Raw genomic sequence first — 144,179 nt, forward strand, 5'->3', positions numbered from 1 at the left:
GAGGGACTTGATTGGATTGGACTTGATGATCCTTGTGGGTCCCTTCCAATCAGGATATTCTGTGATCCCACAAACTCCAAGCAGCTTTGCCTCCTGGAAAGCAACTGGGCAGGGATGGAGCTCCACATGGCTGTCACAGAGCCCTGGGAATGCTGCACTTCATCTACCAAAGGGTTTCAGTTTTGCAAAAAAACCCAAAAACAACAAAAAAATCCCCCAAAAAACAACAAACAGTGGCTTTTTATAGAAGTCTTTTTGGCAGCTGAGGGCGTGGAAATATTGCAAATACTTCAGGAGTCAGAGGACGTTCTGTTCTGGAGCAGGGAGCGTTTGGAGAGGGGAAAAAAAAAAAAGGTAAGGTCACATTTGGCACTGGGATGGTGTCACCTTCCCTGGGCTGGGCTGGGCTGGGCTGGCACCCTGCCACTCCCAAATGCCACTGCCACCTCGGCTCAGGTTGCATTTGGTGGCTGGAGGCTGAGGCAGGCAAGGCTGGCTGTCACCTTCCCACCGCTCGCTCAGGCTCGGGAACCTCCTTATTTTTGGGGTGATGGGAAGGAGCTCTCTCTGCACCCCCAGCTCCACCAGCTCCTCAGGATCACACCACCCTCATCCTGTGCAAGAAGGGAAGATGGAATGTGGGCATGGAAATGCCCCAGCTGGGCACAGGATGCTCCCCAGACTCAGTTTTCCAAAACAGGTGACTAATTCCCAGGGATTATGAGGCAGGAGCTGGGTGTGAGCTCCACCAGACTCTGGGGAAATAAAAGAGCCTGAAGGGAATTTCTCTGTCGTACACAGCCTCAGGGTGGGTAGGGAAGGATTGCTCATGAATTTTGGAGTGTTTTCTGCCAGAGCTTCCTCCTCCCAGCTCTGGCACTGAGTTGTTCTCTCTGTGCTCCCATGAAGACCAAACAGAATTTTTCCTGCTCCTCTTCTCAGGCTGGAGGGCAGCAGAGGTCCCAAATCTTCACAGCCAGGAGAAGAGGAGAAGGATGGGAGGTTTTCTGCTGTCACAGCATCTCCCCTCACCCTGCAGCTCCAACATAAGTCGTGTCCCCAGGAGAAGGAGCATTGCTGGGGCAGGAAACGCCGAGCCCTGGGAAAAACTCTCACTGTTTCATCTTGCTGTTTGCTTTTCCTGTCCCACAGAGCAGCAGCAGAGCCTGCCTGGAGTCCCTTGGAGCTCCTGGGATACATGGAAAAAAATGCAGGCAGAATGCTGGGAGGAAGCAGCTGTAAGGCATCCACTGGGCTGGAATGAAGTGAAGCCATCCCAGAATGGTTTGGGTTGGAAGGGACTTTAAAGATCATCCAGTTCCTTGCCATGGGCAAAGATATCTTCCACTACACCAGGATGCTCCAAGCCCTGTCCTTGGACCCTTGCAGGGATCCAGGAGCAGCCACAGCTGCTCTGGGCACCCTGTGCCTCACTGCCCTCACAGCTGAGAATTCCCTCCTGTTCACATTGGAAAAGAAGATTTTTCCATTTGTTGTTATGTTGGATGATGTGTGAGTATCTCCTACCTCCCCAAATCCCACCTTCAATGAGGATATTCCCACTCACACCAATAAAATGCTGAGTGCAGCTGATGCCTTAGGTTTAGCTTTTCTATTTTTCAGATTTTGTGCTGCTTTAGTGTGAGGGTCTGGGCTCCATATCAGGGGATGGCTCTGATGAGGGGCAGTTCTGAGCTCTGTGCACAGAGCAGGGAGACAAAACAATTCCTGCTCCAGCTGGGCACCAAGGACAAATGACCCAAATCTCAGCCCCAGAGCACAAACCCCGTGGGCTGGAGAGAGAAAAACAAGCAGGGTGGGACTGCCTGGGCTAAAGCTGGGATGGGACAATGAACTGCAAGGTGCAAATGGAGCAGAACTGATCCCAGGGACAGAGCCCGTGCCCGGCCGTGCATTTTGGGGCCATTTTGGTTGATCTTGGGTGCAGCCCTGGCTGGGCTCTGGTGCTGCCCAAGGTGGATCCATGGAGGAGATGCTTTGGATAAATCCCTGCTTTATTCTGGAGCTCCATCCAGCCTCTGCTCCAGGGCAGCCTTCTCAAGGCATCACAGCCCATCCAATCTGCAGTTGGACATTTGATGGGCAGTTTTCTGGGTGGAATTATCTCCCAGTGGGATGATGAGAGCAAGGATCACCCCATCCCAACCCCCTTGTCCCACTGCCAGCCAGGCAGGAAGCATAAATCCCTGCTGCTCAGTGAAAAAAAAAAAAAAAAAGAAAAAAAATTTGAAGTTTTACTTTCTCTTTCTCTGGTCTTTAATTGCAGATCAAAGCTGGCCCTTCAGGCTGGAGCTGCCTGCCAGCAGCTGCTCCTGGGCAGGGTTCCAGGCCACCCTTTGGATGAGGGCTGCCCATGCCATGCCCTGCCTGCTCCTCTCCTCGTGCCTGCCAGGGTCAATCCCTGCCTTCAGCCCTCCTGAGCGGCTGCTGTGGGAATCAAGGGGCTGCAATCCAGCACTGGGAGTGAGATTGGGGTTTTTTCCGGCTTCACATGACCTCCAGGAAAGTGAGGGATGTGTGAGTGGCTCCAGCATCTTCCCTGGGAGCCCTGGGGAGCTGCCCTTTGGAATAACCTCCCTCTGCACAAGAACAGAGACTTCTCTTTAAAAATCAACCCCACTCTGCAAGGTCACACCTCTGGGCAACAACTGAAAGGAAACAGAAGCAAAGGACAGCCTTAAATAATTCATCCATGTATGCTCCTGCTTGTGTAGTGAGGATTTTATAAATGCAACCAGCCAGAGGTCTGAGAACATCAGGAATTACTTCAATTATTCACTGGTGATGCTTTGTGCTGGACTTACTGAGGTGTGTAATTAAATGGTCCAGGGGCAATGACAGCAAACAGGGCAATGACAGCAAACAGGTACAGCCAAAATCTGAGCAACTCCCAGGCACAGCTCTGTCCTGAGCTCCCTGGAGCTCAGAAATCAAGGGATTTCAGAGACAAGGACTATGCTGGGATCACCTTCCCTTCCACCTTGAAAGGTCTGCTCAGTTCTCCTTGGAGAGACAATTAGCTTGATTAAGATGGAATATGAGAGCTCTGTGCAGGGATGTTGAGGAGGGCAGGGAAAGGTAATGAGGAAAAATGGGGCAGGAAAACACAAATGGGGAGGAGAAAAAGGAAAACCATAGAATCACAAAATCACAGAATAGTTTGGGTTGGAAAAAACCTTAAAGATCATCCCATTCCAGCCCCCTGCCGTGGGCAGGGACACCTTCCACTATCCCAGGGTGCTCCAAGCCCTGTCCAGCCTGGCTTTGGACACTTCCAGGGATCCAGGAGCAGCCACAGCTGCTCTGGGCACCCTCAGAGCCAAGATTTTGATCCTAATATGAAATATATATATATATATATATATATATATATATTTATAATATATGGGTTTTTACATTAATGTATAACATATATATATATAAAATATATACATATTAAGTATATAAATATGTATTAAGTATATTATATATATAAAATATATGTATTAAATAGATAAATTATAAGTATATAAATAAGTATATATTTATATTAATATATAAATATGTATTGCATATATAAATATACTTAATACATATAATATATTGGATATATATAACATATTATATATTATATATAATATATATGTTATATATATAACATAATATATATTATTTATATATATAAATAAAACACATTAGATATGACATCTATAAACAGTGGTATTTCAACATCTATAGGAGCAATTTAACACTTATATGTTAAATAAATATAAATATAAATATAAATATAAATATAAATATAAATATAAATATAAATATAAATATAAATGTATTTGTGCATCATCTGTATTTATACCTCTGTGGTTCTGGGGAGAGCATCCCAGCCCCTCCAACTCCAGCCCTTCTGCACCCCCACATCCCAACCCCTCTTCCCTCAGGCTGATGCCAAGCTCATGTATCATCTTCCCAGTAGCTCTGCTGAACATCTGGCTCCCAGTAAACACAACTGGGAGGGCTAAACAACTTAATCACTGCAGCTTGTGTGTGTCCTCAGACAGCTCAGGCTGCTGAGAGGCACTCAAAGGAAAGTGAAATTTCCAGTAAAAGCCCTGCTTTCCCCACAATCAGGAACTTCATGTCACCACTTGGGATGCTGCAGAAGGGAAGTCAGCACCGCCCTGGATGGATGTGTCCCTGCTGCCTCCTCACAGCCCCAACCTCTGCTATCCCAGAGGCTCCCAAACCTTTAAATATCAGGATTATTCTGCTGGTTTGGTCTTAAATCCACCAAAAGCTCTGAAGCTGGAAGAAAAAGCTGCTTGAGACCCACATAAAGTTCTGACAGCATCAGTGACAGATCTCCTGTCTCATGATAAACCATATCAGAATTTCCTGACGTGAGTCACTGCTGGAGAGATTCATCAGCGTCCAAGCCTGGGACCTCCCTGTCTAGCACGACATCCCAAATGCCCAAATGTGGGACATGGGGGTGGGGGAAGCAAAATCCACCCAGACACAATGCTGGCTAAGCCTTTTCTATTTTAAGGAGAAATTGCCCAATATTTATATTTAAAAAAAAAAAACCCAACAAAACAGGAAAGCAACAGCAAAGCTCTGTAACCAGCTAAAAATACCAACCAAACCACGGATGTGCTGGACACTGCACGTAGGGATGAGCTCCTCCTGCCTCCCCAAACAACTGGGTCAGCCAAGAGTAACCTCAGCTGCCTTCTGAGAGCAGGAACAGATTTGCTACAGCTGAGGATGGGTTGCAGGCCCTTTTGGGAGGGGAGAATTCCAGTATGGAGAGCTTCCTGGAGTCGCCATCTCCTCACTGGGTTTTTTGTTGGTGGGCAGGAAGAAACACTGGGTTTTGGGATGAGGAATTTGTGAAGATGGGTAAAAAAATGATACCTGGTAGGGAATGATCCCTTCTTTCTCATGGGCTTCTCCTCCACCAGGAAATGAGGGTGAAGGGGAGACAGCAAGACTCAGTTCCTTCCCTCCACCAGACACTTTTACAGTGGAGCATCACCACTTAATCTCTAATATGATTTTCCACTAGAAGACAACCCACAGGACTGGCAGATTTCCCATTTCAGGGTTTGCTTTTCATCCAGCACATAAATTTGCAGGGGTGAGGGGGAACCCATCACAACCAGTCTGAATATCAAGCAGGGCTGGTACCACCTCACCTATGACAAACCCGAGGACAGCTCTGCTGTGGAAGAGAATTCAGCACAAAAAATTGCATTTTTTAATCACTTTTTGGCTCAATTGGTCCCGTTATTGAAGTATTTACACACAAAAGAGTAGATCTGGAAGGGAAAAAGAGAGGACACCTGGGCTGTTTGATGTCCAAACCCAGAAAACACCAAAAATTTATCAAATTTACAGGACAAGCACCAGAGCAAAGGCAGGAGCCAAACCAACCAGAAAAATGCCCAAGAGGGGGGAGGTTTTTCAACACTTACTGAAGGTTTTGCAGATGTCAGAAACAGCCTTGAAGACCCTGTCAGAGAAGTTGACTTTGACCTTGACGTACTTCATGTTGGGCAGCTGCAGGCGCAGCAGTTTGTGCTGAGGGGTGAACTGGAGCTTGGCATCCGCCTGGATCCCGTATTTATCCAACGTCCAGTGAGTTTTAAGGAGCCAAGTTTTCTTCTTTTCCCACCACAGAGCGTGATCAGACCAGTCCTTCTTGACATCTGCAACAAAGAAGCCATTTTCCCCCCGGTTAAAAGCGGCACCAGAACGAGGACAAAAGGAGTTTTTAAAGTTTTTGGGGTTTTTTTTTCTCCTTTCCTGAGAAGGAACTATGGATCCAAAAAACTCCCAACAGCCCTTTCTGGATACAAGGAACTGCTTGTATTCAATAGTGTTTTGATGGGATATAAAAGCAGGGAGGAATCAAAGGATAAAATAAAGATGAGACTCAGCGTGTGTGTGGATCACCAGCCTGGCTGTGATCCCACCAGGAACACGAAGCCAAGGGGTCATGAGTGACCCAACACTTCTCCCAGCAGGGATTTTGCACAGTTTTTGGGGTTAACTACCAATTCTTGGGGTTTTCCCTATCCCAAGGTGAGCCCAACCACCTTGGCACACATGGAAAACAGAAGCAGGAGGAGTTCTGCAAGGAGGATTCAACAGGACCTTCAGTTTCTACAAAAAACCCTAAAAATTCCCTACTGAAACAAAAAATTGCCTCACAAATGACCAAGGAAACTCAACAGCCACATCTCCTTCCAGCAGGGATGTAACCATGGGATCCCTGGAGGTCACCTTCAGGTTGGGAAGCATTTGGGGAACCAAAGAATGGTGATAACACCAAAAGATAAATCCTGTGCAGTATTTTCCCTAACACCTGGGATATTTTTCACTAGCCCTGCCATTCCTGCAGAGCATTTTCCACTCTGACAACCAATAATAGTGCCATGTCCTTCCACCACACAGAAAAGAGAATGGAATTATATGCAATTTGACAATATATTTAGTAATAGAATACATCAGTTTTCAGCTCCAGATCTCCCTGTGATCCTGGATTTCCACCATGAAACACCAGTTTAACCCAAATTAAAACCACCAGCTGACATTTATTCCAAGAGCTCCTGTCTCCATCCATCAGCACCACAGGGCACCAGCCAGAAAGGCAGCAATTCCAGAGGATTGGAGGATTTCCAGGATTAGGTGAAATTCCAGCAGACACAGTGCCAAAGGGACTGAAGGAACACAATCCAGCACCAGCACCATGCTGGGGTTCCTGGTGTCCTGTACAGGAGCTGGGCTGGATGATCCTCGTGGTTCCTCCCAGCCCAGGATATTCCATGATCCTGTGAGAGTGAAGGTTGTCCCCACGAGCCACATCTGAATTAAGCTGAGATGAGAACAAGGTGACAAATGAACTTTTGTCTGTCCCTATCTCAAACCAGGATCTGGAGCTTGGGATTACTGAGAAAACCCAGCAGGAGCTGGATTTTCCCTCTGAACTCCCGGCTTGATGGCACAATCAGCTCTGCAGAAAGTGGAAACATTCAGCTGGGCTTTTCAACAGCTTTGTACAATCAAATTAAACAAAACCAAATATAGAAAAGCATGCAAACTTGCACAAGCCTTGTCTACCCAGAAAAAAATCCAAGAAATCATTACAATGGACTCTGGTAATGGAGTCCAACTTCTGCCCTACTGAAAGCTGAACGAGTTGGCACCAAAAATCAGGGGGAGGCGAAAACCAAAGGCATTTGGAATCAGTAACATTTATGCCTAACAGAAGGGGATTTGGGTTTACACTGCTGATTAACCATTCAGGCCACGGCACAAAAACAACACTCTGGGCCTGAGAGTAATTAACACTTTCAATTAACAGTGAGATGTCGGTTCCAGCAGGAAGGGGAAGGTCAGTGCCTGTCCCAGGGGGTAGTTAGATATAAAAGAGGCTGGCAAATGTTTAGCAGCTGCTTTGTGGAGCTGAGTTTTACACACTGACCAGAGCCTTGGATGCTTTGCAAGGGATCCAGGACTGCTTGGAGCAATCCCTGCAGGCCAGGGAATGGCAGCAGCCTGGTTAAACCTGATCAAAGGTTTATAAACCTTCACCAGAATCTCAATTCATGAGTTACTGATTTGTTGGGGTTACAGCTGCACAGCAAGGCTGAATATTTCAGCTCTAGCTTTTCCATCTACTCCCATCAGGCACTGGCTACTTCATACTTATCTACCCATCATATTCACCAGTTTATTCATATTATCAACTATTATCAATTTATCATTAATTTATCTGAGCTCAGGTAAGTCTCCAAGCACTGCAAAGTCACCTTAGAGATCCCAGACCTGGAATGTAGAAATTTACTACAGGTTGCAGATCTCAGAGGTGTTTGAGGATCCAGCAGCTCCTCTGGGCTGCTGAATGTGATGGACACAGAGCTGCTGGAGGGAGCCCCGAGCAGGATGAGCACAGGGATGGAGCAGTTCTGTGTGAGGAAAAGCTGGGATTGCTCAGCCTGGAGAAAAGCAGCTGTGAGTTGATCTAACTGTGGCCTTCCAGCGCCTGAGGAAGCCACAAGAAAGATGGAGAGAGATTATTTACAGGGGATGGAGGGACAGGACACAGGGAATGGCTTCCCACTGCCAGAGGGCAGGGATGGATGGGAGATTGGGAAGGAATTGTTCCCTGAGGCCCTGGCACAGGGTGCCCAGAGCAGCTGTGGCTGCCTCTGGATCCCTGGAAGTGTCCCAGGCCAGGCTGGACAGGGCTTGGAGCAGCCTGGGATGGTGGAAGGTGTCCCTGCACATGAGGGTGGAACTGGGTGGGCTCTGAGCTCTCACCCACACCAAACCCTTCCAGGATTCCATTAATGAGCTGCACACGTGCAAGGGTGACCAGAAGTCACTGCCACCCTCCCAGCCAAGGAGCCCCAGGTGAAGGCAGCAGGGATGGGGCAGCTGGAGCTGCCAGCACCAGCTGGAGCTGGGACTGAGCTCCAGGAGCCCAAGCCCAGCAGCAACACCCTCGCAAAGGGAAGCACAGCGCTTCCTTCCCGGCCTCCAAAATAAACCCCCACCTTCCCCTGCAGCCTGAACCCAAACCCCTGGAGCCTGGCAGGGCTGGCAAACCCAGCTGTGGTTTTTATTTTTTTCCCCTCCAGGCAGATCCTGGTGTTTCATTTGCCTCCCAGAGCTGTGCCAAGAGGCAGGAACGTGCACAAGGGACGTCCAGGATGTTTTGTACAGCAAAACCCACGGGGCTGCTCCCCTTGGAAAGCCATTCAGACAGTGCTGGGAGTGTGAGAGGCATCTTAAATCACACAAATGCCTGCAGAGACCTCTGTGAGGACAGAACAGCCAGAGGAGGAGTGAAGGGCTGCTCTGTGAAGTGTTTTAAACCTGAAACATCCTCAGCTTTCAATCCACGCAGTCACATCCCGCCAGCTTGTCCAGCAGGAATTACAACTGCAGATTTCAATTCCCACAGCCACCAATAAATCCCCCGAAATCTAGAATCCAAGCAGCAACAAGCCTGAATTGAGATGCACAGAGGATGTAGCAGCAATAAATCCGAACTGAGATGCACACAGGGTGTGCTTTAATTCTGAGCTGTCTGTCTCACACAGACCCTCAAACACAATCAGAATTCCAGCAGCAAGGCTGAATCTGAGTGAAGGGCAAAGAAAATCCAGGCAGCCCTTCCTGGCAGCCCATTTGTCCCATGTGGGAAATGGATTTGTAGAAAAAATTTAAAGTTTTTAATGTAGAACACTCACATAATATATATTTGCATGTAAACTTTGAGATAAGAAATGTTGATTTAGAGATGCTAAGGAATAGGATAGACATTGCTGAGAAATGGAACTGGAAATAAGTTTTAAAGGGTGGTTTTGTAAATAAGATTAAGTATTTTGGAGAAATAGAATTATGAAAGGTGCATTGAAATGGAACTAGAAATAAGTTTTAAAGGGTGGTTTCGTAAATAAGATCAGGTATTTTGGAGAAATAGAATTATGAAAGGTGTATTGTAGTAGGATTTATGAGGGTAATTTTAGATTATTGGCTTTAAGGCATTTATATCATGGTGTAGCAAAAGCTGATAGGCCAAGAAACACTTAGAGTGTACTGTAATTAGGAAATAATTAGCTTCTGATTGTGATGGTGTGAATTACAACATCTGTATTGTCTCACCCTCCACATGAGACTGAAAATGGAACAGAAGTTTTAAAACACCTCTCAGCTGCCCCATCTCCGGGTCAGAAAAGGGAATAATCCAACAATCCCATTTATCCCAGCACTTGGCTGCTCCCAAACACTCTCCCAAACACTCTCCCCTGCCAATGCAGGTTTTTTAAGGTCCCTTTCCTGCTGAAGCTCCGTCCTGCAGAAGCTCTGCTGTCACTTGGCAGCTCCTCCCGGCCAGCTCAGCACTCACAGGCAGGAGGATTCAAGTCTCCAGCACTGTGTAAACACTGAATTTTCCTTGTTATTTTGGGATATCCCCTCTTGCAGATGGGCTCTCCTTCCATGCACACTGCTCAGGACAACACAGCCCTGATATGACTGAATAAATCTCTTTTTTTCCCCTTCCTAGTGCATGGTTAAATCTCACTGGATGGGTATTTGGAGGCTTTCCTGGGAATCACCAGATTCCCTTTCACACCCACTTCCAGGATTAAATCCACAGGGCAGCCAAGACCCTGCAAACGCCTCCATCACTTTAACAGTGGGGGTTAATAATAAAAAATAAAAAATGTCCTGTATAAGCTTGAGGAGGAATTCTGCAAGCCTGCCTAGGTTGGAACATGGATTTTTGGCGGAATTTTGGAAGCAGAGGATTTGCAGCTGATGCTGTTTTCCCTGGAATTCTCTCCATCTTCAGAGAGGCAGCAGAAGCAGCTGCAGCAGAGGTTGCAGCTCATTCCTTAATGAAAAATGATCATTCCTTAATTAAAAAGGAAGGCTTTTAGAGCAATGGATTCAATCTGCAGCATTCCCACAGGAACAGCCCATGAGGACCATCCCCCTCTGGAGCAAAAGATTCCAGAGGCAAAGCCCAAAACACTGGGGGGGTTTCCACAGGAGCAGAATGAGCTCCACAGCTTTCCCTGGCTCTGACCCAGGGCTGGGTTTAATCAGGATTATCCCTGCTCTGCTCTAGGCACACTTGGGAAGCTGAGGTGGCAAAAAATGCCTTTCCATTAGCTCAAATTTATCTCCAAAAAATTATTTTAAAAACAAATGTATATGTTTAAACACCTATGTTATATATAATATATATATAATATATAATATTTATATAAAATATTAAAAATATAAAATAGAAAAATATAAATATATATAAAGATATAAGATATTTAAGATCTATTATGCATATAAACATATACATAAACATTTACCCCATATATATATGTGCATATATAAAATAGAGACAAAACTGAATTATATGCATATATAATTATAGATAAACACACAGAATAAATGCATATTTTATATATATATATATATGTATGTATTTATATATATACTGAATTATATGCATATATAATTATAGATAAACACACAGAATAAATGCATATTATATATATTTATTTATTTATATATATATGTATTTATATATATATCTAAGATACAGTGCAGGGATTGAAATCAACTCACAAGCCAAGCATTTCCTCTTGCAAAAAGTAATTTTTGTATTTGATAATCTACACAAAGCCAACCCCAAGTTTTCCACCTTTTCACTGAGTTTGGTGCAGATGGGCTGAAATTCCTCAAAGGTTTTTCTAAGAAAATTAAAAATAAAAGTGCTCACTTGTTTTTTAATTTACGATTTATGTATTTTAAAGTTAATGTGCACTTCACACTGAAGTGAAAAAATACAGATGTGGACAAAAAGCACAGAGTGGAGGCAGCTGATTAGAGCCCTTTTAAGCACAAATTCCTGCTGATAACACCTTAATCCAGCCCTCACAATTCCAAGGAGCTCTCCAAGCCCTGGGCTGGGTGTTGGCTGAATTCCCTCTTGGGAAGCTGGAGGAGGAGAAAAAAATCCCTAAAAGAAATGGAGATTTCCAGCAATAAACAGCTGGGAATGCCCTGGGTGAGCTCAGGGATGGGGGAGACCCTCTCCTGCTCCCTGGGGATGTAATCCATACCCCCTGAAATCAATACCCATGGAAAACAAGGCAAAAGGATTTAAAAACTTGGGAAAAAGAGAAATTTAAGGCTGAAAGTGGAAGAAAAGAGAAAAAAATCACCACTACCAACCATGAAAATTCATTGCACAGAACCTTGTGTGGGTTTTTCTTTTCTGTGTGTCCAGGAGAGGGGAAGGCGCAGCCTCAGAGCACTAAGAAAATCAGGGAAGAGGGTAAATATTCCTAAAACATCCAGAAATACTAAAAAAAAAGGAGGCTAATTTGGAGCAGGACAGCAGCGATGGGGAAGGGCAAGGATAAAGAAAAGGAAAGGGGGAAGAAGGGAAATAGGGGAAAAAAGGGGGGAAGGAAAGGAAAGGAAATTTCAGGAAAGGAAATTACAGGAAAGGAAAGGAAATTTCAGGAAAGGAAATTACAGGAAATTTCAGGAAATTTCAGGAAAGGAAATTTCAGGAAAGGAAATTACAGGAAATTTCAGGAAATTTCAGGAAAGGAAATTTCAGGAAAGGAAAGGAAAGGAAATTTCAGGAAAGGAAAGGAAATTACAGGAAAGGAAATTACAGGAAAGGAAAGGAAATTACAGGAAAGGAAATTTCGAAAGGAAAGGAAAGGAAAGGAAAGGAAAGGAAAGGAAAGGAAAGGAAAGGAAAGGAAAGGAAAGGAAAGGAAAGGAAAGGAAAGGAAAGGAAAGGAAAGGAAAGGAAAGGAAAGGAAAGGAAAGGAAAGGAAAGGAAAGGAAAGGAAAGGAAAGGAAAGGAAAGGAAAGGAAAGGAAAGGAAAGGAAAGGAAAGGAAAGGGAAAAGGAAAAGGAAAAGGGAAAAAGGAAAGGGGAAAAAGGAAAGGGGAAAAAGGAAAGGGGAAAAAGGAAAAGAAAATCCCAAGTTGGCAGGGATAAAAAAGGATCATCAAGCCCAACTTCTTGCCCTGGACGACCCCAACAGCCAAGAGAGTTACTGAAAGATGATGAAGATTTTTCTTAAAATATTTATTTATTCATTTTTATTAATATTTATTCATATTGGTTACTTATTTTATATATATAAGGTGTAAAACTCATATATCTGTGTAGCTGACCCCACTGCTCCCTCCCTCCAATGTCCTCACTGCTCCCACTGACCTCTGGAAACCCAAATTCCTTTAAACATGCCAAAGCCACTCCTTACAGGATAATTATGGGGCAAAAAAAAAAAAAAAATTAAAAACAAAGCTATTTTCATTTATCACAAGTCCAGCAGAACTGCTGATGTGTTTGCTGGGTGACACAGCCACTGTCCTGGGGCAAAAGCTGTAATTTTAGGAAAATAGGAGTCTTTCTGGAGTAGAATCCCCTCCATCCCCCAACAGGGATTTAATTGCAGAGCAAAGTTCAAAATGGAACAAAAATCCCTCCAGGCCTCTGGTCACAACACTTGAAAAATGATACTTGGAAATGGGGAGATAAACAGCCCATAAAATTATCATCAGACTGATGTCATAAAGCTGCAGCCAGGACAAGCTGATGCTCCCAGAGCTAATGGGAACTGAGAGGGGTTTCAATCACATCTCCCACATTTATCCGACACGTGCAATGGGAAACAGCCTGGACAGCTGGAAGGGATTCTATCCATGGATAACACAGAAAGGCACCTGAAATCCTCCTGGATCTGCCACCATGAGCAACTCTCACCACTGTTTTCATGGAATCCCAGGATGGTTTGGGTGGGAAGGGACAATGAAGCTCATCCAGCCCCACATGGGCAGGCAGGGACATCTTCCACCATCCCAGGCTGCTCCAAGCCCTGTCCAACCTGGCTTTGGACATTTCCAGGGATCCAGGGGCAGCCACAGCTGCTCTGGCAATTCCCAATTCCCAATCTCCCACCCATCCCTGCCCTCTGGCACTGGGAGCCATTCCCTGGCTCCTGTCCCTCCATCCCTTGTCCCCAGTCCCTCTCCAGCTCTCCTGGAGCCCCTCCAGGCCCTGCCAGGGGCTCTGAGCTCTCCCTGGAGCCTTCTCCTCTCCAGGGGAGCATTCCCAGCTCTCCCAGCCTGGCTCTAGATTTCCTCCCCATCTCCTCTAGATTTCCACCAGCTCCATGTCCTTCCTACAAAGATCTGAAATCTGGATGGAGAAAAGTCCAAAGCAGAAGGAACAAGACACCTGTAGCCTCCTCCTGCCTTGTGTTTGCAACAGGAGTCAGCTGGAACTAAAAATCTCCTCTCTCCAAAATCATTCCCTCTTGTGCTATCACTGCAAAAATTTCATCCTACTTCATTTTCAGGAAAACAAATGTTCAGGAGAGGATCCACACCAACCCATGGAAGTGCCCAAAAAAGGGTGGAGCCATGCTGGAATTTCAGTCTGAGATTAATATTTCTAGCTTGAAAAAATAGTTTGACTTAATAAAGTAGAAAACATGGACAAAAGGAGCCTTGTGATTCCATGAGCACGACCCAGTTGAGGAGATTCCCCCTTATCTTATCACTGTCTGTCCCTGCAAAATTTTCATCCTACTTCATTTTCAGGAAAACAAATGTTCAATGGAGAAAATCCACACCAACCCACAGAGGTGCCCAACAAAGGGTGGAGCCATGCTGGAATTTCAGTCTTAGAAGAATATTTCTTGCATGAAAAAATAGTTTGCCTTAATAAAGTAGAAAACATGGACAAAAGGAGCCTTGTTCCCAATTCTGTGACTCCATGAGCACGACCCAGTTCAGGAGATTCCCCCTTATCTTATCACTGTCTGCAAAATTTTCATCCTACTTCATTTTCAGGAAAACAACATTCAGGAGAAAATTCACACCCACTCATGGAGGTGCCCAAAAAAGGGTGGAATTTCAGTCTTACAAGAATATTTCTTGCATGAAAAAATAGTTTGACTTAATAAAGTAGAAAACATGGACAAAAGGAGCCTTGTTCCCAATTCTGTGATTCCATGAGCACGACCCAGTTGAGGAGCCCTCCCTCTCATCCCAGCCTGCCAGGGCACAGGCTCATGGCAAAGCCCTGATGTCAAAGCTCCTGTGCAGTGGCACAAAGTGATTTAAGAGCAAGGAATAAAGGAGGAGGGAGGGGGAAAAATATAAAAAGCCCAATGGGCATTTTCAGAAAAACAATGTTCAGGAGAGGATCCACACCAACCCACAGAGGTGCCCAAAAAAGGGTGGAGCCATGCTGGAATTTCAGTCTTACAAGAATATTTCTTGCATGAAAAAATAGTTTGACTTAATAAAGTAGAAAACATGGACAAAAGGAGCCTTGTTCCCAATTCTGTGATTCCATGAGCACGACCCAGTTCAGGAGATTCCCCCTTGTCTTATCACTGTCTGCAAAATTTTCATCCTACTTCATTTTCAGGAAAACAACATTCAGGAGAAAATTCACACCCACTCATGGAGGTGCCCAAAAAAGAGTGGACCCGTGTTGGAATTTCAGTCTTACAAGAATATTTCTTGCATTAAAAAAATAGTTTGACTTAATAAAGTACAAAAAATGGACAAAAGGAGCCTTGTTCCCAATTTTGTGACTCCACGAGCATGACCCAGCTCAGGAGATTCCCCCTTGTCTTATCACTGTCTGCAAAATTTTCATCCTACTTCATTTTCAGGAAAACAACATTCAGGAGAAAATTCACACCCACTCATGGAGGTGCCCAAAAAAGGGTGGAATTTCAGTCTTACAAGAATATTTCTTGCAGGAAAAAATAGTTTGACTTAATAAAGTTTAGAAAATGGACAAAAGGAGCCTTGTTCCAAATTCTGTGATTCCATGAGCACGACCCAGTTGAGGAGCCCTCCCTCTCATCCCAGCCTGCCAGGGCACAGGCTCATGGCAAAGCCCTGATGTCAAAGCTCCTGTGCAGTGGCACAAAGTGATTTAAGAGCAAGGAATAAAGGAGGAGGGAGGGCAAAAGCAAGCCCAGTGGAGGACACTGAGCCCATTGGGATGCAGTGCTGCATGTGGACGTTCCGTGTGTCTGTCCTTGCTCAGGGGAATTACGGAGTGTCTGCTGCTAGCGAGGGAAGGGCTGCTGGAAAGAGATGTGGGATTCTTTTGGTGGCTTTTATTGGGATTGTAAGGGAGCTCTGCAATGGAAAGTTGTGTCCTGATGAGGCAGGGGTGGTAACTGGAGTCCTGCAGAGCTGATGCATCAACCCCAAGTGTCCCCAAATGCTGCTCCTGGCAGGGCAGGGCTCGAGATGCTCAGCCCATGGGATGCAGGGAGAAGAGCAAATCCTGACAAGCCTGAAAGCCACTCAGTTTCTGAAGTAAACTCGAGGAAGGAAGCTCTTTCCAGTGTTAACAGGATTGCTCAATTAGCTTATTTGAAAGTTTTTAACTTGGATTGCATCTCCTTCCACTCCCCTGCCATGGGCAGGGACACCTCCCATTATCCCTGCGTGCTCCAAGGCCCATCCAGCCTGGCCCTGAACACTTCCATGGATGTGCCATCACATTTTCCTGCAAAATTTCCCCTGTAATCTTTAGCTTTTTGGATATTTGGTAGCTTTATGTTCCATTTAAATGCTTGCACAGCCATACCCAATCCTATCTGAACCCCTGAGCAGGGAGAGAAATTTTCCAGTGATGCTGAACCCAGCTGGAATATTGGGGAGTTCTCCAGAGGTCACCTCAGCACTGATGGGCTCAGGAAGGTCTTTGCCAGGGCTGTGTAAAATTCCTTTAAATCCTTGCACCAGCAACCCAGAGAAATGTGGATTACTCATTTTTCTATGGCATGGGAGAAAGGAAAGCAAGGGTGGGTTAGTGTTTTTTTAATTGGATTTGTTTTGAAACAGGATCTTCACAACCTGATTTGCCAATTTGCTCCCCCACATTGATCAAGCAGGAGGCTTTCACTGGCTGCTCCTGCCTCCATGGAATGGCAGAAAATTTGATTAAGGAATGTGGTTTCCATGATTCATCCAGCACAAAACAGAAAGCATTGGGAGGAAAGAAAAGGGAAGGGGAAAGGGAAAAGGAAGGGGGGGAAAAAAGGGAAAAGAAAGGAAGGGAAGAGGAAGGGAAGAAGGGAAGGGAAGGGAAGGGAAGGGAAGGGAAGGGAAGGGAAGGGAAGGGAAGGGAAGGGAAGGGAAGGGAAGGGAAGGGAAGGGAAGGGAAGGGAAGGGAAGGGAAGGGAAGGGAAGGGAAGGGAAGGGAAGGGAAGGGAAGGGAAGGGAAGGGAAGGGAAGGGAAGGGAAGGGAAGGGAAGGGAAGGGAAGGGAAGGGAAGGGAAGGGAAGGGAAGGGAAGGGAAGGGAAGGGAAGGGAAGGGAAGGGAAGGGAAGGGAAGGGAAGGGAAGGGAAGGAAAGGAAAGGAAAGGAAAGGAAAGGAAAGGAAAGGAAAGGAAAGGAAAGGAAAGGAAAGGAAAGGAAAGGAAAGGAAAGGAAAGGAAAGGAAAGGAAAGGAAAGGAAAGGAAAGGAAAGGAAAGGAAAGGAAAGGAAAGGAAAGGAAAGGAAAGGAAAGGAAAGGAAATTTCAGGAAAGGAAATTTCAGGAAAGGAAATTTCAGGAAAGGAAATTTCAGGAAAGGAAATTTCAGGAAAGGAAATTTCAGGAAAGGAAAGGAAATTTCAGGAAAGGAAAGGAAATTTCAGGAAAGGAAAGGAAAGGAAAGGAAATTTCAGGAAAGGAAAGGAAATTTCAGGAAAGGAAAGGAAATTTCAGGAAAGGAAAGGAAATTTCAGGAAAGGAAAGGAAATTTCAGGAAAGGAAAGGAAAGGAAATTTCAGGAAAGGAAAGGAAAGGAAAGGAAATTTCAGGAAAGGAAATTTCAGGAAAGGAAAGGAAAGGAAAGGAAATTTCAGGAAAGGAAAGGAAATTTCAGGAAAGGAAAGGAAAGGAAATTTCAGGAAAGGAAAGGAAAGGAAATTTCAGGAAAGGAAAGGAAAGGAAAGGAAATTTCAGGAAAGGAAAGGAAAGGAAAGGAAATTTCAGGAAAGGAAAGGAAAGGTGCGGAAAGGAAAGGTGCGGAAAGGAAAGGTGCGGAAAGGAAAGGTGCGGAAAGGAAAGGTGCGGAAAGGAAAGGTGCGGAAAGGAAAGGAAAGGTGCGGAAAGGAAAGGAAAGGTGCGGAAAGGAAAGGAAAGGTGCGGAAAGGAAAGGAAAGGAAAGGAAAGGAAAGGAAAGGAAAGGAAAGGAAAGGAAAGGAAAGGAAAGGAAAGGAAAGGAAAGGAAAGGAAAGGAAAGGAAAGGAAAGGAAAGGCGGAAAGGTGCGGAAAGGAAAGGTGCGGAAAGGTGCGGAAAGGTGCGGAAAGGTGCGGAAAGGAAAGGAAAGGAAAGGAAAGGAAAGGAAAGGAAAGGAAAGGAAAGGAAAGGAAAGGAAAGGAAAGGAAAGGAAAGGAAAGGAAAGGAAAGGAAAGGAAAGGAAAGGAAAGGAAAGGAAAGGAAAGGAAAGGAAAGGAAAGGTGCGGAAAGGTGCGGAAAGGTGCGGAAAGGTGCGGAAAGGTGCGGAAAGGTGCGGAAAGGAAAGGAAAGGAAAGGAAAGGAAAGGAAAGGAAAGGAAAGGTGCGGAAAGGTGCGGAAAGGTGCGGAAAGGTGCGGAAAGGTGCGGAAAGGTGCGGAAAGGTGCGGAAAGGTGCGGAAAGGTGCGGAAAGGAAAGGTGCGGAAAGGTGCGGAAAGGTGCGGAAAGGTGCGGAAAGGTGCGGAAAGGTGCGGAAAGGTGCGGAAAGGTGCGGAAAGGTGCGGAAAGGTGCGGAAAGGAAAGGAAAGGAAAGGAAAGGAAAGGAAAGGAAAGGAAAGGAAAGGAAAGGAAAGGAAAGGAAAGGAAAGGAAAGGAAAGGAAAGGAAAGGAAAGGAAAGGAAAGGAAAGGAAAGGAAAGGAAAGGAAAGGAAAGGAAAGGAAAGGAAAGGAATTCTCCAGGGACCATGCTCCCTTCCCTCTCCAAAAAGGACAAGTGTCCCAGGGGGACAGCAGCCTGCAGCCCTGACTCATCCCCAAGGAATGTGCAAGCCAGAGGAGCTGCTGCTGCCAAGAAGACATCACAGCCAGCAAGGGAGCCAGAGGATGTGTGCTGGGAGAGATGAAGCATCAGGCAGGGAAAGGAGAATGATGGGCAACCTGAATTCCCAACCTTGAATTCCCAACCCCTCACCAGGCAATTCCCCAAGTGCTTCAGTGATGGTTAATCCCTGGCTGAAGCTCAGATCCCTGGGAAGTGACCTTTGGAGCCCTGAGGATGGCTCAGGCAGCCTCACCCCACCCCATAGCTGTGAGTGTTGGTCCTTCTCCTACAGATCCATGTGGGATCATGGCTGGAAGAACAGGGCCCTGGCACAGGGTGTCCAGAGGAGCTGTGGATCCCTGGAAGTGTCCAAGGCCAGGCTGGACAAGGTTTGGAGCAACCTGGGGCAGTGCAGAGTGTCCATGGCTGTGGCAAGGGTGGGATGAAATGCTCCCTCCAACACATTGCAGGATTCCATGATTTCTTTTGGTTCTGCCTGTTCATTAATGAACACAAAACACTTTTAAAGGACTTGAACACCCCCAGCCTTGAGCCTGGATCTGCCTCACCCATCACAGGCTCAAATCCTGGCACTGAAGCCTTGGGACAGGACATGAGGGACATGAGGGACATGAGGGATTGTAGGAGTGTGCTCTGAGGGATTGCAGGAGTGTGCTCTTTGTTGAGGGAGTGATAAAACTACTTTTGTCTTCCTAAAAGGAAAGAAATTCAGAAATTTTTCCTATTGATTAAATGAAAAGACACTTCATAACACTCAGGAGACTTTACTACAAACTTAAAGATAGCTAATTAGACAGAAGCTAAAAAGTTCTGCTTGAGCAATTAACTAGAAAAAGAAGTAAATAAAGGAAGTGTTTTTACTAAGAGTCAAAACGTTTAGCACTTAGCTCAGTTTGTCTATTTGTTATTCTGCCTTTCATTCAACCTTTTTGTTTCCAACACCACAACAGAAGCCATCCTGCTAATTTTTATGCCTCCAAAGATAGTTGAGCTATCTTGAGTGTATTATAAACCTCCAAAAACTCATTAGACCTAGTCTGAAGAAGTTACAGTAACAAGGGATGCGACAACTCCTGCTGCAGAAGCTCCGGAGCTGCTCTGTGGAGCATCAGCCAGGATGGGAAGCTGAGCAAGACAGGGACAGAGCTTCTTCCAGGTAATTTCATAAAATTTGACTTTCTAACTGAGTTGGAGTTTCACCCTTCCCCAAGTACATGTGCCTGCAGGGAGCAGGGGAAAAGAAAGAGAACAACCACCAGCCAAGCAGGTGTAATGGGCTGGGGAGAGATTTAAAATCCATTGGCAAGACAGATTTTTTTTGGGTGCTGTCAGGATGTTGTGCAAGCTAAAAATCAGCTGAGGTTGTGAAGGTTTCAGCTGGTGGGGCTGGTTTTTTACGTGCATCCTCTTTTATGTGCATCCTCTTTTATGTGCATCCTCTCCCAGAGCTGTTCTCAACCTGTTGGCCAAATTCAGGCACATTTCACCCAAAAGTGGAGGTGCCCCAAGATCCCAGCTGGTCTGGGAGAGGGGGATCACTGCTGGCACCCAGCTCCCAGCTGAGGTTCACATCTGAATTTTTCTTTTACTCACCCATTTTCCAGCGAGGACACAGCTCCCACTGCATCCTCACTGGAAAATGGGTGAGCAAAAGAAAAACCAAAACAAATTCTCCAGAAATAAAAAATAAATAAATAAAAAATATTTCCTCTGGTTTTCTGAGCACTTTCTCAGCACTTCTGAGCACTCCCAACAGTTCTACCTGGTAGGAGCGTCAGCCTGGATGACAGCAATGTGTCAAAAGCAAACCTGGGCAAGAAAACAAAATTACAGCAACTCTGCCAAAATTCCATCCAACAGGAATCTGGGGGTCTCAGCACTTTTCCAAATTACACACCATAAACCCCGGAAAGCCACTGGAACATTCAGAACTGAATCCTGCCAGCTGAGTTTTGCTCAGTCTTGTTTCTCTGCCCCTTTCTAAGCAATCAGTAAATTCACATTTCAGAATGAGAGTGAAGAAATGCAGCTTCCCCAGGATGTTTTCTCACCACGAGGCTTTTCCCCCCAAGCACACCCAGGGCTGAAGTCAGTGAGCTCCACAAGGGCTGTAAATCTCCTTCCTTCCCCTCATCTGTCAGGAAAACCACCACTAAAATAACTCCTCCAACACCCAAACCAGGAGCTGGCAGTGCTGGTGACCCTGGTGATGTTGAAACAACTGAAGTTTGCACAGCAAATAATCCCTCATCTTTCCCAACTCAGCAAACATTCCCCACATCCACAATTTCAGGCACTTATCCACAATCCTTTTTTTTTAAATCACATCAAAGACCAAGGGTTAAAATCCAGGTGCTGGTTTGCTGAATCATGGAAACACAGAGTGGTTGGGGTTGGAAGGGACCTTAAAAATCTGAATTAAACCCCAAGAGACACCTCCCAGTGGACCAGGGTGCTCCAAGCCCAACATGGCCTTGAGCATTTCCAGGGATTCTATTCTGAGCACAATTTCTTGGGGTTTTTGTATGGTTTAGACAGACCCAGGAGATGCCTGGGTGAAACACAAGCCCTGATGGAGAGGAAGATGGAAAAAAAAGGAAAAAAAAAAAGGATTAAAAAAAAAAAGGGGAAGTGTGTGAATGGGATGATTTCTATGATTTTTCAGCTTCCCCACGTGCCTCGTGTCAAATCGAAACCTGAGGGAGCTGGAAGAGGAAACTGCTGATTTGGGCCGGGTGGGAGCAGCAACCCCAACAATTTCCTGTCTGTGGTGTGGCAAACCCAGGCTCTGGGATCTGCAGGAGCACCAACAAAAAAATTTATAAATAAAAATGAAATCTTAATTGTTTTTGCCCTTAAAGAACCATCACCACACTGAGTACAGATATTAATTGCTGTGACTGCAGCTCAGAGCTGCCTCTATGTGGGTTTTACCTCCCCCCAGCCTGAATTCCTCTGCTCATTGGCAGCTCGGCTGAATATTCCACTCAGGCTCACAAAGAGCACTTTATGTGAGCCACCATCGAGCTGAGCCCACGTTGGAGCTTCCTGGAGCCCAAATTTGGATGTAAAGGAATGAGGCAGCCCCTCACTGATCAGTGTGCATGGCTGGGGGGGCGTGCTCACAGCACTGGTGTCACCCAATGTCACCAAAAACATGCATGGTGTCACTTAATGTCACCAAAAACGTGCATGGTGTCACTATATGTCACCAAAAATGTGCATGGTGTCACTTAATGTCACCAAAAACGTGCATGGTGTCACTTATGTCACCAAAAACGTGCATGGTGTCACCTAATGTCACCAAAAACGTGCATGGTGTCACTTACGTCACCAAAAACGTGCATGGTGTCACTTAATGTCACCAAAAAGTGCATGGTGTCACTATATGTCACCAAAAATGTGCATGGTGTCACTATATGTCACCAAAAACGTGCATGGTGTCACTATATGTCACCAAAAATGTGCATGGTGTCACTTAATGTCACCAAAAACGTGCATGGTGTCACTTAATGTCACCAAAAACGTGCATGGGGTCACTACATGTCACCAAAAACGCGCATGGTGTCATTTACGTCACCAAAAACGTGCATGGTGTCACTTATGTCACCAAAAACTTGCATGGGGTCACTACATGTCACCAAAAACGTGCATGGTGTCACTATATGTCACCAAAAACGTGCATGGTGTCACTTATGTCACCAAAAACGTGCATGGTGTCACTTAATGTCACCAAAAACGTGCATGGTGTCACTATATGTCACCAAAAACGTGCATGGTGTCACTATATGTCACCAAAAATGTGCATGGTGTCACTTAATGTCACCAAAAACGTGCATGGTGTCACCTAATGTCACCAAAAATGTGCATGGTGTCACTTATGTCACCAAAAACGTGCATGGTGTCACCTAATGTCACCAAAAACGTGCATGGTGTCACTATATGTCACCAAAAACGTGCATGGTGTCATTTACGTCACCAAAAACGTGCATGGTGTCACCTAATGTCACCAAAAACGTGCATGGTGTCACTTATGTCACCAAAAACGTGCATGGTGTCACTATATGTCACCAAAAACGCGCATGGTGTCACTTACGTCACCAAAAACGTGCATGGTGTCACTTATGTCACCAAAAATGTGCATGGTGTCACTATATGTCACCAAAAACGTGCATGGTGTCACCTAATGTCACCAAAAACGTGCATGGTGTCACTTATGTCACCAAAAACGTGCATGGTGTCACCTAATGTCACCAAAAACGTGCATGGTGTCACTTAATGTCACCAAAAACGTGCATGGGGTCACTTAATGTCACCAAAAATGTGCTGTTTGGAGGGTGAAGCCACAATTAATTCATCAAGTGGCACTAAGGAAATTGGAATGGGAGCTGTTGGTCTCCTGGAGGATGCTGCTGAAGTGGAAGCATCCAGTGAGGTACCAATTCACCAATTCCAACCCAGAACAGCCCAAAATCCTGCCAGGATCTGGAGCAGGAGGATTTTGGCGCTCAGCAGGTGCCAGATCCCCTCTGTGCTCACCATCCCGCTGCCAGCTGGGCAGGTTTTGCTGTTTGAAAGTTTGGGAAGAAATCTTCCAGGGAAATCTGGAGCAGGGTCAGTGCCTGCCCAAAGCACAGCAAACACCATCCCCATTTGTGACATTGTTTGGGACAAGGTCTCAGCATCAGCCCCAGAGGGGACACAAACAGATCCCTGAGGACTGAATTGCACCTGGAGTCCCCTCATGGTCGTCATGCACTTGGAAAGCAACACTGAGCACTGATTTTGAGGCAAAAAAATCCTTCTCACCTCAGGTGGCACCTCAGGGACAGATGAGGAGCTGGGGATGCCCCAAGTGAAGGTGCCCAGGTGACATTGTGGGCACAGACTGGGAAACACCCTGAGCTCACCTGGCACTGAGCAGGGATGCTCAGACACCTCATTCTGGGAAGGGTGGCTACAGTCAGAGAATCCCAGAGAGGTTTGGGTTGGAATGGAACTTAAAATCCATCTCATTCCACCCCTGCCATGGCAGGGACACCTCCCACTGTCCCAGGGTGCCCCAATGTCCAGACTGGCTTTGGACATTTCCAGGGATCCAGGGGCAGCCACAGCTGCTCTGGCAATTCCAGCCCAGCCAGCAATCCCCAATTCCCAATCTCCCATCCATCCCTGCCCTCTGGCACTGGGAGCCATTCCCTGGCTCCTGTCCCTCCATCCCTTGTCCCCAGTCCCTCTCCAGCTCTCCTGGAGCCCCTCCAGGCCCTGCCAGGGGCTCTGAGCTCTCCCTGGAGCCTTCTCCTCTCCAGGGAACATTCCCAGCTCTCCCAGCCTGGCTCCAGCCCTTGCAGCAGCTCCATGGCCTCCTCTGGATTCACTCCAGCAGCTCCATGTCCTTCCCATGAGGTTCCCAGATCTGGAAGCAGCATTGCAGCAAAATCCAAAGCAGAGGGAACAAGCCACCTACAAGACAAGCCCTGCAGCCTCCTCCTGCCTTGAGCTCACAACAGCAATGGGCTGGGACAAGGCCTCTGCATTTCTCTCCCATAGCCTTAAGCTGTTTCTAAGAGTTCATTCCAGTTGCAAGGCAAAAAAAAAAAAAATTCCCCAGCCAGTCTCACGAGGGCCTGGAGTGTTTATAAGCACTGCAAAACCTCAAACACAAACCTGGGCAAATCAATGACGCTGCACTTTGCTGGTGTTTTATTCATAAACCTTTCAGGGGTCCATTAAGGAGAGGAGGCTTCACAGGCAGAATAACACTAATATTTAGAATTGATCTTGCAAGGAGTGGAGCTGAAACCCTTGGAAGATAACACAGCAAAGTCTATTTAATGGTGAAGAGAGCCCCTGGGGTGAATCCCAGACACATCTGCAGGCTGAAATCACTTTAAAAAAGAGCTTGAAGTGCTACAACCAAAACTACAACCAAAACTACATGGGACAAGTCCTGTGCCAGTCCTCAGGTGACATCCCACCCTCTCCCAGGTGACACAAAGAGATAATGGAGGAGCTGCCAAAGGGAACAATGGAGGTTAAATCAGTTGCACAAACCTTATCCCACCTTCAATTCACAAAAACAAACCCCAAGGCTTCAGGAGATGTCATCAGTGCCTGCCATTATCAGCCAGTCTGAGGGCAGAGGGTTTGCTCTGACATTTATCCATGTCAGCTCTCCTGCCCATCCCAGGTCACTAAAATAGGGATTCCACCACATTACCCATCCTTAACCCCTTCTGGTCCAGAAGGACATCCATAATTCCAAATCTTGCTGGTTTTTTTTTTTCTTTTTTCACCCACTTATCTATTTTCCTCAGGTAAAAGCCCAAAAAGGTGCTCAGTGCTTCCAGCAAACCCTGGGAGCTGGAGTTGCCACTCACATCCCAGAGAGAAATCCACATTTCCATCACAAAACTTCTATGCACAGACTTTCTGAATCTGCTCAGTGCACATTTAGGTCATCTGTCTTAGGCTGTGCTTCTGCCAGACACCATTTGTCCCCCCTGCCCTGTTTCTGTCAGCTATTCCTTTATTCCCATGACCAGACAGAGCATCCCCCATATATCCCACAGAATTCCATCAACTCCACAGAGCTCCTCCCAAGCATGTTTCAAAAAAAAAAAAAAAACAGGATTTTTTTAATTCCATGTGTTTAAAACAGCCTCAAGTTGACAACAACAATAACCTGCGTTCACTTCCTTCCTTCCTCTGCTCCCAGTGATTTTAAACCTCGCTTTATTTTTTTTTGTTTGTAAGTCAATAGTGGCAAAATTCCTAAAAAACCCTGAGAGAGCACCAGGAGTTTCCACTACAGACCCCAGCCCTCAAAGAGCAACTAAATGCTGCTGCTCTTAAAACCTCAGCAGTTTTTTGCTTATTTTTCAGGGATGACTTTGCCAAGAACTTGGCACGGCTCAATTAATGGAGTGGCTTAATCCAGCGGGTGATGAATAACAGGGGAGCCAACAGGTCATTGCAATTCACTTGAGTTACCAGAATCTCTATCTGCTGCTTGGGTTTCCTCCAATCCCTGCCTGCATCAGCCACAGATTTTAATTGCTTGCTCCCAAAGAGTCCAACTGCAGCTCTGTGCAGGCAGGAATCGAGTCCATGGGATTTATGGATATCTGCAGCCCTGAATGTAAGGAGGAAAAACTTTGCTGGGCTCCTGCTTCATCCCAACAGGATATTTACTGCAGTCTTCCTCCTGCAAGCATCAATAAATGCTGATGTAAATCAAGATTTTTTGCCTTTCCAAGCTTTCCTTGCTGCTGGGAGGAGGGAAGGCATTTTTCCTACCAGCACCCTGCAACCACAGTGTGGCTGATCTGCTGCAGGATTCTCACTGATGTCCTAAACTTCAGTGGAACTCCATGCAGGCCACAGAAATCTCCTTTCCAAAGGATTTGTCCCAAAGGATGGAGCAGGCAAATCCCAGCCTAAGGCACTGACCCACCTTCCTTCCTTCCTTCCCCCACAGTGTGGGGCATCCCACAGGGAAGCACAAAACCGCAAGGAAACTTTATTATTAGGAAATTTCCTTAAAGCTCAAAGCAGAAAATCTGCTTGGCAGGAGAAGAATAATTCTTTTTAACACTGAAAGTTGTGGAAGTAAGGAATTAAACAGAGGAACGACAGAGAGGAAAAGGTTAAAAACGCAGGGAAAGGGTTTTGATGTGGAAAAATTGCAAAATGAATTGATGCAGAGGCTGGATGAAGGGAGGCATTGAGGAGCAGGGGAGAGGATGAGGAACGAGCCCCGTCCCACCCGACCCCGCTCAGCTGGCAGCAGCTCAAAGAAGAGCCATAAAAATAATGAGAGGGCTGGAAGAGCTGACACGCAGGAAGATTAAAAGGAACTGAATACGTATAGCCTGGCTGGGCAAGGAAAGCCAAGGGGAAAGGGAAGGCAGCAGCTGGAGATCTCCATGGATGTGACCATGCCGGGAAGGGAGGCTCTGGGGCTGAGCCCCTCTCTCTCCCCACGCCGCCGCCGCATTCCTTCCCTCTCATACAATCCCTAATTTAACAAGTGGAGAGGACCCGGGCACACATTTCGGGGGGGATGGATTACGTCAGGGGCTAATTTAGGTCCGGCCCCGTGCACATGCCTGGCTTTCCACATTTCCACATTTCCACACACGCTCCGGCCCTGGAGCTGCTCCTGGAGCTGCTCCGGCACTGAGGGGAGCATCGCGCCTTCACTCACGAGTGGATTTTTTATCACCTCCAGAAAGCCTTGCTTTTTCCCCACTGAACTTCAGCAAAACTTTCTGCACCTCCAGCGTTTAATTAAAAAAGAAAAACAAAAAACAACCATAATAATAAAAAAACCAACAACCAGAATAAACTCAAGTTTTCGGGGAGTTCAGGCTACCTCCAGCACGAAGACCCTTTGATGCGAGCGCTCGCTTCCTTCGGAAACGCAGCGTATTTATATCCATTTATATCCATCTCTTCCTTCCTGCGACTCCGAGATAATTAATAAATCAAAACCTAAGCACGGGGGAAGAGATGGGCTTTTTTTAAAGCCACACGAGGGCTGGCTCCGCATTGGAGCGGGACCTGCAGCTGACAGCTCCGCTACTCCCACAGCCGCAGGCACGCGCGGGACCTCGCAATTAATATTTTATTTGAGCAATTACAGCCATCAGCCCGGGCTGCACCGCTGAGTAAACAAAGCCGAGCAATAAAGAACCGATAAAAAGACAAAGGGGGAGGAGGAGGAGGTTCCGGGGCTCCCCGCTTTCGGCGGGGACCGAGCCGAGCCCCGGCGTTCCCACGCGTCCCGGACAAACGGGCCCTTTGTCCAGGTGTGCTCCCAAAGCCACCGCACACCGCCCTGTCCCCCAGGTCCCCCGGCCCACATCACCCCACCGATCGCCCCATGGGTTCTTTGGGAGCGCTTTGCTCGCACGAAACTTCAGGAGGGAGTTTTGGTGTAAATTGTGGGGCGCCCCCAAACAAATCCCCAGCCCCAAGCCGAAAACGGAGCTGGTTCCGAACTCTGCGTAAAACCCCGGGAGCGCAGCAGCCGGCGGATGGGGCTGAGGCCACGGGGTGGTGAAATCGGTGAGAGGGGCAGCCTGGAAAGGTATGGGGGCCTAGGGCAGGGTGTGGGGGCCTGGGGGGCTCTCTGCTGCTGGGAGCTAAGGCAGAGTACTGGGAGAGGGTGCTGGAGCTAAAACACAGCACTGCAGGATGCTGAGACCTGGGGCAGGGTGCTGGGAGCCTCTCTGGAGCACAGGACTGGGATACGGTGCTGGGAGCTACAGCCCAGTACTGGGAGAGGGTGCTGGGTGACAAAAATACAGTCCTGGAGCAGAGTTCTGGAGCAATCTACTGGAGCAGGGCTGCTGGGAGCTAAAGCAGGGTACTGGGTCAGGGTACTGGGTCAGGGTGCTGTGAGCTGAAGCAGTACTGGAGCAGAGTGCTGGGGGCTAAACTGGGGTACTCTGGCACTGCACTGGGCAGGGTGCTGGGAACTGGAGCACAATCCTGGAGCAGAGTGCTGGGAGCTGGAGCACAACACTGGAGCAGAGGGCTGGGGCTAAACTGGGTACTCTGGCGCTGCACTGGGCAGGGTGCTGGGAACTGGAGCACAACACTGGAGCTGAGTGCTGGGAGCTGGGCACTGCACTGGGCAGGGTGCTGGGAACTGGAGCACAACACTGGAGCAGAGTGCTGGGGCTAAACTGGGGTATTCTGGCACTGCACTGGGCAGGGTGCTGGGAACTGGAGCACAACACTGGAGCAGAGTGCTGGGGCTAAACTGGGGTACTCTGGCACTGCACTGGGCAGGGTGCTGGGAACTGAAGCACAATCCTGGAGCTGAGTGCTGGGGGCTGGAGCACAACACTGGAGCAGAGGGCTGGGGCTAAACTGGGTACTCTGGCGCTGCACTGGGCAGGGTGCTGGGAGCTGGAGCACAGCACTGGAGCAGAGTGCTGGGAGTTGGGCACTGCACGAGTCAGGGTGCTGGGAGTTAAAGCACAGCACTGGAGCAGGGTGCTGAGCACTGGGAGGATGCCGGGCTGCCCGGGGGGTCCCGGGGCACTCACCGAGCTTCTCGACGAGGCGCAGCATGACGCCGCCGATGTGGATCTCGCCGGTGACCCGCAGGGTGACGTCGCGGCCCAGGTCGGTGACATGGACGCTCAGCTCCCACGTCCCGTCGGCGTAGCAGCCGTCCGGCATGCGGATCCCGTCCAGCGCCATGGCCCCGGCCTCCTGCGCCGCCGGCCGCGCCCGGCACGGAGCGGGAGCGGGATCAGGATCGGCGGCGGGATGGGCCCGGCTGTGCCCGCTCCGCGCCCCGGGGGAGGGCTGGGGGCGCGGTGGGGCGGGATCGGGACCCCGCCGCAGCTCCTGAGGGGCCGCCCGGGAGAGGCAGCGCGGGCGGGCAGAGCGGGAGGCGGAGGGAGGGAGGAGGAGGAGGAGGAGGGGGATAATAATTAAAGGAAAAACGCGCCTGTGGCTGCCGGGCCCCTTGGCCTTTTATGGAAGCGAAGGACGGAGTAAATGGGGGCCGCTCCAACATCCGGGAATCGCCGGGGGGCGGCCCGGCCGGGATCGGTCCGGCCCGGCTTGGGATCGGCCCGGTTCGGCCCGGCCTGGCCCAGCACAGCTCGGCTGTGCCTGGCCCGGCTCGGCCCGGCTCAACACAACTCTGTTTATCCCGGCTCAGCTCTGCCTGGCTCATCCCGGTTCGGCTCATCCCGGCTGGGCTCTGCCCATCTCGGCTCGACCGAGTTTATCTCGGCTGGGCTCTGTCCACCCCGGCTCGGCCCAGTTTATCCCAGCTCGGTTTATCCCCGCTTGGCTCTGCCCATCCCGGCTCGGCCCAGTTTATCCCAGCTCGGTTAATCCCGGCTTGGCTCTGCCCAGCCCAGCCCTCCTCATCCCGGCTCAGCTCATCCCCGTTTATCTCATCCCTGTGCCCGGCTTTGCTCAGCCCTGCCCTCCTCAGCTCGTGGCCGCTGGTCCCAGGGCATCCAGAGTGGGAAATTCGGGAGCCAGCCTGGAGAGCATCCATTAGGAACATTGGCATCCCAAACCCGCGTGGGTTCCATGGCAGCCGTGCCCACTCCGCACCTTTTGGGGTGTTTTTTAGCACTGCCCCCAAATTCATAGGAAAAATCCTTCCCGTTCAGCAAAACCCTACCTTGGCATAGTAGCCCGTGCCCCCGTTGAGGCTGGGAGATGAGCTGGTTCCCTCCATCCTCATAATCCGTGTGAATATGGGGAAATGGGAACTGTCTTTAAATAAAAGGGTCTGAACCGGCACAAATGGAGGAAAAAAAAATATTATCCGCTTCCTGTAGCTCCTCCACCCAGTGATACACACATCCCGCCAAGCAACCGCGCTTCCTGAAAATCCAACACGCGGAAGGGGCTGTGCTTTGAGGTCCAGCGCTCTGGATGTATCCTGCCCCATGCCAGGTGATGGGAAGTCACATCCCAGCAAAGCTGTGCCCGCCCTGGCAGACTCGGGGATGGCTCTGCCAGCCAGGAACACCATTCCCGCATCCCTGGTGAATGGCAGTGGGAGATTTAGGACCATGGAATCATGGCATGGTTTGGGTTGGAAGGGACCATGAGACCATCTGGTTGCAGCCCCCTGTCATGGGCAGGGACAACTTCCACTAGACCAGGTTGCTTTGGCACTGCACAGGCAACAAAACCTCTTAGCAGGACGGTAATTTTTTTCCAATTTTCACTTTGCCATTAAAATGGAGATATTTATAATATAATGGAGATATTTGTCAAGGCTGTCCTTTTGCTTTAATACCTAATATACCTTTAATACTAATAAAACCTTTCCCGAGGTCACTCTGGGCACACTTAGCCAGGTTTTATCCAAGGGTTTTTGCTAACGTGGCTGATGCTGGCAGAGGGGAATTGGGTGACCCTGCAGCAGGTGACCTCCCCCCTCAAATCCTCCTGGAGCCTCAATTCCTGCTCGGAGGAGCCCCCATTCCATGCCCCCCAAACGTGGAAACGGGATCGTGGTTTGGAGGGTGACTCTGGAGCACAGGCGAGAGCCGGTCTGCAACAACAAAGCTTTCCCAGATGGTATCTCCGTGTTCCTCCAGCCTCAAACAATAGGGCAATAAATAGAAAGGGTTACTCTCGGCCCAAAGGCGTGTTGGACGAGGTTCCCAGCTGATGCAATTGGATACGGCCCCGCGGAGCTGGTAACCTTTTAGTACAGCTGGCTGCACGCTGAGGAAAGAAAGGCTGCCGGCTCCTTCTGCTCCTAAACCCACGGGCAGAGTTTCCCTTTCCCCAGAGCCCTTTTCCCTGCCCTCTCCATCCCGGGGGCTCCTTCTCTCTGCAGAGGGAGAGTCTCCCTGAGCTGCAGCGCTCGGCAGAGAGGCGAAGCAAGGTCAAAAATGCACCGGCGCAGCTCTTGCGTCAGAGCCAGCCAAGCATCCCCAGGGCTCTTCCCACTGTTTGCAACAAGTCCTCGCTCCCTGGGAGCAGCAACGCCAAATAAGGTGCCGAAATGCATGGCCACTTCCATCGGGCTTGGGATGATACCTACCAGACCTGCCCGCCCCGCAGCTCCCAGCCCATCTGCTCCTTCTTCCTGGAAACCAGGATAATTCCTTCCCAGTGAAACGGCTCTGTGGGCATCCTTGGGAAAACAGAGGTGAAGCTGAGTGACAATTTCCCTGTCCCCGGTTTGTTTTGTCACTTTTTTTTTTTTAGCCCGTGACCTCTGTTTTGATAGTTAAAGTGTTCTGGGCAGTTGTTGAAGGCAGCTGGCGTTCCTGCCTGGCTGCTCCGGGCAAGCCGGTCAGACTGGCTCTTCCCAGGGTCACCAGCCATGGAACTCTGCTGCTCGGTGCCTTTGCTGGGTGGCTGGAGCTGGGAAAGCAGCAGGACTGAGTGCCTGGCCTGTCTCCATACACAGAGACACAGAAACTCCCCAAATCTCTGTGTAAAAAAAAGGCTGTTTCCTCAGATGGTCCAAGCACAACATGCTGTGACCTGGTGGTGAGCAGGCTCCTGTCACCTGGGTCTTCATACCCCTGGGTCTTGATATTCCCTGTCTGCAGCTTCTTTCTTAAAAAGGATGGTGTCAGGGAAAAAAAAGAGCCAGCCAAAAAGGAGAAATGTAGATGCTTGTTATTCCCTCCACTTTTTGTGTCTCCAACACTTCCCAGCCCATATTCTCCCTTCCAAACCGCTGCCACTGGTACCACTGTTCACATGGGGTTTGCAAGCTCTTTGCTTCACAAAATCATGGAATTACAGAATAGTCTGGGTTAGAAAAGACCTTAAAGACCATCTCACTCCAAACCCCCACCTCTTCATCCCCTTCTGCCTCTTTTGGACGCAGCCAAGGCTCCCTTTTCACAAATGACCATTTCCCAGCAGGGACAAGGTCACGCTTCTGGCAAAGGAAACATGCTGGGTAACTCTGCTTCCTTGTTTATTCCTGGCCACATTCGCTCTTCCCTGCTTTTGTCATTTCAGAAGCATCCACATGACGTGGATTTCTGCTGATTTTCTGGATGTAAAGGCAGAGCGATGATGCTGTGGTGGTTACGTGTCCTAGGAATGTGCCACCACCTGGGTGGTGCATGGAGTTATTCCCATCATGAAAGGGTGAAGGATATTTGTGATGAGCATCTTGAAGAGGCACAGGAGACATGAAGGTTTAGTTTTTTAGGTTGTGGTTGTGATTTGGTTGAAATCCGGCCTGGCCTTGGACACTTGCAGAGATCCAGGGGCAGCCACAGCTGCTCTGGGCACCCTGTGCCAGGGCCTGCCCACCCTCACAGCCAGGAATTCCTTCCCAATCTCCCATGCATCCCTGCCCTCTGGCAGTGAGAGCCATTCCCTATGTCCTGTCCCTCTATCCCTTGTCCATGTCCCTTTTCTGATGGCCAAGGCCACCTGGGATGAAGCCAGGGACCAGGATTCAACATTGTCACAACCATCCAGCCTGGTCCTCCATGCCCAAAGGTTACAAAATCATAGAAAATAATCCTGGAATAGTTTGGGTTGGAAGAGACCTTAAAAATAATCTTTATCTCCCCCTGCCATGGGCAGGGACACCTTCCACAGACCAGGTCACTCCAAGCCCTGTCCATCCTGGCCTGGAACACTTCCAGGGCATCCACAGCTTCTCCTGGCAATATCTGGAATAAACCCTGGGCTGTAAGAGATGGCTGCACTGAGATAAGAGGCACAAAGCTGCATTGAGGTGCCTCCTCCTTGGCAAGTCAAGCTGATGAGGTTTCAAGGCCCTGCAGCTACAAATTCCCCTCTCATTTCCCTGCCTCTAATTCCTGAAATCAGCCACGGTGCACTGGAGCCTGCCAGGCTTGTGCTGCAGGACAAACCTCCCTGCAGGGCTCTTCTCTGGCCCCTCTTCACCTTCTTTCCAGGTATTTGGGTCAATTAAGCTCTCAAAGCCTCAGGCTGGGAGGTTTTGTCCTCAGCTCTTCACAACCCAGCACTGTGCTGGTTCTCTGGCTGGGCCTGTGTCAGCCACTGCTTTCCTGCTGACATTAATTCCCATGCTGTCATTTCTCTTTTAGCCTTTTTCTGTGTCCTTCTGATGTTTCCAGCTGCCAGGAGTGACCTCCCCTGAGTGTGACTCTTGCTTTGGCCCACACAGGAAGCAACGTGCCCCAAATAATTTTCTGGTTGGTGGTCCCCAGTGTCAGGAGTGTCCTTGAAATTTGTGTCCTTCTGGAAGGGCTGGTGGGTTCTAGAACATCCTAAAACATCACTTGGAGCCAAAGGGAGTTGTTAGCTGAACACTGGAATCCATGTGATGGAGAATTTGGATAAATCCCAGGTAAATTCTCCTAAAAGCTGATTCATCTCCAGGGCTGCAGAATATCCCTGCACCTTCCAGCCTGGTGCCTGAGTGTCTCCAAGAGCCATGCCTAGGAATTCCTCCCACTGCTCATCTTCCTCTGCATCACCTGTGCCTGACTGATGGTTTTGGGACCACTCATCATCCTCAGCTTGTGACTTCCCGTGGTAAATCCTGCACAGGGATGCAGGAATTTGTCCCTCTCAGGTGCTGCTGCCCACATCCATCTTTCAGACATCTCCAGAACCCTCAGGGATGTTGGATCATTGCCTCCATCCAGCCCAAAAGCTCAAACATCTCCCACACCCCCTCTTCTCCCACAATATGCAACGTATTAAACCACTTTCTATTGTCCATCAGATGTTTTGAGCCTTTGCCACTCCCGTTCTGGCTTTTCTCCACCTCCAGAAGGCCTCCTATTCTTCTGCCTTTACAAATACCATTTCTCCCATGGAGCTGAGGCTCAAAGAAAACCCAAATGTCAGGCAACACTCAATCACCATCCCTGGGGCTGGTGACTCTGGGGTGTCAGAAGTAACACCCTGAATCATTTATCCACTGTTAGTCAGCACGAAGAGACACCAAAAATCCCAAATAGTTCATCTGATGGGTCTGACATTTCTCTGGGAAACATCTATTTGGGAATCATCATTTTGGAGGGAAAAAAAAAAATAAATCCCCAAATTCCACCATCAATTATTCCCAGCTGCTCTCCAGGCCCTTTTGGGGGGAAGCCACTGGATGGGCAGTGGAGTTGTTGAACTCACCCTGTGCTGGTGAGCTCCAGGTGTTGAAGGAGGGGAGGGACACTGTGCCCAGCACGCTGTGAGATTCCAGAGGGGCAGGGAGTGCTGCAGCACCAGCCCAGCCCTGGCACATCCCGTTATCTCCCCTGCCCCAGCCCTTCCCTCCCCAACGGCTCCTCGGGAAATTGGCGCCCAGCCCATCAGTTTTCCCTCTCTCAGCGGGAGGAGGAGCTGCTCTGACGGGCTTTTTGAAGGAACTGGGGCCTGGGGCATCCCTGAGACACCCTGGAAAACTCCCACTCTATGGATGTGCCCTGGTGGTTGCTCTGGAGCTTGGCAAAAATCCCCAAATTGTGGAGTGGAGAAGGAAATGCAGCCCTGGGGACGGGGCTGGCCAGTGGTGCTCAGGGGTGTGGGGATGGGGATGGATTTTCCTCCTGTGGAACCCCCAGAAGCTCCAGCCTGGGCCACCCATCCCCACTGGATGGCACTGGGATTCTCCATGCTGGCTCCACCACCAACCCACGTGGTTCCAGAGTCCTGTCCCCACCCCACAGCCCCAAAAATGCCCTGAGGTGGGTTTGTTCTTCATCCCCATGGCCAGGGGTATGAGAGCAGCAGCTCACCTGGCTGGGAATGGGAATTGTGTTGAGAATCCCCCAAATCCCATGGAATGGAGGCGATTTGGGAGCTGCTGGAAGACACACAGGGTACCTGCAGCCAAGGGTGCTGTGGTGCCTCTGGTGCAGCCCCACATTCCCTGTGAAACAAGGATCAGGGAGGGCCCCACTGAGGACCCCCAGCCCCAGTTCCTCAGGGAGGGGAATGGGAGTACCCAGATGGGGAGAGCAGGTGGGACACACCTGTGGGCCAATTATCCCCCAAAATCCCACAGCTCCCTTTCCTGTGGCATCCTGAGAAGGATCCACGAGGCCTCGAGCTCCCTCAGGATGGGATTCACTGCCCCAGGCCCAGGCAGAAGGAGGGGGAGGCAGCAGGAACCCCAGAGGCAATGTTCCCATTGCCTGATCCCAGAAACACCCAAACCCTCAGGAATAAGGGACCAGGGGCAAGGGGCAGGGAGCTCTGCAAGGCTCCATAAATCACACCTGCCCTATAAATCACACCCCTGGGACAAATCCCATGGAGAGGAGAGGAGGAGGAGGAGAAGGAGGAGGAGCAGGGCACCAAGGACGGAGCCGCTGGGCTTTGGCTGCCTTTGCTCATGTGCTGCCAGAGACTGAAAAGCACTGAAGGAGAGTTTTTATCGATTCCCACGTCAGAGCTCTGTGAGAGCCGGCTGATAACAGGTCCCTGAGCACAGCACCGACTCCACAGGGCTCCGTGGGGTGTTTGGGGACACAGCCCTGATGGAGAAGGACATTTTCACCCTGTGTGAGACACCAGACCCCAGTCACAGGTCTGGGGGAAGCGACTCAGCATCGTCCCCCATGACCTTTTCAGCCCCCCAAAATCTCTGGTGTCTTTTTTTTAACCAAAACCAAAGATATCTGCCCATAGCAAGGGGGTTGGAGTGAGATGATCTTCAAGGTCCCCTCCAGCCCAAACCATTCTGGGATTTTGGGATTCCGTATCCTAGCTCTTCCTGCTGTGTTGGAGGTGTGTGTGAGCACAGGTCACCCAAATTCCCTGATCATATCCCCCAAGGAATGGCTGCATCCCATGGAATCAATCACAGCCATTTTCTCCCCATTTTCCAGATGGAGAAGCCCAGGCTGGACACACAGCAATGACTTACGACCCCTGAGGATGACGATCCCAACTGGAGCAGGGATCTCTCTGCCCAGGATTGCTGGGGTGGAAAAGCAGCAGTGGTTAAAAAATGTGCATCACTGGTTAAAAAATAACCCCAAATTGCTTCCTTTTGAAGGGGAATTAACACTGGGAGGCTGCAGGGAAACGGGATTGTGCCCTGATGGACACCAAACTCAGATTTCCTGGTCACATCCACATCTCTCCACCATGGATCACTGCAGCTCTCCGAGAGCTGAAAAAGGAGATTTTGGGAACACAACCAGAAAAATCCATCTCTTGAAGGGGTTGTTACCTTTTATTTTCCCCTCAGACACCTGAGATGCTGTGAGAAGCTGCAGCACATTTGGGAACCTGTTGTTTGGGGGAAGGGGAGATGGACGATGCCCAGACAGCTGCATGGCTTTGTGCTTTTCCAGCCTCCAGCGGAAGGATGGGATGGAGCAGGCTGGTAATGCAGTTAGAGCTGGAAAAATAGAGACAGAGCAGGGCAGAGTGCTTTAATCAGCTCAGTGTTATTGAATCAGCTGGCTGGGATGAACTCCATCTCCGAGCAGAGCGCTCTGAAGACATCAGCAGCTCCCCCAGGAAAGGGAGGTGGGCTCCCAGCTGGCTGGGAATGGGAATTGTGTTGGGAATCCCCCAAATCCCATGGAATGGAGGTGATTTGGGAACTCCTGGAAGACACACAGGGTACCTGCAGCCAAGGGTGCTGTGGTGCCTCTGGTGCAGCCCCACATTCCCTGTGAAACAAGGATCAGGGAGGGCCCCACTGAGGACCCCCAGCCCCAGTTCCTCAGGGAGGGGAATGAGAGCACCCAGATGGGGAGAGCAGGTGGGACACACTTGTGGGCCAATTATCCCCCAAAATCCCACAGCTCCCTTTCCTGTGGCATCCTGAGAAGGATCCACGAGGCCTCGAGCTCCCTCAGGATGGGATTCACTGCCCCAGGCCCAGGCAGAAGGAGGGAGAGGCAGCAGGAACCCCAGAGGCAATGTTCCCATTGCCTGATCCCAGAAACACCCAAACCCTTGGGAATAAGGGACTAGGGGCAAGGGGCAGGGAGCTCTGCAAGGCTCCATAAATCACACCTGCCCTATAAATCACACCCTTGGGATAAATCCCACCCCTGCTGTGGGGCTGGAGAAGGAGGAGGAGGAGAGAGAGGAGGAGGAGAGGAGAAGGAACAAGAGAGTGGGGAGGAAGAGATCCTGGTGGGACAAGAGGAGGAAAGGTTAAAAGAATTCAGGCTGTTTACCCTGGAGAAAGAAAGAATGGTGATGACATCTTGAGGTAGATAAAAGAGGGTTTGTAGGGAGGGAGGGATGGAAGAGGGAGGAAATGCCCTCTTCTGCCTTTCCACAAGGGATGGGCAAAGAGCAATGGAGAAATCACCTGGAGAAAGACTCAGAGTGGCTCTTTGGGGAGGCTGTTCAGATGGGAGGGAGTGAAGGAGCCACCCCACCATCAGAGGGTTTTCAAAGCCAGAAAAAGGAGTCCTGGGTGGTCGCTGTGCCCATTCTGTGCCAGCAGGGCTCTCCCACCTTCTCTGGCCAGAAAAACCTGACAGCTCATTGCTTGAACTGGAGGATGCTGGATCTGCAACAGCTCCATTCCAGCTTCATGTGGCACCCTGTCCATGGCAGCAGGGTTGGAACCAGCTGATCTTTAAGGTTCCTTCTAAACCGTTCTGTGATTATCCACAAAGGTGGGTTGAAGTTAATGCCAGGCACAGCCTTGCAGGTAAATCTCAGCGTGGACACTCAGCAGGAAGAGTCCAACCCAGTCACCAGGAGAGGAAACTGCAGGAACCAGCTGGGGCTTGGAAAAGGGGGAAAAAACCCTCCAGCCAGGAAAGAAAATAACCTGCTGGATGGAGAGCAGCCTGTCAGTGATGGCTGTTTAACCATGGCAGGGAATCAGAGCGCTCGAGGAGCTGGATGTGTGTGCAGGAGGACAGGAGATGGAGGTGCATGCCAATATTTTCTGGCAGGGCTGGCTTGGAAATATCCTTCAGCTCCTTAGATAGCAAGGCGGAGATTCCGAGGCGGAGGAATGCGCCGCAGACGTGGGAGGCTGGGAGGAGCAGCCTTGGCCATGGCAGCAGGAGAGGAAACATGCTGGAGACAAGGAGAAATTCAGGTCAATGCTCTGCAGTGCCTTAACAGGCCAGCAGGAAGCTCTTGGGAAGGGGAATGGCACAGAGGGGGAATTGGTTCAGGTGAGGTCACCGAGGGTCCCACTGAGGGATTGGGGCAGCCCCGCTCCAAACCACGGAGAGGTTTCACAATGGGAGGTTTGGTTTGGATACTGGGGAGGAATTCTCAGCTGTGAGGGTGGGCAGGCCCTGGCACAGGGTGCCCAGAGCAGCTGTGGCTGCCCCTGGATCCCTGGCAGTGCCCAAGGCCAGGCTGGATGGGTTTGGAGCAGCCTGGGACAGTGGAAGGTGTCCCTGCCATGTTCCATGGTGGAATGAGATGGGAATTAAGGTTCTTTCCAACCCAATCCATTCTGGGATTCTCTGGTGGCAGAGATCATGGAATTGTAGGATCCTGGAATGGTTTGGGTTGGAAGGGACCTTAAATCCCATCTTGTTCCACACCTGCCATGGGTGACACCTTTCACTATCCCAGGTTGCTCCAAGCCATGACCACCATGGCCTTGGACACTTCCAGGGATCCAGGGGCAGCCACAGCTTCTCTGGGCACCCTGTGCCAGGGCCTGCCCACCCTCACAGCCAGGAATTCCTTCCCAATATCCCATCCCACCCTGCCCCTGGCAGTGTAAACCCATCAGAATGAAGGTGGTTCTTCCCCATGATCTTTGTCATGGGATCAGCAAGGGAGAGCCCTGGGGACCAGGAACTGGAGGAACAATTGGGAAGTTCAGTGTCACCTTCTCATGGATGGAGGGGGGCACTGGGCAGATTTGGCATCCCAGCCCAGGCCCCTGCTGCTCTCCCACCTTGGGAAGTCAAGTGATGAACAGTCAGGGATTTATCACCTTGCTTGGCTCCCAAAGCTCTCTGCACCAAGCACTGGCTGCTTTAGGGAAACCCCATCCCCATCCAACAACCACAGTCCTGACACATCCTGATTTTTTTTTCTTAAAGGGAAAATCCATGAGGTTGTGCTGCCAGGGTGTTTATTCCAAACCTGTGGTCCCCTGTCCTTCCTTGCAGGGCTGTGGAGTGGCCAAGCTTTGCTTCCAGCTCTCCAGTGTGTTTGGGACACTGGAGATGCTGCCAGCTGAACAAGGATGGGTTATTCCAACATTTTGGGACACTGGAGATGCTGCCAGCTGAACAAGGATGGGTTATTCCAACATTTTGGGACACTGGAGATGCTGCCAGCTGAACAAGGATGGGTTATTCCAACATTTTGGGACACTGGAGGTGCTGCCAGCTGAACAAGGATGGGTTATTCCAACATTTGTTCCTTGCAAGGAAACACCTCTGCCTCCTCCTCCTCCTCCATCTCCAAGCGATGACACCGGGTGGTGAGACAGCCAGGACAAGACAAGAATTGTGATAGCAGCACTGGAAAGAATAAGGGGAAAAAACCCACAGTAAAAACACCAAAGTTCCTTTAAATCACCATGGAAATTAGGCACAGTGGAGATTAGGCACAATGGAAATTAGGGAGTGAATCTTGCAGGATTCACTCCTGGATCTCCAAGGAGAGGTCCCCGTGTGGCCATAAGTGACCTGTCCTTCCTGGAAGAGACCCCAATGGAAAGGTGGCACCTGCTGCCCAGCAGAACCAGCCCCTCCTCAGGAGAACCCAAATCCTGGCAGCAGCATCTCAGACATCTCAGGGGGCTTTGGCAGTGACACCACAGCTGCCACCTCCATACCCAACCTGTGCTCGTGCAGGTGACATCCCAGGTGGCACAGGGAAGAGCAGACTCCTGGGTTTGGGGAGCTGCCAATGAGAATGAGAATGAGAGAATGAGAATCCCAATTCTGGGAGAATGAGAATCCCAATTTTTTTTCCCTGGGAGAGGTGCCAGAATCCCAATTTTTCCTTTCCCCTGTCAGGCAGGGCCACCCTGCTGTGTCCTCGTGTGTCTCCTGCCACCAACCCACCGCCAGGGCTGTGCTGCTGGAGAGCCCCTCACCTGGAACAGCTTTCTCTGGAACATTCCCAGTGTGGAGAAGCCCAGAGCCAACTTTCCAGGCAGGGCTGTAGGAAATGAGAAGTGCTACAAGAGAGAGGCTGGCGCGTTCCTGCCATCCTGCATCCCACAGCATCAAACAGATGGGGGTGTCCTGTGAGGAAAAGCAATTTCAAGAGGGGAAAACAAAAAGGCAGGAGGTGTTCTTTGCAGGATGGCTGCTCCAGAGATCATGGGTGACACTTCCAGCAGGGCAAGGAACGCTGCAGGGTCAGATCCCAGCTCATACAGGAAGATTTGGGCTCATTTCCAGGCACTCTGGCTCCAGGCCAGCCACTTAACTCTCAGCATCTCAGCTCCTGCAGCTGGAGGAGAGAGGGAGAGGCAGGGCTTTCTTCCCAGCCTCTGGCATCTCCTGGGCTGGGAGGACTTTGGGGGGACTCTGGTGTTCAGACAGTCACCCCCAGGAAGTGCCCCTGGAATGATCTTAGCCTGATTTTTTCCTGCTTTTTTTGGGGAGCTGTTTCCTTCCCTTGGCCACGTGCTGGGATGGCTCCTCACTCACCTTTTCCAAGGGAATTTGGCATCACTGGGGAAGGTCTGGGGGTCAGCACAAGGCGGCCTTTAAAGGAATTCCAGGAGGGACAAGTCTGTCTGTCTGTCTGTCTGTCTGTCCCTGCAGGATCCTTCTCAGGCAGCATCTCCCGTCCTTCACCCACAGCATTCCTGAAAGCAAACAGACAAAAGGCCAAGTTCACCTAATCACAGCATCACAGCATATCCTGAGCTGCTTGGAAATGCAACTGCCGTGCCAAGAATTGTTTTAAATAGCCTCAAATTTTAAAATAGACCCCAGGATTAGCTCAGACACCACACTACATTCACACTGCTGATTAAGATTGTTTTATCCAAAAATCCTCTTCTGAATTAAAAGAAAAAAAAATTACTTGTAGTATGTTATTCCCTTCAAGAAACACACATCTATTAGGGTCATCCAGTCCAGCTCCTGGCTCTGCACAGATCCAGGACAGAGATCTCTCCAAAATTCCCTCGGGCATTTCCCAGCACAGCAATCCTCACACAAAATGCATCGGAGTGGGAATTCCAGGCTTCTGGAAAAGCATTTCTGTGGCAGGAGAGCTCCCAGAGGCTGCAAGGACCCAAAGCCCAGGTGAGCATCCTGCTGCTCCTGCTCTCCAGGACACTTTTCCCAGGAGCTGGGACCTTCCAGAGCTCACAGAGGCGATTCCCAAAGCTGCTGCAAACTAGAAAACCTTATGTCAGGAAGAAGTCACAAGGCATCCTAACCAGAAACATATTTGGGGAGTGAGTCAGTGCTTCAGGGGGAAGCAAAAAAGAAAGTTGCACCCTTTAAGTTGATGAAAAAAGCATATGGCAACAGCCAGTATTGTGAACAACATTCCCTGCTCCAGCAACTGAGCCAGGGAAAAAAAAAAAAAAATCATGACTCAATCATTGCATTTCATCCAAATCTAAGGAAAAATCTTGTTGAGGACGGGGTATTTGCAGGCAGAGCCAGCCAGAGCTGAGTTAGCTGGTTAATTAAATAATTGTTTAGAGGGGGGGGAATTTTGCAGCAGGTTTTAGGCTTTAAAAGGCCTGATTGAAACACAGCTTTGGCTGTGGAGTAACAAGTGAGCGCTGCAGATGTAAGTGGTGCACAAAATAAATCCATCCCTGCTCAGATTGCACACACGGCCTCTCCTGAGGGCACAGCACAAGCCCAGGAGCAGCCTGATCCAGGCCCAGGAACAGCTTGCAGCCAGAGCTGCTGCTCCCCCACCAGGCTGGGAACTCGTCCCCATAAATCCTGGACCCAAGCAGGCCAAGAATGCCATCAGGATTATGAAGGAGAGCTAGAAACTGGCCAAGTGTTTGCTGCAAAATCCATATGACTCTGCTTTCCTTTGGGGATGCATTGCAGGGCTCAGGGCTGCAGATTTCCCAGGCATTCCCAGGCTGAGGCCGCTCAGGATTGAAATTCACTGCAGGAAGAAGCAGTGAAAACTCAATTTTTAATTTTTTAAATTTTTTTTTTCCCCTTGTGGCTGCAGATGTCAGAGCTGTAACTCTGAGGGAGCCCCAGGACTTGGGAAGGGAAGTGAATAATCCCTAGAAAGCAGCCTGGGGATGCTGGGTGGGAGCTGCCACATCAGTGCCTGGGTTTGGGTGGCTCTGGGACAGGAATCAGCTGCTCCTGAAAATGGCCTTGAGATGGTGCAGCAGGGCTGGGACAGGCTCAGAATCAGGGAATTGTTTAGGCTGGAAAACCCCTCCAAGGTCGAGTGCAACCACTGTTCCCTGTCCCCAAGGGCCACATCCACAGAGCTTTTCAATCCCTCCAGGGATGGGGACCCCACCACTGCCCTGGGCAGCTGTGCCAGGGCTGGACAAACCTTTCCATGGAGAAACTTTCCCTGATATCCAATCTAAACCTCCCCTGGTGCAACTTGAGGCTGTTTCCTCTTGTCCTGTCCCTGTTCCCTGGGGCAGAGCCCAGCAGATCCCTGGACAGAGATTGTGCTCTGGGAGATCCCATCCAAGCACACAGGACATGCAGAACTCTGGAAGAGTTAAATCCCAGCAGGACAAACCTTGGGACAGCCACGATTTGGGTGAGTTCACATGCGCTCAGGGTGAGTAGAATAACTGAAGAATAATTGGTGGGACAAAGGTTGATGGTTTTGAACAAAAAGAGAGTGGTTTAAATTAAATATTGAGAAGAGATTTTTCCCTGGGAGGGTGAAACCACAGGGTGCCCAGAGCAGCTGTGGCTGCCCCTGGATCCCTGGCAGGGCCCAAGGCCAGGCTGGACAGGGCTTGGATGACCCTGGGACAGTGGAAGTGTCCCTGCCATGGCAGGGGTGGCACTGGATGGGATTTAAGGCCCTCCCAAGCCAAACCTTGCAGGGATTCAGTGAGTGAGAGGGTGCTGTGGGCAGAGCTGAGCTCCCACCCTGCTCCTGCCCACGGCTCTGGCTGGGAGCATCAAGCTCTGACATGTGCTGCACACGTGCTGCGCTGGCTGATCCCCATCAGGCTGATCCCCATCTGGCTGCTCCCCAGGCTGCCAAACTTCTCCTTGATTTAATCAGCTCCTCTCCTGCCTGGGCTGCCTCCCCTCCTCCCTCCCCGGGCAGATGCGGTGTCTCCGAGGCGAAGGTGGATCCGTGACAGCGCTGCAGGGAACGTTTCTGCCCTCTTCCCTTTCCTGCAGCCACCACAAAGCAGCCTCACCTCCCTGCCCAGCTCCTGCTGCTTTTTAATACCTCGGTTTTATACCAAAATAACCCCCCCACACACTCAGCTGCATGCGAGGAGGGGCAGCCTGGAAGGCAGAAAGGAGAATTCCCAAGGAGTTTGCCAAGAGACAGAACCATCCCATCTGAAGGGGCTTTGGAAACACAAAATATTCAGCTGCTGTCTCAGTGTGAGCCCTCCCTGCACAGCACGCAGGGCCACGTCCCAGATCCTTTTCCAACAGGATCTCACCTTGTCCAAAGCACAGAGCCCAGAAGCTGTGAAGCTATTTGGGAAAATGCTGCTGGAATGCAGTGGGGAGATTGCTGGAACAAAGGGCTGTAAGGAAAATGGAATCATAGAATTGCAGGTTGGAAGGGACCCTAAAAACCATCCAGCCCCACCCCTGCCATGGCAGGGACACCTTCCATTATCCCACATTGCTCCAAACCCTGTCCAGCCCAGCCTTGGGCACTGCCAGGGATCCAGGGGCAGCCACAGCTGCTCTGGGCACCCTGTGCCAGGGCCTGCCCACCCTCCCAGCCAGGAATTCCTTCCCAATATCCAATCTAAATCTCTCGTCTTTTAGTTTGAAACCCTTCCCCTTTGTCCTAGAAAGTTGGAGTTTGTTTTGGAAGTGCTCTGTCCCTCTTTGCAAATTACTCTAACCTAAATTTCCATACTGAAAGTGCTTCTAGCAAAGCTGAAAGTACATCAAAGTTATTTTTAAACTTCAGTACTGGTCACTTAAAAAGTAATTAGGGACGTGAACATTTCTGACAAATGCTGCAGTCATAAACATCCTGGAAAGTCATCAGAGCAGGACATTGGCACTATAAGGCTCAAAGTATGGATGTTCCTCATTTGGACTTTCAGCTCAGCACAGCAGGAGTGGGATGGAAAGGTGGGAAGATAAAACATCTGTGCATGTTTTGGCTCTTCTCATCTTTCAGAGGTTTTTTTTTTTTTTGCCATTTTGCATTTCCAACAGGAAACCCCTGTCCTGAGAGCAGGGGGGGCTGTTCCTGCCCAGCTGGGCTCACAGAGACAGAGGGCAGGGATGGACCTGCAAGAGGAGCTTTAGTTTGGATTTTGGGGAGAAATCCTCAGCTGGGAAGGTGGGCAGGCCCTGGCACAGGTGCCCAGAGCAGCTGTGGCTGCCCCTGATCCCTGGCAGTGCCCAAGGCCAGGTTGGACAGGGCTTGGAGCAGCCTGGGATGGTGGAAGGTGTCCCTGCCATGGCAGGGGTGGAATGAGATGGGATTTAAGGTCCCTTCCCAACCAAACCATTCTGGGATTCTCTGGCGGCAGCACAATCTCATTTTTAGCTTTGGGAAGGTGTGAGAGACACCAGCAGGTGAGAGAGACCCCAAATCCCAGCTCAGCAGAGTTGCTCTCCTTTCCCTCCTCCCATGGCTTTGGTTTCCAGCCAGTCTGAGCTTGGCAGGCACAGGAACAGGAACAGAAAACCAGAATGGAGCAGTGAAAAGGGGAGACAGAGCTGCCCCTTGAGAGCACAGTCTGGGACCGGCCTGAGATCAGATCCTGACTGGAAGAGCCATAAAACGAGCAAGAACAAACTGGCTGTGGGGTCCTTGGAGCTGGAGAAGTTTGGACTTTCCCTCTCCCATCCCAGCCCCACTGGGGGTTGGAATCAAATCATCTTTAAGGTCCCTTCCCAAACCATTCTGGGAATTCTCTGTCCATGGCCACAGTGAGGCCCCAGGGAATGGGCAGCAAGAGCTGCTATTTTATTTAGGAAACAAAGGGAGGAGTTAATCTGTGGCAGATGCTCACAGAACCATCAAATGAAGCCCCTCTCTTTTTGGATAAATCATCAAGGATTTCCAAACCACCAGAGATGGCTCCTTATTGCTCATTTTTGCAGGGAGATTCTCACTCCCAAAGGGGAAGGAGTGGCCGAGGTTTGCTGGAGAGCTGCAGAGGGAGAGAGGGGAAAATTGGCTGGAATTTGCTTCCCAGTGGCAGCAGCGAGCACTGACCCCCAGGGTGACCTGAAACTTTTCCAGGTATTCCTCTCCCTGCTTTGGGAATTCTCCTGGAAGAGGAGAAGTGTTGACACGCTCAGAGCTGCGCTGGCAGCGCTGCAGCTTCTGCAAAGGCACGCAGGGAAACACAAAACTCTGATTTCTATAGCAAAGTGGGGCTCAAATGGGCCCCCAGGGAGGCAGGAGAAACACGAGGAGCAAGGAGGCAGCCCTGGGAGAGCCCAGCCCTGGCTGAAGTGCCAGAATTCATTGACAAGGACAGAAAGGGCTTTGTCAGTGCTGGGGCTGAGCTGGGAGCAGCAAACAGAGAGGCACAAACACAGAGAGGGAACATTGCAAAGCCATCCTGGGATGAGCACATCCAGAGGGGATGCAGAGCTTTCAGCAGAACTCTTGGGGATCACAACAGCAGGATGGGACTCTCGGGGGTCAAAGGGGTTCCAAGATTTCCCCTAAAAGTGTTGAGGATGCTCAGAGAAGCACAAAACAAACGGTGATTCCAGCAGGAATGAAATCCCAGCACTGCAGAACAGGTTGGAGTGCAGTGGGAAAGAGACAAAAGCCCCCCAAAAAAAGAGGGAGCAAAAAAGCCAAACCAAGAGAAATTGTAGATTTTTTTTTTCTTTTGGAGGAAAATTATTATTAAATACAGCTCAAGCTGGGCCTTGGTGTGTAAAAGCTTTCTGATGGTGACTGAGGATGTTTGGCAGAGCCTGAGGAGGTGACCCTGCACAGGTCAATCACCTGCAGTCCCAATTCAGCAGATAAAATATGTGTGGAAGCAGAAATCTCATCTCCAAGCTAATAACAGAAAAAACGGGGAACAAGGAAATCCAAATAAACTCACCTGGCAGAGGGCACACAAATATACATTAACTAACAGTGCAAACAGTTGACACAGTGATTCATGAACTCAGCTTGGGAAAAAATAATCAATTCCCAACAATTCAGACACATCAGAGTCAGCTCAAGAGCCAAGCACATGGGAAAGGAGCACCAGGAGAGCAGGAAACCAGGAAAAACAGGTGGCAAAATAGAAATGTGGGAACGTGAAATATGGTTCAGCTCAGCCTGATAATACTAATTAGGAAAGGAGATAAAATAATTGAAGTTGGCCAGCCAGACTGTCCATGGTGAAATAAAGCAAAGGGTGTCTGAGTGCAGAGACTCTGGCACTGGAGCAGGGAGGGAGTGAATGCAAATGGAGAGGAAGCTGCAGCAGAACCAGGACAGAATAATTAGGAGCAAGGAGACAGAATGAAGAAAAAGAATAAAATTCATGCTCATTATCTGCAAAAAAATGACCTTGTAGCAAAACCATTGTAAGCAACAAAGCTGGACAAAGACCTCAAGGCCAAGTTTGGAAAACAGGTCGGTATCAGGCAGAGGACTGACAGCAGTGAGGAGCATTGCCCTTATCTTGGTTTCTCAAGAAAAACCACCAGTCAACACAGCTTGGAAAGCTCAACATCGTCCTTGCAGAGGAAAACAAGTCAGTAATTGGCAGCCAGGACATTCCAGCTCCACATTATGACACAGAGCATCTGACCAGGGAGTTTGGAGCAGCAGACGTGACCCTGCCTGAATTCTGTGCTGCACCACAACAGAAATGGGGCAAACCCTTCCAGCCCCTTCAGCATCTGCTCTGCAAACAGGATTTCACCTCTGCAGCAGGAGGAGGGGTGGTTTTGGAGGATTAAAAAGATGAAAGGCTGTTTAACATCTCTGCATACAATTTAGAACGAGTCCCCATTGATTCTTTCAAGGTGTGTTTCATATTCGGAATTTAGCTCGGGAGATCAGCTGGTGGTCCAGGAAGTTGCTAATTAGGGCAGAATCACAAATAAACACACCCATCAAGTCAGGAGAAGCACAAAGGGATGATCAGGTATTGGATCTGACTGTCCCTTCTCCTCCCAGCAGTGAGATTCACCCCTCAGCTCTCCCTGTTTTCCAAGGGGCACGCAGCACCTCCAAGTCGGATCTCCTCCCTTATATGGAGAGCAGGCAGCAAGTCCCAGCACGTCCTGAGGCCAGGGGAACAGCTATTCCATAAATCTGAAACATGTCCTGGGCTACAGCAGGCTTTCCACAGACCACAAGAATTGCAGGAATTAACCCCTTTTGTTTACAGCCCTTAAAAAAGGATCCAGGGTGGATCCAGTGGTGGAAAGGGAGAAGGCAGCAGCACCACAGCCCAGCTCAGAGCCCTGAAACACCAACCATGCACATTTGGAAACATTTTGCACGGTCTAAATATAAAAGGAGATTCTCCTTTTTGTGTTGAAGTTGTCCTCATTAGGAGGAGTTGATTAAACAACTTATCTGGATGGGCTAGTCCTGTAAACACGAGGCTGTTTGCTGGAGCAGAGGCTTCCTCCTCTCAGGGGTTATTTTCCTTTCCTGGGATTGCTCATCCACCAGGGTAAACAGGTCAGGCAGGAGAGCTCCAATTCTCTTGAGGCCAGATGGGATCTTTCACAGATCCACACTGAAGCAAGGTCCTTTCCACCAGCTGAACGTTGGATATTCACTGCAGCGCTGTTTGTGTCATTTTCCCACTCCCCTCCACTCCTCCCTTCCCTTTCTCTTTGTTTCTCCCCCTTCAGAATGATTCCCAAATCCCCAACTCCAGCAGAGAATCCAAACTCCCAATTCTTTCATGGAAGGAGCAGCCCAAATAAACAGAATTTGGGAGAAGAGCCACCCACTCCCCCCAGGCAGGGAACTCTGGGCTTTCCACAGCTCCAGCCACTGCTCTGGGCTGATGCTGCCACATCTGCTCACACTGAGAGCACAACGATCACTCACCAACACCACAGCCCAGGCTTTTTGTTATTTTAAAATATTTTGCTATTTTACAATATTTTGCTGTTTTAACTCAAGTTTAGGCTCTGCAGCTCCCACATGTGCCATCCAGATCATAAATACCTCAGGGAGAGGCAGCTCTGAGGGCAAATATCCAACACTCCTGCTCCAGAGCCCTGCTCTAAAATCTCAGCAATGACCCTCTGGTGTTTTATTTGGAGATCATTCCCTTTCATCCCAACACTTCCCTCTTGACTTCTGAATTAGTTTCAGATACAAACTTAATCTAAATGTTGGTATTCTCAGGCCTCACCAAGTTTATTTTATGGTGCCTCCCTCCCCCTGCACATAAATATACACATCCATATGTTTTTATACAAACACACACATGTATGGATTTAATTATGGTAAACAAAGGACAGCTGGGTCCTCTGCAAACCAATCTCACTTTTGGAACCTGAAAAAGCAAAGGCACTTACCTCTGAGAAGAAGGTGACTGATCTCATTTGTGTGAAACCACAAATATTTATTTTTAATGAAAAAATACTTAAAGTGTGCCACAGTGTCCATATATTCATTTGAATAGTAGTACAAAGATATGTATTTCTGAGAAAAAGTCTTAACACTGTAGAAAATAAATGTGGTTCTTAAATTATGTCAAAAGAAATCAGTAAAAAAGTAATGTTTTATACACTGGAATAAAATGAAACGATTAGAGAGAATAATAAATTATAATTACAGTATTTCAAATATTTGCCTCATGCTTTTTTTTTTCTTTTTTTTTTTCTGTTCAGCATTAGTTTCTAAATGTGTCACATAGGATAGGACCTCAGAAGCCAGCAGTCAGAATGGGCTTCCAATGTGGGAATAATTGGATGTGGAGCTGAATAAAGTCCTGGAAAAATGACACCACTGCTTGTAATTCACAGGTACATAAAACATCAGCACATGGCAGGTTTAGGTTTGTACTGAACATGTATTTTTTTTTTTTTTTGTTAATGGAAATCAATTTAAGTTTGGTTTGTTGTTGTATTTTTTGTTTGTTTTGTTTTTTTTTATTAACCCACTAATTTTTTTAAAATATTTTAATGAACTAAACAGCAATTATGGTCATTAACAAGGATGTCACCCAAGCACAACTGCTCATGGGATGCTACAATGCTGTCTTGGCTCTTTGTACAGCCCATGTTGACAGGAATTTGGAACCCTTTCAGGTCTAATTCAGCACTGCAAAACGTTGAAAACTATAAAGTGCTTTGAAATACAAATAACCTCTCCTCTTTAGAAATAGGAAAACCCCCCAAACATGCACTTAAACCTGAAACCTCCATGCCACTGGTCCTGCAGCTCTGCAGTCAAACATCTGCTTTGTGCCATTGGTTTTTCAAGTTTCCTCTCCTGTCCTCAGTCCAAGATTCAGAGAGTGTCTAAATTGGATTTGTCAGTCTCTTCTTGGTCTTGCTTGTACATGAAGGTGAGGAGGAAGAGGGCAATATCCAGAGATGACCAGTAAGCAGTGTGGGACGTGACTGCAGACCAGTATCTGCTCTCCACCAGACCTTCCCTGAGCTCAAAGTCGATCCTGTGCTCCAGTTCCACTGGGAAAGGAACAAGAAAAGGAACAAGAGGGATGTCAGAGCTGCAAAAACCACCGGGGTGTTTCGGGTTCTCATTCTGCACAAACAACACACTCAGCATCTCTGTGTTTACATTTCACAGGGCACTCAACAAAACCAAGATTTAATAATGTAGAAATACATTTTAATGCACCTCCTGCATTTAGCACAAACCTAAGAGAGTTTTTAAAAAAAAAAAAGCAAAAAAAAGAAAACTATTCCTGGTCTTAGACATCTTTTCTGAATGATTCTGTGATTCTCAACTTGGGAAAAGACAGGGTTTTTTTCAAGCAGCTGTTTTCCTTATAGTAACTCTATAAATATATTTATTTATACTTGTTATGATAACTACAGAGAGATATCCAGCAAATGCTGAGGCCCCACTAGGAAACTTTTGGAAATAAATGGATTTCTTGCATTTTTAGTGTCTACACAAGGAGACTACACCGACTACTACAAGCCCTTCCTGCAAAGTCATCCCTCCACAGCTCTGCCCTTTTAATATCCTGATTATTCCAAGCATATTTCAGCAGTTACCCTTTTATTTCAATGGCTGCTTTGATTCATGCCACGTTCAAAGCAATTACCGCTGCATTTGAACTGGGCCAACGTCAACCTATTGCTAAGGCACTTCAGAAATAAAAAATAAAATAAAATAAAATAAAATAAAATAAAATAAAATAAAATAAAATAAAATAAAATAAAATAAAATAAAATAGACAAAAAACCTAAAAGCCTGCTGAGCTACAAAAGCCAAAGGCCCAGACTGAGTGGAAAATGCAGCCATTTCTCAAAGGCAGTTTGAAGGAGTTTGGATTCTTGGCTGGAGGAGCACGGACAGGGAGCATCACACGGGTTCTGATTGCCCAGAGCTGCTCCCCACTCTGCAGCAGGGACAGGGAGCCAGGGAGCAGCAGCAGACAGGCAGAGCCATTTCCAAGCAGGAGAGTTTATATCCACACAAACCCCCGTGGCTGGGCAGGAAGGGCCATCGGAGAGGCCGTTCCGGGAGCTTGGGCGGGAGCCAAACCCCAGCAGAGCCCTGTGAGAGCAGAGCTCGGTGGGGATTGCATCATTCAGCTGCCAGCCCTGCTCCACGCTCTCCTTCTATGGAGCAGGGATGGCTTTCCAGCAGGGAGGGATGTGGGATCCATGCAGGAAGCTCTCAGCGTGCCAGCCCCCCTGAAATGACCCCCTTGGCAGCTCTGTCATGTTCCCTGTGCTGCTTCTCTGCTTCCCTCACGTCTCACCCCAAGCTTCCTGCCCTCAAACACTGACTCAGACAGGTTATCTGTTGCAATTGGTATGACCAGACAGCAATCCATCATGTGAATGCTGTCACAGGACACTTGTGACTCCCTCAATTGCAAAAAAACCCCCTGTGTGTCCTGCAGCAGTGCCAAGGGGGAGCTCAGAAATAAACCCAAGGAAGAATTTCCTGAGAGGAAGGACCTATGCTTTTCAAAAAACCCAGCTGCTAAAATTGCACTTTCTGTCCTGAGCAGTTCAGATCAGGACAAGGGCAGCTTCTGTTCCCAGTCATACATGTCCTAAAATCCAGATTGCTTCAGAATGGGAAATACATGGGGGAATTGGGAGTTTAGGTGGAAAAAAAAGGGTTTAAACTGTCAGAGGGCAGGGTTAGATGAGATAGTGGGGAGAAATTCCTGGCTGGGAGGGTGGGCAGGCCCTGGCACAGGTGCCCAGAGCAGCTGTGGCTGCCCCTGGATCCCTGGCAGTGCCTGAGGCCAGGCTGGACAGGACTAACCTGGGACAGTGGAAGGTGTCTCTGTGATGGGAGAGGTGGAATGGGATGAACTTTAAAGTCCCTTCCAATCTAACACAGGAACAGATTCACAAAATCCCCAAATGCTTTGGGTTGGAGAGGACTTTAAAAATCATCTCATCCCACCCCTGCCATGGCCAGGGACACCTTCCACTGTCCCAGGCTGCTCCAAGCCCTGTCCAAGCTGGCCTTGATATTCAACATTTATTATTTTATGGCAAACTCACAACATCAAACCCTCTCATGTGCAGTTTTGGCATTTCCAGCCCCCACCCCACTCTGGTTTCCCTGGACCCACAGGGTGGGCACCACTCACCTGTGGGTTCGAGGAATCCCGAGCTGCTGTGGGGCAGAGGTGGGGTCCCAACAGTCGTGGCCTTCTTCTCATCCCCCTCAGGGCCATCTTTTCCTGTCTCCATGGTCTGGGGGGTGGCACTGGACCTGCCAAACCTGGAGAAGAGCATCCCACCGAGGCCCTTCCCGATGCTCGCGGCTCCTGCATCCAGCACAGAGGGGAAAAACACCCAAGATTCATCAATCAAACTGCAAGTTAATTAAAGCCACTGCAAATTAAAGCCACTGCAAATTAAAGCCACTGCAACACCCCTTCATTAGAGCTGAGGGATGGGAAACACTCCTGCTGCTTTCCTAGGGTGGGAACATCTGACTGTAGTGGGCTCTGTTCATCCCCAAACTCATCTCATTACAGCAAAAGCTGTAATTTGGAAGTTGTGTTTAGGGGGAAAAAGAGAAGCATGAAACACATCTGCAGAGAGAAATCTGACACTTTGAAAGATGTGTTGTGATTCCTCTTTCATAAATTCTAAGACAAAAATGCTTTCTAACAACTTTAGTGCCTTCTGCAATTAAAAATCCCAACAGCACATTTAAGAAATTTCTCTTATTGTTATTATATTCTTATTATTTCTTATATTCTTATTATTTCTCTTAATATTTTCTTAGGTTCACTGCCCTAACAGACCTTTAAAAATGTTACATCATCCTTTAAAAGGACTATTTGGGTTGCTCAGGAAGAGGGATATAAAAGTTAAGAGTAGTTTTGTCCTGTTTTATCCCGACTCTGCTGCCACCTCATGGACAAGACATTAAAGTCACTATAGAAACCCCCCAAAAAGGCACTCTGCTCTGAAATACCACATTTCTCTACTTGAGGAAAAACTGCTTTTATATTCTTATTTGATTGGGAAGACTCCTGGCACTAGGATTCTCCCAAATCCCACACAGGGAGCTGAAGAAAAGCCTTGAGTCAACAAAAACTGCAAGTGCATGATCAAGTATAAGCTCCAGTGAAGGGAATTTAAGCTCACTTAAACCAGGGCTTATTTTGACTCAGAAAGCCAGAAAGGAGCAGACTTTATATGAAACCAGCCTGAATTTCCTATTGCAGAATCATGAATTAAAGGTAACTGTATTGGGTTACATGGTGTGATTTTTCTGCTATTGGCCAATAGCAGAAAATGCAATCAGAAGACAAGCTTTAATTTAATTTTTTCCCCATGAAGCAGAGTGGAAATTGTTAAATCACCAGGATGTTACTTCAATAAGGCAGACAAAAATAAGGCAGCAATAGCCTGAACTACATCATCTCCCCCAGCTTTGACTCCAATGGACATAAACTTTTTTTATTTCAAAGTAAATGTCAGCTGGGATTAAACCAAGCCAGGCACCTACAGAACTCACTGAACCCATCCTCTGCCAGCAGGGATTTTGGGGGTTGAAGATCTCCAGAGGTCACTTCCAACCTCAGCCACTCTCTGATTTTGTGCAAGGGACAGGAACAGAATCATGGAATGGTTTGGGTTGGAAGGGACCTTAAAGCTCAGCCAGTTTCAATTCCCTGCCATGGGCAGGGACACTTTCCACTATCCCAGGCTGCTCCAAGCCCTGTCCAGCCTGGCCTGGGACACTTCCAGAGATCCAGGGGCAGCCACAGCTGCTCTGGAAAACCTCAGGGCTCTGGAAAACCTCCGCATCCTCACAGAGAATTCCTTCCCAATCTCCCATCCATCCCTGCCCTCTGGCAGTGGAAGCCATTCCCTGTGTCCTGTTCCTCCCAAGTCCTCTCCAGCTCTCCTGGAGCCCCTTGAGGCACTGGAAGGAGCTCCAAGGTCTCCCTGGATCCTTCTCTTCTCCAGGTGAGCACCCCCAGCTCCCATCCCATCTCCACAGTTTCCTTAGGACTGCACCCCAACCCCAGGGAGCAGCAAAGCTCCCCAAGGATCTCCCATCCCAACCCAGGGACAGAGGAGACATGGCCTGTTGGAGCTCTGGGTGCTGAGAATTCCAGATTTTCTGTGCTGACAGGCTCTGATGCCCAAGAGAACCCTGCATTGACCTGGGTCTGTGGAGAAGCTTCCAGAATGGAATGACAGAGCTGGGATTGTGGGTGTGGGGTTTGGATAGAAGTGTGTGATAGCACAGGGTGGAAAACTCAGTGTTTGGGGTTTAGAATATAGAAATAGATATAAAGCAAGGTGGGGGTTCTAGGGTGAGGCTGCTCCTTCTTTGCCTTCTCCATGGGTTTGGGTGGTATTTTGTAAGTGGACAGAAAAGTCCGCAGTGCAGACTGATCGAGTGATTAGTTATTGGGTTAAAAGTGAAAATAGTTCAGGTGTCATTTCTTAATTGGACAGTTTATCCTTAAAAGACCTTGTATAGAAAGACAGTTTGCCATTCTGCAGCTTGTCAGTAGGATGCTGCAGAACTTACCACTTGTAACACAGGTAAGAAATAACAAACATCCAAGCCTGAACGCAAAATTCCATCCCAAGCCCCTTCAACCCCGACCTCCACAGAGGCAGAAAAAGAAGCTGAGAACCAGCAGCTACCCAAAATGCTGCCTCTCCCCTCCCAGGGACAGAGGGGACATGGCCTGTTGGAGCTCTGGATGCTGAGAATTTCAGACTTTCTGTCCTGACAGGCTCTGACCCCCAGGAGAATACCGCATTGACCTGAGGCTGTGGAGAAGCTTCCAGAATGGAATTATAGCAGTGGGATTGTGGGTGTGGGGTTTGAATAGAAGTGTGTGATATCACAGGGTGGAAAACTCAGTGTTTGGGGTTTAGAATATAGAAATAGATATCAAGCAAGGTGGACGTTCTAGGGTGGAGGCTGCTCCTTCTTTGCCTTCTCCATGGGTTTGGGTGGTATTTTGTAATTGGACAGAAAAGTCCGCAGTGCAGACTGATCGAGTGATTAGTGATTGGGTTAAAAGTGAAAATAGTTCAGGTGTCATTTCTTAATTGGACAGTTTATCCTTAAAACACCTTGTATAGAAAGACAGTTTGCCATTCTGCAGCTTGTCAGTGGGAGGCTGCAGAACTCAGGACTTGTAACACAGGTAAGAAATAACAAACATCCAAGCCTGAACACGAAATTCCATCCCAAGCCCCTTCAACCCCGACCTCCACAGAGGCAGAAAAAGAAGCTGAGAACCAGCAGCTACCCAAAATGCTGCCTCTCCCCTCCCAGGGACAGAGGGGACATGACCTGTTGGAGCTCTGGATACTGAGAATTTCAGACTTTCTGTGCTGACAGGCTCTGATCCCCAAGAGAACACTGCACTGACCTGAGGCTGTGGAGAAGTTTCCAAAATTGATTGATAGCACTGGGATTATGGGTGTGTAGTTTGATTAGAAGTGTGTGATATCACAAGGAGAGTTTGGGGTTTTAGAACAGTAATATATATGGAGGAAGATGGATGGTCCATCCTCTTCACCTTCTTCTCCATGAGTTTGGGTGCTTTTGTGTAATTGGACAGAAAAGTCGGCAATGCAGACTGATCGAGTGATTAGTGATTGGGTTAAAAGTGAAAATAGTTCAGGTGTCATTTCTTAATTGGACAGTTTATCCTTAAAACACCTTGTATAGAAAGACAGTTAGCCATTCTGCAGCTTGTCAGTGGGAGGCTGCAGAACTCAGGACTTGTAACACAGGTAAGAAATAACAAACATCCAAGCCTGAACACGAAATTCCATCCCAAGCCCCTTCAACCCCGACCTCAGCAGAGGCAGAAAAAGAAGCTGAGAACCAGCAGCTACCCAGAATGCTGCCTCTCCCTGTGGGATCTCAGCAGCTCAGGACTGAGGTGTCACCAAGACCACCCTTGGGGGGCTCGGGAGTCCTGGAATGTTCCAGAAGCATCTGGTGGCTGGACTTTGATCCTACACAGGAGACGACACCTGTATGAGGACAGGAGGGTTTCACCGGGGTGAATGGTGAAGGGATTGGTTAATTAGAGGGTGAGACACAGGGTTTAGGATCTCTGTACAGGGGGGTTTAGAGAAGTAAGATGGAGGAATTGGGGCCTGTCCTGTCCTTCTTCTTCTTCTTCTTCTCCTCCATCTTCTGTGGTGATGGTGGCACTTTGGGATTGGTCATTACTAAAAGTGCACTGGTCAATAAGGGTGAAAGGTATTGGGGAAAAATGATAAATATTGTACACGTAACTTTGGGTATAAAGATAGGTGACTGCCCGGAGGGCAGACAGTGTGCTCATGGCTGGCTGCTGAGCAGAGCTCTGTCGGGCCGAAAGAAAATCTTTTAGATAAACAATTAATAAACATAGAGACTGAAAGAAGAACTGAAGCCTCTTCTCGTCCTTTGATACGCAGCTGCCCCAAGGCCACCCCGGGCCTTTCCAGGCCCTACAAACAGCCGAAAACCGGACATCTCCCCTCGCAGCCCAGCAGGACAGAGGGCACATTGCTTACCCAGGATGCTGGCTTTGCCAATGTTGGTGATGGACTCCCCGTAGTGGCGCCGCACCATGACCGGCGACGTGGTGGGGCTGGGCGCCGCCGAGGCGCTCTCGCTCTCCGGGGCTGAGGTAGCTTCTTTGCTGGGGTTCAGGAAACTTGGCTTCATGTGCTCGTAGGGCAGGGGGTTGGCTGTGTTGTACCAGTGGATCTGCACAGGTGAGATGTTGCTGTAATGTTTCAGGATTAAGGGTTCTAATCTGTAGGCCTGGAAAGGGAATTCGGGGTGAAGATCAGTCCTGGGAGGACAAACTGGGAAAAAAAATCCGTTTTCCTTCCCATCCAGAGCTCCCTCCCACCTCAAATCCAGAATACCTCTCCTAAACAATGCCTAGGAGGTGACACAGTGATGTGTAACCCCTTTTAGTTTCACTATCACTGCCATATTTTCTGGAAAAATCCCTTCGCCAGGATTTCTCTCCTGGGAAGCTGAGAAGCCTCAGAGAAAAATGAAAGCAATAATTATCTGATTTGCTTCTGCTGTGTTTGGCTGCTTTGGAATGTGTTTGGACATTGTTTATCAACAGGTGCATGTTTGATTGGTTTCATGTGAATTGTTTTGACTTAATGACCAATCAGGGTCAGGCTGTGTCAGGACTCTGGAAGGAGTCACGAGTTTTCATTATCGTTCTTTGTAGCCTTTTGTCTGTATCCGTTCTCTATTCTTTAGTATAGTTTAGTATGGCATTCTTTAATATAATATAAGACCACAAAATAATAAATTAGCCTTCTAAGAACATGGAGTCAGATTCATCAATTTCCCTCCTTCAATGGGGACCCCAGAAACCACCACAGTTTCACAGCCTGGAAGATTTATCAGCTGCACAGCTGCCTGTGAGCTCACTTTTGCACATCTCTGCAACACCTGCATTACAACACTCGTACTACATGTTGTTACCAACACACAGGTTCCTAACAGATGGCTTCACTGAGAGAACAAACTTCATGTGAAGTTAAGCTGATTCTAACACAATAAACAGGAATTGGCTGTGTAAACATTTTGTTTGATGGCTCTTTGTTGATCCCTGTGCAAATCATGAGTTATGTTTACTTAAAAAATATTTTCCTATTATTATTTATTTATCTTTGTCCACTTAGATGTAGAAAAACATCTTGCATTTCTTTATTTTAAAACTGAGTGAACTTACTATTTGCAGAGTGGAACCAATTGTCCCTGATAATCCAGGAAAATTCTGGAGTAGCTGGAGCTGAACACGACCATGTTTGGATTGAAGTCTGAAGATATTTAAATTCAGCTACTTTAAATAGGAAAGCATCCCCAAATTGCTGTTGTAGATGAAATTCCCTATCCAATTTGCATCAGAGAAATTACCAAGGGGATGCAGATCAAAGGTCCAGTAACTAATTTGGTAACAGCCAACATTGGCTGCTGTGGAAAAAGGAAAAGGCAAGCTACACCAATAATCCTCTCCCAAATACTATCAACAAACTTTTACTCGTAGGATCCTTTGGGAAAAAAAGAAATCAGTCTTTGCTTTTCTATATTATCTTGTAAACTGCTTGTGAAGCCTTTTTAAACAGCAAAAATATATATTTTAATGGAAGCCATGAAGTTAAACACAAAATCCTTGTCTAAAAAAGGATTATTTCTTTGGGAAAAAAAAATCAGAATAAGCCAAAATCTTATGCTTATTACTATGAAAAGAGAACCAAAATATATGTTATTTATGGCAATTACTTGTAGGAAATGTAATTCTACAGTTCCAAACCCCAAGCCATTGCATAACAACCATGAACAAATAATCCTGTGCTGGAACACACTCGTGTTGAGTCACACACTTTGAAGGTCCCACGTTATCCCAGAGCTTAAAACCAGCAGGGCAGAGGCTTGGGAGGGCAGTGAGAGACTCACCACTGGATCTGTGGGGTGGAAGATGTTCAGCAGGCGGTTGCAGATGGCTCTGGGCAGGATGTGGTCCTGGCTGCCGCTGGTGCCGGGACGGATCCCACGCAGGGCCAGGAACACGGCCAGGGGGGATCCCATACAGAAGAAATTCTCAACCTGGGGAGAGATTTCATAAGGATGGAATTGATGTTTCCTGACACTGCATTTGGTTTCTCTCTCCATTTCTTGGTTTCAGTGGAGGGACTCAAAGTGTTGGTTGGTCCAAACAGGGTAGAACAACATAACATCAATGAATGAGGGTTAAACTGCCCTTGGCTGCCTGTTGGGGTGCTAAAAGCAAAAATCAAGCTGGATATTTGAACTCAGAGAGGTCCACCAGCACTGGAAAGGATGGAGCAAGAAGACTTTGGAGACACGAAAGGAAAAACAAAGCCTGGATGTGGCACTGGATGCCAGGTTGAGTTGAGGTGCTGGGGCTGGGCTGGACTCCATGATCCTGAAGGTCTCTCCCAGCCCAGTGAATTGAGTCTGATTTCTCCTGGAGCTTCCCAGACCTCCCAGTCCTCCTCATTCTGTTCCTAACCAAGTTCTCCATGATTTTCTTGCTACACACAGCTGGTGCTAAGCGAACAGAGCGGTGCTTGTCCCCAGTGCCACCATGTCCCAGGAGCAGGAACAGCCACCGGGACCCTCTGATGTCACCCAAAGCTGCTGTGACCTCGCTCTCAACTCCTGCCTCCAACACCAACTGAGTAAATCTGAGCTGCCACATCTGAGAAGTCACTGAACCTGCATTTTGGGGTCATTACAACCAACCACAACTCTGACCCCCCACTACCAACCCTCAGGCATCACCTCCTAAAACCATCAAATGGAAAACTCAGTGGTAAAAGACATTTCCCTAAATCAAAATGACCTTTCAGACTTTATTTTCTTACTTGAAAAATTAATTTTACCATTGTCAAATGCTCAGCCAGCGAGAGAAATTGCTGAATTCTTGCTAAATGCACGTGGAGGATCCTTGGAATGCCACGTGCCTTCCCTGTATGTCAGCACATGGAATGAGGGCAGGGGGAATAATGGTCCCTTTCATCTCTTGGATTCCAGTGCTGCACAAAACATTCCTCCTCCTCTGTCTTGGCACTGGTACCACCCCTCTTCCTTCCAAAATAAGTCTCAACTTGATGGAAAAAGTAAAAACTCAACCTTCAGCATGGTTATTCCATGTCACATGTTGCACAGCACCGCTCTGTCATTAAAACTGTCACTTGGTGCAAAGCTCCTTTCCTTTCCTCAAAGCTCCTCTCCTTTCCTCAGCCCAAGTTTCACACAGATCTTGTGTGTTGGCAGCTTGGACAAAAAGCTTTTTTATCTTCAAACACAGCAGAAAGAGACATTCCCAGTGCAATCCTTTAAATTGAATAAGTAACCTCCAACCCTGTCCATCTGATATCCCTGTGTCAAGCACCTGAAAGGCACAATTATGGTTTTTCTGCTTTAGGGAGGAATCAGACAGTGCCTGCCAGGTTGCACTCAGCAGAGGACACTCAAAAGGGACTGGGAAAACCCTCCAAAGGTAACTGGCTTCAGTGGTCACAAGGTGTGTGGCTTTTGTCCCAAGGTTGTCCCATCATTTCTATTGATAAACAGTGCTGGAGTCCCCATCCCTGTAGGGTTTTGATGTGGATGTGGCCCTTGGGGACATGGTTTAGAGGTGGACAGGTCTTCTCCAACCTTAATTCTATGATTCTTTACCCCAAATACTTTAATCTGCAGCCATTAGACTGTCAGTGCTGTTGCAAGGTGGCTGAAGATCAGGCTGCTGTATTATAAAACCTAGTGGGAATAAAAGATCAAAATCTTTCTAGAAAATATTTATTAATTTTGGTTGTTTCTCCTGCAATCAGGAGTGGGGCATTTTCCTGTAAATGTTAACAACACAGGAGATGTGTTTATGAAATGACCTTTGAGAGAACTCCTCTCCTGGTTATGATTCATAAACAGAAGGCTTAATGAATTTATTTGTATTTTAAGCAGAAGCTGAGCCAAGCAATCATCCATTCAAGTTAGCACTGCAGTATTTTCATAATTAGGTGAAGGGAAAAAAAAGCTGAATGAGTCAAGAGAAGTGAGGCAGCAGAGCCCTTTAGTGCTGGGCACAAAGAACACGAGGTACAGGCTGGACCTTCCACCAGCCTTGGCTGAGTGAGAGGTGCTGAGGAACCCTGAAGTCTTTTGGGCCAGGACATTGCAAGGCCAGATTTAAATGCATTTCCATGGCAGCCCTAAGGAGCAACTGAGGCACATCCTGCTCTTCTCTTCCCTACCATGACTGGAATTCATCCTAAATAAAAAATTCCCAATTTTCATACACCAGAGGCATGCAGGGGCTGGTGTCACACCATGCCCCATGTTCCTATGATCTTCAGCCCCTCACCCTTTAACTCCAGCTCCTCTTCCAAGGCTGGTGGGGAGAAGACTGTGATTCTAAATCTTAAATTTACAACAGGTGTTGGTTTAAACTCCCACTGCTCCTGTTGGTCCAGCAGGCAATTCCATTATCCCATCTGAGGAGAAGCAGAGAAAGAGAAACAAAAGATCCCTCTCCCTCAAGTTCCCACTCTTGTGGCTTGCCCAATATTTTATCAGAAAACAACACACCCCATTTCTTAATGTTTTGTGGGTTTTTTTCTCCCTGTGGAGTCAATACCTTCATTTTCTCTAGTATTAAGCATGAACCAAGCAAACTGCTGTTTTTCTTCCTGCATTTGTCTTGCCAAAAGCAACTTTGTGCTTGCTCAACATCAAGCACAACTCTCCTTCATGTGGCACCAGTGACTCTGTCCCATCTGAGAACCCTGATTTTTTTTCAGTCCATGGAAGAGCCAAGGAATGGGTGAGTGGTTTCTGAACCAGGCTGTTCTCTCTCAACAAACCAGCCACGCTCAGTGAGCTGGACTGCCCTGCTGATGAGCAATCCTGTTCCAGCCGCTCTGCTGAAATCCTCCCTTGCCATCATTTCCTTGGAAAGCTTCTCCCTCTGGAGCTCTGCCTCAAGCCATGGGAGTCACCAGTCTGAAACCTCACAGAAACAAAACACCTCCCTGTCAGGAAGGGCGAGAAAAAGGATGAACTGCACTGGAAATGCTGCCTGAAGATTACAGATCTAGCTTATCAGTTTAGGTAGATAAAGTCCTCTTTATCTAAAGTTTCTTCCCCATTTTTTTCCTCCTCTCCATCTAAAAATCAACTGTCCAAAAACTCTTCAGTTTAAAACCAAGTGAGTGAAGAATAATCCTTCCCAGAGCTGGGGGAGGACCAGCCTGACTCCAGCTTCCTTGATGGGAGAGATAATAGCCTGACACATGCTTTCAAGCACTGATGAAAAGAAGAAGGCTGTGACAACATGAATTATGGCTGGTTTCCTCTTTTTTTATGGCTCAACATTGACCTTGGCTTCCAGGAGCCCCTCTGAACTCATAAGGAAAGAAAAATGGCAAGTTAAGAAACAATAATCCGCTTAATTCTCATCTATCATGTCACATTTTTATGGTTTAATACTTCAGGATGGAGTTGAGCAACTGGAGAGTGTTGCACATCCCACCCAGGAGCTGGAAAATGCCTTTTCCCAAAGATAAGGAATTCTAGCAATTTGTACAGCTGATTAGCAAGCAAGCTGCTTCATGAGATTGAAAGAGTGCTAACTGTCAGAGCAGAATCATTTGGAAGGAAAATCCACTCCTGGAGGAAATTCAATCAGATTTGCTCAGAGATGTGACATGCTAGAAGGAGTCCCCAAGGAAGATGGATTATTCAATGGAGTAGAAGTGAAACTCTTTAAAATATGTGATTGATGTAATCTGCCAAATGGTTTTTACCTTCCCACAGAATTGTGTGTGTGTGTATAATAACTAGGTTTAAGTATCAAAATTATTTGTAATCTATATATTCACATATATATTTACATATAATTTAATATAAACATATATAACAGAATCCCAGAATGGTTTGGGTTGGAAGGGACCTTTTAAAGCTCAGCTCATTCCAACCCCTTGCTATGGGCAGGGATATCTCCCACTACCAGACCAGGTTGCTCAAAATTTATTACAAATACAGCATTGCAATAAATAACCATAATCTATGAATACAACAAAAATTTTACATATATGTACACACACTTTCTCCAACATCCAAATTATTCTGCCAAAATCATGTCTAGGGTCATGGGAAAAAATAAAAGTAAGCAGAATAACTCACACTGCAGGTGTATTTTTACAGCAAGCAGAAAAATTCAGCAGAAACCTCTTAAAACATACATACCTTAAATTTTAAGACAGGTGGTTTTGATATGGTGGATGCCTTTAACTCATGTAACCTCTCTTCTATCTCTCTCAACCTAGAAAATAGAGATCTTTCTGAGATCCAATAAAAAATGCAGCTTTAACCTCTCTGATCCAAACAGGCATTCCTGTGGGGTCCAACAGTTTTGTCTGCTGGGAAGAGAGAGGGATGGTGTCAGTATTTCCTGGAGCAGCTCAACTCATCAACAATCAATGTCTGTCAATTCCTGTTTCTCTGGCCACAGAAGGAATCAATCCACACATGACAATTCCCCTGCTCACCACCCCAAGCCTGTGCCCACCCTGCTTCCTCAGGAGCAGCTGACTCACCTCCTGTTTCCTTGGTGATTTTGCAGCCAAATCACCTGCTTTATTTTGTTTTAAACCCCCCAAAATGACAACAAAGCCCCAGGAAATGGTCTGGGCATTATGGAGTTCTGTATGGAGGTGGAATTTCTGGAGGATGGTGTCCCACCCTCTAAACCCCCATGAAAAAAAAGCTTGTTCACCTGCTTTTCTAGCTGGCCTGAATTAAAAAGCAGCTACAATGTGAAGCACACATATGGATGGGTAGAACTGTTCCCAGTGCCAGTGAATTCTAGAAGTTACAGGATGTCAGGAGTCTATTTCCCATCATTTCACACTGAAGGGACAGCCACTCACTCTGTGCAGAGTGCCAGTGTCAAATGACACGTGGGATTCTGTGGAAGCACTTCAGGAGATGCCTAAGGAGCTGGAGCAGAGTGTGAAAATGGCCATTTCTCCCTGATTATATGTTTGTGACAGGCCTGAAGGGCCATCTTATCACTGCAACACTTCATTAGGTTTCTAAACTTCCTTTTTCTCAGAAATCCTGCACTGAGTCCAGCCCTGCAGCTGACAGAGACATCCTGCACCCATCCCTGGTGAGACACATCCTGACTGCCACCACAGCAGGGCTGCTGCTAAATTAATGCTTCCCAAGAACCACCAATACTCAGACTGGTTTCAGGCAGGAACCAAAGCCTGTGATTCATCATTTGTCATCTCCCACTTGAACGACTGAGGATGCTAATTTTAGGTTCTCCAATGGGTGTCTCACAGCACCACAGCATCCCCAGCCCTGGAAGTGTCCAAGGCCAGGTTGGATGAGGCTTGGGAGCAACCTGGGATAGTGGAAGGTGTCCCTGGCCATGGCAGGGGGTTGGAGCTGGATGATCTTGAAGGTCCCTTCCAACCCAAACCGCTCCATGGGCCAGTGTGGATTCAGAGCTCCCAGTGCTGTGTTTAGCATTATCACCCAGCCCCAGCAGAAGAACACCAACCACCAAAGATAACAGCCCTGGAGGGCTCTGGAAACACCCAGAGGGTATCTCCAGGGCTGAGTTATCTCCCCTGATCCCTGGCAGAGGGGGCATTACCGTTGCTTGGTCAGGTAAAGCTCCTCCAGCAGACGCCGCTCCTCGTAGCTCATCCAACTCTCCTCCAGCTCCTCCTCCTCCTTCTGCAGCAGCTGCTCATAGAGCCTGACTGGATTCCAGCCAGTCATGATGTCGTAGGTGATGACACAGCCCAGGGAGTGGGACACGATGGAGACCTTCCCTCCCTTCTCCTCGAACTCGGGGTTCCGGGAGCAGAACAGGGAGTAGAGGCGGTTCAGCTCCTGCTGCAGCCCCTTCACCAGCTGTGCCAGAGGGAGAGGACACAGGGTTTAGTATCCACATCTTGCTGCTCCAGGTGATGTTCAGGAATGTTCCCACCCCACACTGACCCACTGCTGTTAAATCAGGCTGGGAAGATGAGCTCAATCCCATGGCCAGCAGGAACTGCCTGGCTGATGGTCACTGGCTCCAGAAGCTCATCCCTCCCTCCAGAGCCACCACACAGGACATGTGGTGACCCTAAAACTGCTGCACTGCACTGCCCAAAGCATCAAATTGAAATAAACACTTCAGTAAATTACACACTTCAACAGTTCAAACACTCCAAGCTGTGCTTGAAGTACTGAACAGAACACTCTGAGGTGAGCAACACCTGGTTCTCACTGGCACACCAGTGATTGCTGGCACAGTGGTATTTCCCTTCTTGCTGGATTCTATTCCATTTTCTGCAGCACTGAGCACAACAGCATTCCTCTTGTATCAAGGTTCAGCTCTTTTTTTAATTTAAGGAGGATGGAAGGAGCCTGAGCCACACATGACCTGCAATCAACCTGATGCCTTGTTCAGGCTGCCCTAGAGCAGAGGCTGGATGGAGCTCCAGAATAAAGCAGGGATTTATCCAAAGCATCTCCTCCATGGATCCACCTTGGGCAGCACCAGAGCCCAGCCAGGGCTGCACCCAAGATCAACCAAAATGGCCCCAAAATGCACGGCCGGGCACGGGCTCTGTCCCTGGGATCAGTTCTGCTCCATTTGCACCTTGCAGTTCATTGTCCCATCCCAGCTTTAGCCCAGGCAGTCCCACCCTGCTTGTTTTTCTCTCTCCAGCCCTCGGTGTTTGTGCTCCTGGGCTGAGATTTGGGTCATTTGTCCTTGGTGCCCAGCTGGAGCAGGAATTGTTTTGTCTCCCTGCTCTGTGCACAGAGCTCAGAACTGCCCCTCATCAGAACCATCCCCTGATATGGAGCCCAGACCCTCACACTAAAGCAGCACAGAAGGTGAAAAATAGAAAATCTAAACCCTGAGGCATCAGCCCAACCCATTTCACCACCTCCTAAGGCTTCTCCCACAGACTAAACAAGCTCAAACACCTCCCAGAAGAATCAATGAGGCAGCAGTGGATTGAGCTGATGTTTTTCCCAGTCAGCTGCTCTGCTCCTCCAGAGGGAGCAGGGAAATGCAGCACCTTCATCTGTTTCTGAGCAGATCAAACACTGCAACAAAGGGAACAACTCCTATTTCTTCCAGAAAAGCTGCATCAAATCCCATCCTCCCAGCTGGCCTCTGTGCACAGAGCTCACCATCCCCTAAAATGAGGCTCAGACCCACACACTAAAGCAGCACAGAATGTGAAAAATAGAAAAACTAAAACCTGAGGCATCAAACTCACATCTCTGCTACAACCTTCATATCACCCTACTAAACAGCTCATACCCCCTTCTCCCTTCATCCCTGTGAGCAACAGGGGACTGGGAAGAGAGAAATCCACTCAAATGGATGTGCTCAGACTGCAGTGAGAGCCTGGATGGGTTCTGGGAAAATATCCTCAAATTGCTTTTGGGTCTCAGTAAAGCAGGCTTGAACTCATCAAATAAAACAGGCTTGAACTCATCAAGCTTTTCCATTCTCCTCCCCAGTGCCTGGCTGAAAGGAGAGGCATCTTCCTCTCCTCCTTCCCTTCCTACACCTGCACCTGCTGGGAATTATTCCCAAGGAATCAGAATGAAACGATGCTGCTAAAAAATGAAAAGCCTCATCTCAGGTAAGATGATGATACAGGAACTAAAAAAGACAAAAAAGAGACAAACAGAGGCAGAATTTGAACATTTGATATAAACAATGTTTAAAAAACCAGTTTTCTTGTTATAGGTTTCCTGGAGGAATTTTGGGGGAAAAGCAGGAGTGCAAAATGGTTCTTAAACAGCACAGACCAATCCTATTGTACTACAGGAATAAATAAATATACAAATGTTGGTCCTATGTTCATGGAGCCTCTGAGAAGCTTATCTGCCCCAAACCCTACCCTGCAGGATAAAAAGGTACAGCTTCCCATAAAGTATTTTAGAGAGAAACACTGGAAACCATGAGATTTGGGAACTGGCCGACAAAAAACAAACAAACAACAACAAAAACCAACCAACCGACCAAAAAACCACAAAAAACCCAAAACCAACAAAAAAATCAAGACAAAAAAACCCCCCAAACCAACCAATCAAACAAACAAACAAGCCAACAAAATAAAAACCCAACAAACAAACCCAACAAAAAAAAAAAAAAACAACCCCAACATCCCCAAACCAAACAAAAACAAATAAAAAAAATCCAGCTTTGCCTGTGAAACTCAGCATGGAAACTGAGCAATGCTTCCAGGCTGTGGCAGGGAGGACAAACAAGAGAGTGCAAATCATTCCCTTGTTAGCAAGAGGAAATTAAAGCCACGGAACATATAATTTCAGCATGATTTTTCAAGAGCCTGAGTCATTACTGAATATAAATATGAATGGCACCAGAAGTGCCAGTGTTTGATACACATTTTACTGAGTGAGAATCCACACAACAAACGCTGTGCCTGCAGCACTGGGAGATGGTTACCAGAGCCCTGCAGCAGCCTGCAGAAAGGAGCAGCAAAACACCCATTTTCAAGTAGTTTTGACTGTGGTGTTGCCTCTTCTTCCATTTGGGTCTACACAGAGTCTGGGCACAAACTTCCACACGTGAACAGGCAGAGCTGGAGCTGGAAATGTCACTCAGGATGAGCTGGGGCTGGCTGGTATGGTCTCCATTTAAAAAGGTTTTGATTAAAATCCAGAACAAAATAGCAATAATCAGTTGAAATCAAAGTGTTTTGAGGATTCCTGCCAGATATAGGGAAATAATCTTCTGGCATTGTGGCATTTCCATTATAAAGATCTGATCTTGTAAACATAAAAAAGAATATTTCTTGGAAAATCCTGGTTGGAAACTGAGTCCAGCCATGTTTTTAATCCTCCTCCTCCCTAAAAACTTGCTGTTACTGGGAAATTCAGCACAAACATGGACATAACTAAGAAAAAAATTTCCAAATAGGTGCCCATTTGCAATTCTGCAGACCAGAATCCAAGCACTGAATTCAACCAAATCATCTGATGAAGACAACTCCTGAACTCCAGATCCCCCAGGTAATTGTGGAGTGGAAGATCTGCTCTGGGAAAGGCTCCAGAATTCCAGGCCCTGGGAATGGTCTGGTTTGCTGCTCTGCCAAAACCAGGAGCCCTGCACCTGCAGTGAGCACTTATGCAGGTTGGTGTCTTGCCAACAGTCCTGTGCCAGCCCTAAGATTAGAAACTGAACCTTTGTGCTGCAGAGTAGGGGAAAAAAAAGGAAAATATAAAAGGAACTGAAAAGAAAATGAATATTCATTTAAAGTCCCAGCTTAAAACCTGCTTGGTTAAGCAGTATATGGAGCTGAGGTAATATTTATTGGGGGATGATGTTTAAGGTCCCTTCCAATCCAAGCCAGTCTATGATTTAATCCTGATTTGCTTTCTTAGTCTTAAAAAGCATAAAATATTCCAACTTGTGAAAGAAAAGTTTGAACAGGGTTTTAGTGCAGTAAATGCAACATGAACTGCTTTCAAACCTTTTGTAGTTACAGCTTGGCAGGTCCTAAAAATCCATGTAAAAATACTTCTAAAACCACTTTACATTGCCTAAAATCAGTCAATTTTTTGGTTGGATTTAAACATGAAAAATATGATTGCCTATCAAATTTCCTCTCGTAAATGGCATCACTGTAATAAATTTTTAAAGAGCTGATCTTGTTATGCATAGCTTGTCTTTCTACTCCCTCTAAAGGGTCTCAATTAAAGGTTCACTTAAATAAATAAATATAAAATAAAGACCACCCAAAAAATAAAACAATTCCCTTCCCAGCCTCCCAAACCCAGGATATCCAAGTGGCTGCTCCATTCTGCACCTCATGGTTGGGTTACAGATAATGGTGCCTCCTCCTGAGCTTACTGACAGCTTCTCCTGCTCCACTGTAGCTCCATCCAAGGAATTCCTGCTGAAATCAGCCCTGTTCTCACTGACTGCCCTGCCAGCCCCAAACCTCAGCACCTGCTGCTCCATGGGGTCTACTGTGCTTGGGAAGCACCTGCTGGTTCTGCAGGAATCACCCAAAAATATCAGGAATGGTGGGAACAGTGGAATGCAGCATGACCAGACTCCCTTCTCTCTTGGCAGCTCCCCTCTTCCATCCTCCCTCCCAGTTCCCAGCTCATTTTGGGGACAGTGGGAGCTCCCAGTTGTCCATAGGGCTTTCCTTACAAAAAGCCTGGAGATTCCTTGAGTTCCCTAAACCAGGGATTGTGGCTTTGGTGCCATCTGGGTCACCAGAAACTGATGCCTTGTGCAGGCTGCCCTAGAGCAGAGGCTGGATGGAGCTCCAGAATAAAGCAGGGATTTACCCAAAGCATCTCCTCCATGGATCCACCTTGGGCAGCACCAGAGCCCAGCCAGGGCTGCACCCAAGATCAACCAAAATGGCCCCAAAATGCACGGCCGGGCACGGGCTCTGTCCCTGGGATCAGTTCTGCTCCATTTGCACCTTGCAGTTCATTGTCCCATCCCAGCTTTAGCCCAGGCAGTCCCACCCTGCTTGTTTTTCTCTCTCCAGCCCACGGGGTTTGTGCTCTGGGGCTGAGATTTGGGTCATTTGTCCTTGGTGCCCAGCTGGAGCAGGAATTGTTTTGTCTCCCTGCTCTGTGCACAGAGCTCAGAACTGCCCCTCATCAGAACCATCCCCTGATATGGAGCCCAGACCCTCCCACTAAAGCAGCACAGAATGTGAAAAATAGAAAATCTAAACCCTGAGGCATCAGCCCAACCCATTTCACCACCTCCTAAGGCTTCTCCCACAGACTAAACAAGCTCAAACACAGAAGAATCAATGAGGCAGCAGTGGATTGAGCTGATGTTTTTCCCAGTCAGCTGCTCTGCTCCTCCAGAGGGAGCAGGGAAATGCAGCACCTTCATCTGTTTCTGAGCAGATCAAACACTGCAACAAAGAGAACAACTCCTATTTCTTCCAGAAAAGCTGCATCAAATCCCATCCTCCCAGCTGGCCCTCATTTCGCCTGAGGACACTGAAATATTTCCAAGAAAGGGCCTGGAGTGAAAGGACGAGGGGGAATGGCTTCCCACTGATAGAGGGGACATAGATGGGATATTGGGAAGGAATTCCTGGCTGTGAGGGTGGGCAGGCCCTGGCACAGGTGCCCAGAGCAGCTGTGGCTGCCCCTGGATCCCTGGCAGTGCCCAAGGCCAGGCTGGAGCAGCCTGGGATGGTGGAAGGTGTTCCTGCCCATGGTTTGGGGTTTGGAATGAGATGGGATTTAAGATCCCTTCTAACACAACCCATTCTGAGATTATCTCTCTCTATCAGCTGAAGTTTTGCCAATAAATCCTCCTTGCAGGAAACTCAAGCCTGCAGGATCAAGTTGCTCAGAAGGCAGCAGCTCATATTCAGATTGACTGAGGTCAGAAGCTCTCTGCCCTTCAAAAACCAAATTAAAGGCAGAGGAAGGAATGCACATCCATGGGGAGCTGGCTTGGGGGCCATGCAATTCCAGGGGAAAGCCAAAAACTGACCAAGGAGCAGGAGGCTGGGCTTGACCAGGCCAAGAATGCCCTTTGCTTTCCCAGTTATGTGCCTGGCTGGCACATGGCTTCCAAGAAATCAAAAAATAACAGCCTATCCCCTCCATTCAGGAATCCTGAATTGGCACAGGCCTGGGTTTTGTGCAGATGGGAGCCAGGTGACATGTCCCTGTCACCTCAGGCTGAAGAACACTGATAAAAAGGGCAGCAGAATCATGTCTTTATCACCTCCTCAACTGCTGGATCATGATGGGAACAAGAAATTGTGGAAGGAGTGAGACATCCAGAGCTGCTGCCCGTTTGTGCAGAGCATAAACAGCATCCTGTGCTGGAATGGAAAAATCCAAACCTCGGAACTCCAGCACCAGCACCCCAAACATCTGAATTCCAGCACCAACATCCCAAAGAGCTGTTCAACCTCTGAATTCCAGCATCCCAAACAGCTGTTCAACCTCTAAATTCCAGCATCCCAAGCTGCTGTTCACCTTCCTCTGAGGGAAAGCAGCCTTGAAGACATCAGCATTAATAAACACGGATAGCATGTTGTTCCTGGCAAAGCAGAAGGAAATTGGGATTTGTGTGTGGACAAACAACCCCTGGACACACACCAAGAAGATCCAGAACTCCATCCCCTGCTCCATTTTATGGGCAGATTGTTGGGACTGAAGGGGGTTTTCAAAATTATCAGTGTAGAAAATGACATTTTCCTCTCAATATCCAAGAAATGAGGTTTTTTCCACGAAAACAGGGAGCAGAAAAGCCCTGCTGGCACCTGAGCACAGCAGTAACACAGAGCTTGAGTGCTGCTCCTTTCTCTGTGCCGTCTCCACAGGATCCTCACCCATTAAACAATCTTCCCACATCAACAGTTTGAAGAAAAATAAAAATAAGAGACAGGTAGCCATGGAAAGGGAGTGCAGCACACCTGAGCTGTGCACCCTCTGCAGCCTGAAGAGCACGACTGCTTCTGCAGCTTTGTGGGGAAAGGAATGCAAAGGAGATCTGAGGAACAGCGAGCCCTGCAAGGAACTCTTCCCAAATGTCAAGAGAACTTGAGGAGAAAGCGCAAACTCCTTTGAAATTCAGCCAGCAGGAGTGTGAGCCAGCTGGAGGGGGAAGAGCTCCTTGAAAGCCAAGGGAGGAGCTGCAGCTCAAGGGGGGGATTGGGAAAGTAAAGCTGAGGAGTTTTTGCTCCACGTGGCCCAGGAGAAGGTGCCAGCAGGGCTGGTGAGGCTGCTGACCCCCAAGGGGACAACAGTTGTCACATTCCCTGATGGAATCACGGGGGGATGCCAGAGGAGTGTCACAACAACAGATGAGAGGCCAGAACGAGCTGTGGCTGTGGGAACAGATGGGAAGGGCTCTGTCTCAGGGATGGCACAGAAAAGGGATATGTGTGTTGTAGTGTGTTGTTAAGTTTCTTGTGTTATTCCCCCAATTTATGTATTGTTCTCCCCTATTATGTGTAAAATGGTTTCGTTCCCCCAGTTTTTCCCGCCACTGCTAGCCTGTCAGCTAAGTTGCCATAGTAACCGCTATTCATAGTTGCCGATGTGTAATTGCTCCTCCCCTGGTTTCCCTTATAAGTGAAAGTTGTTTCCTCCCTGGGCCCAGTCAATCACTCCCTTCCTCCTCCCAGGTTTCGAGAACCTTCTCCTCTCTGGAGATGGTGGCTGGCTGGGGTCCCAGGACACCTCCTTTACCTTTTGATTATTGGTCTCCATGGAGTGTCAGTTCTGTGAAGTTCATCCCCTCACCTTTCCCGATTGGTTCCGCCTGTACCCACCCCCTCCTTTATAATCCTGTTTCACCCCCTATGAAAAAACTTTTTCCCGGTTGGTTTCCCCGCGTTTGGATCCCGCAACACCTTCAATAAACCGATGTTTAACCCCCGGGAAATGGTCAGCTCCGTTCCTCCCCAATCCCAGCGGTGTGAGCCAGTCCGCAGCCAGCACAGCCCGAGGCCCTCAGACGCCGAAGGGCGCTGGCCAGGAATTGCAGAGGGGCGTCGGCCTTTCGCCCTCAGCAGCCGGACTCTAAACTTCGGGCCACATATGCCCCCCTCTGCATCTGTGGAGCTGCCTGAGCCTCTCCCAGGACCCCTCTTGTGTTGAAAAGCTGAGTCCAACCCATTTCTAACAAGTCACTGTGCTCAGGATGAAGTTTAGGTTCAGGCACAGCCACTGACCAATGACTTTGTAAAGCTGAGAACACATTCAAGGGCAATCAATCAATTAAACCAGCCAAGCAGCTCCTTCACTATTATGTTCAACAGCATATGCAAAACCAGTCCTGAAACAGTCTCAGCTTAAAACTCCCTGCTTCCCATCTTGTTTTCAAACACACCTGAACCAGTTGTCTTTTACTGCTGAAAGGAGTGCACAACAGAATGGTATTTCCATTGCAAAACAACCCAAAGGGATGAAAGCTCTGCTAAAAGTTAATGCTTGTCCCAAATTTCAAGAGGTTAGTCATTAATTCTCGTTTTTAATTTGTGTATAAGGGTAAATCATGAAGCCAGTCCAAGGTCAGGACTCTGAGCAATAAGATGTCTAGTTGGAATGAGATTATCCCTAATTTCCCTTCCAACATGAACTATTCCATGATTCTAAGGTGGACGGTGAAGTTTCTCCACTTTTTGCACTAAATATTCTCCAATATTTGCACTAAATCCTTAGAAATCTTAGGATGATGAATGTAAATTATATTTATCCTGCACTAAAGGCATTTTCTGCCAAGCCATGTATCAATAATTCACAGAATTACAATGAGCCTGCAAGTAAGTACAGGGAAGATCAGTAAAAAAAAAAGGCACTTAACAGTATAATGAAGGTGACAACTCTGCATTTACTATGCAACAATTAGTCTTTCTAATCTCTGCTGCAAGCATTTATTATTAAAGCAATATGAAGCTCCAGTGACACAGATGTGAAACCAAGTGCCCCAGTGAGGACACTAAAACCCAAGATTGTGTTACCACAGATGGACCAGCGAGGTCAGGGCCAGAATGTGAAATGATTCTTCATTTAGAAATAGGCCTGTGTGCATCAGAATATCAATTTATTGCTTTTTCTTACATCTGGGTAATGTTTGAAGAGGGATTTGGTAAGAGAGGAGGATACAGCAGAATTCTCTGCCACAAAACCCACCCAGCTGAATCTGACTGGGATGTTCAGGGGGCTGTGCTGAATTATTAATGCTGCCTGGTATCACATCACATCACATCCCATGGCAGCAGGCAGAGGCACCTTTTGGATATTCTCCTGCCTCACTGGGGAAGAAACAATACCTGAAATCAGAGAGGGGGGCACCCACCACGCTCTGGGGGGCTCCAGGAGCTTTAAAGGAGAAGTTGTGATACTTCTAAATGGGGAAAATCCTAGAAAGGGGAAAGAAAATTCCCATCCAAGTGTCACCATCGTATTTTCTGAAAAATCCTCTTTGCCCAGGATTTCTTCTCCTAGGAAGCTGAGAAGCCTCAGAGAAAAAGGAAAACAGTATTTTATCGTTTGCTTCTCCTGTGTTTTGCTGCTTTGGAATGCTGTTGGAGATTGTTTATCCAACACGTGAATTGTTTTTACTTAATGATTGATCACAGCCTGCTGTGTCAGGACTCTGGGGACACTTTCCTCAGTTTATTTCCCAGAAGCAAAGGAAAGTTTAATAAAATAATCTCGTTTTCAGGTCCTTTGAGGATTTCTGTGTGGAAAGCACTGGGAGTGCCCAGGGTACACAAAGAATTGTGTTGGGGATAAAGCAGTGAGCAGGGACATGAATTCTGAGCAATGTGTGAATCCTCAAAGCCAAGGCTCATCTCTGAGTTGGAAGGAGCAAAGTGCCCCAAGAAAAACACACTGAGGGTGGGAAAACCATCCAGAACTGACACTGTAGTGTTAAACTCTGCAAAGTTAGGTCACAGAAAATAAAATGGGATAAGGAAGAGTAACTTGAGTGTACTGCTGCAAACATTTCAAGGAAATTAATTTGATTTGATGAATAAAAACAACTTGGTATTTTGTAATCAGATCTAATCATGCTCCTCCTCTGTCAGTTCTCACACCCAGGGGATGGTGATAAACCTGTAAAACTGCAATTCTACTGAGCAGTAAATTAAATTTTCATGCACTGCTGGCCAGCACACCTGAACTTTACTCACTAATCCATTTCCCATAAGATGTCCACAGACATGCCAAGCATCTAATGCAGTTAAAAAAATATCTGTTTTCAAGCTGCCAGAGAGATTTCCATGGCTTGCCACAAAAATCTGTGTTGGCTTCAGGTACACAAGAGGCAGGGAAACCTGAGAGACAGTGGAGAGCCCTGATCAATGAATTCTGCATCACTGAGCAGGAAGGGAGGTACAGATTTTGGTTTGAAAATTGTGCTGCCAGTGTAAAGGACTTAAACACACCTAATTTGACATTAAATATCCAGGTAGGACTGGGGTAAGGTGACCCTACCCCAGTCTAAACATGCTCAGGGCACCAAGGCTGCAACAGGATTAACGCTACTCCATATATAACACAGCAAACACAGAAAAAAAGCTGCAATTCCTACAGAAATTAATCCTAAAACAGCCCCAGAGGGTTTTTCCAGTAATTGTGAAACACAAGGGGTGCTACTGGGGTGAAGCACTGTCCATCCTTTATGGGCTACTCAAATTATTGAGGTTATTTTCATTTATTCAAGGCTTATAATTATTTACAGGCCACTATAATTTATGATCCTAGTCCTGGTTTTTCTCCTCTGGTTAATGGGGTCACTCAAGAGCTACAAGATGGGTCATGGTGGGATGGGAGCACCCAGGATATGAAGAGCCCCCTGATAAAGTGAATATCTGGGGATCATTTTGGTGTCCCTGCAAGGCAAGTGCACACAAATGCAACCAGACTGGGCACGTTTGCCATCCCATCTGTCCCCAGAAACAGCAGAAATCAAGTGATAAATACTCATGGATTTTATCTGAGGTAAAAAGAGCCTCAGCTCTACAGACATCTAGATATGTGGAAATTAAGGAGAACAGCATTAAAGCCCTTCCCATTTCTCAGCTGTTAATACAGAACCATTTCAGACATTTCTGCTCTGAATAAATGACATGGATTGTGCTTTTGTGCTTTTTGCTGTCTTTCTTCTCCTCTGTCCTTCAGGAGAAGTGAGACAGGATAAATGACTCCCACCACCTGGGACAGGAATTGCTTCAGCTGCTCCATGTGCTGGGCAATCCTGAGCTACCCACAAATCCTATATGGATAACTCTGTTCTGAGAAGGTAGGAAACGCTATGAAAGTCAATGGTTTGGGGAAAAAAAACCAAAAAAACCCCCAACATTTTCTACAATTATCTCTTCTCCTTTCAATTTTTTTTCCTTTTGACACACCTACAAAGTGTTAACACCTTTTACAAAGGTTTTCCTTAGAGGGGAGCTCCCCTGACATTCCCAAATCCAGATTTTTTTCAGCCTCTGTGCCCTGCTCTAGTGAAGCCACATAAAAAGCAGTTTTCCTCACTCACCTCATCCCTGTAGAGAGGGCTGGTGTAGTACATGATGTCCATGGCACTGCTGTTGAGCATGTCCCTCAAACCCCGCACTTTATCCGGGGTTATGGAGTCCACAGTGTCTGGGGGAAATAAAGAAAAGGAATTAAATTACATCCAGGAGAATGAGAAAACAGAATAATGGGGGTGATTTGGCTTGGAAGGGACACCTTCCTCTATCCCAGGCTGCTCCAAGCCCCAGTGTCCAACCTGGCCAGGGATGGGAATGTTCAAAGTTGTGCAAACAAAACCAAAGGAAAAGCATGAGCAGAGAGCACAGAGGAGATTTCTGGGGAGAATTCTGCAGCTGCTGCACAAGAACTGAGGCCTGTACCTCCATCGAGGGTCAGCTTTGATCTCCACTCCACTGGAAGGAATTCCACGTGCGTTGCAAGGTTGGAAAAATATTTTTCTTCCACTTTTCTTGCTGTATCTCGCATCCTACAACAGAGAAATGAATGTTTTCCTGTACAGACTACTCTTTTAATTCCTTCAATTTCAAGCTTTTCATTATGAAATGCTTAAACTCTCATAGAATGAAAAAAATTCTGTGCACTGCATGCTCAAAAGAGTCTGAATGTATCACAGGACGGGCTTAACATAATCCACATAAATTCAATTCAAAGGTTTCTGTTAATCCTGGTGGGTTTGGGGCTGAATAGGAAAGGTAAGGATTAGAAAATTAGAAAATAATTAGAAAATCAGAAAATAGAAAATTAAGAATTTCACCTCTGCTTTGAAATCCAGAATCCACTGAAATCAACCATTTGACCAGTACAGAAGGAAAACAATTCAGTGCTTTTAAACACAAAGAAAACTCTTAAAAATTTGGCTTGAAAGAGCAGAATTTTATTTTAATTTTACATAGTGAACTGGAAGGCTGGAGAGCTCCAAGGGTGAGGAACAGGATCACTTGTGAGTGTTTTAACTTGCAGGAGCAGATGGAGAGGCTTTTAAAAGACTTTGCATTTTTACGGCATATCTGAACATGAACATTGCTGCACCTCTCTCAAGAGATGAGAAAAACTTAAAATACTTCAACCTCAAAGTATCTCTGACCCTCTCTGTTTGGGGGAAAAAATGGGAATAATGGTAAGTTATGTTATTTAAAAAATATTTATTTGTGTTGTGTGAAAAACCCATCATTGAAAAAGGAAAAGCAGCAAGAAATCAGAGAAAATATGAAATATCCAGGCATTGTATAAAGAATGAGAATCTTCACCTTTGAACAGCTCATCTTTAAAACAATACCCCAAAAATTAACATAGCCCATAAACACAACTGCAAAAAAAGCTTGTGAAAAAGAGGAAAGATTTCACAATAACAGATTTCCCCAAGCAGCTGTGATTTGTAAAAATTAAGAACCACAAAAAAACCTATTTTCTTGTAGAGAAATCTCCATGACATTTACAAGAGGGACTTCTCTCCCTAAGTAAACTAAAGAAAGATTATTTTAGAGGTATTAAACTGAGTAAAATTTTAAGTTTTATTTCTTTACATCATCATTAAAAAAGAAAAGGCTGTAGGAGGAGAAGTATCTTAAAGGTTTTGTTCCAATTCTATATTACTAATATTGTTAGTAATTTGTTCTAATTCTTATTACTCTTTCTTTTAATTCCTGTTAATAAATTTTTCTTCATACCCTTTAAAGTTTTAAACCTCCTTTACTTGTCTCCTAGTCCTACCTCAGAACAAGAAGTAAATGAGAGCCTTCTATTAAGCACACTGATAATTAACCAACACCAAACCCACCACACTCATTAGTAAATTAACCAAAAAAATCTCCAATTAACAAACCAAAACCACTACAGTCATTCAGCATCCAAAGCAAGGAAATGTTTTATTTTCCTTTCTTTCCTTTACCTCAATCCTGGCCCCAACAGTATCCCTATTTTTGAAGATGAGCACAACAAACCAAATCCAAGCTCCCAACTCCAAGCATCAAATTTTTGTTTATTTCAGTGTTTCAATGTGTTTTCCCCCCTATTTTCAAAGCAACACCCCTTTTAATTAATTCTACAACCAAAGGAACAATGATATTATCCAAAAATCCTATATGGATAACTCTGCCCAAACCCTGTTCTGAGAAGGTAGGAAAGGGTATGAAAGTCAATGGTTTGGGGGAAAAAAAATCTACAATTATCTCTTCTCCTTTCCCTTTTTTAAAATTTTTTAAAATTTTTTTTCACCCCAGGAAAAGTTCATGATGCTACTAAAAAAGCAGATTAATCATGTACCACATTTTGGAGAGAAGCAGTGAAAACACTTTTATTTATTTTCTGATGAAAGAAAAGAAAAACAAAGGAGGAATGGAGAGAAAAAAAAGGGGGAAAGAAAAGTTGGGGAAAGGGGAAAAAAGGAGAAAGGAATAAAAGGGTGAAGGAGGAAAGGGGAAGGAAAGGGAGAGGAAAGGGAGAGGAAAGGGAAAGGAAAGGGAAAGGAAAGGGAAAGAAAAGGGAAAGAAAAGGGAAGGAAAAGGGAAGGAAAAGGGAAGGAAAAGGGAAGGAAAAGGGAAGGAAAAGGGAAAGAAAAGGGAAAGAAAAGGGAAAGAAAAGGGAAAGAAAAGGGAAAGAAAAGGGAAAGGGAGAAAGAAATAAGCGGAAAGTGAGAAAAAAATGGGAAGAAAAAAGGGGAAAGAGAAAAGAAAGGGGGAAGAAAAGGGGGAAGGAAAAAAGGAAAAGGGAAAAAACAGGGAAAGAAAGAAGGAAAAAAAGCAGGGGAAGGAAAAAGGGGAAAGGAAAAAAAAACAAGGGAAGAAAAAAAGGGGGGAAAGGGAGAAATAAAAGGGGGAAAGGGAGGAAAAAAGGGGAAGGGGGAAAAAAGAGGGAAAGGAAATTAAAAAGGGGGAAAAGGAGAAAAAAAAGAGGGAAAAGGAGAAAAAAAAGGGGAAAGGAAAGTAGCATCCTGTACATCCTTTTTTTTTCCAAAGCTGTCACTCCAGGCTTGTGCAAACAGCCAAGAAATGCAACTGCTCAGCATCTCTATTTTTAAAGCCTGGTGTGATTGCACTCCTAATCTCCTGGATTCTTGTCCAAAGAGATGGCAAAGTTTAAATAAAGCAGAATATCCTTCCCATGATAAGGGGGAGAAGATAATTCAGCAGGAGGATGTGCTTAAATCAGGGCTGACTCAAGGCCTGAGCTGAGCCATCCCTGCCACCCCCACACACAACAGGACGTGTCAGAGTCCAAATTCAGCATGGAAATCCTGGATTATAAAGAAGACAAAATTCCAGTGAACAGATGAACATTCCTGGAGTCCCTGAGTGAGCAAAATAAAGGGGATTTTTGAAAATGCCCCCATTTCCTTGGTATTGCCAAGCCAGCTTCACTTTCTCTGCATGAAGGAGATGGTTTTGGGATAAAGTTAATTTCCTTCCTGGTAGTTGGTACAGCTTGATTTGGATTTAGGATGAGGATAATGTTGATATTTTGGTTGTTTTGGTTGTGCTTCTCCTAAATCAGGAATTTTTCAGTGTATCATGCTCTGCCAACAAGGAGCTGCACATGAAATTGAGGGGGAATATGGCCAGACCCAGACTTATTTCTGGATATTATTATTATTATTATTATTATCATTATTATCATTATTATTATTATTAGACTATTATTATTAGTATTATTATACTATTATGATTAGTATTATTAGTATTTTACTATTATTATTATTATTATTATTATTATTATTATTATTCAGTTCTCATCTCAACCCATGGGTTTTACCTTTTCCCAGCTCTCCTCCCCATCCCACTGCAGCTGCAGGCTGGGGTTAAAGTTTGACACCAGCAATGAGGAATTCAGAAACAGTAAAATTTAGGAGGAAATTGGCCAAACAGCAAATTAAAGTTGCTCAGATTAAAAGCAGTAAAAGCATAGAAATATTGTCTGAACAAAGCACAAAATTTTACACCACAACAACTGCTTGAGGTGAAAGAAATGGTAAATAACCTGTACTTATTAGAGCAAGAAAAAGCATCCATTATTTATTATATAATTATTTATACTAATATAATATTTATGCTATTATTAATTCATATTATAATAATATTTATATAATTAATTATATAATTATTTATATTATAATAATTATATATTTATTATAGAATTATTTATATTATTATAATATTTATTATAGATTTATTATAGAATTATTTATTATTATCACTAGAAGCTGGAAATATTGTGGAGGAACAGCTATTAGACATCCCTAAACCTTTAAATCTTTAAATACAACAATTGCAGAGCTTTCTGCTGTTTGAAAGGGTCCAGTTCTTACTAAAGCTGTTCACAAACTGACTCAGAGAGGTTTTTAAAATAAAAGCCAAAGCAAGAATCAGGAGTTTGGAGAAAATAATGTGGCCTTGTAATTCACAGGCTGTCAGAGCTGCACTTCCACCCTCCCATTATCCCCCAGCATCATCTCCTGCTCCCAGCAGTCACTGAAATTCCCAGGGCACCACATCCCCCACTGATTCTGATCAGCAGTTGGACAGAAATTCTGCAGAAAATTGGGTGTAATTTCCAGGCAATGCAGCTACAGACACAAACCCCCAGCACACACACCTGCTCATCTCTTCTCCTATAAAAATGAGTTTTTTTTTTTTTTTTTCTTCTTCTGGCTCTTCTAAATAAATTTCTTTTTAAAGTTTTATTAGATGGCAAATCTGTCTACTCACTTGTTAAATTAACACCAACTGAAGCCATAAATCCTCATCTAAACAGGGAGAGAATTCACCTGATACAAATGCATGTTGAAATACTGACCCCAGAGCAACAATTACTTGAAGCTATGCATTGCAACACAAGGAAACAACTCTAATTTATGGTTTTTCTAAAAAGAAAACCCACTCATGCACAGATTCAATGCACACCTTGAAAGAATTCTGACACATTGCTATTTTCCATGCAAGAAGTAATGGCCTGAAAATAGGTACTTTGAGATACACCATGAATAAATTGTGCCTGGCTGCCTTCCCTGATTAAAATAATAAATAACAAACGCATATTTTCACAGATATACATCCTTGCTTAAATTCAGGATATTCCAGAGGTATGTTAACATATTTAGAATTATTACTGAGGGGTTGTTTTTAATCTCATGCTGCTAGTTTATTTGTAAATTTTGTGTAGGATTTACAAATACTCCATTAAAAGCAGGGGAGCTGCAAACTGAGTTAGCTTCAGCTGCTTCCCAAATTTTGCAGAACGATGCTGATGTTAACAGAGCAAACTGCTGAAAGCTTGAAGAAACCATTCATCTTAATGTCAAGTTATCCTTGCAGATTCCCTTCAGTCAGATGATCCATGAGGGAGAAACAGGGAATTGTATTTAAGCCTTAAATGTGACAGCTTCTTACTCTGAACTCTGATTTCATAAAATCACTGAATTCCAGAATGGTTTGGGTTGGAAGGGACCTTAAAGCCCATCCAGCTCCACCTCCTGCCATGGGCAGGGACCCTTCCACCATCCCAGGGTGCTCCAAGCCCTGTCCAGCCTGGCCTTGGGCATTCCAGGGATCCAGGGCAGCCACCTGAGCAACCTCTTCCTCAGTTCCAGGGCCTCACCATCCTCACAGTGAGGAACTTCCTCCTAATATTTCATTTAAACCTCCCCTTTGTGTCAGTTTAAAGTCATAACCCTTTATCCCATCACCCTGATTCCAAGGGAAAGAGCTATGGGATGTTCCCTGAAAAAAAACACCTGAATTCTGACTCTTCCCTGCAAAGGCACGTGGATCCATTCCTGGATTTTGGTCACAGAACTGGGGAATGATGCTCTGAACCCTTCCCCAACTGCTCTCACCCCCCTGGAGCTCCCTCAAAGGGAGGGCAGCTGTTGTGGTGTTTGTGGGTGCCAGGATGAGGGAAGAGATGGGAATTCTGACTCCATGTTTCAGTAGGCCGATTTATTATTTTACTATATATATTATATTAAAAATGCTATACTAAAAACTGCTAAAAAAATACAAGAAAGGATTTCATCAGAAGGCTAGAAAGGAATGATAATAAAAAAAAAACAAACCCTGACAGACTCAGAGAGCCTGACACAGCTGGCTGTGATTGATCATGAAGTAAAAACAACCACAGGAGACAAATCAAAGATGCACCTGAGGGTAAACCATCTCCAGACCACATTCCACAGCCATCAGATGAGTATTGTTTATCAGATAATTATTGTTTACATTTCTTTTCTGAGGCTTCTCAGGAGAAAAATCCTGGCAAAGGGATTTTTCATAAAATATGTCAGTGACAGGCAGCACTCACTGCCTCCTTGAGGAAATAATAGCACTTTATTGAGGAAATTCAGGGCTGGCCTGGGCTCAGTTTGCTGAGCTGAAGTGAGCAATGGAAGTGGAGCTGTGCTGAGAGATGAGGAAATGGGAGGGAGAGGCTGTTCCCAAAGCTCAGCTGCAGAAATGCCAACTCCGCTCTCCCTACGGGCGCCTTTCAAAGAGCAACTCAAGACAACTCATGTTCTGCCACTGCTGCTCTCTGAAAACTGCTGTGAAAATTGTGAAAAAACCCAGACTCATCCTGCTCCAGAGGGGAGATGGAAACTCCAGGATGCAAATCCCTGAATTTGGGGTTGGCTTGGAAGGGGCTTTAAAGCCCATCCAGTTCTACCTGGCTCCCACGGGCAGGGACACCTTGCACTAAACTGGGATGGTCCAAACCCCACCCAGCCTGGTCTGAAACACTTCATGGCATCCCATCACTCATCAGTAACACAGAGGGGATTCAGGGTGACAGCCAACACCTGTCCAGTCACCTTTTCCTGTCCTTTCCTGAAGATTTTGGGGTGTTTGCCAGCCCAACTGGGATCCACACCCCATTCTTCTGAAGAACAACAGGATTTTGCACCATCAGAGGCACTGAAGGTGCTTTGTTGGTTGATCACAGGATCCTGGGAGGTTCAGGTTCTCCATAATCTCCTCCAGCACTGCTTTCCAAAGGGCAGGAAGGTTTTTCCCTGCTCTGGCACGGAGCACTGCACTCCCTGTCCCCTCCCAACCCACTGCACCCACTCCCTGCACCTTCCAGATCTTGAGTGTTGGTTCTACCACCCAAACCCATGAAGAAGGACAAGGATCCAGATAAAATCCCACTTTTTTACACCAACTGGAGTGATCCAGCTTACAGCTGGGATGGTAAAAGGCTAAACAAGGGATTTGGGGAGGTTGGGAATGGGAACAGCCCTGGGGATACACCCAAATCCTGAGCAGGCTGCTACAGCTCCTGCCCAACACCCAGCCACGTGTTAGGTAATAAAAACACACAAAACAAGCTGCTCCAAAAGCATTTCATGCCCTAAATGTCACCTTTTACCTCTTGGCCTGAACTTCTCTTGCAAGACAGGCTCAAGTTGAAACCTGTAAGGCAATGTTTACCAGCTGGCTGCTTAATTCCTGCACCAAAGGATGAAAAACAAGCATTTAATATGTATTTAATGCAATGCAAGGATTTAAATGGAACATAAAGCTAATAAATACCTGAAGAGCTAAAATTATAGAAAAAATTTTACGGGAAAATCTTCATTTGAGATTCTAGCAGCACACATTAATGCAGTGAAAGGCTTCTGAGAGGCTCTGCCCAGGCTTGCAGAGCAATGGAAATGTACCAAAATAGCTATTCCAAAGTAATTATCCTAATGATAATCCACAATTAAAATGCTTTCTAATGGGACTTGCAATAAAAATGTAATTGGTGATTAGGCCAAGATGCTGGTGCTTGTGCAGACAGCAATTTTTGGGCTGTGAAGAGCAGCACAGACAAATGTGATTTTGGAATCCAAACAGGAGATTCAGACAGAGCCCAGCTTCAGCTGAGAGCAGCTGCTCTGGAAAAGCACAGCAGAGTCACTTCCCTCATTCCCCAAGCACAGGAAATGATGAAATTTAGCCCTGCCTAAGGCAGGTGAGAGGTGTGAACTTCACCTGGGTCAGGTGAAACAACAGGAGATTTGCAAAGGAGGCTGGGGACATGGAGAAGAACATTCCTAGACAGGCAGAGGAGGCCACCAAGATGATCTCAAGAGGGATGGGGCAGCTCTCCTGTGAGGAAAGGCTGGGAGAGCTGGGATTGCTCAACCTGGAGAAGAGCAGGCTGTGGGGTGAAAAATGTGACAATGAAAAGCCTTCAGGAGAGCTGGAGAGGGACTGGGGACAAGGATGGAGGGACAGGAGTCAGGAATGGATGGGAGATTGGGAATTGGGAATTCCTGGCTGGGCTGGAATTGCCAGAGCAGCTGTGGCTGCCCCTGGATCCCTGGCAGTGCCCAAGGCCAGGCTGGACAGGGCTTGGAGCACCCTGGGACAGTGGGAGGTGTCCCTGCCAAAGGAATGAGATGAGTTTTAATCTCCCTTCCAACCCAAACCATTCCATGATTCTAAATTATTCTAACTCAGATGTTGGAGTTCTGGATGCTGAGAATTTCAGATTTTCTCTGCTGACAGGCTCTGACCCCCAAGAGAACACTGCACTGACCTGAGGCCGTGGAGAAGGCTTTCAAAACTAATTGACAGCACTAAAATGACGAGTTTGTAGTTAGAATAGAAGTGTGTAATATCTCAAGGTGAAAAACTTAAGAGTTTAAAGTTTTAGAATATAATAGTATATATAAAATAAGACAGAAGTTTTAAGTTTAAAGACAGAAGCTAGTCCTTCTTTACCTTCCTCTTCACCTTCTTCTTCATGGGTTTGGGTGGCAGAACCAAAACTCAAAACGTGCAACAACATCTCTCCCTCCCATTCACCCATAAATTCAACAAAACCACAGATCAACTTCCATGGAAAAAATCATTCCAAATAATAATATGTGAGTGTGTACAGTACAAAGACATCCCAAAGAGATTTATTTTAAAGCCAACACTCTGCCTCATCACAAACCAAGGAATTCCAGGATTCTATGGCAAATAAAACCCCCCTCCAATTAAGTACGTTCTGCCATAAAACCTTCCTTTGTATGGGGCAGAAATACAGATTATAAAGCCTTCTCCCTTAAAGAAGCATCCCTGTGGTACCAAGAGAGCTCAGAGCTCCTGCTGGGGCAGCTGAATCCCTGCTCCAGCCTGGAGCAGGGGCTGTCTCTTCCCAAGAGTCCCAGGGAACATCAGAGCTGACAGGAGCAGCTTGTTGCACCAGCTGCTGTGCTACATTTAGATAATAAATGTGTTTAACTACCACAGAAAAAATAAAATTATGTCACATCCACCACAGAGCTGCTCATCCAAGCATCCACAAGATGCATCTTTTCCATTTACCTCCTCACAGGACACCCTGCAACCACAGCATCCAGCCAGGCTAACGAGGAGGTTGAGCTGCTGTCCTTAATGAAATTAGCAGGGATAATTTGGAATTTCCCTGGACAAGAGGGCTCTGTTTTCAGCTCTGTAACCAGCAGGATCTGCCTAATGATGCAGCAGCACCCTGGGAGCTGCACCAGCTTCTGCTCAAGGTGGGAACCTGAGGACAGAATGGGTCAAATGAGCTCTGGTGGGGTCCAGCTGCAGGTTTGCTACTAAAAAATGTGTATTTAAAAGGAAAAAAACCCTGACATCTTCTCTCCTTGAATGGTCAAAAAATACTTTTCCTTATTAATTTTCTTTTTCAAAAGGCACCAGTGTGTCCCTAATGGAAAAGCTTGTAAAAAAAACCACCCCAAAAACCAAACAGCACACAAATATCATGGATGGAGGTGCTAACAGAAAGTGCCAGCATGGCTTGTGAGAGCTTGGCAGACATTCCTTCTGAAATCTCTCCCTGCAACATATGGGATGTTCCTCGCTGATAAGTTTTAAGTTGTTATTTGAAAAAAAAAAAAAAAAAAAGGGGAAGAAAAAATAAAGATACTTCAATCTGAAATGATGCTTTAATTTGCAAATTTTGTGCAGAATGCACAATTTATGCCAATAATTAGCATTTTAAAAGGCTATGCAGTGCTGTCTGGTATTTCTTGAGGATGTGAGTGAGACTTATTGAAGAACATAAAGTCTTGTGTCCCTTTTTGAGAAAGTATTTCATATGCAGGGCTGCCAATTAGAGCAGGACTTATGGAATGAATGAACATCTCTGCACTGTGACCTGAGCTGAAGTTAATCCACCCTCTATCTATGGAAAATGGAGGAGGGAGAAAGATAAAGCAGAAAAATTTAATGATTCCAAGGCTGAAGCTTTATTTCTGGTCATTGTTAAAAGAGCAGCTTACACTGAGGCTATGTGCATTCTGTGTAATTCCATCCCACAAAACCTGAAGTTTTTACATTGATTTTGGTGACTAACTTTGAGCCAAGGGCTGTGGATCCTTTTTCTCTCAGCTTTGCATTGCTGGCTCTTAAACAAAGTGAATAACCGAGCAGTGAAGTGGCAGGAAAGGGGTGGGGAGCTGCAGGTTGGGGCTCTGAGGTGACAAATGACACACAAGTGACATCAAAAGGTTTACCCTGGCACCATAGAGGAGGCTGGAGTGGCACCAAGAGCTGTGGGGACACAAGAGGCTGATGACACCATGGCACAGAGTGACAAAGCTCCCACCACAAAATCCCTGCAATCCCAGCTCTTCCCACAGCAGCCACTGGGTTTGTCAGTGCTGAGGGAACCTGGAGCTATTTGGGACACAGCTATTGAGCCATCCAGATCTGTAATTAACACCTTCTGAGCCTCCTCTTCCGGTTAATGAGGGATTCCTCAGTGCCACCTTGTCCCCCACACAGCTGCCATCAGGACTTGGTGATTTTTCTAAGATTAAAAATAATTTTTTCAAGTGCATAAAATCACAGATTGCTTTGGGTTGGAAAGGACTTAAAAGATCAAGAAGTTCCAACCCCTGGCATGAGTGAGGATGACACAGGGCCCAAACCTGGCCTCGAACACTGCCAGGAATGGAGCAGCCACAGCTCTGGGAAACATCATTCCCAAGAGCCATCTGCAAACCAAAAGACATTCAGTGAAGAGATTCCACAGCCTTTTTGGTCACATTTTGCCTTTCAGCCAGGCTCTGTGCACAGAACTCCATGAGCAGCCTCACAGCAAGAGCTTCATCCATGGAAGGCTCCTGTCCTGCTGGGAATGACAACATTCCTGTGTCTCCCCATTCCCCCTCTTTTACAGGATGCAATTTGCTTGCCCACCATCCCAACACCCAGCTCTGAGAGATTCCACTCTAAAATTAACTTTCCCATGCCACTTAATCAAAAATGTTCTGCTCAGTTCCTTCCCAGCTGCTGCTGAATTCACCCAGGTACCACTGAGGAACAACATTCCCCAAATGAGGAACCTCTCCCTGCTCAGCAAGGCCACCAACCACAGGAGCCAGGATTTCACACAGAATCCTTTCAAAAGTCAGTAAGTTCAATTCCTACCTTGTCCTGAGAGGAATAGTGGATTTGTCTTTCCAAACAAGCTGTGGGTCTGCTGGTAGATAAAACCAGCACTGGGAGATAAAAGAAACCAGGGGAAGGATTCTCCACTGATTGATGAATGGAAAAAGATATTTGCTTTACAAATAAACTTTAGGTTTGCTGGTAAATGAAATTAGACATTGAAAGATGAAAGAAGCAACAGGAAAGAAAAACCCCTAAATTCTGTAAGAATTAAAAATTAAAAGGGAGGGTTGTACATTAGGGGGGGATCTCTGGTATCAGGTGTTTTGGGAAGTCTGAACATCTCAAGGACCTCAGAAATGGGGAAAGAGAGAAGGGAAATGAGGCTGGGAAATTTGGATAAAAAGGAGGCTGTGTCCTCCAAAAATCTGAGAGATCCCAGGGGAATGCCCCACGGCCTCTCCCTTTATTTGAATAAATTCAAAGGACTCCTCTGTCTCCTTTTTGGACACAAACCTCTGGTGTTTGTGGATTAATTTTCCTAACAGTCTCCAGCCCAGAGCACTGAGTGCCACCTCCTTGGACACCTCCAAGGATGAGGACTCCAAACCTCCCAGTGTGGCATTCACATTCCCTGGAAAAATCCCTTTGCTCAGGATTTTCTCCTGGGAAGCTGAGGAGCCTCAGAGTAAAGGAAAACAATCCTTATTTCATTTGCTTCTCCTGTGTCGTGCTCACATGTGGAATGTGTTTACAGATTGTTTCATTATTTTCTGCTGTGAGTTGTTTTGACTCTTTGGCCAATATTGGCCAAGCTGTGGTGGGGCTCCGGAAACAGTAATGAATTTTCATTATTAGCTTTTTAGCACTGTGTAAGTATCTTTTCTGTACTCTTTAGTATAGTTTAATATAGTATTCTTTAATATAATACAGTATTATAAGCTGAGGAGCCTCAGAGAAAATGAAAACAATTCTTATCTCATTTGCTTCTCCTGTGTTGTGCTCACATGTGGAATGTGTTTGGAGATTGTTTACCCACAGGTGATTGTTCCATGGGATTCTGAATTGTTCTGACTCAATGGCCAATCAGGGCCAAGCTGGGTCAAGACTCTGGAAAGAGTCTGGAGTTTTCATTATTATATTTTTAGCATTGAGTAAGTAACTTTTCTGTGTTCTTTAATATAGTTTAGTTTAGTATTCTTTACTATACTATTCTATAATATATACAGTATAATATATACAGTATACAGTAATAAATGAGCCTTCTGAGAACATGGAGTCAGATTCATCATTCCTGCCTTTATGGGGACATTCCCAGCAAATACAAACCTCCCTGGGCAGCCCCTTCCAATGCTCAACAACCATTCCATGGAGAAATTCCTGCTGATGTCCAAGCTGAACCTGCTGAAATTTGAGGCTACATCCTCTACACCATTTCCCCAAAAGTCACAAGTGCTGGTGATAAAATCAGAATAAACCTTTGCTCTTCTGGCTCACAGTTCTCCCTAAATCCATACATTCCAATTGACATAAAAATCAGTGTACCCACAACACAAAGAATAATGACTCAGGAGGAGAGGAGGAGAAGGAAAGCAGGCAAAGACTCAGCCCAAACCAAAGGCTCTGCTGTCACTCACATTAAAGCTGTTTCACACACCCCAAAGCACTCACATGGCTGTGTTTTTGATGATCCTTCCTTGGTCCATTTTCTGCCCAATGCCATGCACAACAAACACAATGTGGCTGGTCTGGGGTGGCTTGTCCTCTAACGTGGCTTCTTCTACATAGCCCCTGTGTAGCCTTGTCCCACTGCTTGAAGCTGCAGAAAGAACATTATCCCACATCAGAGACACTCTGCCAGGTGTAGTGTTCCCCTCTGCTGACAGAAACTTGGCTTTTCTCAGGCCAGCACGTCGAAAATCAGATTATATAATAGAGAATCATAAAATTAAAGGATTAGCATCTATTTTTAAATATGTGTGTACAGGACAAAGTCATCCAAAAGAGATTTATTTTAAAGCTAATACACTGCCTTATCACAAACCAAGGAATTCCAGGATTCTGCACCTGATGGCAAATAAAACCCCCTCCAATTAAGTATATTTTGCCATAATAAAAGTGCCAATATTTTTAAATCTAGGTACTTTTACAGCCCTGGAAGATTTGAGCAGCCAGGTGATATGAATAGCCACTTCCACTGCAAAGGGAATTAATTTCAGGCATGTTTTGGAGAACAGAAAACAGTTGTGTAACTGTGCACCCACTTCTACAACACAGAATCCTTCTCCTGGGTGTCTCCATCAATGAAATTCCTTCTGTCTCCCCCTTACTCCCACAGCATGGAAAGACCATGGAAATGACCTGACCACACAAGTGATTAAACGTTGTCACTTTATCCACCCCAATTAAAAGAGCTGGTGGAAAACCTTTAAAATGTATCATTTTGATAGGGAAACTTGCATTATTTTGAGCTGATCCAACCTGAAATTCCCCCCTTGTTCTTCAGCTCAGTGACCAAACCCAAACCCAGTTCCCCAGGGTAAATTGGGCATTTTCTCCCTTGCTGTGCTGGCAAACCCACGGGCACAATGTGCCTCCATCCCCCTCTAGTGACACTCAGGGGACCACAGCAGGCACCAGTGCTGGCCTCCAGAACTGGAACTAACAGCTTATTTTGGTTTTAAAGAGGAGGAAAACACCCCAAAACCACTGAGGGCATTTTTTTTACCCAAGACAGGTTTTATTTATCAAGTGAGTTTCTCTTTGACATTTCTCCTCCACAAATTGTTTGGGACAGATCTCATTATTTATTACACATTATCCCCAAGGTGTTCTGGATAAATTACTTCATTTCTTCTGGAACTGAAGCATTGAATTATATTATTATTTTAGGAAACATTAATTAAGTGTTCACCCAGGAGTCCTGGGGGATAAGAGGGCATTAATTACAGGGCAGAGGATGCAGAATAAAGTCAGAGCTGTGACCTGACCTTGTCTGCTCAAGGAACAAACCAGATGTGCAGGTTCTTGCTCTGGTGTCCTGCAGAGGACAAATTCCCATTTTCTAGGATGGAAATAATTTGCTTTTTCCTTGAGAGACTCCTCCCTCTCTTCAACCATCTCAGCTTTGCTGCCTGACTGGGAGTGTTGAGTTTAAATGAGCCTGAATTTCTGCTGGAAATAATTTCTGTCTAAATGCCCTTTCCTGTCAGTTCATACTTTTGTTTTATGAACAGAAAAAAAGGCTGGATGGAGGTTTATGAACAGAAAAAAAGGTTGGGGAGAGGGAAGGTATGGTCAAGTATTTAAAGAATGCATCACAATATCTAAGTACCCAGCAGTAAAATTAAGGTTGCAAAAGGAACTGTAATCCTTATATTATTACAGGAATAATCCTAATTTTACATTGAATTCTAATTTAATTCTAAAGGAATAATCCTAATTTTACATTGAATTCTAATTTAATTCTAAAGGAATAATCCTAATTTTACATTGAATTCTAATTTAATTCTAATTTTAGATTCTGGCCTCTGCCACTGCAATATTTTCATGTATTTGCTATGTAGGGCTAACTGCTGTATCCAAACCCATCAAAATAAAATTAAATTATAATTTTTAATTTAAAATTAAATAAAAATAAATATAAAATTAAAATATAATAAATCAAATATGTAATCTAAATAAAAAAAATGTAAAATGTTCACATCCAAATGGAATAAAATTTAAAAATATTAACATCTAATTACAATTATTTTCACAAGCTAAGGACTCTGAATACTCATATAAAGCAAAAAAATGCAATGGCCAAAGTGGGGTACTCACATTAAAACCTTTTGGAGTTAAACTTCAAATGCTGGCATTTACAACATTCTTTACAAAGTTTGGGAAAGATTTACCTTTGGAAAACCCCAATTTTTGTGTGACAGTCCTTGCAATTTTGGATGTTGTGGCATCACTGTACAGATACACCTCATCCACACTGTGCCAGTCCACATGGTTACGGCTCAGCTTTAGGCTGTGAATGGCTGCAGCAAAAAGGAATAAATAAATTGAATTTAGGTGGGGAAGAGGGAAAAAAAAAACCAGAAACAAAGAGAGGAAGAAGGGTGATTTACAGACAGGTTAAAATTAAAATCTAGAGCTCCATTATGCCTAAATTTGTGTTATTTCTTACCTTGAGGAAGTTTTACACTTTCCTTGAGGAATTTTTTGGGTTTAACCTGAGCAGGACAAGCAGAAGTTTGAAGACCACCACAAAATTCCCCTCCCACTCTCATTTTGGGGTGGGAATAAGCCAAAATATTCCTTTAAAGGGGGCAGGGTGATGGATCCTGAAACACTAGAGGTGGGTGTGATGAGCAGGTGGCTGCCCCAGGAATTTCCATCACCAAAAAGTGGAATTTCAGCCCTCTCTGCCATGCTCTGCTCTAACACAGAGGCTCCCTTGCATTTCTCCCCTTTCAGAAATATCTCAGGGCTGGAAATGCAGCTCAGTGAGCCTCTGAATGGGCAATTTCTGGCACAGAACAGAATGCAGCTCTTTGAAAAGCCACTAAGAGCTCTGGTGGTTGGGTTTTTTTTTGCTGTGCACTGATTGTGTTTTTCCAGATTTGGAGCTGATTGAGCTCCGAGCCCGACCTCATGACACACAGCCTGACTGTCAGGATTAAACAACAGGCACGTTGTGATGCAAATCCAAATCATCCCAGGCTTGGAGGCTTGCAGGAGCCAAGCTGGGTTACAAGGATTTGGATTTCACCAAAATTCGCTGCTGAGGTCTTGTTGAACATGGGGTGTAAAACATCTGCAGAGCTGACAACAGCAATAGCTCTGTGACCAAAGAAATGGTGATTTATCTGTCACTGCTCTTGCTGGGAAGTTCAAAGTCATGGAAAACACCCAGAGGGGCTGGTTTGGGGTTGTTTTCTTCCACAGCAAGCAAAGCTCTACCCTGTCTCCTCCTTGAATCACCCAAATGAATTTTTTATACTCTCCTAAAAACATTCTGAGAAAGCCTGAGCCATCACAATTTCCAATTTTAACTCTGCTACAGCACAACCCAGCCAGGCTCAGGCAGATGTTGTGACCTTTCTCCAGCAAAATTTTTTGTTTCTTTGCCAAAGCAGACAGACTTGACACAGACTGATGAAAAACTAAACAAAATCTGTAAGGAGCATGGGGATTAAGAGAGGATTAGCATTTGTGTTGTGGTAAACAACTGATTCACCAAAAGAACTGGAATTACATCGTTGTTTTCCACTAGAAGAGCGGGAAGAAAGAAGAAATAAGCCTGGCTTTGAAGAGTAGAGATGGTCTGACCAGGAATTGTTCCATCTGCATTCTGCAAAATCCCCCTGAGAGAATGATGCTGGGGAAGCTGGCAGAGGAGGGGTGGGAGTTTGATGCCTTTGGAGGGTGTTGTGTTCAACATCCATAAAAAGAAGAGGAAGAGATGAGGTTGAATATCTAGAAAAAGAGCAATTTGTGGTGGAGCGATCCTCAAATTCCTTCTGGAATCGAGTCCAGCATCTCTATTTGAAGGAACATAAAGGAACAAGCAGCTTTTCCCTACCCTGCATTAATTACTCCCACTTGGGAAGAAAAAATTCCTCATTTATTCTGTTCATGGACATGGAGGAACATCAGCATCAACAACAAGATGTGGAAGCACCAAAGTATTTCAAATGAAGTTCAGCAGGCCAAGTGTGAGGTTCTGCATGTGGGTCAGGGCAGTCCCAAGCACAAATTGAGGCTGGAAGGAGAATGGAATGAGAGGAGCCCCAGGGAGGAGGATTTGGGGGTGCTGGGGGAGGAGAAGATCAACAGGACCCAGCCATGTGTGTCTGCAGGCCCAATATGCCCAGAGAAATGTCACCATCCAGAGAAATGTCACCAGCACAGAGCTGGGGGGGCCCAGGCTGGAGAAAAAAAGGATCCATGGTGAGCTCAGAGCTGTTGGAACCCTGGGAATTGCAGAGAATTCCAGACTTTCTGTGCTGCCAGGCTCTGACCCCCAGGAGAACACTGCACTGACCTGAGGAGTGGAGAAGCTTCCAGAATGGAATGACAGAGCTGGGATTGTGGGTGTGGGGTTTGGACAGAAGTGTGTGATATCACAGGGTGGGAAACTCAGAGTTTAAGGGTTTAGAATATAGCAGTATATAAAAAACAAGATGGAGGTTTGAGGGTGGAGACTACTCCTTCTTCTTCACCTTCTACATGCATTTGGGTGGTTTTGTGTAATTGGATAAAAAAGTCCCCATTGCAGCCATAGATGGTTGGTTATTGGGTTAAAAGTGAAAATAATTGAGGTGTCATTTCTTAATTGGACACCTTAATTAATTGGACACTTAATTCTTAAGTTTATCCTTAAAAGGCCTTGGAGAGAGAGAGCTGGGGCTCCATTTTTAGTTTGTTAGAGAGAAGTGCTGCAGAACTCAGGGTTTGTGAGACTGGGAGAGAGATAAGAACTGATAAACATCTGAGTCTCAACAAGAAACACCATCTTGTGATGACCCTGAAGATAAAACTCAACACAGAGCCTGTTCCAAGGCCTGAAGGGGCTCCAGGAGAGCTGGAGAGGAACTGGAGACAAGGGATGGAGGGATGGGAGCCAGGGAATAGATTTTAACTGGAAAAGAGCAGGTTTAGGTTGGATATTGGGCAGAAATTCTGCCTGTGAGGGTGGGCAGACCCTGGCTCAGGTGCCCAGAGCAGCTGTGGCTGCCCCTGGATCCCTGGCAGTGTCCAAGGCCAGGGCTTGGAGCAGCCTGGAAGGTGTCCCTGCCCATGGCAGGGGTGGCACTGGATGAGCTTTAAGGCCCCTTCCAGCCTAAATCTTTCAGGGATTTGATTCTGTGATTATTTGACAGTGAGGGGATTATTAAAACCCTTGAGAGTTCAACCAAAAGGAGCTTCTGCTGCTGACAGCCCCAGGGGGTGCTCACAGTGAGACAGGGAACACAAAAATGTGTCTTTGGGGAGGATTTGACAGCAGTCTGAAAAGAAACATCCCAAAAAAAAAATTAAAATAAAATATTCTAAGTGTGCTTTGCAGGCATGGGATTTTACAGACTGACAGTGCTGGTGTGAAGCTGAGCCTGAGGAAGGGAAAATGATGTTTTGTGAGGATGAGGAGAGGACAGGACTGACAGAAGGACTGTGCTGAGAGGTTCCAGAGGGCTCAGAGTGGCAGCTCAGGGTGTCCCAGGTGTCAGGGAGCCACCAGGGCGGGCCACAGCCTGGCTGAGGGAGCCCAGGGCAGAATGCAGATGAGGCAGCAGCACAGGCACAGGGGAATGAATCTCTTCGTGCTCATCCTCCAGGAGCACAAATTCCACACCTGAGGGGTCTCTGCAGGGTACCAGGCTGGGATGGTGCTGAGCTTCACTGACACCTGACTGTCCATAAATCCACAGGGACAGAAATCTCCTCTGGACCTGACCCCAAGAACTTGGACTCCAAAAAAGGGAGAAAAACTTTTTACACATGGGAAGGTAGAAAGAGGAGAAGAGGGAAGGGTTTTAAACTAAAGGAAGAGAGATTTAGATTAGATTTAAGGAAGAAATTCCTCACTCAGGGTGGGGAGGCCCTGAGGTTGCCCAGAGAAGCTGTGGCTGCCCCTGGATCCCTCTGCATCCTGCAGGAGCACAAATTCCACACCTGAGGGGTCTCTCCAGGGTACCAGGCTGGGATGGTGCTGAGCTTCACTGACACCTGACTGTCCATAAATCTGTAGGGACAGAAATCTCCTCTGGCCCTGACTTCTCAGGGATTTGTTCCCATGTGGCACCTCCCTGGCACTGACAGCATTCCCACAGACATCCCTCTGTAGGTGCATCTTCCCCAGATGCAGAAAAACCCTGCACACTTTTCTGAAGAAGAGAAGGCTGTGGGGAGACCTTGCAGCAGCCTCCAATGCCACGGTCATATTTTCTGGAAAAATCTCTTCACCAGGATTTCTTCTCATGGGAAGCTGAGAAGCCTCAGAGAAAAACGAAAACAAGAATTACCTGATTGCTTCTCCTGTGTCTTGCTGTTTTGAAATGTGTTTGGGGATTGTTTATCCAACAGGTGATTGTTTGATTGGTTTCATGTGAATTGTTTTAACATAATGACCAATCACAGCCAGCTGTGTCAAGGCTCTGGAGAGAGTCACAGATTTTTCATTATTATCTTGTTAAGCCTTCTGTCTGTATCCTTTCTCTATTCTTTAGTACAGTTTTAGTATAGTATTCTTTGATATAATATCATAAAATAATAAATTAGCCTTCTGAGAACATGGAGTCAGGTTCATCATTTCCTTCCTGCCATGGGGGACCCTGAAAATATCACACTCCAAGAACATGGAGGGGGATTTTAAAAGAGGGAGAAAAACCTTTTACATGGCGAGATAGAGAGAGGACAAGAGGGAAGGGTTTTAAAGTAAAGGAAGAGAGATTTAGATTAGATTTAAGGAAGAAATTCCTCACTCAGAGTGGGCAGGCCCTGAGGTTGCCCAGAGGAGCTGTGGCTGCCCCTGGATCCCTGAAGTGTCCAAAGCCAGGCTGGACATTGGGGCTTGGAGCAATCTGGGAAGGTGTGGAATGAGATGGGATTTAAGGTCCCTTCCAGCCCAAGCCCCTCTGGGATTTTAGTCAGGAATTGAAGGCCAAGTCCTTGGAGATGAGGCCAAATTTTGGGTTCTTTTGTAGCCAGAACTTAGAAATGAAACATTTTTCAGGAGCACCAACCAATACAGACACCTACAGTGTGAGCATGTGAAAAGCTCAGCCCTGCTGGAGATGGAAGATGGGATCAGGAAAGGATTTCTTTCAGCTGAAGATATCAGTGGTTGCTATCACACAAACTCAGTTTCACCAAGAGAGATGAACCCCGAGGGGAAAAAAATCCCCCTAAAAAGTTGAAATCTGAAAAAGGAACCTTAAAACAACACAGAACAGATATTCCTGAAGCCTTGCAGAACCTGATCTCAATGAGGCTTTTGATCCATCTTGAGTCAAAAAAATGGAGAATAACAGAGGAGCAGAAACCCTGCACTGTGTTGTGCACATGGAAACATCCTCCCAGCCTGAGCACCTCCTGCTCACAATTAAACACCTTTTTTTAGCTAAATACCTGCTTCTCTCCTTGATGCTTTCATCCACCTGCCAAGAGCAAAGCACGGGGTGGATCTTTGCTCCCCACAGTCTGATGGTGCTCAGGTCCAAATCAATCCAGGGAAAAGCAGCTTTGAAGTGCTCAGGGCTGACTCTGCCTCCAGGGACAAAGGCACTGTCATTCCAGCCAGGATAGAGACCAGAGCAGGGATACAGACTGTCTCAAAACCTCTCATGCATTCTTTTTTTTTTCCCCAAGGATTTTTAAATTAGTCTGTCTTGCAAGCAGCAGGTGCTACACAAAAGCCTGACACATGGTACAGGGAGCTGAGAACATAATTTGGCTGCTGTTGTTCCTTCTGAAATGAATCTCAGGTTCTGCTACAGAAACCTGTAGATTTAAAAACCTTTTCTTATTTATTTTTTTAAAAAGAGGCATTAAAAAAGAGCCATTACTCTCAATTAAAAATGTCTCACATTGCTGTCATTTATACATTGCACTTCATCACCTCTCAATTCATCACTGTCACTATTTGTCACACAACCACCTAATTTCAATTTCTTTTTAATTTGAGCACATTCATTACCACAACTGAGCATGATTTGAAAGGAAAACAAATGCACAACATAATTTTAGAATTTCAATTTACAAAAGAAAAAGGCAGAACTCCTTTCTTATTGCTTGAATTACACTGATTCACCTTTAACAGACTTGGGTTCACCGTGTGAGAAGAGGCAGGAAAAAGTTTACTGCAAAACATTTAGATTTCTGGCATTTTCCATTTGGACCCAATCACATAAAAAAATAATTAAAGGAAGCCAAAAGGCAAACATTTATGCATGTCAAAATAAATTCTCAAGAGTTCACAACATCCCCAGGAGCTACAAGAACACAAGGCAGGACAAGAACAACTCCAAACCTACCACATGCATTTACATTTTAAATTAAAGGTTTTACAAGTCAGTGAAAGTTTAATCACTCCTGGCTTTAGCAGAGGCAGAGAGAGCCCAGTGAGAAGAACCTGGAGCCTCCTGCAATCATTGATGGCTCCTGCAGGATCTCCCCCCACTTTCTGAAATAAATTTGCAGGACTTCAGCTGCTGCAAAGGTCAGGGCTGTTTTCTGCAGCTCAGCAGCCCTGAGCTATAATCCACACAGCTTCCCCTTTTCCAGCCCATGGCAGGGACTCATTCCATTCCAAAGCTGCAGCAAAAATTAATTAGAACTTAAAATTAAAGATTATTATCCCAAAGAAAGCAGCAAACAAAACATTATCTGGAAGGAACCCTCCATTCCTTCTCTGACAGAATTAATCTCACCCCAGGCCTGCTGCAATCCTAAAAAAATCCCTTTTATTTTATTGAATAAGCCAAATCACACCAAAGAGTGCAAGAAACAAATATTCACAGTTTTCATCAGCCACAAACAATTCTAATAAGAATTACTGCATGACACTATGAGCATCTACTTCTCTCTAGGCCTCACAACGCTTCTACTTTTCCTCTAAGCTTTAGGATGCTTTTTCCTTCCCCTTGGAAAGAAATTGCATGGATACAGCTCAAAAAAATCTGAAGCATGTAAATCTAACATTTAACTGAGACAAGCAAACTAGAATTTAAAGCTTCCTAAGCCAGGAGCACTACAAAAAAAAAAAAGAAATCTCCAATTACTGTACCTTGGGAATGCTTTCTCTTAAGACATGCAGCATCTGATTTCTCCTTATATCCTCTCCATTTGAACAAAGAAGGGAGGGAGAAGGGAGGGAGGTAGTAGAGAACTAAAAGTAAAAACACTGAGCTTCAAAGTAAAATTTTTAAAAGGGGTGTCATTTTTTTTTTCATTAGTATCACCATTTTTAGAAAAAAAAAAAAAGAAAGAAAAAGTCACATTTTCTAGAAAGAACTAAAATGTATATATTAAAAAAAAAAAAAAAAAAACCAAAAAAAACCAAGAGATTTTGTAGCAAGTCCCAAACTCAATATTTTCACTCTTCACAAGCAGTTATGACATCACAGCAGAGGTAAAAGCATCAGTAAGAGGCAGTGGGACATGGTGCCACCAGGGTCACCCAAAGCATCATCCCCTCCTTGGTACAGGGAAGAACACACTGACCCTTCCTAAACGTGCACTAAAATCTCCATTTTAAGCACAACTCTGGGGTTTTTTCCCCCCAAAGAGTGTAAGAGGATGGTTAAAAGTTAGATTAGACAAAATCTCCTGTTCTTGCCCTGTTCTGCAAGGTTTCAGCACTCCCTGATCCAGCAAAGTGAGTGACATCCCACACTTGTGTCACCTGCCCCAGGTGTCCCCACAGCTCTCAGGGCAGGTATAAATGAAATGTATTTATTGCTGCACATCACTTGTCCAGGGGGGAGGAAAATCAAAATAAATTCTCAGAGCTACAGCACTGGGGATTCCACAGAATAATTTAATTTGCAATATCGCACTGGCTTTTTACTTCCCTCAGGAAGAACCAACACAGGAAAGTCAAGGAAAGTAGAGGAAAAATTGCTTTTCATGGTGAGGGTGGTAAAATACTGAACAGGCTGCTCAGAGAGGTTGTGGAGTCTGTTGCTGGAGAGACTGAAAATCCCACAGGAAACACCCTGAGCAGGGAGGTTGGGTTGGAGCATCCCCAGAGATCCCTCCTGACCTGCACAACTCTCCAATTCTATGAACAGGGATTTCCCATCTACAGGTTAACTTGGCTGTGCCAAAAATCTGTGTGAATTTTTTATACAGTGAGAAAATACTATTTGAAAGCTAAGACAAAAAAAAAAAATCAGCTCTTCCAAATGCAATTTTTAGAGGTTTTGTGGCCTTGACCACACGCTGAAATTCTGTAAGAAAAAACCCAACAGAGTTCTGCTGTCTCAAAATCAATGCATTAGAATATTAATTCCAACTGACAGGATTTTTTATTTATCTATGTCTATCATGGAATCACAGACTATTTTTTGGCAGAGGCACTGCTGGGGTTCATCTGCTCCAATCCTCTTCACAGATCAGCATCAACTTCAAAGTCAGATCCAATTTCAGGTTTGAATCAGGTTGCTTGGCTGATTTCCAGCTGAATTTTGAGCATCTCTGTGCAAATACCAAGAGCTGTATCTGTTCCTATCCCACCTTCCTGAAATATGGGTCTCCTCAAGCCAGCTCTCACAAGCTTTTGGAAATCTATTTCACACCCAAGATTGTCTAAGGTAGCTGAGCTAAGGCATAAAATCAGCAGGATGGCTTCTGTGGGAGTGTTGGGAACAAAAAGGTTTTAATAAAAGGCAAAATAACAAAGCTCTTTACAGAGAAAAACGGATCTACATGCAAGAGGCCCCTGGTAAAACACCTCACGAGAGTGATTTGTTTCTTTGTTCTCTTGTTTTTTCAGTAAATTGCTCTGGTGGGACTTTTTGGCTCCTGTCCCTTTAGCCATCCTTAAGTTTGGGGTGAAGTCCCCCAGGTGCTATGAGATGTCTTTTCACCTCATTGAGGAGAGAAACTTCTGGGCTTATTTCCTTTTTAAGGGGACAAGAAATAGTTTTGTCACTCCATCAACAAAAATCACATTCCTATACCTTCCTATCCCACAAATAAAGCTTTCAGCTTCACTCCATCATCACTAAATGAATATATCTGAAAAAGGCCATGAAGCAATGGATGATAGGAACTTTACTGGTTTTGTTTTATCTGACAACAGCCTGGATATGCCAGAAATCTCTGGAAAATGTTTTTCCTTTGATGGGCTACTTCAGATAGGTGTTGAACTCACTGTCTGTTTAAGTATGAAGAAAAGGCAGTTTCTAAATCTTCTGTCATTCTGTAAATTTTAAAATCATTTACTGCCACATAGGTGTCCCTCTCCAGCTGTCCTGGTGTCCTGGAAATGTCTCTGAGCAATCCTGGAGCTTCTCCTTTCCTGTTGAGCATCCCCAGCTCTCCCAGCCTGGCTCCAGAGCAGGACACAGAATTCCAGAGGGGTCTCAGCAGAGCAGTGGGGACAATTCCTTCCCTTCATCTGCTGCCCAAGCTCCTTTTGATCATAAAATGCCCCATTTCTGCACCCTGCCCATTGCAACAATAATTTACCTGATGCACTGAAGGGGATCAGGCACCAAAAGGAGCCACTGGTATCAGGCACCATAAACCAAGCTCGTTTTGCAAGGCATGAAATTAAATACTTTGTGAGGATGAAAATCAAAATGCAAACCACAGTTGTGATCTCCAGGCTGCCCCATGGAAAACAGAGCCTGGGGAATCACTCCCTGTCATCTGTGCTTGCTGCTCCCTTGTGCCTTCTGATCCCTTCTGCATTTAAAGCTCCTTGTGCTCCCAAAACCACAAAAAACTTTTTTGTAAAGAATAGCAAAAATATCAGCATGGGAATGATGTTATTTGTTAGCTGCAGGTTGGAGACCCTCCTCCTGAATAATTCTGCACTTTCAGAGGAAGGTTTGCTGGGATTAACAGTTTAATAATGGGACATTTTTCCCTCTTATCACCACCAAAAACCCTGGATGAAGCCTGGTGATTTCCTTGATAACATGCTGCAATCCAGGATTAATAAATGAATCAGAATTAATAAATTGAATACAATTAATAAATTTAATTACTGGAGTAATTCCTGGTACAAAGGGGCTGTTACAGCACCTTGTATTAATTTTGCTGAGGAATCAGAGGGCCTGGTCAGTTTTTCATCCCTCACAAGGTTTTATCACAGCACTGGGAACAGTCACTGCTTCCCAATGGATATTTCCAGATTTATCTCAGCTTTCACTGATCATAAACAACAGGTACCTTGATGGCACCAAAAACTGCTTCATACAGGATGCAATTACAGCCAAATGGAGCATTTAAGAAATTTATAAACTGAATTCAGCTAATTTTGTTTATTTCACCAGTTGCAGAGCTTCTCCCAGTGCCACTGCAGATGGCATTTTTGGATGCCAGAGGATCCAAGAGGTATTGAGAGGCAAATTAGAATGACAGAACCACTTTTCACACACTGCAATTGTCAGCTGTAATTGCCCTGCAACTCTCCTATTATTACCAAAAAACCTTGTTGGAACCTGCTTGTGACTTGACATATATACCACTGAAGTGATGCCATACATAGCTTGGGGTTTTGTTTGGGTTTTTTTTGGTTTTTTTGGGGGGGTTTGCTTTTTGTTTTTTTTGGTTTTGCCTTTTTTCTTTTCTGACTTGGGTTTTAGAAAAGGCACTGGCACCTGAATTTGGAGTTTCTTTTTCTGATCTTTTACAATTTTCATAAATACCAGTGGTCATATCTTTCTCATCACACTCCCCAGTCCATCCAGCATCAAATCCGAAAATTTCTGTTCATAGTCCAGACTTTATCTGAAAAAAATCCCAACCCTGACCTCTCTGATTTACCCTATAAGGAGAACCCAACTACCACTGCAGCCTTCCCTCAAAAATTAAACTACCAAAGGCTGGCAGCACTCAGGAACCCCAAAGATTTGCTTTCCATGTAAAAAAACCATAAATCCCTGCCACTAACAACCCTGAGCTTTGTGCCTCTGGGACAATAAATCAGAAATACAGGTAAAAAGTGCCTTCCAGAAGGATGACTGCAAAGGCACAGAGCTGTGGCTCAGGGCTCACACCACTTCATGCACGTTTTGGACAGAGCTGTTCTAGCAGAAAATTCTTCTGCAGCCTTGGACAGGTGAAAAAATCTTTTAAAGTAGCACAAATAGAGGAAAATATATTAATAAAGTCCTCACTAGTTTTAAAGGAGAGTTAGAAACTCTCTGTAATGCTGAAAAAACTCCCTAAATCAAGAAATGACACTTTGGTTTTCATTATAGTGATTACAGAATTTATTGCTGGGCTTCCAATTTACGAACAAGGCTTTACTTGTGTGGCCACACATAAGAAGTCATGGCCAAAACACAGCCATTCCCACACTGTGTGACTGCTCTGGACAAAGCTCCACTTCAAAAATAAAGTTTCTTTGTAGAGAATAACACAACCAAATCCCTGCTGAAATATCTTGAAAGCTCTCTGTACTTGAAGCTTGTGGTTTGTAGATTGCTCAAGGAAGAGACAGCCAAAAGTGTGAAGGCCAAAAATTGTGATTTTTTTGCTGTGCAACACCTGCTCTGAGCAATCAATTCAACTGTGTACATTAAATAATAGAGCAGGAATTTCAGTAATTTTGAAAATCTTCCATGCAGCAGACCAAGATTCTCAGCAACACTACCTGAACATCCTCAGCCTGCCCATTAAAATGTAAGGACTTCCCAACAGAATGCATGCCCAAGATTTACTGCAGCTGGAAACTGATAAATCCAGCCTGAATCAAAATGGAAAATGGAATGTGATTTGTAAAACTGATCCCACTCCCTTTAAGGCAGAATTAGGGATGCTGAGAGAATGAGGGATTGCAGAGAGCCATCAGCCAGTTTGCCTTTGGACACTGACTCCTCTTGTCCCATAAAGAGATTTTAGTTTGAAATGAGATTTCAAACACAATTAGAAGATATGAAACACAATGGGAACAAGATATTTCTCCATAACTTTCATTTTTACATCATTCCCCAAACGTGCTGCAGCAGGAAATCCCACACTGGAAAACGGGAGAACAAACGGATGTTCCCCAATTTCCAGGATAAAAAACCAAAGCAGATCACATTGTTACTTAGGAAAAGCATATCTCAAGTGTCCAAAAAAAAATGTATTATAGTGATCTAAACAATCTTACCCTCCTTCCCATCAACAGGTTTGGATATTTCCATATCAAAGCTCTCCTGCAGCTGCTGGCCTTTGAAGCGGTTGAGATGCTCCTGCTCTATTAAATTACTTTCCTCCTCTTCCAGAGGTTGCCAAGTCCCATCAATAAACCACTGGCCACGCATGACAGGGATCTTTTCAGACTCTAAAAAAAATAAAAATACAAAAAAAAAGAGGGTTTTTTAAAGCAAGAAATCACAAACTGAGAGCAGGAAATGCGGCAAACCTGAGCTAATGAGATTTCCCAGCTGGGTGTGAGGATGGGAGAGATGGACAGAAAAACAGAATTCCAGAATGTTCTAGGTTGGAAGAGACCTTAAAATGCATCCATTGCCACCCCTGCCATGGCAGGGACACCTCCCACTACCCCAGGCTGCTCAAAGCCCTGTCCAGCCTGGCCTTGGACACTTCCAGGGCATTTCCAACAACCCAAATTACACATCAATTAGCATAAATGGTGGTATTAAAAAAAGGAAGTTGTTTTTTTTTAAATTAAATTCAGTGTTTTACTGAGGGCTGGTTTTGGTTACTGCTGTTGTTGTTTCAGTTTCAGTTCTCCAAACGAGGAAAGTGCGGGCTCAGCATTTGCTGTGCACGTGGCAGAAGAAAAATCTCTTAAAAAATATAACTTGGGGTTTATTCTATATCAAACTGAGCTTAAATATTGCCCACACTAACTACAGGGAGCAAAATATATATCGACAGGGATATATATATATATCGAGATATAATGTCGAGATAATGTCGAGATAATTTTAAATAAAATTTTAATATCATTTTATATAATTTTATACACATATATGTAAATAGATATTTTATAAATAAAAATATACATATATATTTTGTATGCACATACACAGACATATAAATTTTATATATACATACACACATATATATACACACACATATATATGTTTGTATAGACTGACTCAGCCAAAACCAAACATCCTGTGTGTGCTACACTGTATATATGTATATATAATATATATATGTAAATAGATATATTACATATGTATATATAATATATATGTAAATAGATATTTTATAAATAAAAATATACACATATTTTATACTTACATACACATACGTATTTTATATATACATACACACATATATATTAATATATACACACGTATACATTTATACATATAATATATATACATATATACACACACACACATATATATATGTTTGTATAGACTGACTCAGCCAAAACCAAACATCCTGTGTGTGCTACACTGTATATATGTATATATATATGTATATATATGTAAATGGATCTTTTATAAATAAATATATACATATATATTTTATATATACATACACACATATATATTAATATATACATACACACACATATTAAAATATACACACGTATACATTTATACATATAATATATATACATATATACACACACATATATATATGTTTGTATAGACTGACTCAGCCAAAACCAAACATCCTGTGTGTGCTACACTGTATATATGTGTATATATAATACATATATATGTAAATAGATATTTTATAAATAAATATATACATATATATTTTATATATACATACACACATATATATTAATATATACACACGTATACATTTATACATATATATACATATATATACACATATATATACACACACATATATATATGTTTGTATAGACTGACTCAGCCAAAACCAAACATCCTGTGTGTGCTACACTGACCACAAAGATTTAGCTCCACAAAGCAAATAAGAACTCAACCACAAAAAAAGGCTTAGAAAAAAAATGAGATAAAGGGAAAAAAAAAAAAAGGATGATTCACTGTTTGAAGATCTGCTCTGATCTGGAACAGGGTAGAAAAAAGCTGGAAAGGAGAAATTGGAAAAGAAACAATAGATGCAAACACACAGTAAATGAATTTCAGGTGTAATTAAACACGGAAGAACAGATTTCAGAGTGACTGAGCACAGGAGGGATTTCTCTGATCTGCCAGCACAGCTGGGTGAGGTGACCCAGCCACGGGCTGTGATTTTGGGTCTGGTCCCAAACCCTCCTGGTTCTGTGCTGCCTCCACCACAGACACAGCACAGGCTGCGCCCAAAGTCACTCCCACACCAGCTGAGAACCTGACAGAGAACAGAAAACACCTCCCAAAGTCACTCAGAACCTCGAAAATCCTCTCAAGTTTTCATCCCTCAGACCACCGAATCAACAAGTCACTAAAAACAAAAGGAAAATCACCTCAAAATAATCTCCCCACAGGGCTAGGGAATTTCAAATTAATTTCAAGGAAATTAATCCTTGAAAATATGAGGAAAACCAAAGTTCTGAGTGGCTGTAAAATGCACAAGTCACACAGAAAATTCAATATTTCATGAAAATTTAGATGAATTTGGGAGTCTACACCCATCAATGCAGGGTGAAAGATGAATATTTATTTTTCATGAACTGAAAGTTAACCACACCAGGCTCTTTCCTTAACCTTTGCTGTATCCCCAGACATTTTACACCTGTCAGAAATTCACATTTTTCAGCGCACACAGATCCAACCAGGCTGCCCTGCCAAACAAAGCTGTGTCTGTAGGAAGAAATGAAATGTGAGGGGACATAAAGGCTCCCATTGTGGCTGCAGCAGTGACAGGGCGATGTCAGATGTTAATCCTCACTGGGAAAATCTGTGAGCAATTCCTTAATTCTTGACTAAGCAGCCTGATGAGGCTCCATTCACTGAATCCACAGGCAGAAATATGTTTTTTTTTTAAATAATAATCATATGAATACTATTTTGTACTCCAAACTAAGTGAATACAAGACACCTCTTTTTCAGTTTTGAAGGGCTTCAAGTTTTTCACATGGGAATTCCACCTACAGATTGCTAAAATTCTAACCATCAAGTATTAAAGTAAATATTTTCAGGCTCTTTTTGCCTGAGAGAAACTTTCCCAGAGTGGTTCTTTACAAGAACAGTCCAGAGCACTCAACAGCAGCTCTCAAACAGAACCTGAGCCCTTCCCAGAAAGGCTCAGCCAGGAAAAACTGTTTGAAATGAGAAAAATTTTCACATGAAATCTCTGCAGAACACTTGAGTTTGGGAATAAATATGATATTAGACTTTGGAAAGGGTGTTAATACGCAAATATAAATTCTTTTTAGATCCAAAGACAGTTATGGAGGTTTGAAAAACAGAGTGGGGTAGTTCTGTTCTGTTTTCCAGCTCTGTGGGATTTTGGGGGGAACAAGGAATTTTTTTATTTTTCCTATTTCTTTAAGCAGTTGCACACTCTCAGAGCAGCCAAACCAGCCTGAACCACAAACTGCTTTTATTTCCCATCACAAGCTGAGGGGGGGCAGGTTTGAACCCTGAGCTACAGGAAAACCTCAAGAGAAAAGCACCTGGAAGGGCAGGAGGAGGAGGAGGAAGGCAGAAAATGACATTTCAGAAACCTGAACACAGCCCTGCAGAGCTGAGAGCATCAAATCCGGGATCACAGCACACAAAATCACATTTTGGCACTGGATGGGATTTAAGGTCCCTTCCAACCCAAACCATCCCAAGACTCCCTGACCGCCTCCAATTCTATCACAACTTGCTGAGAGACTGAACTAGAAAAACAAGTTTCAACATGTTTCAAAATAATGGCCTTGCAAAAAAACCAGGTATTTTAGAAAATTAGAACTGTGAAAGATGCATTGTACTAGGACCACATGGGATAAAAACACAGGTGATTGGTGTTAGAAGTAATAACATTGTGTAGAAAAGTTAATAGGCTAAAAAACATTGGTAAGGTATTGTGACCAAGAAATAAGCGAGCTTCTGATAAAACAGCATTGAGTTTTACATCTCTTGTGTCTCACTCTTCATCAAGACTGATAATGGAATAAAATCTTTTAAAACACCTCTCAGTTACCCCATCTCTGTAAAAGCTGAGAAAACCAACAACAACCAAATTTCTAAAGGCCACCAGCTCCAAAAGCAAGTGAGACTTCAGTTAATGAAGACAGGGAAGTGCATCCGTGGTAATTCCATGCAATAATCTGGATGGGATGGGGAAATCATTTCACACACAAAAAAGGGATTTTTCAGTGAAATCTGTGACTCTGGGAACAGGTTCCTAACCACAGCTCCTCTGTTTAATCCTGCACAGGGCTGTCACTGAAAAACTCCCAGGTTTAGTCCACAAGATTTGATGCAAACTCATGACAGTAAAGAGCATTAAAAAGTGATAAACCAGGAATTGCCATCTCAGCACCCAATTTCACCAATATTTTACCACTCACTTATCCACCTTCAATAAATTCATTCATGTCTTGCATACTCAGATATTTCAGAAAGCTTAATCTCCATTCTTTCAGTTACTTTTGTTTAATGGAAGAGTTAGACACTGGAATTACATCATGTTGTACTTTAATTTATTTTTTGTCAATACAGAATTCCAAATCTATAATATGAAGTGTTATTTATCCTTATCCCTACAATCTCAATCCCTAGGAAAGGATTTGCCTTGATTTCTTTACTGCCTTAAGTCTTACACCATGTAATCTGCAGCTGGCAGTGCTTCAGACTGAGAGATATCAACATATTTGACTGGTTATACACTTCCATGGTTTATTCATAAAAGAATTTCTAAATAAATCTGAATGGTGGAGATTTAAAGTAGATGAAAACCACTTAATTTTAATTAGTCACACGTATTTTACCACTTCTGGAGGAAATCAGTTTAAGAGATTTACTCTGCAACAAAGGATTTATTTATTTTTGCACAAATGGGTCTTTTTTTCCCCCCTGAAAATTCAAAGAATAAAAGAATACAAGTGCTGTAATTAATGGTGTGATAAGAACATGAGTGATTTGCATTATGATAATCACAAAAATCCTCTGAATAATGAGAATTATGTTAAAATAAAAACTGTAGGCAACCTAAAAACTACAGCATGTGTGTAGTGTATGTGTATAACCCAGCTACTCCTCACATGTAATAGAAATTGGAATAAAAACCTGGCTAATCCATCACAATAAAGTCATAACTGAGCAGAATTTCCCTTCTAAAATAAAAATTCCATCATTCATTTCCTGCCACCACACCGCTGGACAGGGCATAGCCTTAAATTTCAATTTTGCACAGCCCAAAGGAGCCTTTTTCAGGACCTGCCTTGATTCCAAGTGAGATAATTCAGAGATAAGAACTCAGTGCTGGCCCAGCCCAGGCACTCCTGGCACTCTGCAGCCATCAGCCCCAAGACACTTATGATGATTTACCCACAAATGAGATCTAAAAGGTTAATAGAATATTCAGAGGCTCAGAAATTTAAATTAAAGCTGGTGCTTTGCTCAAATTGACAACTCCCAGCTCTCCAGGCCCAAAACCAAGAAGTGAGGCAAGAAACACAAGCTTATAAAACACCACCAGGCTGAGATGTTTTTCAGTGTAGTAATTTCAGATTCCTGATTTTTTTTTGGTGCTGTAACATTTCCTTAAATTTGATTTCCTTCTTATTACAGTGGCAAACAATTTGCAACATGTGAGAATAATACCTGCACAAGCTGAAGGCAACTTTGGGGCTGCAAATGTGGCAGCCCCAAAAAAACCTGAAAGTTTTATATTAACTTTTCAGTTATAGTTAAAAGTTAACTTTTCTTTTATAAAACTGGAAGTTTTATATTAAGTTAAATAATGAAGGGCTTATAGATTTACCAAGGACCTGGCCTGAAACACTTCTCTGGGCAACCTGTGGCAGTGCCTAACTAAATCAATAAATACACAAAAATATTTTCCAGAATAATAACAAGGGTGCGGTTACAGAATGTTTAAAAAAATTTGTTATCCATTCCTATTGTATCAAGCCTAAAATCATGTTCTGGGTATATTTCATTAGGAATTTTAGGGGTAGGACAAGGAGATAAGAGTTCAAACAGAAAAAAAATGGAATTTAGGTTAGATATGTGGAAGAAATTCTTGTCTGTGAGGATGGTGATGTTGTAAAACAGCCCCAAACTAAAATTGCATTATTTCATGTTTGCTACCTAACGTAACACACTTAAAACTTTAAAAAAAAAAGTTTAACATCGCACACCTTTGTAGCTCTCTTCCACTTTATTTCACAACACAGCAGGTGACTGACTCTTAAATCAACAGAACCATTTGTTTGATCTCAGCCTGGTGACCTCCTTTGCCCAACCACAACCAGGTGTGACCTGTCCTGCTCTGCCAGAAGGGAAAATCCTGCAGAGGAGTTCAAGGGTGAAGCCTCAGGAACCTTCAGAGGTACACAGAGCCTGAGCTGAACAGAGATTTCACTCACTGAGCAGTGAAAATCATCATTTTGCTGGCTCATCCAGTAACTCCCAGTTGCTCCATTGAAGCAATTTGTAAATTCCAGATGCAATTTACATTTGAGTTTCAGTCCCACTGACACAGGCGGGATTTTCCTTCCAGAGCAGCCCAACCTGTGAGCCCCAGTGCTGGCTCCACTGCTGGATCCCAGAGGCAGGAATAGATGTTTTTTCTCTGCTGCAAACATGGAATTGCCTCTGATTTACCAAGACTGCCTCAAGTATTCCAGCAACAGCCTAAGAGTGTTTTTCCCTGAACTGTTTTTGATCATTTCACACTATGAATCCAGCAATGAGGAATGAGAGGCTGCTCTGTGGGGCTGGTTCCAGTCAAACACAGAAGGAACCCCACAAAAAGTCATGAACATGCTCCAAGTCATCAACTGCAAATCATCCCAAAATACAGAATCACAAAATGTTTGGCTTGGGAGGGAAATTCAAAATAATTTTGCTCCACCCCCTGCCATGGCAGGAACACCTCCCACTATCCCAGGGTGCTCCAAGCACTGCCAGGGATCCAGGGGCAGCCACAGCTGCTCTGGCAATTCCAGCCCAGCCAGGAATTCCCAATTCCCAATCTCCCATCCATCCCTGCCCTCTGGCACTGGGAGCCATTCCCTGACTCCTGTCCCTCCATCCCTTGTCCCCAGTCCCTCTCCAGCTCTCCTGGAGCCCCTTCAGGCCCTGCCAGGGGCTCTGAGCTCTCCCTGGATTTTCTCCTCTCCAGGGGAGCATTCCCAGCTCTCTCCTAGCCTGGCTCCAGGACATAATTTTGTCAGGAAGGATTTTCCTGCTTTAAGGTAACAGTTTAATTACCATTTCCACAGACCTGATCCTGATGGTCCAAGCCAAGATCCTAAAGCTCACTTTACAGGCCATGTCAAGCAGGAAGAACTCATCAAAAAAAACCCAAACTTAGACTGTCAAAACATGAAATGGGCTGCAGTTTTAAAGTTAGAATTGTATTTTTATTTAATTCTTATCCATTAAATCAGTTCACTCAACTGCAATCCAGTGCTCTGAAGCACTTCCACCAGTGGCATTTGCTGCTGGAACCACTGAGTTTGTCCTTTATCAGCTCTTTACCCCCCCAGGGACACCTGCACTTTTTAAAAACCACAAAAGAACAATTCCTGAGCCACATGACCAACCATGAGCACCTCCCAAAAGTGAGTGTGTGCTCCCAGCCCATCCCCAAAAAGCCACAAGGCTTTTGCACAATGCCACCCTCACACTCTGAGCGTGCTCTCCTGAAAACCCTGCTGTGCTCCCCAGCTCCGCCAGCACACACAAACACTTGGGACAAGAGGTTCCTGGAATATCTTCCAAAATAAAGAGCAAGATTGTCTCAGTGCACACCTCAGACCTGCCACTAATGAACAAGGTGACAGCAAAGGTTATTGTGCCCTTGCATGGCTTCAACTCCTCCCTTCCCCACTACAGGGGTCATTTTTCTGTGCTCTCCTCCTGATCTCACTCCCTTCTTCCATGTTCTCCAGGCCAACTCCAGAATTCCTTACTCCTTCACCCCCATGTTGAAATTTTCCCTCATTTTTTTTCCTAACCCTGTAGGGTTTCCCCTTCCAGAAAACCAGCAGGATTTTCACAGAAACCCAGAATGGTTTTGTTTGGGAGGGACCTTGAAGACCCCCCAGCCATGGCAGGGACACCTTCCACTGTCCCAGGTGGCTCCAAGCCCTGTCCAACCTGGCCTGGGACCTTCAGGGGCAGCCACAGCTTCTCTGGGCAACTCTTTTAGTTTCTTTCATTGTAAATTTCACAGGACTTGAACCTCGTGTTTATGTGTTCACTAATCCTGCAATTTACAAAATCTGTGGAGTTTCTCCTCGCCAGCCTCTCACACAGATCCCATCACAGCAGTGACCTTTTCTCAAACCACTCCCTCACCCTCACTGTTTTCAACCTTTCAGATTCTCTGAGAACCGCTCCTGCTTCTTATTTTAATTTCTTGTTCCTGTTTCTTGTTTTAATTTCTTGCTCTTTTGCAGATTATTTTTTCCACCTAGGCCTTCTCCTCACTAACTGGCACAGCTCTCACACATCCCTGAGCTCCTCCAAGAGCTCTGGACAAGGTGTATGGTTTGGTTGGTGCTTTCAGTGTTGTTTTACACTGTGTTAAAAGAGCATCACACACACAAAAATTCACCTGTCACCGGTCCTTAATTCAACTCTGTCACCTCCAAATTCAATCCCACCCCATTCCTTTGATCTCAGCTCTGTCCAACCCATGTTCAGGCCTGAATGAAGTCAGAGCAGAACTCCTCATCCTTCTCATGCCACAAACATTCTGCTGCCACAATTACAGCAGAAAACACAATTTCTAATCCAAATATTCCCTACACCTCTGCCTTCATCCTTGTGGACCAAATCCAGCAGGAAAAGTGCTGGCCCACATCAAAGGACAAGCACAACTTCCCAAGCCATGTCCTTCCTCAGCTACTCTGCTGCAGCTGAGCCATTCAATGGAGAATTAGTCTGGTCCCATTTAAAGGAGAAAGACAGATCAATTTTGATGAAATATGCTTAAATGAAACATAAAAGCTGAGCTCAGGGAAGAAACTTGCTCTCAGAGACACTTCTAAGTGCTGCCACCTCAACCCAGGCCTAGTGAAAGCATCTCAAAATTCCCAAGCTCTCTCTGCTGAGAGGCCACAAAAACACCTGAAAATACACACAAACAAATGTGATTTAATACATGGAGCACTGCAAATCTGAAAGTTATTTCATCTAGGTGTGTTAGGTCACAGAATCCCAGAGTGGTTTGGGTTGGAAAGAACCTAAAATCCCATCCCTGCCATGGCAGGGACACCATCCACTGTCCCAGGGTACTCCAAACCCTGTCCAGGAACACTTCCAGGCCTTTTGGTCAGGAAGGAATTGGCCAAAAATTAAGCTACAGGATGTTTTTGAAATGATGGCATAGTAAAAACAGCACCAAAAAAAGAACCAGAAGGATTTTCAGTAGTGAAAGCAGCATTTCACCTTTACAAAGTGAACTGTCAGTGTTTTATTTGCCAAAGGGTCACACACCTGGAGATAAAAAAAAGCCATAAAATTTCATTCAGGACTTCAGCCTTCAATCAAAAGGTCCTTTATAGAAAGGAAATTGTTATCAACCAAGTTCAAAGACTGTCCAACACACTAAAACCAACATTTAAGTGTGCTGTAAAATGACAAAAAACACTGCTAAAACCAGACTAAACCAAATGAAAGTCACAAACAATGATAAACTCTTGATTTCATTCCTTTAATTTTCATCTTGATCAAGAAGGCAGCTAAAATGGTTTTTCAAAGCAGCCCAATTCCAGTCTGAGCAGAAAGATCTTGATTTTAAGACCCAGTGGTCCATTCTGTATTCACAGGTATTTCCAGATTAAAGTCAGTAAATTATCTGTTATTTCTGTACATCTTCACTCAGGGATGGTTCTACCAAACAAATTTGGTTTTAAACATGAAAATTGGCTTTTTACTTAATAGACTTTAGCTACTGTTAGGTAGAAAAATAATATACATTACAAAAACAAACAAAAAAAATTCAACTTTACCCAGCCTTTGTCTTGGAGTGGAATAATTTAAATAAATACAGGCAACTTTACAAAGTACCCATGAAGAAAAGCCTGGAAAAAGCAAATACCTGACAGGACAAGGGTTGCATGGGACAAACCCAAATGCCAGAAAACAGAGAAGAGTCACCCAAAAATTCACAGACCATGGATTTAACAGACTCACAAAGGACTTTGAAAACTCCACTGACAAACTCCAGAGCAAAAGGGTTGTAAAGCGGCTCTCTTCAACTGGGAGGGCTGAAAAGGGCTGGGTAATTTAAGATTTAAACAGAAGACCCTTGTATAAAATATCATACTTGTCATCTCCACAGAAAACAAGAAACAGCCCTGCTCCAAATGACTGACTTATGTGAAAGCCTACATTAATAATTTTCATCCTCTTGAACCATTTTTGCTGGTTCTACAGCACTAATTAAATAAATCCCAGAGGTCACAAGGTAAGGATGAAATTCTCAGTAATTAATCTGCTCAAATTGTAACTCAGGCTGATATTCCTGATGTTACCAACAGATCCTGCAGCCAGCTTAAAATGCAGATATAAAAATAAATATTCCAGCACCTGCCAAGCTATAACCAACAATTCCCTGGCACTGTGATGCCCCAGGAACTGCCAGCTGAGGAACCAAGTGCTCAGTGTGGTGGCTGTGTGAGAGTCCAGCACATGCAGGAAAAAGGGCAAAAAAACAAAGAAAAAAGCTTTTGACCTTTGCTCTGAGCTGAACCATGAATCAGCAAAACCAGCCAGAAGTTTCTGTACTCTCCAACAAGCACCTCAGCACATTTTAAGGCAGTTGTACTCATCATACCTCATGCCTGTGTGGTCAGAGAGGAGAATTCTCCTGCCTTACTCACAGCTGGTTTGACACATCCACATCAGGGCAGTAGCCACTCTTTGGATCCAGAATTACACACAGGCTACCAAAGGGGAATAATATGGGAATTATGACTCCACCAAGGCCTTCAAAGGCACAGATAAGACTGAATCCTGGGATCTAACCTTGCTGTTTTCTCAGGTCTGCATGCAGCAGTCAGGAAGAAAGGGAGAAAGGCACTCATAGGGAATAGAGGCAAGGAAATGTGCAGTGAGGAAGTTAAACCAGAAGGCACCAGAAGCCCCTTGAAAGACCAAAAGTTGATCTCAGCCTTGCAAAGGACTGGACCTGCTAATAAGAAAAGACTTGAGCACTGCCCTTAATCAGCTTTCTGAGGGCTAGAAATCATCCCTGTCATTAGTCTGCTCGGGCCCAGCAGTTTATTCCTCCCTGCCTCTGGTGCTAACCTCTGGGAATCTCTCCTTCCCAGCACCAGAAATCGTCTCTGCACAGCCCATGCTGTCATCTGAAACATCTGCTCCTCGGGCTTAATGAGACTGAATCAGCTTCCAAAATGGACAAGGCACGGTGTCAAGAAATTAAACCTTTAAGCTGCTGACGAGGGCAGCCTCTTGCTCCCATTACCAGGAGCAATCCTGCCTCACCTGACAGCTCTGCTCACTCCTTCCCCTCTCTCCCCAAGCAGATTCCTCCTCCCCTGGCTGGCCTGCATCTTCTCTCCCCAGGAACCAAGTGGAGCTGCAGCCAGAGCCAACAGCAAGGGGCTTCAGCATGGTGACAGGGAGAAGCAGCTCCATTTTCTGCTCAAGAAGCTGTGCCCAGGCTCCTTTAGCTCAGAACTTGTGTGGGCTGAGACCTCTGCTCGCTGTCTGTCTGCTGGGGTGATGATTTGAAAGACAAATTGTCCCACAAGTGAACTGTATTGTCATTTTTGGAGCTCCCTCCTGTAAAGAGGCTGATAAATAAAGAGGGAAAACAACAGAAAGCCCTGGTTTTCATCCCTGACACAGCTCTGCTGTTCCCCTGAGACCCTCACCTGAGTCTCAAGATGGGAGAAACCTGCCTGCCCCTCTGCCAAGCCCATGCCAGGACATGCTCAGCTCCTCTGCAGCTCACTCTGCTCCACCACATCTCCCTTGTCCTTGAGGGAATGCAGCTGGAAAGCAAATCCTCAGCACCAGCAGGTGAGCACAGCTTGTCACCCTCAGGAAAACAGGGGCTCACTTGTCCAGCAAGACCCTTGAGCCCTTCCCACCAGGGGAAAAGTGCAGGGAAACGGGGTCTCTGCCCCTCTTTCATTTCTGCTCCACGAGGACACACAAATGCAAGGGGAAGGGTGGCACAGGGGGTGCATTCCCACCTCATTTTGAAGTTGAGGAGGTGAAACATATTTACCTTTATTGGAAGGGTAGGAATTAAGGATTATGTGTGTATGAGATGCCTGTTGCAATTCCTCCAAGAGGAAGGAGGAGAAATCCCACTTCATGCCTCCTCCCAGAGGGCAGGTGAGGAGAAATTAAATATAAAGCACAAGATCATCTTTTCCCTAGTGGAGGGGACAAGGGTCACAGAGGGACAACCCTTGCTTCCATCATTCCTCACTGAAGATGAGGATCAAAGGCACATCTGTGGGGAGGAGCGAGTGGACAAACATCTGATGTTTCCACTCTGCTCCTTCTGGAGGAAAGGTGTGCAGGGAGGGAACAGGGAGAGTGCTGAAGGCACTCACCCTCTGCCTGGGAAAAGCAGAGCATGAGAAGGTTCTCTGCCACCTTCCCTCCCACTTTCTTCCACACATGCCAAGAACCGAGCAGATGCCCAGACCTCCCTTTTCCAAGTCTCTGGTGCCAGGTGCATGTCCCAGATCGTGTCCTTCATGCTTGTGTGCAGGGGGAGCTGAGAAGGGGAAGATGCTCAGTTCCCTGTGCCGCTGGAGGTGCCTGATGTGCTCAGATGACTGGGGGTACCGCTCATCCTCGGGCAGGGGGATGCCCCAGTCGTTTCCCTCCCAAGTGTCCCTGAGCCTCGGAAAGGGAATATCCACTCCCTCCTCGCTCAGGTACCTGATGGAAATGCGCACCGCGAGTCCTCTCTCTCTGGATGATTTATCCTAAATCCCTTATACAGGAACACACCGGCAGTAAGAGTGACCGGGGCACCAAAGGCCACCCGGTGTCTCACCCGGTGTCCCCGCGGCGGGGTCACCCAGCGCAGGCTCCGCGCTCACGGGGGATGCCCAGAAACCCTCCCGGGCACCACGGGGCACCAAGACCACCCTCCCTCCGCCTCGGCACGGCGGCACTCACGGTTCCAATAGACGGGGTAGCTCTCGGCGCTGGCCACGTCCACCTCGTAGAGCCCGCTCCTCACGCACACCGGCTCCACGGCCGCCGGCTCCCCGCCGCCGCTGCCGCCCAGGGCGCGGAAGGCCAGCTCGATGCGCAGCGAGTCGTAGCCGATGAAGGGCTTCCAGGTCTTGCGGTCCTCGCGGTAGAACCAGCGCACCTCCTCGGCGCCCAGCTCCCGCACCACCTCATAGCGGGGCCGGCCGCCGCCCGGCCGCCGCCTCTCGGGCAGCGCGCTGGCCGCCAGCGAGAAGCCGCTGCCGCCGCTGTCGCTGCTGCCCAGCCCCGCGCCCTCGCCCTCGCTGCCCTCGCCGCCCGTGCCCGTCGAGTACCGCAGCGACGCGCCGGACTCGGCCGAGTCGAAGTCTCCGGCGGCGGCCTCGTCGCTGAGGCTGCGCTCCCGCGGCGGCGCCGCCGGCTCGGGGTCGCCCTCGGAGGAGGAGGTGGAGAGCGCGGCGTGGAGCGGCGGCTGCAGGCGGCGGGGCGGGCGGGCGCGGGCAGCCGCCTCCTCCTCCTCCTCCTCCTCCGCCGCCGCTTCCTCCTCCTCGCCGCGGCTCGGCCGCTCGTAGCCGCCGCTGCCGAAGCCGCCGGCTTGGCCGGGCAGGTGCCGAGCGCCCTGCGGCGAGCCGGGCTCGGGGTAATCCATGCCGCAGCGCGCCCTGCCCGGCGGGGCCGCCTGGCCTCGCCCCGCCCGCCCCCGCTCCCGCCCCGCTCCGCCCCGCGCCGCTCCCGCTCCGCGCCCCGGCCCGGCCGCGCTGCCGCAGCCGCCGCCGGCTCCGAGCGGGCGGGGGCGGCGCCGCCTCTCGTCACGAGCGGCGCGACGCGGGCGGGGGCGGAGCGGCGGCGGGGCGGGCACGGAACGGAACGGAACGGGGACACCGAGGGGACAGCGGGAGCTGGGGACACTGTGTGGGACACCGAGAGAGTAGGACACAGTGTGGGACACTGAGAGTGACACGGACAGCGAGGGACACTGTGCGGGACACAGAGTGACACGGACAGCAGGGGGACACAGTGCTTGTGGGACATAGTGTGGGACACAGACAGTGTGAGTGTGACAGTGTGATACTGAGTGTGGGACACTGAGAGTGTGTGACACGGACAGTGTGGGACACTGAGAGTGTGGGACACTGTGGGACACTGAGCATGGGACAGAATGGGACACTGAATGTGTGACACGGACAGTGGGTGACACAGTGTGGGACATAGCTTTGACACTGAAAGCGTGTGACACTGAGAGCATGTGACACTGAGCATGTGACACGGACAGGGGGTGACACGAAGAGTGTGGGACACTGAGAGCTTGGGATGTAGTGTGGGACGCTGAGCATGTGACACAGCAGGTGACACTGAGAGTGGAACAATGTGAGTGTGACATAGTGTGGGATACTGAGAGTTTGGGACACTGAGAGCATGTGACACTGAGTGTGACACGGACAGCAGGTGACACTGAGAGTGTGGGACACAGTGTGGGACACTGTGTGACACAGACTAGGTGACATGAAGAGTGTGGGACAATGTGAGTGTGACATAGTATGTGACACTGAGAGTGTGTGACAGTGTGACACTGAGTGTGTGACACAGACAGTGGGTGACACTGAGAATGTGAGTGTGACTGTGTGACACTGAGAGCGTGACAGCCTCTGACACTGACTGAGTGTGACACTGAGTGTGAGACATAGCATGTGACACTGTGAGTGTGATATAGCGTGTGATACTGAGAATATTGAATGTAGTGTGTGACACAGCATGTGACACTGTATGTGACAGGGACAGTGTGACACAGAGTGTCTGGCACAGATAGCAGGTGACACTGAGTGTGTGTGATCACATGTAAAACTGTGACAGAGACAGTGTGTGACTCTGTGTGACACGCTTAGACACAGTGTGTGACACTGAGTGTGACAGTGACACTGAGTGTGTGACATAGCATGTAACAATGAGTGTGACAGAACAGTGTGACAGCATGTGACAGCGTGGGGCATTGTGTGTGACAGACATGCCATGTGACATAGCGTGTGACATGGGGAGTGTGTGACACTGTGTGTGACAGTGTGGCACAGAGTGTGACACTGTGTGACACCCACAAACCAATGTGTAACACTGAGCATGACATCTTCAGACACAGAACGTCACAGCCTGTGTGTGACATAGCATGTCAGAGAACGTAAAACTGTGTGACACCCTCAGACACAGCCTGTGTCCCTGTGTGACATCCTACAGCCCCATGGGGATTGAGGAGGAAGGCAAGACACCCCAAAACTCATCCTGTTGCCTCTCAGGAGCTCTTGACACCCCCAAAACTAATCCTGCTGCCTTTTGGGGTTCCTGATACCCCCAAAACTCATCCTGCTGCCTCATGGGGTTCCTGACACCCCCAAAATTCATCCTGCTGCCTCATGGGGTTCCTGACACCCCCAAAACTCCTCCTGCTGTCACCCTGCACAGGAGCACAGGGCCAACAACCTGCAGTCACCCTGGTGGGAGAGAAACCCCAATGCTCCCCCAAAACTGAAGAAGGTGAGGTTCACCTGTGCTTGTTTGTGTATGTGAGAGAGAGAAAGTTGCTTCCACCTGCAATCCACACCTGGTAATCAGTGGAAGGGGGTGTTGAAACGCTTATCTGTGTGATAAAACACCTGGCAGCCCTAAAGGAGGAGGGAGGGTTCCCAGGATTTACAGCTGTGTGGGACAGCTCCCCACCCCAACACACACCCCAGAGCTGCTGAGGGGCAGCCGTGGATCAGCTCCAGGTGCCCCAGCACCTTTCCCAAGGGCTGAGGGCTGGTGTGGGATGGAGAGACTCCCAGAAACACACCCTGGCTTACTGGGGTGGGGTCACCTGTTTATGAGACACCCCCCTACTTTTTGCAACATGCCCAGGAGGGAGGAGGGCAGAGTGATAGTGCTGTCTTGGGGACATCTGGGTGGGCAGGGAGCTGATAGCTGCACCTCTGTCACCCCTGGGTGTGCAGTGTCCCCTCTGGGTGTGCAGTGTCCCCTCTGGGTGTGCAATGTCCCTTCTGGGTGTGCACTGTCCCCTCTGGGTGTGCAATGTCCCTGTGGTATTTTCAGGGAACACACCCCTGACAAGGGAAGGAATGATGAATCTGACTCCATGATATTAGAAGGCAAATTTATTATTTTATGATCTATATTGTATAAAAGAATGCTGTACTAAACTATGCTAAAGAATACAGAAAGGATACAGACAGAAGGTTAGAAAGATAATAATGAAAACTTGTGACTGTCTCTTCAGAGTCTGACACAGCTTGGCCCCAGTTGGCCACTGAGTCAAAACAATTCAGAGCAGAATCCAATGAAACAATTGGTTTAAAACAATTGTAAACATTTGTATATTTAAATGTTTACATTGTACATTTACAAATGCAAACAATTGTAATCATTGTTTACCACCTGTTGGATAAACAATGTCCAAACCACATTCCAAAGCAGCAAAACACAGGAGAAGCAAATCAGATAATTACTGTTTTCATTTTTCTTTGAGGGTTTATCAGTTTCCCAGGAGAAAATCCTGGGCAAAGGGATTTTTCAGAAAATGTGATGGTGACATGTCTCCACACACACACACACCACAGCCAGGCCAGGCTGCTGCTCTGTGCCCTCGAGCCAGACACACCCCACAGAACCATGGAATCATTTAGGACGGAAAAGACCTCCAAGGCATTGAGTCCCCACCTTGTCACCCAGCCCAGAGCCACGTCCAGTCCCTCCTTGGACATTTCCAGGGATGGGGACTCCATCATCTCCCTGGAGAGACCATTCCAATGCCTGGCAAGCCTTTCTGTGAAGAAATTCCTCCTAGTATCTGAACTAAACCTTCTCTGGCACAACTTGTGGCTGTTTCTCCTTGTCCTGTCCCTGTTCCCTGGGTGCAGAGCTGGCTGTGCCCTCCTGGCAGGAGCTGTGCAGAGCCACAAGGGCCCCTGAGCCTCCTTTGCTCCAGGCTGAGCCCCTGCCCGGCTCCTCAGGGATTCTGCAGCCCCTGCCCGGCTCCTCAGGGATTCTGCAGCCCCTTCCAGCTCCCTCAGGGATTCTGCAGCCCCTGCCCAGCTCCTTCAGCCTCTCCTGGGGCTCCAGACCCTACCCCAGCTCCATTCCTTTCTTTGGACACGCTCCAGCCCTTCCATGCCTTGTTCCAAGAGACCCAGAGCTGTTCCCAGGGCTGGAGGTGCCCCAGCAGTGCCAGCACAGGGGACAGTCACTGTCCTGCCTCTGTGGCCACACTGTGCCTGGTACCATCCAGGTGCCCTTGGCCTTCTTGCCCACCTGGGCTCACTCTGGCTCATGTTCAAGCAGCATCTCCAGATCCTTTCCCACAGGTCAGTTCTCCAGCCTGGAGCAGTCCATGGGGTTGTTGTGACCAAGAGCCTGGCAGGGGCTGTAGCTGAGTGCACTGATTGTACCCCCAGCCCCACTTTCCCACACCTGCACACCTTTTCTAGGGCATATTCACATTTTCTAGGGCAAGAACAGGGGAAAGGGGATGGCTGGAATTCACCTCTGCCTGTGAATCACCCTGTGCTGGCTTATGGTGGAAAAGATATAAAAAAACCAGACAGCAGATATGTGTGTGAGTGTCCTGTACATCCTTGTGCTCCCACCCCCAAAATCTGTGTGTGTGATTCTCCTTCTGAATTTTCAGCACAACCCCTCACAGCCCCACTGTCAGCTGTGGGGGGATATAAAGCAGGGTACAGAGCGTGTGTTCCCTAATTCCCCCTTCTCCCACACATCCTCACTGTCTCCATCCTCCAGCCTGCAGTGACAAGGGGACTTCTGTGCACTGCATGGGGCTGGATGTCCCAAAATAGGCTCGTGCTCCACCTCCTACGTTCTCTTTCAGCTGGGGAATCCTGTTAATGGAGTGTGTTAAAACCCACAGAGAGGCCAGACTGAGTTCAGGCTGGAAGGGGAGGTGAAGCTTTTAAAAATGTTCACTGCTGGCGTGGTGTTTCCCTGAGTCATTGAAATTCTGCTGAAATGCTGCACACGGGTCCTTGGATGCATCAGCAGCACCTTCCAACCCTAAAAGCTCCAAGAACATTGTGAAGAATTCAGCTGAAGGAGCTCTGAGCATGCCTCTTGTACCTTTCCAAATGGAGAAAGAGGGAAAAGAGAGGAGACAAGCAAGGAACAGGCCAGGAGCCAGGGGAGGAGGCTCTGCCAGGCTGTTTGGCCCCATTGTTTTAGCAACTGGGACATGATCTGTTTGTTTAACTTATCTTTTGCATTTCTAATGAGCTGCACGAGGTAACCTCACCCTGAAGCCTTGTCCCAGATTTTTCTCCACAGTGGAGAAGAAGAAAGGAATGTTTCATTATGTTGTGGATTGATTTTTAGACACAGATTGTGGGACTCTCACTTTTTATCCCCATTTCCATCAATGCCAGTGTGATTTCAACATCTTTTCTCCTCTGACAAGTTTTTCACCCTTCATGTCATCCTACTCACATTCTCCTTCCTTTTTCTCCTTGTCTGAGATCAAGGAGAAATTTTCCAAATGGGCAAGGGGGCTCTCCAAATGTTCTTTACCTGTCTCATGTATTCTCTCAGATCATGGAATGGTTTGGGTTGGGAGGGAAATTCAAAATCATTTTGTTCCACCCCCTGCCATGGTAGGGACATCTTCCACTATCCCAGGTTGCTCCAAGCCCTGTCCAGCCTGGCCTTGGGCACTGCCAGGGATCCAGGGGCAGCCACAGCTGCTCTGGCAATTCCAGCCCAGCCAGGAATTCCCAATTCCCAATCTCCCATCCATCCCTGCCCTCTGGCACTGGGAGCCATTCCCTGGCTCCTGTCCCTCCATCCCTTGTCCCCAGTCCCTCTGCAGCTCTCCTGGAGCCCCTTCAGGCCCTGCCAGGGGCTCTGAGCTCTCCCTGGAGCCTTCTCCTCTCCAGGATGAAGAATCATAGACTTGAGCACCAGATGTTCCTCACAATCCTCATCATCATCATCATCATCATCACCACCAAGCTGAACCATAGCACCGAGAGTTGTGATGTGACTTTTCTTCCTTGCAGACCTATGGGGACACATGGCCTCAAAACCAGTTTATTAAAGGCAAAATTAAGGAAACTCCAGAGCCTGGAGCCCCTCCTGAAGGATTTCTTGTGGCATTCACATTTTCTCCAAAAATCCCTTCACCCAGGATTTTTCTCCTGGGAAGCTGAGAAGCCTCAGAGAAAAAGGAAAACAATTTTTATCTCATTTGCTTCTCCTGTGTTGTGCTCATGTGGAATGTGTTTGGAGATTGTTTACCCACAGGTGATTGTTCCATTGGGTTCTGCTGTGAGTTGTTTTCACTCTTTGGCCAATTTTGGCCAAGCTGTGTCAAGACTCTGGAAAGAGTCACAAGTTTTCATTATTATATTTTTAGCATTCAGTAAATATCCTTTCTGTATTCTTTAGTATAGTATAGTATTCTTTCATATAATAGAGTATTAAAAAGTAATAAATCAGCCTTCTGCAAACATGGAATCAGGTTCATCATTCCTGCCTGCGTTGGGACACTCCCTGCAAGTACAATATTTCTGATGGATTTCACTTTGATTTTTGGGAGGTCTTAGCTGGGCTGGGCTGGTATGAATGATGTTGGAAGCCCAGACTTCTCTCATTTGAGCTCAAAAATGGATTATTTCCCCATTTTTATTTCTGGCAGCTCTGAGCTCACAGATGTGGAAGAGCTTGAAACTTTCTGGCATGACATGGGATTGGGCTCCATCAGCACAGAGTTACATGAAATGAAAAAAACGACCAGAAGTATAAATTTCATTTACCATCAGAAAGGGAAATTTTCCTTTGAGTGGAATAAATTTGGTAGTCTTAAAGCCAAGTTACCTTGATTTTGAAAAGTCATTTATGGAGCATTGTGAATTTCCATAGAGGTCCCTTCCAACTCAGGATATTCTATCCTAAGATAAAGAATGGTGGATCCTGGGATCCTTTTATAATGAGCCCTTCATAGAAGACTTCAACACATATTTATATTTATATTTATATTTATATTTATATTTATATTTATATTTATATTTATATTTATATTTATATTTATATTTATATTTATATTTATATTTATATTTATATTTATATTTATATTTATCTATAGGTATATCTCTATATATCTATAGGTATATCTATATATATTTAGATGTATAATTATATTTTTAGTTATAACTTTATATTTATATTTAGTTATTTATGCTTATATTTATATCTAATCTATATGTCTATTTAATTCTGTATTTATAGTCATATTTATAGTAATGGTTATATTTATTTGTATATTTATAGGAATTTATTTTTATTTTTATTTTTATTTTTATTTTTATTTTTATTTTTATTTTTATTTTTATTTTTATTTTTATTTTTATTTATCAATGTTTTCTCTCTGCAGAGTTAATACAGCTGGGAATTTCCTGGGAGAGGTAAGGAGGTCCATGGAAAGCTTCTAAGGATCTCCCTTTGTCCAAGAGAAAAAAGAAAAGTAGTGAGAATGTGTGTAACTGAAAGAGTAATGCACTGCAAATCATCTCTGAATATCCACCGATTTTTTAATGTTACTTTTTTAAAAAAAAGTTTGTACAAGAAATGGACCCTGGAGGGATTTAAAACCCCTGTGGATGTGGCACCTGGGGACAGGGGTGGTGGCCTTGGCAGTGCTGGGGGAATGGTTGGACTCTGTGATCCCAGAGGGCTTTTCCAAACTTAATGATTCCATGACTCTGAACTCATTTTACCACATTCTTCTAATTTTCCTCATTGCAGCGTTTTATTTACAAATAAACTGCTCCAAGCAGTGCAATTTTAAGTAGCGAAATATTTACAGTTTGGAAACTCTCTCATGATGGGAGCATCTTTTATTTTCCTGCAGTTCCTACACAGAGCACAATGAATGGCACAAGTGCTTGCCAGAGTCCATTAGAAACAGCCTTTACTCATTGATGAATCCTTCATTTCCAAGCCACTTTAAGACCTTTCCATTAGCTATTTTTAAACCATTTGTTATGCACTGACATTGATCTTGTCCATTTTTTCCCCCTCAAATCAGGGTTTTGCACAGCACTGAGCCAACACCACTCCTGATAACAACTGTGCCTGTGATTTTATTAAAGAACAAGACGAGGTTTGTTCTGTGACAGGAACCATTTGCCATGAACACTGCTGATTGCTGCTCCATCACATCTCCACTCTCCATCTCCTTCTCAGCTGCTAAAAACCACTTCATCACAGCGGGAGAGATGCTGGACGAGCCAGCCTGAAACTTTGTGGACTTACCTGAGTCACGCTCTCCAAATATTGACTCATTGCTGTTTTTCTTCTTAGGAAAGCTCTCCTGGGCTGTTCATAAACTCTCACTTTCCCACCTGGTGTGAGAACAGCCATCTGAAGAGCCAGCTCTGCAAATGATGACACACATGTCCTCTAGACTCAAAATGTTAGTTGTGCTTTTGATGTTTTTTTTAAAGTTGCTTGGGTAGGAAGCATTTCATCATCATTATGTAACAGGGACATGGCACTCAACTTTGTCCCAAATACAGGCAGGAAATATTTATCAAACACTTCTGCTTTTGTTTTTGTTCTGTTTTGTTTTGTTTCACAGCTATCCAAATATATTTGGATACACAGAGAGTATTGGTAACTGGACTCTGCTAAAATATTGTTCATCAAATTAAGCAGAGTTCCAAGAAATCTTTGAGTACAATGTGATAATTTCTGCGCAGGGAGCATTAACTGTGTGGTTGGTTTAGAAGGGATGTTGGTTTAAAAATCCCCTTTGTGAATGTTTTCCTCTGCTGCCAGACATGTGAGGCTCGTCTGTTTACAAGTTTTTTTTTCCTTGAACACCAGCACTATTGGCACTGCTCTTATGCCAAGGTCAAAGTGCCTTTTGCTGGATCTGAAATGTTCTTCCAAAGGCACAGGTCCACATTCCCTTACTCCTATTCCAAGCAGCAGCAGAATATCAGAATATCCCCCTTGCTCCAAAAGACAAGGATTAGGAGGCAGGGAGAGGTCATTCCTGGGATATCAAATCCTGTCTCTCTCAATGCAGCTTTGTTCAATTGTGCAGCCTTTTTCTTCCTTCTTTTTCCCCTTCATTGTTCCAGGGCAGACAAAGGAAAAAAGCAACGATCCCTGACAGGAATATTTACCTTTTGAGGATTTGATCTGGAGAAATCCTGGTGTTAAGGGTTCACCTTTGTGCAGGTGAGGCTCATGGAAAGCCAGGCACAGAGAGATTCCTGGTAAAGGAGCTGGAGATGTGCTGCTGCTGTGGGCTCAGCCACCACTCCAGGCTCCTCCTCACCTCATCCTGGATCTCCAGGGCTGTGGATTTTGTCCTTGGAGTAAGGTAGCCTGGCCAACATGACAAAGTTGTTGGGATAAGGGAAGAGTTTCCGACTGTGAGCCTGGAAAATAATATTGCCAGAGAGATGTGGGACATGAATTATTTCTCCCTCCTTTTCTAAAAGAAACGGCCCTGCATTGTCTCCTTGGAAAGAAGGGGACAAAGATGTGAAAGGTAGAAAAGCTTCAATGGGGCTGCACTCAATCTTCCAGCCAAGACCCCTTGAGCATTCTTCTGAGGATTGTTACAGTAAAGTTGGTTGCGAGGCAGGCACAGAGGTGGTTAAAATACCTCTCCCATAAATGGGATTGCAATCCAGATGCATGTGGTATTTTCAGGGTCCCCCCATGGCAGGAAGGAATGATGAATCTGACTCCAAGTTCTTAGAAGGCTAATTTATTATTTTATGTACTTTAGGAATGCTATACTAAACTATACTAAAGAATAGAGAAAGAATACTTACAGAAGGCTTAACAAGATACTAATGAAAAACTCATGATCTCTTCAGAGTCCCAACACAGCTGGACAGTGATTGGTCATTAAATAAAAACAATTTCCATGTTGGATAAACAATCTCCAAACACATTCCAAAGCAGCAAAACACAGGAGAAGCAAATGAGATAAAAATTGTTTTCCTTTTTCTCTGAGGCTTCTCAGCTTCCCAGGAGAAGAAATCCTGGCGAAGGGAATTTCCAGAAAATATGACAGTGACATGTGCATGTCTGGGGTCACAGAATCCCAGACTGGTTCAGGCTGGAAGGGACCACTGGAAACCACCTGGCCCAAGCCCCCTGCTCAAGCAGGGTCCCCCAGAGCCTCTTGGTCAGGATTGTGTCCAGGTGGCTCCTGGATATCTGCAGTGAGGGAGACTCCAAAACCTTTCTAGGGATCCTGTTCAGTGCTGGGTCACTGCACGATAAAATTCTTCCTCATATTCAGATGGAAATTTTGTGTTCCATTCTCTGGGTGTTGCCTCTTGTCCTGCTGTTCAGCACCACTGAGAAGAGCCTGGCCCATCTCTGGTCCGCTCCTTCAGGTTCTTAAAGCCCTTCAAACCCTTCAAGCCCAGGTACCTCTTCACTTCTTCTCACAGAGCATTAAGGTGTCCCATGTCCAGGGATGCCAACTCTGTGAGCAGGGTTAGGAGATGCCATCTCACTCCCAGGCTATGTCCCTTCTTTGCAAACTGCTCTTCCAGGAGAGCTTTGTCATCTGTTCTTGGCCCTGGGATTGGGGAGTTGCCAGTGTTAGAGGGGTTGTTATCATTGATTCATTTTCCTTGCTGGAGATGGTGAATAGATGGATGAAAATAATGAAGAAAAGGTGGTTCTGGTGTTTTCAACCAGTTAAAACAGGATGCAGAAATTCCTCAAAGCTTCACTTTCTTCAGGTCTTTCTTTTAGCCAAAGCCCTTAAAATAGACTCTGAGAGTAAATTTATTTCTTTGCATTTTGTCTTTCTTTTTGCTAATTTTATTTTCAGAGGAGATACTGAGAGTTTGGGCACAAAGGGGGTGAATAATTAATTTTGTAGGTGCAAGAACAATAAATGAAGGTGACACAGATGCTTTTTAGGGACAAAGGGAGAGGTGTTGTGTAACATTCTAGTCCGTGTTGCCTGTGGACTTGAAGGGATCAAGGCTGGAATCAAAGGCTCTCTATTTTCACAGTGCCAACCACTGAGCCAGGAGACAAAGCCCTGAGATCCTCCAGAGGAAACCATCCCAGAGCTTTGGGAAAATGAGAAGCTGGCTCATTTCTGAAGATGCTGAAGTAAAGAGCAAGAGGTCACTGTCATTTCCACACATGTTGCTTGTTGGGCATCTGAAAGGACACAACCCACAGAGCAAGAGCTGGAAGCACCACAAGGGGAAATAAAACCTCTTTTATTCTGCACAAAACCCTCTGTCTGATGAGTGCCTGAGAAGCCAAGAACAAGACATGGTTACAAGTCGTGAAAAGCTCCTGCACGCTGAGATTAAAAAAGGAACAAACGAAAATTCCTCCCTCATTCCCTTGGAACAGGGCTGGAATACACAGGGACAGGGTGAGGAGGGTTCTGTAGGGGTGTGGGGCTGTGCCAGAGTTCACAGCCATGAGGAAAAATGACATTTTAATGCCCTCAGGGCCAGAGTCACAAGGCCTGGAAGGTCACACACAAATGGTTTGTCTCACAGTACACCCCAAAGTGGTGCTGGAGCTGCAGGACCCTGGGAACACTTGGCACTAAAAGTGACTTTGAGGTCACTGTCAGCGTGATCATGTGTGAAATCCCTGCTTTGCTGCCCCTGGTGTGACACTTCCCACTGATTTCAGCAGGGTTAAAAATTCACCTGCTCTCTGGGGTTCATCCTTTCCCTTCCCAAAGGTTTATTATTGCCAATCCCAATGCACTGGATGTATTTCTGGCTCAAACCTGCCATGACTGTTGTGCACAATGAATCATAAGAGATATTAAATGTATTACCCTGCCCTCGTGGCACTCTGTTCTAGGAAAGCATGGTAGCAATGCTCATCATCCCATCCTCCATGGAGGCACTGAATGGGAAAGGAAAGGGAAATGTCTCCCAGCATGAGACCAGCACTGGAAATCCTCACATACAGCCAGGTATCAATTAAATAACAACTGAAATAGCCCCTGATTGAGGAGACATTTAAGGCTGCACGAATCTGCAGAGATGAAGAGGTTGCAGTCTCTGTCTGGGAGGTGTCACCTGACAGCAGGTGAGTGACCCTGCATCATCTGACACTGTCACACCGAGGGAATGTGACTCCTTTGCTGCCTGTGTGCCTCTGTGCAGGAGGGCTGTGCAGCCAAAGCCACTGTGCTGTCATCTGTCCTGAGCTGCTGGACTGGCAGGTGGTGCCTGGGACCACATTCCAGCTATAAATATTTCACTTGTTACATGGAAACGCTTCCATCAAAGCCTCCAACTCCTACAGGACACTCCAGTCTTGCTCTTTGATGAATATTCCAGCTGCTTTGTTCTGCCTCCAGTGCCAATTTATTAATTCTCCTCCCCTGTTAAGAGGTCCCCTCTTTTATGTCATAGCTGGAAGGTGGATTGAGCTGCAGTTTTGAGAGGGACTAAAGGCCAAGTGTTCCTTCAGCCAGGCCAGTGGGGCAGGCAGGAGATCTCCTTTCTATTTATAGTGGAAGTTCTATTTTAGCAAGGAGTGAAGAGCCTGGCAAGGAAAGTCAGGAGAGGCAAGATCCTTCCAGTTAAACATATTTAACTTTCACATTTTCCAAGATCCTATGGGCTGAATTGGGGCAGTCTGTGCTCATATGGTACAGAGAGATCAAAAAGGGAAAAAAAATTAAAAAGAGAGAGGAAGAACAAATATCTGATGTAGAAAATCCTACTGTGTAGAAAATATGACTCTGGTAGGAAACCTGACTGTGGTGGAAAACTTCCAAGGGCCTGGATTGTGGAAAAGGTCACTTGAGGAGATTTCCTCCCTGTTTCTTTGCAGAGGCACACAATCATCTCACCATGAAACAAACCTTTTGCTTCCCATCAACTTGCATTCACTTCCATCCACGTACAGTCCCAGAATTTCTCATTTATATAATTAACAGTGACGTACAAAGTATTTCCAACTCCTCCTGTCCGAGTGCTGGGGTTGGGGACGTGTGGCCACTCAGAGGACTCAGTTCCTCCTGTTTTTGTCCCTGAGCTGGCACAAATGCAGCAACCAGAACCAGAGTTCAGAGTATTTTCCCTTCTTCAGTGGGTTGAATCATATCCCAAAGCATCCCCAAGGCTTCCAAGGAAAGGCTGGTTGTTTATTTAAGTCCCAGGTCACAGTAGCCCTGTGCCTGCAGGGCAATAGATGATGTTTGTACACCAGGATCATTGCCCTGCTCCCCAAAGAGCTGCTTGGTGAGGAAAACAGGCCCCAGCCCTCTCAGATTGGCTCAGAGCAGGTGTGGAATTTCAGGTGGGTGAGGGAGGAGCACGTGTTTGGTGTCACTGTCACTGCACCTGATCCCACACCCTGATCTGAGGCTTTGTTTGTGCCACGGCACTTCTATCCCTGGGTGGTTACCTGGGATTTGTGTTTCAGGAGGGAGGTTCTGGTGACACAGTGCCACATCCAGAGCTGGTGTCAGCACTGCCAGCAGCCTGCTGAGCAGCACCAGCAATGACAGGTTCAGTGAAGTGAACATCCCTATCCAGGTGTAGTGGTTTTGGTCTGTTAATTAGAGATTTTAGTCATTTTTTTTTATTTTCTAGCTAATGTACTAATTAGTGTGGTGAGTTTAGTGTTGGTTAATTATTAGTGTACTCACTTCTTGTTGTGGGATAGGATTAGAAGAAAGGTAAAGTAGGTTTAAAATTTTAAAAGGGTATAAAGAAAATTTTATTAACAGTAACTACAAGAAAGAAGTAATAGCAATTAAAACAAACTCTTTAGAACACTTTTTTTTCTCTATATAAGCTTTTCTTTTTAACTTTTCTTTTTTTCTCTATATAAGCTTTTCTTTTTAACTCTGTCCAACAGAGTTGGACAGTGCTGTGTCCAACTCTGGTGTCCTCAGCACAGGAAGGACACAGAGATCTTGGAGTGAGTCCCCCAAGGAGGACCAAAGGGATGGTGTCACATTCACATTTTCTGAAAAATCCCTTTGCCCAGGATTTTCTCCTGGGAAGCTGAGAAGCTTCAGAGAAAAAGGAAAACAAATTCTTATCTCATTTGCTTCTCCTGTGTTGTGCTCACATGTGGAATGTGTTTGGAGATTGTTTACCCACAGGTGATTGTTCCATTGCATTCTGCTGTGAGTTGTTTTCACTCTTTGGCCAATCAGGGCCAAGCTGACTTGACCTGATTGGGACTCTGGAAAGAGTCACGAGTTTTCATTATTATCTTTTTAGCATTGTGTAAGTATCCTTTCTTTAGTATAGTTTAGTTTCGTATTCTTTAATATAATATAGTATCATAAAATAATAAATTAGCCTTCTGAGAACGTGGAGTCAGATTCATCATTCCTTCCTTCATCTGGGGACAATCTAAATACAATAGGATGGAGCACCCCTCCCTCAAAGGAGCAAGGCTGGGAGAACTGGGATTGTTCATCCTGGAGAAAAGAAGGCTCCAGGCAGAGCTCAGAGCCCCTGGCAGGGCCTGAAGGGGCTCCAGGAGAGCTGGAGAGGGACTGGGGACAAGGGATGGAGGGACAGGAGCCAGGGAATGGCTCCCAGTGCCAGAGGGCAGGGATGGATGGGAGATTGGGAAGGAATTCCTGGCTGTGAGGGTGGGCAGGCCCTGGCACAGGGTGCCCAGAGCAGCTGTGGCTGCCCCTGGATCCCTGGAAGTGTCCCAGGCCAGGCTGGATGAGGGTTGGAGCACCCTTGGGACAGTGGAAGGTGTCCCTGCCCATGGTGGCGTTTGGAACAAATGGGCTTTAAGCCCCACCATTGTCAAATTCTGGGATTGCTACTAGTCTTGTGAATTTTTTTTAATTCTCCATCAATTCCATATGCTTCCCTTCTCTCCTTTTTGAAGGCCCAGGCAAAGCCAGCCAAGAATCCACATTTTGCAACTGTTGTAGCTCTTGTAACTGTTTTGGATGCTGGAAAAGGCCCCAGGAAAGAGGCCAAAGCTAGCAAAAATATGTCAGGTTTCAGGGCCGCTGATAAGATGGGGAAAGGATGTGTTTCCCCAGTGGCCAAATCATAAATGACAGTTGAAATCAAGAAGTGATTTCTATTTTTATTCATCTTTACTCTTTACTTTACGTTGCTTTCACCAAATCTTTTTGTAGAAGGAAGGGAAGATTGTTCAGCCTGGAGAAGAGAAGGCTCCAGGGAGATCTTAGAGCCTCTTCCAGTGCCTAAAGGGGCTCCAGGAGAGCTGGAGAGGTCCTGGGGACAATGGCCTGGAGTGACAGGACACAAGGAATGGCTTCTCACTGCCAGAGGGCAGGGATGGATGGGACATTGGGAAGGAATTCCTGGCTATTGCAAGGACTCTGTGGGGAAAAGGAGGGCTTTTCCATGGATCTGGGCTTTTTACCATGGATCTGGGCTTTTTTCCATGGATCCTCTGTTAGTTACACAAGGAAACTGCAAACACATTATCCCTCCTCCTTTATTGGTCACTTCATGGCAAACACAGGTGCAAAAGGGTTTGACAATTAATTTTTCCTCATTTTCTTTCTAAAAAGCTCATTTATTTATTTATTTTATCCAAACTAAACACTATGCTTAGGAAAAACATTCCTCTGCCTTGTGACTCTCCCCAAGGGCCATGCTGCCTCCCTTTCCCTCACATCCAGCTTTTCCTCTCTATGTGGCCTGTGGATTGTTCAGCTCATGGATGTCCTGGGGAACAAAAACCATCTCTATGTCTGCTAATCATCAACAAAATGATCCCCACAGCTCTGCTGCTCCTGCTTTTGGGGGTGGCCTCATCCTCTGACAATAAATTAAATCCTTCTGGGGCCACTCCATTGGCTCAGTTTGAAACATTTTGCTCCCAGCAGGCAGGAGAACAGGAGACAGGGGAACAGTCACCCCCTGTGCCTGTCATGCATCAGCTGATAGAGCTTGCATTGAAAGATGCTTTGGCTCGAGGTGGATCCACCAGTGAGCTTCTCTGAGGGTTTGATTCAGTCAGGGCCCTCCAGGAGCTTCTGTGTGCTCTTGCTTTATTTTATTTTACTCAGCTGTTGGTACCTAAGGCACCCTGAAGAGAGAATCACAGAATCCTGGAATTACAGAATCATAGAACCACAGAACCACAGAATGGTTTGGGTTGGAAAGGACCTTAAAAACATTCTCATTCCAACTCCTGCCATGAGCAGGGACACCTTCCACTATCCTAGGCTGCTCCAAGCCCTGTCCAGCCTGGCCTGGAACACTTCCAGGGATGGGAAGGTGACATGGGGGTCTTTTGCCTTCATCCAAGCTTGCTGTGGGTTTCCCTCCGCATCCATTGCAAAAGTCAGAGCTGGCCCTTTGCAGCCATTCCCCATCCAGTGCCCTGGAGGCACGAAACTGGTGGAGGAAGGATTGATTGCCCCATGAGCACCCAGCCCTCTCCCTGCTGGAGGAGGGATTGGAAGGATTGCCCCAGCAGCACCCAGCCCACCTCCCACTCCTGGAGGAAGGAGGGCTGCCCTGGGAGCTGGCAGGGACCATCCTTGGAGTCAGGGACCAGAAGGACAGGGAAGTGCAAAGAGCAAACCCCTTGATGCTGTAGAGCAGCACAGATCACCCAACCATCTCCATATAGCCCCCTCCTCCTTAACCCCACAGCAACCCATCACAACCACGAGGATGGCTCAAGGCAGTAAATTTTGGAAATTCAGCTTCCTTCTGGCTTGATTCCAGCCTGGATTAACTCTTCTTTAATATCTAAAATAGCTTTTGTGTCAAATTTGATTTGTGCAGGTGATGTTTATTTATTTCACATCATTCTTTCCCCCTTTTCTTTGGCAACAGCGTAGCTGGTGATCCAGATATACCTGCTCAAATTATAACATATCTAGAATGTTCAGAAGGCTTTAATAGCTCTGAATAAATATGATTATGTATGATTTAAAGGCTTAAACAAGACAGAGAATCTCTGGCCAAACAAAGAAGCGTAACCATGTTTGCTCCCCCAAAATGTGCGAACTCCAAGGAGAAACTGAAAAAAAAAATCAAAAAAAAAGGAAGTGTTTAAACATATTGGCAGAGAGTAAAGTAAAACACTGAATGATCAAATGATCTGTGGGAGGGCACATGGGGCTCTGACAGAGTCTGGATGTAAACCCAGATCAGAAGGTATCCCCAAGCCAAATAACAGCTGCTCCTTCTCTCACATCTGTCTTCAGGGCCCCTCTTAGAGAAGGATTAGAGAAAAATCACCGTGGTGAAAACACCACTGCAGGAAAGGGCTGAGGGAAAGGCAGGAGGAGAGCATTAATGCTGGGGAGGCAGGGGATGCATGCACAGACCTTCCAACCAGCTCAGGCTGGAGCTTTGGCTGGTTTTGGTTGGAACTGTGTCCTTGCCCCATGAAAAGCAAGCTCAGACCTGTGTCAGAACAGCTGAGCTGGCTGCATTTCCATTGTAGATAAATAGTGATTGATAAAAAGCTGCCAACTGTTTAAATGACTGCCATAGGAGTCTATTTTATTTTTGTTTTATTTAATTTCTTTTCTTTTTTTTTTTTTTAATTGGAGTTTGCTAGTTTTTCTGCAGCAAGACAAGACCATCCCAAGCATTTGGAACCCATCTGCAGCCACTGCACATCCAACATTGTCCAGAGGGATGTGATGGAGGGATCAGAGATTTAAACTTCCTATCCCCTGTGGCTCCTTACAAGAGTCATTAAAAGCAGGCTTTTCAAACTTATCCTCTGATGATGAGACACTGCTTTTTTCCCCATCCAATCTCCACATTTTCCTTTCCACATCTGCCCTTTGGCAGAAAGAAATGCTCATGGAAAGACAGTCCTGCATTACATGTTGATTTTTTTCATGCCATGAAGATTCGATGAAACAGGAAATATTACAGACTTTAGAAATCCATATAGAAATTTTAGTATTAGGGCTAATGATAAGAAATTGTCACTTTTCTCGGCCTCACATACAAATCTGCGGTTTTTAGATGTGCCTTTTGTCTCTGCAGGAGTCTTTAATGAAAGAAAATAAATACACAAGCAAATAGAACCCTTCTTTTTGTGGAGGTTTTTTCCTAAAGTAATCCATCCTAAAGACATGGTGCACAGCATAAAATACATTGAAAGTGTAAAATAAAATACACTGAAAATAAAATACATTGAAGATGTGAATACATTGCAGTCCTGAGGAACTGGAATTATATCTGAATCCTTGCTCTGCAAAGGGCACGTAGACATATTTCAGTGCAAAAATTGGAATTTCTTGAAGGTCAATGACCACAGATAGAAATTATTTTATTAGGCAACACTAATCAGACTGAGACTGCTCTAATCAAAGGTGTGAGGAGTCGGCTTTGGCAGCACAGAGCCCGTTAATCCAAGTGCCAGAGATGCTGAAACATTCCTTCATCCAGCATGAGCCAAGCCCTGCAGGCTGCCAAGAGCTGCCTCTGAAATTCATGGGAACTGGGAGTGTGGCACCTGGCAAGACGAAGCTTGCTGTAAAATCCTCTTTGGAAAGGAAGGGAATTGCATACCAAGGGCTGGGGCAGTAAATTGGCTGTGGCCTCGGCCAGCAGGAGCCAGCACTGGGATCATGGTGTGGGGAACTCATAAAGCAGCATGAGGAGTGTGCAGCCTGAGCTTTTCCAGGCTGGAATTTCATTCATACAGCCCCCATCACATGGGTTTACAATAAAATGGTAAAACCCACGGTTTTACAATAAAACCTTGGGTGGTGTCTTGTGGGACTCACATTCTCTGAACCTGAGAGAAGCAGAGAAAAGAATGATCAAAGCAATTCTTATCTCATTTGCTGCCCCTGTGTTGTTCACAAGTGGAATGCATCGTGGAAGGTTGTTTACCTGAAGGGAATTGGTAATTGAATTCTGGGGTAAGTGTTTTGATTCAGTGACCAATTGAATCCAGGTGTGTGTGTGTCAGGACTGGCAGCTGACAGTCACCAGATTCTGGGCAGTTGAGTGAGTTGGGTGCTTGTGCAGATTCAGTTTAGATGCAATATAGAATAATATAGTATAATAAAGTAATTAATTAGCCTTCTGATATCAATAAAGTCCTTCTCATCATTTCTCCCTTCCACAGGGGTCATGCTGAATACCACAGTTTGGGAACCCAGAACATCCCTCTGGGTGTCCACAGAGCCCAAAACACCTGTGGCTTTGATTATGACCCATGGAGCAAATCACCAACCTTGCATGAAGATCAGCAAGCCACAACAGTTTAGGCAGAATATTAGTGAAGTTATCATGGGGTGAAAAAGTAGATTTTAGGGTTTCTGGTATGGGGGTTCAGAAGACAAGATGGAGGGAACTGGGTGTGTCCAGCTTTTCTCCTTCTTCTTCTTGGCCTCCATCTTCTGCAGTGATGGTGGCACTTTTAGACTGGTTTAGAGTAGAAGCTCACTGTCTAACATAGGTGATAGGTATTGGAAAGTAATTGTAAATATTGTACATGTAGTTTTTAGTATAAAGATTTTAGTATAAAGACATAACACCACCCCGGGGGCAGGCAGAATGCCTGGACTGTCCTGCTGGACGGACCTCGGCAGGGCAGGAGAAAAACTTTTATAGATAAGGAACAATAAACAACCTTGAGAGCAAGAAATGAAGAGCTCTGACTCCTTCTTCAAGCACAGGGCTGGGAAAAGAGACTTTCCAACTTTTCTCGGACAAGCTAGAGACCCCGACACTACAGTGTCTCAGGAAAGTCTGTTTTGCCCAGAGAAAGGAGGAGATTCTCCACCACTGGTGCTGGAAAACATCAGCGTCTTTGCACAACCCTGCTGGGAAATGGGCAGAGGTTCCCAGCAATGCCCAGCCGTGGCATTGACCTGGAGAGCTCTGCAAGAGGGTTGAGCTTGGCTAAACCTTCACACCAAGTCCAGACAGAGAATGGAAAAAGGCAGATTTTCCCTCTGCCACCTGTTTAAGCTTCAAAGTCAAGATACACAAAGCCAAACATGCTGATGGGATGTGCACCCACATATTCCCACTGTGCTGGCACTGCTGAGGCACTTCCAGCCCTGGGGGCAGTTTTAGGTCCCTCATGATGAGACACTGAGGGGCTGGAGCATGTCCAGGGCAGGGAATGGAGCTGGGGAAGGCTCTGGAGCACCAGGAGAGGCTGAGGGAGCTGGGCAGGGGCTCAGCCTGGAGCAAAGGAGGCTCAAGGGGGGCCTTGTGGCTCTGCACAGCTCCTGCCAGGAGGGGACAGCTGGTGGGAGCTTCAGCCTCTGCTCCCAGGGAACAGGGACAGGACAAGGGGAAATGACCCCAGATTGCACCAGGGGAGGTTTAGATTGGGTATCAGGGAAAATTTCCTCATGGAAAGGGTGGTCAGGCATTGGAATGGGATGTGCAGGGCAGTGGTGGAGTTCCCATCCCTGGAGGGATTTAAAAGCTGTGTGGATGTGGCACTTGGGGACATGAGTCAGTGGTGGCTTTGGCAGTGCTGGGGGAATGGTTGGATTCCATGATGTTAGAGGGTGTTTCCAACCCCAATGAGTCTATGATTCTGTTTTCCAAGAGGTTCCACACAGCTCACCAGCCCCTCAGGTCTGCAGGAGGGCAGCTCAGGAATTGTTGGAGCTGTTGTAGTGGCTGGAAATCATCAGGAGAGGATAAGGTCTCATGGCCAAGACCAATGGCAGAACAAAAAACCAGAGGGCAGAAATGCACTTCAAAATCTTTTGGCTGATATTTTGTCTTTTGAAGCTCACCCTTGCAGGTATTTTCCTGAATTCAAATTCACTGGTGGTGTCAAGGGGGTTTTTCAGCCATTCCTGCAGCAAACTTTGCTTACCTGGCATCTGACCTCCTTTCTTACTAGTGATTCTTATCTCTGAGTTGAGCAAAGCACATGAAATATGATTTCATCTGCTTGAGAAGCAGGTAATAAGGATAAGAAGAGATAAGAAGGAACTGGTTGGCCAGTGAGATGCAAAGGAGATTACAGGAACTTTGCACCACTCCTGCACAAACAAGGTGGCTGATGAAGCCTGTGAGAAGCAATCAATGATCAGGACTCACCTCAGAATATCTGGTGCACCTGATGTGAATTTTGATGGGACCAAGTCTCTGGCTCTTTTTTTGTTTGTTTGTTTTTTGTTTTGCAAGTCTTTGTTTTTGTTTTTTTTTTTTTGTTTTGTTTTTTTGTTTTTTGTTTAGTTTTGTTTTTGGGTTTTTTTGTATGTTTTGATTATACACAAAATACCAAAATAAAATGAACAAAAAATATCCCATTATTTGCCCTGTTCCAGCCCCCATGAGCAGGACAATGAAATTTCCTAGAATCACAGAATGACAGAATGTCCTGACTGGGAAGGGACACTCAAGGATCATTGAGTCCAACTCCTGGCCCTGCACAGGGCACCCCAAGTGCCACATCATGTGCCTGAGAGTGTTGTCCAAATGTTCCCGGAGCTCTGGCAGCTTTGGGGCTGTGACTACTTCCCTGGGAAGCTTTGTCAGTGCCCAGTCACCCTCTGTGTGCAGAAATTTGACCCAATTCTGAAGACATCTAACCCAGTCCAGCTCTCTGGGGCATTAGAAGTCAGTTTAAGTGACCTCTTCTCTCCTTACACATTTACTTCCTTATTTCAACCAGTAGGTCCCATTAATTTTATTGTTTTCAGATCCCAGTTTTACAGGGGAAGATGTTTGGATTTTATTGTTATCATATGCTGTGAAGGTCTGACCCAAAATCTACTCTGAACAAGAACACTGTACAAAAAGAAAGTGGCCTTTTCTGATCTGAGGACCTTGCACAACAAGCCATGAACATTTTGTAACAACAGCTGCTCCAGGGGTCCTGCCAGGACATGATCCTGGCTTGGCTTTTGAGAAGGAATTCTTGGCTCTGAGGGTGGTGAGGCCTTGGCACAGATTGCCCAGAGAAGCTGTGGCTGCCCCTGGATCCCTGGAAGTGTTCCAGGCCAGGTTGGATGGGGTTTGGAGCAACCTGGGATAGTGGAAGGTGCTCCTGCCATGGCAGGGGTGGGATGGGATAGATTTTAAATGTTTCTTGCAATCCAAGGCATTCTGTGATTCCATGACACGAGAGCAGAGTACCACGTGGTGTTTACTCACACTAGGTAATTTCTGGACCAGAGCAGCTTTTGGAACGTGCCTTGCTTTATGCCCAGAGCAGCTGCAGGTCCTGCTGACACTCTGAGTCACACTGAACAAGGCTGGAAAAAACAATCCTGGTCCTGCTTCAAACACAGCCAAGCTCCCATCATCTTCCTCAGAGCCAGGATATTACCCTGGGACCCTCCACACTGCAAGCTGTTCCATGCAGATGCACCTCTGATCTTCTTCAAAGCTCCTCTGGTTTTCCTGGGGCTGCAGATGGCTCTGGGATCTGCTGCTGGAGCAAGTGCTCAGAAGAAGGGGCCAGCAAACAGCCAGTCCAGCTCAGAGGGGCTGCTGTGGCTGCCCACTGGCTTTGCAGAACCTAAATCCCTCCAGAGCCCTCTGCCTGGGGAGTGGGCAAGGGGGGATCCATCAGGAAGCAGGGGAAGATAGCAGCAAAATTCAGACCTGAGAGTGCTGCTGAACACTGCTTGATATTCCCTGGAGATTTCAAGGATGAGGAGGAATGTCAAACATCCTAAAGCCCCCTTTTCCCAAACATCAGTATTTTGGGAAATAAAGTATCCTCTCTAATGCGTGGTGAAAAGGTCAAACCCACTGCAATTTGGGAATATAATACTTCCGACCAGGGCTTTCCTGGGGAAAACATTTCTCAGAAATATTTGATATTACCAATCTTGGAAAAGTACTGCTTGAGCCATGAATGGTGGTAATCGGAGGGGAAAAATTAGGCAGATGTCTTGTATGACCACGAGATGGCAGCTGGAGCCTGGGAAGTGCTTTGCAGACGCAGTAGCTCCTCTGGAAAACCAAGTCGTTTGCCAACCCAGCCCACATTTGGGAATATGCACCTGCACCGTGTTGGCTTTGAACATTTTGCATGTGTGCTCTGGAATATCTGATTACCCCTTTCATTTCCCTGCTCCTCTGAGCCTTCCTCCATTAGTCAGTATCAAATAAATGGTTTTAAGCAAAGTAATCCCTGCTGATATGAAAACAGCAGCACATCTGGTATGATACTGCTGTTAGGCTCCAGCCTGCTCTGACACCTAATTCAACAGAGACCTGGAGCCTGATGCTCTGCCCACCTCGTGCCACCACCACTCCTGCCTGCAATTTCTTCTGGAGCTGGACTTTGAGTGGCTGATGATGTGTGGTCACATTTCAGCAGCAGTTTAAGCAGGCCCCTGGATACCCTTCATCCCTGCAGTGCAATTTGCTTGGGCCCAGGCTCTGCAAAGCTCTGGTGGAGATGCCCCACCAAGATTTGAGAGAGGATTCACAAGCAGTTGAACAACACCTGGATGAAGGCAGTGTGAGCCCTGAGGTTTCTCAGCCTTGTTAAAATCCTCGCAGAGACCAGAGAAATGTGAACTGGTAAGTGGTGCTTTAGGGCAGAAATTCATTATCCTGGAAGAAGGAAGGAATGATCACTTCCATAGGTGGATTTTAAGGCTGTGGAACGAGCACATGGAGTGGTCAAGGTAGTAATTTGGAAATCCTGCTGTGCAGCCATTTGGTTTGGAGTCAGCCTATGTGAGAAGTGTCAATGCACTTGGCTGCTTTCCCCAGAAGTGACAGCTTGGTACACTCCATCCCCACCTTTCCCAGCTGTTCTGCATATGCCAATGCTGCACAGGAATTCTGCCCTTTGCATAATGGAAAACATGATAAAATTTCCATATTTCTGCCTGTGGGAAATCTCCACGTGGTGTTCAACCATCACTGACCATCTTTACTCCCTTCCAGCTCTGTAATTCCCTGCTGAGCTGTTGTTCTCCCAGCTGGGGAGTAGATAATCATGACAAAAGCTGAGCAATTTCTCAGCTGAGTCAGGTAACAGCACCTGCTACTTCAGAACCACCTTAAAGAACAAAGGAAAATGGTATTCAGGTTGTAATTTCTGTTTATTGTGCTGGTTGGCACAACTGGAGCTAGAGGAAGATGGAATGATTTACCCACATCCCAAGCTAGGACAGACCCAACCCTAAAACCTGGTACCCCCCAGGATGATCATGTTGCTCATGATATTTCCTGCTAGCAGAAAACATCCCCCTGCTCCTCTCCCCCTTGCTTTCACGTGCCACAGGGAGATATTTCCTAGGATCTCTCATGTTTCTCACAACAGCAGGAGGGATTTCTTGGCAATTGGAAGGCAGTAGGAAGGAGTTGCAGGGAGAATGCTAAACAGAACAAGGAAGAAATTGTTATGGGCCCTGGAAAAAGGTGCAGAAACATCACAATGATTTCTGCACTTCTCGAACAGTTTGGTTTGTGGGATGGGAGCTGCCACTGCTGGGGGTGAATTTTAGTGAGCTTGCCTCCTTCCAAAGGGCATAAGCTGATTTTATGGGACAGGGGAACACAGCCAGATCAGAGCTGTTCAATTCTCTCTCCCCTGACCCATTGTGAGTCATTTACAAAGGTTTAGACCGAGTTAAAGAAAAAGATGAATTTCAGGGCCTGTGGGTTTATATTTTGCAGCTGCTTTTCTGAGGCCTGATCCAAGGACCAGCTACATTACCAGGCACCTTCCCTCTGACATCAGAGGGCATTAGGATGGAATTTATGCATTTGGGAGAGGTTTCCTAATAATTTATTTAAACACTGGAGGGAGCAGCACTGATTCAAGTCAGGCTGAGGGTTTAAGATTAGCACTCAAGAAGAATGACAAGACCTGTGGATTTGCATGTACTTTAGAAATGGGGCACTAACCTTGGGAATGGTGCAGTCCTCAGGAGGAAGGGACATTTCCCACCCCAGTCTCCCCTCATCTTCAAAGCTTTTGTATCCCAGTGACATCCCCTTGCTGTCCCTGGGGCTCTGTGGGCTCTCAGGAGCCAGATCATAGAATTATGGGATGGTTTGAGTTGGAAGGGGCTTTAAAGACCATCTCATTCCAACCCTCTGCCATAGGCAGGGACACCTCCCACTATCCTAGGTTGCTCCATCCTGGCATTAAACATTTCCAGCGATGGGAACCCACAGCTTCTCTGGACACCCTGTGGCAGGGCCTCACCACCCTCACAGGGAAGAATTTCTTCCTAATCAGGTCTCACATTGATGGGTTCATACTGTTCCTGTCCTGCTGCTTTCAGAGCATTGTCCATAACCATCAGCTGCAGACAAACCTCAGCTTCTGGAGATGGTTCACCCGTGCAATGGAATGCATTGGGTCTGTGTGCCTTGATGTGAAAATGCTTTTGTAGCCAGGAGCTGGGATACCACTTGATGTCCCATGCAGGAGGAGGGAATTAAAAAACAGGAAAGTGATCCTATAGATCACATTGGGGATTGTGAACTGCAGAATTTGAAAGCCGGGAAAGCTTTGAAAATTTGAAAGTAAGGAATCATAGAATAATTTAAGTTTGAAAATCCCTCTAAGATCGTTGAGTCCCATGGTTTGCCCAAGTGCTGCCAAGGCCACTACTAACCCATGTCCCCAAGTGTCACATCTACAAGAAATGGAAAGGATGCATGGAGAAAAGTTAACCAACCTCATCCCTTGGTCATTGCAGAAGGCAGTGTCTCCCTGCAGCAGAGCTGTTTTCAGGCTCCAGGGATGTCACTGGGAATGCCTGGCCTGCTGTGGGATGGGACACTGGAAAGGGAATGAGCCTTTGATGTGCTCAAACAAACAGATCAAGTGACAATTTGGGGTGTCCCTCAGCAGCCCCCAAACGCCTCTCCCCTGCTCAGTATGCAGGAGTCCTGTTCCATCAGAGCAGAGCCTGTAGGTGAGAGCTCACAGGTGCACAGAGAGCTCCCAGCACAGCAAAACTGCTCCAGTTCTGCTCCCTCAGGGCAGATGCAGTGAGAGGATCAGTGGGAAGAGCTGTGGGCTGTAACATCACAATTACACCCTCTGCTAGAGAGGATCCAGTGTGAGACTGATGGAGTGCTTCATGGAAGTGGGGTCAGAACTAAGAGATCTTTAACATCTCTTCCAACCCAAACCATTCTGATTATTTTTGCTTTCTGTCCAGGTAGTATGGACAAAAACTTGGAAGATGTCCTGGCTTAAGACCAGGAGCATGCAAAGAGTAGCTCCATCATCAGCCTGCTCTCCTGAAGCTGCTGAGGCAGCTGAGATCTCTTCAGACACAAGCATCTGTCTCTTGTTGGGATGTTGCTTCTGCAGCCTGGCTCAGGGAAGCACTTGCACAACTTGCCAGCCCATCCCTTGGCCCAGCTCACAGAACTTGGGCTGCCATGGATCCTGTCTGACCAGGGGCAGACTCACAGCTGTGCCCCAGTTGTGTGGAGAACTCAGGATCATAAAAAAAGCTGAAAACTGGGACACCCCTGAGGGTTTGTTTCCACAGTCATCCCCAGCCATAAATATGAGGGCTGTGATTTCTAAATCCCATCCTCCAGATTTCTTTCTGGCAGATGTCTGGGTCCTTTTGTCATTGCACTCTTTCAGTGCACTTTTTGCAGTGCCTGGTCACAAATTCCTGTCCACAGCATGGGATGAGTTTGTAGACCCAGGGCCTGCAGTGAGCAGGGTTCTGTCAACCAAAGCAAGAGGCTGCTGAAAGCAAGAGGAGTGAAAGGCCAGGATGGATGGGGCTTGGAGCAACCTGGGCTAGTGGAAGATGTCCCTTCTACTTGGAACGAGATAAACTTTAAGGTCCCTCCCAATATTCAAATCTTTCTGTGAAACAGAGTCATTCTCACCCACGGGAAATTGGGCCAGTCGATTTTTTTTCTCTGAAGATGTGCCCATTGATGCCACTTCCTTATCTCTTTCCATGAGCAATAAATAGAAAGATAAATCAGTGTTTTGTCTGCAGTGCCCACAGGCAGAGAGAAATTCTCGGTGTGGAAGTGTAATCATTGTGATATTCCTTCGACCTCCAGAGGACAGTGCACTCCTGCCATCTCATGGACATTTCATGAACAGGGAGGAATTCCTCAAAAGGAAGAGGGGATTATGATGAATTTTTCTTCAAATCTGTTTCAACAGTTGAGAATTTAGCTAAGTATTAAATAGATTAATTTTTTTTTGCCTTTTTGCAGGCTTTTGATTATGCAGTTTTCATAATGAACTCAGTGTGGTTGTTTCCGATTTGGCCCCGTAGCATCTGGCAGGGAGCCTCTGTCTGAATGTGAGACTTGCTGCATCCAGATTTGATTCCTTTTCCTTGGCACGGCTTTGCCTCCTGCTGATGGAAGATTTAAAGAAAAAAAAATACCATGACATCTGAAACACTGCCAAAAAACATCAACATGCTTTCTGGCTGCCATCTATTGTGCAATGCAAACCTCTTAAGATTTAATATTTCTAAAACTGCGGTGCACCTGTTAGCAAGAGAAACTACCTTGTCACATGATGACGTGTTTTGCCAAATCACTTAAAAAAAAAATTATTTATTAACTTTAGAGAGTGAGTTCCCTCCCTTCCCTCCCTCTATTTCCTTCTCCACCCCAAATTTCTCCATGCAAAAATCCTTCTTCTAAGAACTGATATCTGCAATTATACGATGCATTTCCCACCCTCTGCTTTTGACTGATCCTTGTCTTCTACCTACAGTGAGAGGTGTAATGACTGGGTGCATTTGTTTGGTTCCTGCTGTACCCATTTTATACCAGATAAACTCCAGTTTGGCCCAGCTGGGGGCTGGCCAGTGCCTGCAAGGTCACGTTGGTTCAAACAGCTCTTCACTACCCATCACTGGACTGAAGAGGGCTCTGCTGTCTGGCCAAACCTCTCTGTCTGCCGCAAAAGAAAGTTTCTTCTTCAGCTTGAGTTCATTTCAGCTGTTTTTCAAGGTAGGTTTCAGCTCCACAGCTGCTTGGCTGGGAAAGGAATCTGAGACAGAGCTGGATGTCGCAGGTGGGCTCGGGTGGGCCAGGAGAGCTGGGAGTGAAGAAGTCTCTTGAAAAACAAGTGGCATCACTTCATTTTGCTCCCACCTGGTAGATCAAAGTATTGCTCAGTGATAACGCCGCCTTCCAGGTGTCACAGAGATAAGGTGCTTTGCTCAGGTTACACTTGCTTGTTGCTGGTTTGCTGACACTAGAGCAAGTACAGACAGAGTGTACTCACTTCAGGGATTGCCCTTAAAAAACCTTCTCTTAGTTTTCAGAGGAGTGGCAGCATGGAACCACTTCCACCTCCCTTTGCCTAATTGTTTTTCTGCTCTTCAGGAAGCAGAAGAGCTGGGTGCAAATTGGCTTAACTTTGGATCAGAACCAATTCAGCACTGTAGGAGTGGTTGAGTTCAGGAAGAACTTGCACAATCTAGATTCTGGAAGAGAACATGTTAGAGAAAGACAAGGAAAGATGGTTTCTTCTTTTTTGTGGTGTTTTTCTTGATAATTGGCCTAAAATTTGCTTGAGAAATTAATTTAAAATAGGCTTCTGCCTATTTTCTGACCTAAACCTAAACATTTACACCCTATCTAGTTAGTTATTATTTAGCAAAATTCCTCTTGCTTCTCTTTAATACTTCCTCGTGTAAGCCTCTGCTGGAGTTTGTGTGTC

General features: G+C 46.1%; 2 protein-coding genes across 5 annotated transcripts in view; both read right to left on the reverse strand.

Annotated features, from left to right (window-relative positions):
* The window catches only part of FERMT2 (FERM domain containing kindlin 2), a 56,561-nt gene extending 27,524 nt beyond the window's left edge, over positions 1-29,037 (reverse strand). For 3 of the 4 annotated variants that reach the window (XM_064715977.1, XM_064715979.1, XM_064715978.1), the window contains exons 1-2: positions 28,651-28,943; positions 5,475-5,708 (exon numbers count right to left, since the gene is read on the reverse strand). In XM_064715977.1, coding sequence (XP_064572047.1) covers positions 5,475-5,708; positions 28,651-28,807 — 391 coding nt within the window. In that variant the 5' untranslated portion in view covers positions 28,808-28,943. Of the gene's footprint in view, positions 1-5,474; positions 5,709-28,650 lie in introns of all 4 variants that reach the window. The other variant, XM_064715980.1, reaches the window with a different exon arrangement.
* A 19,866-nt stretch (positions 29,038-48,903) lies between these two features.
* Positions 48,904-116,287, reverse strand: DDHD1 (DDHD domain containing 1). Its single transcript, XM_064715988.1, has 12 exons — positions 115,551-116,287; positions 102,482-102,655; positions 90,558-90,686; positions 88,333-88,480; positions 75,679-75,785; positions 75,321-75,427; positions 63,930-64,192; positions 62,510-62,585; positions 58,196-58,345; positions 56,278-56,530; positions 51,861-52,040; positions 48,904-49,740 (listed from the first exon to the last, which is right to left on the reverse strand). Exons 1-12 carry the CDS (start codon positions 116,233-116,235, stop codon positions 49,559-49,561), a joined length of 2,454 nt encoding a protein of 817 aa, XP_064572058.1. The 5' UTR covers positions 116,236-116,287; the 3' UTR covers positions 48,904-49,558.
* Positions 116,288-144,179: the final 27,892 nt, after the last annotated feature.

The sequence above is a fragment of the Zonotrichia leucophrys genome, chromosome 5 (genome assembly GCF_028769735.1).
Source record: "Zonotrichia leucophrys gambelii isolate GWCS_2022_RI chromosome 5, RI_Zleu_2.0, whole genome shotgun sequence".
In the NCBI taxonomy this organism is placed as follows: domain Eukaryota; kingdom Metazoa; phylum Chordata; class Aves; order Passeriformes; family Passerellidae; genus Zonotrichia; species Zonotrichia leucophrys.

Coding starts and splice junctions, on each gene's coding strand:
- DDHD1 (XM_064715988.1), bottom strand. CDS start 116,235: ATGGATTACCCCGAGCCCGGCTCGCCGCAGGGCGCTCGGCACCTGCCC. Junction 90,687..102,481: donor ACCTGTTGATGGGAAGGAGG/GTAAGATTGTTT, acceptor TTTTTGCTGCAG/CCATTCACAGCCTAAAGCTG. Junction 49,741..51,860: donor GGGATTCCTCGAACCCACAG/GTGAGTGGTGCC, acceptor TTCCTTTCCCAG/TGGAACTGGAGCACAGGATC.